Below are 144179 nucleotides of genomic sequence, written 5' to 3' on the forward strand. Positions count from 1 at the left end.
AAAAGATAAAGTTTTATCTCAGCAAGACTAAATTTGTTTTTCAAAAGAATACATTGTGAAATTTTCAGCTAATTGGTTTCATGGTTTGGTTTTGATTTCTGGCTAAGGAAGACATTTCATTTAAGTTGATAATTTTCGTTCTAATTATCAGTAAGTGTTGCAACACAATATTTCTTTTAAGAAATGACAGGATTCTTAACTTTTTTTGATGATGGATTACAGAAACGTTTGAATGTCATTCTTAAATGCTTAATGGAAGAATTTTGGCTTGTTCTCTATGCTTTCTGAATTCTGATCCCACCAAAATCCACTGCCTTTTCCATTCTGCTGGAATCAGTATATAAGTACCAGGCATGTATATAATTTATATATCTATCCAGTAATTGGATACTCTTAGATTTAGTTCTCTCCTCACTTTTTTTTTTTTCTGCATGTGCTCCTGTTGGCCATCATTTTCACTAATCTAGACACCATCATGGAAATTTATATTTTTTCTAACTTAATATAATAATAAGGAAAATATAAGTATTACGTAGTTTAACACATCTTCTGTAAGGAAAATGGACCTAACCTTTAAAAAAAAAAAATGGTTTCTGACTTTTTGGTTAAAATGCTTCTCTTGGTTTGGTGTCCTGTACAAAGATGACAGAACAAACCTCAACGGTGAGTGTGTCTATTGGGTGTAATAGTGTTTCTTTCCGGTTCTCTTTCTCTTATCTGTAAGTACTTGTGAAAAACTAGGAAGGGTTGCATTAATGAGGGAATCTATGTGGTCATTCTGTCTGCTAGAAAAAAGCAACCAGATCTCCCTCAGATAACAATCTGCTGTCTTTAAACAAACAAACAAACAAAACAAGACAAAGCAGGTTGGGGTGGGAAGAAGTTGTTAATGTAGGTATCCTTTAAAAGACATTATGGTCACAGCTGGTTTTTGGCTATCGTTATGATTGACCGAGGGCTAAACAACAACTGGGAAGGGTGTTGCCATGTTCTTTTATTATTTATTTGTACTTTGCCTGTTGCTCTGACATAGATAAAAGCCATAAATACATATTGCCTGTACACACATACACACGCATTTATATACCAGCCAATCTGACAGTATATTTGTGTCTATATATCAATTTATGTCATTTATATATATATATATATATATATATATATATATATATATATATATATATATATATATAAATGTATATCCATACATATATATATGTGTGTGTGTGTGTGTGTAAGAAGCTCACACACCTGTGCGAGTGCTTATCAGTATATCTACCTGTCTGTTTATTAATTATGAAAGCTATCTACATCATCTCTACATATCTTTAGGTATATGTGTCTTTATGCAATCACATATACACCCACATCTGTCACTAATATATCTCTCTATATCTCTTGTGTGTGTGTCTCTCTCTCTATAGCAATCTGTTTTTCTTATTGTGTCTCTCCCCGGTATTATATATATATACACACACATATATATATATATGTATATCTCAATGAATCTTAAATGTTCTTACTACCTACCAAACTAACCAATGTCTACTTACTAAAGAACCTACCCTCACCATCACATTTACATTACTAGTTTTACTTTGGTTCGTAGATATTAAATTTCCATCTTGCAAAATTCTCCTTGCATGGTTTTCCTTACCTCATTCCCACCTTCATCCGTTTCTCGAAGAATTTCGTAATTCTGGACTGTTTAAAGACGCTCTCACCCTTCCTCACACAAACACTGAGATGTTTAATAGTAAATAAAGTCATTATGGAAGACTATGTATGTCTTATTTATCTGTAGCAGTCTACCTGTAGTCAGTGTGTATATGTTTGTTTGTGTCTATATGTATTTGTTTGTGAATGTATCTATGTGCCTCTCTTCACACCTCTATGTTTGTGTATGTCTTCTTGACGCTATATCTGTCTATACCTTTTCTTATACATCTCTCTACATCACAATTCTATCCACCTATACATTTGTCCACCTACACATTTATCCACCTACCCACCTAATTATCTCTCTCTCTCTCTGTCTGTCTCTCTGCCTATCTACCTATCTATCTGCCTACCTATGTATTTATTTATCTGCCTGCCTGCCTGCCTGTCTGTCTGTCTGTCTGTCTGTCTGCCTATCTATCTATCTATCTATCTATCTATCTGCCTGGCTGTCTGTCTGTTTATCTATCTGCCTTTCAGTTTACCTGCGTTTCTACTTACCACCTTTCTGTTTACCGGCCTGTCTCTAAACCTTCCTATCTATCTATCTACCTACCTCTCTACCTACATACCAAGCTATCTACCTATCTCTCACTATATCTCTCTCTCACCCTATCTGTCTCTCTATCTCTGTCACTCTCTATCTGTCTTTCTCTCTCTATAAGTCTCCCTCTCTCTCTCTCTCTTAACTATCTCTCTTAACTATCTTTATCCGTCTCTGTCTCTATCTATCTCTCCCTCTTTCTTTCTATCTGTCTCTCTGTCTCTCTATCTATCTCTCTCCCTCTCTCTATCTATCTCTCTTTCCCTCTCTCTTCCACTCTATCTATCTCTTTCCCTCTATCTCTCTTTCCCTCTCTCTTTCCTTCCCTCTATCTATCTCTCTTTCCTTCTCTCTATCTATCTCTCTTTCCCTCTCTCTATCTATCTCTCTTTCCTTCTCTCTATCTCTTTTCCTCTCTCTCTCTCTCTCTCTCTCTCTCTCTCTCTCTCTCTCTCTCCCCCTATACTTCCATTTATATCTATCAATCCATATTTACCTATCTCAACCTGTATTGCCATCTACCTCTCTGTCTACTACCTCTATCTATATATCTATTTATATATGTGTGTATGTATCTCCATCTCTCAATCTATCTGACTGTCTCTATAGGCCACTCTCCTTTTCTATCTCTCTCAATTTCTCTATCTCTATCCACCATGTGTAATGTGCATATATTTATCTGTTGCTAGATATGTAGTTTCACCTGCCTGTTGGTATACCTGCCCACCTGTTGATCTGTGCATCTTACCCACCTGTCAGTTTCTTCAGATATATACCTACCTGTCTATCTGTTGATATATGTCTCCTGAGTTTCTTAGTTATATAACTAAAAACGCTGTCCAAAATAGTATTCAATACCTATTTTAATGTACAATTCATATTCTCTTATATAACTGGATTTTGGGCTTTGTATCGCACTTACCAAATATTTACTCCTCAAAATTGCAAGTGAAAGACACCACTTATATGACAGTGACACTCATTTACAAGTATCGCCCAAAGTCAAGGGCGAAAGGATGGCTGTGTGTTGTAGTTTGCTTTCTAACTAGATGATTTTGGGCAAGTGTCTCCTACTAAAACCTTGGGCCAACCAAATCCTTGTGAGTGGTTTCGTTAGACAAAACCTGAAAGAAACCAGATGTGTGTGTGTGTGTGCACATGTTTGTCTCTCTTTGTCTTGACATAGTGTGATAGTTGTAAATGAGTGTCACTCATAAGCTGTGTCATTCATTTTCCTGTGGCCAGACCTGATGGCTATAGGAAAATATTACCTTGCTTGGAGATAAGGGAGGGCTGGTTCTAGGAAGGACATCTAGCCGTAGTAAAACTGCTTCGACAAACTCCATCTGACCCGTGCAAACTTGGAAAAGTGAATGTTAAAGTGATGGATGGATGTATGTGTGTGTGTGTGTGTGTGTGTCTATCTATATATATGTGCGTGTGTGTGTGTGTCTATATATACATGTGTGTATGTGTGTGTGTATATAGGTATACTTGTGTTTATATATGCATGCATATTTTTATGCGTATATCTTTGTGTATTTATGTGCACACACACACACACACACACACACACACATATATGGGTGTCTGTATGTATATAGGTGTTTGTGTGTGTGTATTTTATGCACAACTCAGCAGTGTCCAAAGTTTAGAGTCTTCTCTGAAAACATGTCAGGCCATAAGGGATACTATTACCTTACACACACACACACATTGTTTAAATTCCCCTGTTCTATACTTGCGTGGGTCTGGTAGAATTTGTCGAGGCAGATTTTCCACTGCTGGATGCCCACCCTGTCGCTAACACACACCTGTTTTCAAGCAAGTTAACATTTCTCCGTAGCCAGACATGTTTTACACGGAAGACTGGAAACGAACAACACCGCTTGTATGAGGGTGATGCTCATTTACAAACCATCATGTGATGTCAAAGCAAGGGTATACATATACGCGCGCGGCTTTCGGTTTCCATCTACCAGATCTACTCACAAGGCTTTAATTGGCCCGGGGCTATAGTAGATGACACTTGCCCAAGGTGCCATGCAGTGGGGCTCAACCAAAGACCACATGGTTGGGAAGTTAGCTTCTTAAACACAGTACGCCTGCACCTTATGTGTGTGTGTTCCTTTGTGTACAATGCGTACGTATGTGTGCATATGTATGTCTGTGTGTTTGTGTTGTTATAAATATATATATATATATATATGATAGATAGATAGATCTATGTATGTGTAGATTTGGATGTATATATTAATATATATACCATTGTTTACGTACATATATTCACACACACACACACGTGTGTGTATAAATACATACATACACACACACACACACACACACACACACTATATATATATATATATATATATATATATATATATATATATATATATAAAGCTTTCTTGAAGACGATCAGAAGCGGTAAATGATAATGAAGTGGGATGGGGAAGAGTGAAGAGATGTAGGGAGTGTGTGAAGGAGAAACTCACATTTTATTACAGATTTATTATTATTATTATTTTCAATATCTTATTCTATTTATCTTACTGATTCGTGTTCTTAATTATTTTAATTCTACAATTCCAAAGCTGGCTACAATCGCTCGATTGTAATGTTATTGAATGCTCTCGCTCTCTCTCTCTCTCTCACGTACACACCCTTCTTCGTCTTCTCTCAGCAATACTTCAACAACCGCCGCTACTACCACCATCCACGTTACCACCATCCGATTTAAAAGCAGTCGGTGCTTGTTAATGTTGATGATGGTGGTGGTGGTAGTTGTAATGGTAGTAGAAGTAATAGTAGTGGTAGTAGTGGTTGTGGTGACGGTGGTTATGGCTGAAGGAGATGGTTGCGGCGGCAGCTACGGCGGCGGTGGTGGCGGTGGCGGCGGCGGCGCTAGCTTGTCACATGCAAGCAACGTCCTTTTGTTCGGTGAAAAGAAACTACAGAATAAATAAATAAATAAATGAAATGAAATGAAACGAAATGAAACTAGAGGAAATATCTATCGATAAAGATCTGTGTTGTTGTTCTTGTTCTTGTCGTAGTTGTTGCTGTGGTTGTTACACTAGCACCGCTGATGTCAGTGTCCTTGAGAAATGCATGAACGTCACACAGTCTCATTTCGCTTCGTTTATATTATAAACGCGAAGTGTGTGTGTGTGTGTGAACGGAAGAAATTATCTTTGTTGAAATTTAATCACTTCAAATGGTTTCTTCTGACAAAATAGATTTCAGTGGTTTTTATTGTTTATAAGATAGACATTTTTGGTAAATGTGTTGGTATTTGGTCTTCTGGTGTATCTCCCTTTTTTCATTTTATTTATTGCATTTTGTTAGGGGGGATGGGTAAGGTGAGATCGGGGCTGGATGTCTATCTATCTATCTTAACTGTCTATCTATTTATCTATCTATCTATCTATCTTAACTGTCTCTCTGTCTCTCTGTCTCTATCTATCTCTCTGTCTATCTATCTATCTTAACTGTCTCTCTGTCTCTATCTATCTATCTATTTATTTATCTATCTATCTATCTGTGTGTGTGTGTCTTATTCTATCTTTCTATCTCTGTCTCTCTGTCTCTGTTTACCTCTATTTCCGTGTCTTAACTCGGTATATCTATCTGCCTCTTCTTTCCTCGTTTTCTTATCACCCACATTCAATCTTCGTTACCATCATCATCATCATCATCTTCACAACCGCCACTACCATCAGTCATCATCATCATCATCATCATCATCAATCTCATCATCATGCACCGCAGCTGCCCTAGTTCTTTCGCCTACCTCAAGTCTTTTCTTTTCCTCTCTCTTTTTCTCTCTCTCTCTCTCTCTCTCTCTCTCTCTCTCTCTCATAACCCATCACTATTTTGAGCTTTTGTGTTGTCAAGCCGTCAAAAGCTTGCAGTCCTCCTTTTACGATAGTCAGAAAGTCACAGCATTCTGAGATGGTTCTCTCTTCTCTCTTCTATGTGTTATGTATTCCGTGTTAAGTTTGACGTTTGATTGTATCATTATGTATGCTTTTTGCTGACTCTTCTTTCCTACCACGCCCCTCCCCCCTCCCCATCTCTCCTTCCCCCCTCCCCCCCTCTATCAGATTCTTATTCTTGTTTCTGTTGATGTCACATGAATTGAATTTTTATGTTTAGAAATTATGTAATTAATTAATATCAGAAAGGAATTTTATTCTCGCTTCTGAGGTGGTTGAAGAAATCAGGAACATGACCACCACTAAAATAGAGGTCAACCTCTGGCACGCCAAGTCCACACGTCCTGTTTTTCTTTTTTTTCTTTTTTTTTTTCTTCTTTTTCTTCTATTGTCCTGTTCTAGCTATTTTGTATTTCTCTTCTTTATCTCACTGATATTATACTAGCAAGGTATGAAATTCATAACCTGCTATTTATGTAGGTTTCTTTGGAAAAAAGATTCCAAGCCTCAGTTCTATGTTGAAATCAAAATTAATGTAGGTACCGTGGAGTGGCAGAGCTTTGGATGAAAATACCTGATGGAATCTAATTTTTACAGCCTTACCTGTCCAAGTTTTTGACTCAAATCTTGCTAAGATTAACGTTGCTTCTTCTGATGGGGATTTGGGGGTTAATAATGTAATTATCAGGTATGTGTTACAATCAATTTGCCCTCTTAAATGTGTGACCTTGTGCCATTATGACTTATTATTATAGCACAGTGGCTAGCAGAACAATATGAGAAACCTTGTGCTGTCTGTTAGAATCAGAAGAGTGATGGTAAAAATTTTTTGTGGTGGATGGTAGGATTGGGTAAGCAATGGCAAAGAAGCTGGTGGAATTGGTAGAGCAATAGAGGAGTTTTTCTTACGGGTGGCAAAATTGGTACGATGAAGCAGAAAATAGAAGTTGCCTTCAGTTATGTTTGTGTTTTAAGTTCAAATCCCAGTGGTTCAATTTTTTGCTTTCTATTGTTTGCTGGTCAATTTGTCCCATTCAACTTCTTGCGTTGATCTGTTCCATCCCACCCACCTATCTCTTGTCAATTTTATCTGTTAGAAAAATTATTTTATTGTAAAAGTCGAAAAACTACTTTAAAATGTGGATCTGAATTGTTTCTGTGTCTCAATATGTCTACTGTTGAGTTCAGTCTGTTTCAATGAAATCAGTATCAATGACCTTATATTTAGAAGTCTGTACACACCCTCTTATTTATAGGAATACCGGCATTGTGCTTTACAGATGAAAAATAAGATTTTAAAAAATTATTTTCTGATTGACAACAGGTGTGTTGTTTTTCTCTAGAATTACAAATTTATGCAGCTTGTCAATGTTGTTGGAGTTTGTCTCTGATTGTGTGTGTGGCGAAAATCTGGTGCATGTTGAAGAGAAATTGCTTTTTAAATTTGTAATAATACACTACATTATAAACATCACACTTGTCATGACTGATGACATATCCTGCTAAATTTAGCTACAGGATAATTCTTTCTCATTTTTACCAACATTGGGAAACAACTGACATGTATGTACATACATGCATGCATTTCTGTCTGGTGATTGTGTCAGAACAGTCTCATAAGCTGATGTTGGTGAGTTTTTTAAATTTTTTCAAAATTTTTCAGTCTTTGTTTTTGGTTTATGTGGCTTTGGTAGGCCTATTGGCTCTTTTTTTTGTTTTCTCTTTGCACCCAACGCACTGGTGATGCAGTTACTATGGTGTAATCTCACTCAGATCTAACTACGAAACCAGATTTTTGCATTTCTATTATGATGGTCCAGGAAGGAATGTCAGCTGTGATGATATGGATGTTCTAAGGCTCTCACACACTAAATATAAGGATAGAAATAATGAATTTAATATTCTTCTTCAAGGATATCTGCAGGAAAAAATTGTGAGCAACAGAGAAAGGAATTTTTGTGGATCAGCTTGGAAAAAGGATTTCTTTCTCTGGGTGAGAAAAGGAAGTGAAAGCATATAAGGTTTCTATGTGTTTTGTGCCCGGATTTGCTGTTTCATGGCTGTGACATTGGGAAAGCAAATCTATTCCCAGGTCTTCTGTATCTTTATCGACATAGGCTTCAGATTTTCCTTTTTGTCTTGAAAGTAGAGCAGGGAACTTAACCAAATACAGACTTTCAGCTCCTTCTGTGTACAGGATTTGCATGGGTGTTTTTTTTTTGTTTTTTTTTTCATTTAATTTATAGACCTCTGTAGCCCCCATTATGTGATCCTTCTAGTCTATTTGTATGGAGTTCAAGCAATCAGGAGAAAGGTTTTCTGCTGCTAAGTGAGACAGACTGTCATGAGTAACTGTAATTACAGGAGAATCGAAGTCATCAGAGCAAGCTAACATTATATGCTAATTGCATGGGAGTCGCTTCATTGGAGAATTCCAACATTATGTGCTACTCCTTTAGAAATGGACAAACTTGCTGCTGACAACTAAATATTTTATCCATGAATATATCACTCCACCTGTAGACAATATATGAACCACAGAATATTCAGATGGTTTTTAAGAAACCTGTCGACTCAGCCATACATTTCTCTACACTTGTGTATTGCTGTTTCATTCTATATCTCACTTTCAAATCCAATGGCTCTGGATTTGACTAAAGCCCTGTGAGGAGTACTCAGTAGTTTTTCTCACAAGATGGGAAACTATTTCAAGAGTTATTGGATCCATGTCACTTAATAACACTTATTGGTAACATGTCATTGCCATGTCAAATAATAGGCTGCACTATAACCCATGATATAAAGCTGTTACTCTATCAGCCCTTCCTTGAAAAGTATCATAATAGTATTTGGTGAAACATACTTTTCTTTAACCATTTAGCATTTATATGGGCCATATCAGGCCCAAATATTCTTCTTTTGTGTTCAAACTGGTCAAATCTGGCCTCTTACACCTACCTACAATGTCATTCAGAAATAAATAATCATACCTTTGATGTCTCAAAGCCATGAAATAATGCTGCATTAATTCAAAACAATGTGAATAAATAAGCATTACATTTGACAGTAATCTGAATGTCTTGGAAGTTAAACAGTAATTCAGATTTTGATAACATCTTGGATATCTTACAGAAAATTATAATCTCCACTATGGCCTTGTAACTTGCATTCTCTGTTGTGTGTGTGTGTGTGTGTGTATTTATCATTTTTACATCTATTTTAAAATTCTAGCATGGATTAGACAAAACTTTTGAAGCAGCTCTCTCTACAGCTGGCTGCTCTTTCACTAATCTTTACTTGTTTTCTTCAGTAGTGATACCTTTTTCATTCCATTGGTCATCACATGTTTACTGGTGAAAGTAAATACTGGTGAATAATACATCATTGTCTTGCACTTTGACGGTGCTGTCACCTGTCACTGCGTGACAACTGGTGTTGGTATGTTTACATCCCCATAACTTAGTGGTTTTGCAATAGAGATGATGGAATGAGTACCAGGCTTAAAAACAAGAAAAAATATTGTGGTTGATGCATTTGACTAAGAATCACCTTTTGCATTAGCATTGCATGACAGCTGTAAATGAGTACCACTCTCGTACAAGGGAGCTCTTTCATTTCTAATCTTCTATGAAAGCATGTCTAGTCATTGGGAAAGGTTAACTTGCTTGGAAATTGGCAAGGGTTGATGGCAGGAAGGGCATCCAGCTATAGGAAATGCACCTCAACAAATTCTGTTCAACCCATGCGAACATGAAATGAAAAAGTTAATGCTAAGATGATGATGATCTATCTATTCAAGTTGTTTGAAAGTGCAATAGAGGTAGTAGGCTTTGAGTTAGAAATTATATTCAGATCTATGTGGCAGGTAAGTTCTTTTGAGAGGAATGCTTATCTGAATTCAGTGTTACTTTTTTCTATATCAGGGTTAACAGGATTTTAGGTGTGGCCCATAGCATTATCAATTACCAACAATACCATGTTTCTTTGTAGTATCTTTTCATTGCTGGACAAAAATATTATACAAATCACTGGGAAATTTTCAATTTTTCCCCAGAACCTTGTTTCATTTGCAAATCACAGACACACTTGTCTTTCATAGCCACCTTTATTAATTGTAACATTTCTGAATGCTAACAAAGGCTGTGTATTTGTGTGGGCATACATTATCGTCTCTGTCCTTTTTATCTCTTAAGATGTAGGCTATGTGCAAAGGAGATTTGGGTGCTGAACCAACCATGTAAAAGTTTCCTTGTCCTCATTATATAGTGTCCACTTTTCATTGCTTGCATGGATCAGATGGAATTTGTTGAGGCAGATTTTCTGTGACCGGATGTCCTTGCTCTTGCTAACCCTCTCCTGTTTCCCAGGCAAGGTAATATTTCCCATGGTCAGACATTCTACACAGAAGACTGGAAACAAACATTCTCATTTACAACTATCAAAACAAAAGGTACACACAAACGTACATGTGCGTGTACACACACACACACACACACACACACACACACACACACACACACACACACATTCAATTTCGATCTGCCAAATTCACTTGCAAGGGTTTTGTTTGCCCATGGCTATATAATGGATAATTTTCCTAGGTTCTGTGCAAGCTTTTTAATCACATAATAAATCAAAATGACATATTGATTTATATAAGTACTTCTTGATGTTACTCAAGTTAACCATTTTGGCACCACTAACAATGGCTGAGTCTACTTCTGGTTCATTGATGCAAAGTGCCTGATTTTAAAATTCTACATGATTATTTTGAAGAAGAAATTTTTGAAGTCTGATTTCAGACACCAACTTAATAGAGTAATTTATTTTACTATACCTCTCCGGATGTTTGATTATTTTTATAGTTAATTGAAACAGAAAAATAGTTACAAAAGGGTTTTAAAAGCTAATTGGAATGGGTCAGCTTGTGTTAAATGTCGGTGGATATCAGGCTTTTGCTCGTTTTACATCAGTTTTTCAACACTAGTGTGGGTTAATCGATTATATTATTGAGATACTGTTTTGTAGCCAGATGCCCTTCTCAGTTTTCCCCGTGTCTTTGAAGATGGTGAACCAATGACTGATCAATTGACAGGAGAAATGGCAGCATCATTGCCTGTGGTGAAATGATTCTTTGTTAAGTACACATGTAAACAAATAAGCACACACTCTCAAACAGGCATATCTGTGTACATTATCATTTTGTCATCCACTTTCCCATTTTTACATGGGTAGGACAGAGTTTATTACATCTGGTTTTCTACAGCTTGATGCCCTTCCTATTATGAACCCTTGCCTGTTTCCAAGCGAAATAATATTTTCCCATGGCTCTGTTTTTGGGAAATATTGGAAATGAATGACAACTTGTATGATAGTAACCCCTTTACAACTCTCCCTCTCTCTCTCTGCTTCCATCTATAAAATCCATTCATAATGACTTTGGTCAGTGTGGAGCCAGAAGAAAGTGGACAACACTGCTGCTCAGCAGGACTAAATCCAAAGCCATATGGTTGGGATGCTAATTTCTTAACGATGCTTTTATACCTGTGCCAGGCTACTGTGAAAATTATTGTTTACATTTTTTCTTGCATGAGTTGAAGGCTGAATTATGTCCTCAAAGTTTTTACTGAATGTTTATTGCTATATTTGATTGATCCAACCTGTTAGATACACCCCTTCTCAAATCACAACTATAAATTAAAGGGGTCGTTCAAAGTGCACATGATCACATACATCTACACACACACACACACACAGAGGCTCATTCATGTGTGTGTGTGTGTGTGTGTGTGTGTGTGTGTGAGTGTATACATGCTTTTCCATATGTGCAATTATGTTTTCGGTCACTAAAGTGCATCTAGGTTCATTTCTGCACAGATGCAGCTGCTTACTCACTGGATTACACTGCACTGTCTTATGCTGTACTTGCTCACTGGCTAAACTCACAGATTTACAGGCATTACTCGCAGGATTACGCTACATTCACTCACCGGCTTATGTGCACTCACACGCAGGCTCGCAGGCTCTTACTTGCAGAATTACACTGCACTCAGTCTTAAATGCACTCCCAGGCTTACTGGCATTTACAGGTTTTACAAGCACTTACTGGCTTACATGCATCTCTTTTTATGCACCCACACAAACATGTGCACACTTACCCCCACACACTCAAAATTATCCTGTCTCAAGTGCTCATGCATGCAGTTATTCACTTCTTATCTACTCCTCAACGATATGCTGTTATATCCACTTACATAGATTTACATACAAATATAATCCTTTTCATTTCGATACCAAACATGGCAGCATTAGTGTAATTATTGTACATTAACGTGAAATTGCTTTAAATGGCCGTGGTAAATCTGGGTCCTCAACAATTTGCACCTCTCAAGCCAACAGGTCTCCAAGGTCTACAGTTAGAATATTTGCTGCTGCCAGCAATGTTTTCACTCTTGGTCGGCTTCACCCAGGCTTGCATCTGTGGTTTCCATGCTCATTGATGGCCTTGATTTACTCTCGAACTTGGAACAGGTGAAATAGACCACTCGTCTTTTGATTGGAGGCAGCCATACGTTGCATCCATTGTGATGCAACAGATGCACTGTTGCAAGTGGGCCACTTTAGGTAAGCAGAAGTGGTGATGTAGGATGTAATGTGTGTATATCTTCATCATCAAATCACTTGCCGAAGGTGTCATGCAATAATTTATCTAAAAGTGCATCAACAGCTTATTCTAGGAGTGTATTGTCTTAACAACTTTGTGCTGTGGTATATTATACCATCTTCCACTATTTCTTTTTTTATACCTCATATCTTTGTGTCTGTGTTGATGGATAGTTTTAAGTGAACTGTTAGAGGAAGTATTTTTCATTAATTGGATTGTAACAGCTGTTTTTGTTAGACCAAGAAGGAACACCATAGTTTTTTTCTTTTTCTTTTTTCAAACACCCTCTCATTGGAAATGTTGGAATTACAGTATGGTAGTGAGTGTTTGTAAGGTTTTTTTTTTTTTAATATTTAGCTAGACAAGGGAACCAAGCCATTTAATCCTGCTGGTGTTTTTGTAGCTCTTAGGGAGAGAGAATAGGAACATTGTTGATTTGTAAGTTCAGAAGAGTGAAACATTGTACTGTTTCAGCTAATTTTATTCAATGATGGTACAAGACACTTAAATGCTCTGATGTTTTGACCTTGTTACATGTAATACGTAAACAAAAAGTGAAAAAACATTTTTGAATTTGTGTATTTTTGGTTGTGAGATGAGATTCCTTTCATTCATTTGTGATGAGTTGATGAACATGCACCCTTCCCGCTAAGGTGGTGAATTTAGAAAGTGTTGTTGATAGAAGGGGTGTGGTTTTGGTAATTGGAGAAACAGTTGCTTATTGAACTTCATTTGAGCAAAAGCATTTTAGCATAACGTTTATGAGCGGGTTTCCCTCTTGGGGGATTGGCATATTACAATTATATCAGGTGTGTTGGGGCTCTGTGGAACGATTTGTAAAAAAATGTCAACAAAATTCACTGCTTTTTATTCAACACTTTTCATGCTAAGTTGCAGAAAGTACTCTTTCTCTCTCTCTCTCTCTCTCTCTCTCTCTCTCTCTCTCTCTCTCTCTCTCTCTCTCTCTCTCTCTCTCTCTCTCTCTCTCTCTCTCTCTCTCTCTCTCTCATGTATGTGTGTGTGTGGGTACATACCCATTGTATTGTGGGCTTCCATACGGTTTCCATCTACCAATTTCACTCACATGGCATTTGTTAGTCTGAGGCTACAGCAGAAAACCCTTAACTAAGGTACTATGCACTAAAATAGAACTTAAGATTCCATGGCAAGAAATTGAACTCTGTATTTACACAACCTTACTTATTTTTCACCACCAGCAAACGAAAATAAAAGCTCATAATAACAGGATTTGAATTTTGGGCAGTAAGGTACTAAATTGGATGCAAGCAGTAAAACATGTACAAGGTGCATTTCAGAAGTTTTGAGGCTTTTCAGGTGAGACATTAATTTCAAATAAGTACAAAACCCTAATCTTGTTCGAAGTAGGATCTTCTGGCTTCACAGTGCTCTTGTGTAATGCTCCAACCACTCTACAAAGGCCTCATGGAAGTCCTTCCATGTGAAGGTGTGTCACTGCTCCTTCAGCTTGAGGAATAACTTACAGTCATAGGGAGAAAGGTCTGGACTGTAGAATTGATGAGGGACAGTTTCGATGCCATCTCTGTCAAATAGTTGGTTATCAGGATGGAATTGTGGACTAGTGCATTGTCCTTGTGCTGGTGCCACCAACCCTAATGGTGGTGCCTTGGCCTTTTCTGGTAAAATCTCTTCCTGAACAGCTTTGAAACACCCACAAGATACTCTTTGTTGACCCTCTGGCCAGACGGACTCCAATAAATGTAGATGATCCCTTTGCTGTTGAAAAGGGGATCACCATAGGACTCTTGGACTTACTTTGCCAAGTTTCCTTGCGTCAGTGTAAAACAGATGCTTGGCTGATACAAGTTAATCCATAAGCAGTCTTGAGCATTTCATAAGTTTCTATAGTATTTTTATCTGGTTTAACTCCTAACCTTATTTAATAGTCAGCTTCCAAATTGTCTTCACACCTGACTGCAAACTAGTCAGCTGTGACAAGCAGTGTTTAACAGGGCGTGTTCAAAGGTCTGCTACAGATGTCTCCTTCAATCTGAAATAACAAAAGTTAGCAGGTCAGTAATGTATAATAATGATATAATAAAATTTGAATAATTGAGGACATAGGTGCAGGCGTGGCTGTGTGGTAAGAAGCTTGCTTCCCAACCATATGGTTCCAGGTTCAGTTCCACTGCGTGGCACCTTGGTCAAGTGTCTTCTACTCTAGCCTTGGGCTGACCAAAGCCTTGTGAGTGGATTTGGTTGATGGAAACTGAAAGAAGCCTGCTGTATTTATACATATATATATATATATATATATATATATATGTGTGTGTGTTTGTGTCTGTCTCTACCATCGCTTGACAACTGATGTTGGTGTGTTTACGTCCCCCATAACTTAGCGGTTCGGCAAAAGTGACTGATAGAATAAGTACCAGGTTTACGAAGAATAAGTCCAGGTGTCGATTTCTTCAACTAAAAGCCACTGCTCCAGCATGTCCACAATCAAAATGACTGAAACAAGTAAAAAAGTAAAAGAGAGAACAGTTATAACTGCCTCTCCCCAAAAAGTTTTAAAACTTCTGGAACGCACCTCGTATATTTTAGTGTCTTAGATGGCCGGCATCCTTAGATTCTTCCTCATTATTGCCGGTTAATATAGGATTGGTGCTAGAAGTAGGAATTTATAAAGGAAAATAGTGTACATGGGCTTGGTAATAATAGATATCATACCACTTTTAATTAGCATTATTACTTACTATGTAATAGTAGTTACTGTGTCTTATTAACTTAACCGTTTACACCCTTCCAGTCTCTGATAACCTCATTGAGATCTACCACATTCTTCAGTGAGAAATAACTACAAAGGCCAGGCTTCCTCTTCATAGCCTGAAAATACTTGACTCTTGGTCTATTGCTAACACTTCAGAAAGTATAAATAAGATTTACAGTACTATATAGTACTATTGACATATCTAGTATATATGTTCATTCCATGATTTTCTGCAGTTTTTCCAGACTTTTGCTAGTATGGATTAAAGGGACTGATTTACTCTTTACTTGGCTAAAGACATGCTTATCTGTGTTAACATCTGTCAGCGGAGTCAACAAAGAAGTCTCTGTCTCTGGTCGATTGATTTGTTGGAAAAAGCAGTCAAGTCAGTGCATAAAGGGGCAAAATATTTCATTTGTTTATTGTCCGTTTTTCAATACTAGTATGAGTTAGCTGTGATTATTTAAGGCAGCATTTTGAGACTGGATGCCCTTCCTGTTGCAAACCCTTGACTGGTTTTCAAGTATGGGATCTTTTATTCTGTCAGTGTTTGAAATCACAAAGCAACCAGTAGTAATATATACAAAGAATGTCAACATTCACATGTGTGCGCACACACACACACACACACGCACACAGGCACATGAGTGCACGATGAGCTTCTATACAGTTTTCATCAATAGTGCCATGACATGTACATGCACATGCATACTGAAACAATAGCTCTTACGAGGCTATGCATTTGCTAATAGCTGTGTATATTCTTTTATGTTGATAAAAATTTCGCTCCTTTCCATGAACCAAACCCAGAGTGTTAACTTTACAAGACCTGGTTTGCAATAGAGGAAAATTGCTAAATAGTACTTAGAACAGCAACAATAATACTACAGAAATACTTGAAGTTGTTGTACTTGGTGTCTATGATAGTAGGAGGGGAAACTGAGATAAAGGAAATAGCGTAGGCTGATTAACAATGTGTACTTCAAGTTTGCCGTGTCAGCCAAACCGCTTGTGATGGTTTTTATTTTTATGACAAAGAATTATTAGAAATTCATTGGAACTTTTTTGATAAGCAGTATTATGTTTTATTTCAGTTAATCAAAAACTGGGTTTCTTTGTGCTGAAAATAAATATAATGTAAAATTGAGTAGAATGTATCCAGTAGGATGTAAATACATTAATGTGCTTGTTTCATACTCTCCTTAACTCTCTTGTGAGGAAGTTGGGCATGTTATTTGCATGAATTGTTGGAGCTTAAATGTTTTAGTTTCCTAAGCTTTCTCAAAGGTTTCATAAGGGAATGGTAGCAGCTTCGGCACAGACTGGTGTAATATGTGTGATTTACCTATTGTATTTGGTGGCATAAAAGATGCACAGACATGTTAGATGCACACAAAAGGTAGTCACATCATCAAAATCTCAAAGCTGCAATATAATGCATGATTAATTGAAAACAGTGTGGATGAATAAGTATTAATTTGATATAAAAATCTGAATGCCAAAAGGTTAAACTCTATAACATTGGGGAAAGAAACCTGGCTGTTTCTTGCAATAAATACATCCTAATCAAAATTTTTCATGGGCCCTTAAAATACCACTGTGGCTCTCCAGCTTGTTATTTTGCTTGCATGGACCCCATCAAAATTTTATATGAACCCTTAGGGGTCATTTGGGCCACAGTTGAGAACTACTGGTGTAAACGAATGTCCTTCATTTCTAATCTTCTGTGAAAATGTCTGGTCATGGAGAAATATTACCTTATTTGGAAACAGGTGAGGGTTGATGACAGAAGGAGTATCTGGCCATCGAACATGTCACAACCAATTCTGTCTGACCCATGCGAATATGGAAAAGTGGCTGTTGAAAGCAATATTGATGATAATTCTCAAAGACAGTATTTTTAACAGAAATACGGTAACAAAAGGATAAAGTGATGGCAGGAAAATAAGGGGCAGATATGTTGTTGGTTCTTTTTAATATCATTACCATTTGAAAGATTTAAAATGGATTATGCTTGATTTTAAATTTTGGTTTACTTTTTGATAACCTCGTTAAGTTGGATAGGCTTAACATTCCTCTCTTGAGGCCTTTCAACATTTTTTCTTAGACTTTATTAATTAGATTTGAAGTGACTTAATAAAGTAATTTTTTTTTATATATATAATATATTGTGCGAAACAGCCATGTTTATCAAGGACAGCTGTGATATAATGTACACTTGATTTAAGTAATCTGTAAATTATGAACAGAAATTTCTATAAATTAATTTTAAGAACAACATTAACTGTAAAAGTCTTGCTGGTCTTGGGGTGTGGGTATGTGATGGCATTGATACAGTTCTTTCTGCAAACCAATTGCAAAAACATTTTCCCTTATTCCTTTGACTTTTTAAAGGTTTAAAATTGAAATGGAAAAATAATTATATTTTCTTTAGATTCTTATAAAAGTCACAGATGCAGCTTTGTGGTTAACAAGCTTGCTTCTCAACCATGTGATCTTGGATTCAGTCCCACTGTGCAGCACCTTGGGCAAGTGTCTTCTGTTTTTTTGCGCCAGGCTGACCAAAGCTTTGTGAGTGGATTTGCTAGACAGAAACTAAAACGAAGCCCGTCACATATATTATGTGTGTTTGAGTGTACCAGTGTCTTGACATCATGTGAGAGTTGTAAACGGGCATCATTCATACAAGTCTTGTTGTTCCATTGGAAACCTCTCTGGCCATGGAAAAATATTACCTCGCTTGAAAACAAGTGAGGGTTTAGCAACAGGGAGAGCACCCGTCTGTAGAAAATCTGCCCGCACAAATTCTGTCTGATCATGTAAGCATGGAAAAGTGAACATTAAATAATAATGACATGTCTTGATACTCATTTTACTATCATTTAGCATCACACTTCCTCTGCACATGCTTCATCTTTCCTGAGACTCTACTTTTTGCTTAAAGTTTGCCAGAACTTCACACACCACTATAATTTCAATGTGGTTTCATCGAGCACTAATTGTCACTTAGCACAGTAAATGCCTTGAGTTTTTCCTCATTAAATTCTCTGTCTTCTGTGTTTAAAGTATTAGCTTCATCTTCGTGTGCATGAGGTTACGTTTCACCTGTGTCTCTTCATTACTGGCATGGAACGCACAATTCTGATTTATTATCAACTCTCAAACCACAAATCAAGTAAAATCTTTCTCCTGGCATTTATGTCTTCTTGCCTGTGTTACTAACAAATGATTTCATTTTTGCCAAATAGTCTTTGAGACCTTTTGGTTCTTGATCATTCTTTTAGTTTTGAAAATTTTCGTAAATCTTCAATAGATTCTACAATATCCTCTGCATATTAAAGCCCTCAAATTCAGCAAGTCTTACATTCTTGTGTTAATGTCTCGGTGATTATAATGACCATTTCATTGAATTCATTATCGATTTTGACTTCCTTTTTTGATATAATACATTTTTGTACATTGTCTTTATTGTAGAACCACTCTTATAGTGATCCACTGACAACAGCAATTCTAGTGTCTTAAAAATCAAAATTATTTTTAAGTCAGATTTTTTTGTTAACAATAAAGCTAATATTGCTGTTAACTAAAACTTTTGACTGAATTTATGCTTTGTTCCCCCTCCCCATGTTGTAAGCTTTCTTCTCAAAGACTTTGGTTACATATACCTGATATAAGTACTTGCTTCACAGCAATCTCTTCTAAAACTATTTACAAATCAGATTAGTTTAAGTCCATGCACTGCTACGAGCCAACACACTGTCACCTGTCTTTGTACCTAGTTTTGTCGTTTGATCTGATAAATGATTGCTATCAGGATATCATTCTACCAATCTCCAGCTAGTTTAACATTTTATCGCTGTCACCCTTCTTTCTATGCAACCAAGTATAATGAAGCAGCAAGAATTGGATGTCTTTCTTCAAATGGCATGACCTGATTTTTCTGGATGCAAGATAAGGGCCAAAATGAGGGCTGTTCACTGTGCCCCCTCATTATCATTGTTACTACTCTATCTTATTATTAAAGGAGAGTAACTGTACTACTTTTGGCATCAACAATAATTTATTTTAAATACCCCACCCCCTGGCAAGTATAGACAAACTACTACTTTTGGAGGTGTCTCAGCAATTTGACCAAGATATATTATGAAGTAAGTTGTCATAACAGGGCAAAAACAAAATATATGCTTTCATATATGTATATATATATATATATAAAGCAGGCATCAAACATCAAAGGAATGTATGTAAAGATAAAGCTGTTTCTTGTGAATTTGTTTTATTAAAATTACTACAGTTTAATGCTCCTAATATTGATTACAGAGGGCAGGCATCAACTTCAGGTTTTTCTCTTTTACTTTTTCTCTTGCTTATATTTTAAATAGTCCAATCTGATGAGACACAAACAAGGTTATTGTAACTACATTAATGAAATTCCATTAGTAGGATAGCATCTAAATGTGCTCTGCTAACAATATTTGCTAATTAACATCAATGTGAGACACTGTAGTCGTCTGGGTTTTGTGTGTGTGTGTGTGTGAGAGTGTAAACATGAGATGGAGAGAAAAGAGGCTACAGTTTCCGTCTCTCAGTGTGAAATGGTTTAGGTATGTGCATCACGTATTTAAGAGTACACATGTAATGCTGCATGCACCATGGTAACTGGATTACTGACTGTAAGGTCAATAGTTCAAATCCAGACATAAATTATTTTTGTTGCATGCTGATGTCACATATTTCACTGTAACTAAAAATTCCATTTCAACAATTTAACTCTGGTGACATTTTGGCTTTTCTTCTTTTTTGTTGCCTTGATTTTCTCTCCTATCGTTGATTTCTTCTTCTTTAGGATAACATGTTTACGATTACGGTATTATCTATGTTGTATTAACCACTATATTTTCTTTTATACATCATCTGTATATTTATGTGTGGTTTCTGTGGAGGAAGAAAACACTTGTCTTTTATTTGACATGTCTTGTAGTAGTAGTAATAGTGAAAATAGTGGATAATGTTGTGAGATTGGATGCTGTTGTTACTTAGAATTTTTATTCTTAGATAAGAAATTACTGTCAGTAGATTCTTTGTACCATAGTGGCAAAATGTCATTTGGTTGGCGCTGCATTTGACATCACCTCCTTGCTTTTTGCAGTGTTTACTCTGTTGTGAGGAGGCGCAATGGCCCAGTGGTTAGGGCAGCGGACTCGCGGTCATAGGATCGCGGTTTCGATTCTCAGACCGGGCGTTGTGAGTGTTTATTGAGCGAAAACACCTAAAGCTCCACAAGGCTCCAGCAGGGGATGGTGGTGAACCCTACTGTACTCTTCCACCACAACTTTCTCTCACTCTTTCTTCCTGTTTCTGTTGTGCCTGTAGTTCAAAGGGTCAGCCTTGTCACACTGTGTCACGCTGAATATCCTCGAGAACTACGTGTGTCTGTGGAGTGCTCAGCCACTTGCACGTTAATTTCACAAGCAGGCTGTTCCGTTGATCAGATCAACTGGAACCCTCGTCGTCGTAAGCGACGGAGTGCCAACAACAACAACTCTGTTGTGAGCATTCTTCACTGTATTCTCTGGTTCTTTCCCTGCCCCCAAAATTTCATCCAGTCATTGACTAACAGATCTTTAGGTTGGACATCAGCTCCATTGGGCTTGCTGGTCATGAGAGAACCTGCTAGTACCATGGGAACTGTTTGTTCTCTAAGTAAAACCTAGTGGCAATCTAAAGCAGTGCTCCACGATGGGTACATCACCACACACTGGTGTACCACAAGATGACGGTTGGTGTGCTGCAGTGTAACCTGAATATGATTTTTTTTTCCTTATACTTTTAATTATACTTTTTTCAAAATTCAGCATCACACCTGAACTTAAGTGTACCGCAAGCGAAAAAAGGTTGCGAAGCACTGATTTAAAGTGCTAGACCAACTCTTTCTATATACATGTTTATTCTTGTAACCCAGGCGAAATGATGATGTCATACAGTAATAGAAATTGAAACCACTATACATCACAATAACATATTGATGCCATCAAGTCTGCTGTTTTCCTTTTTTTTTTTGTTTTGTTAGTTTAATTTTTCAACTATGTTTAGTTCCAATGACCTGTCCAGTTAGAATTGCCATTTTACTGAACTAAGCTGATGAAACCTGCATTGCAACATCCATGTGAAGTGTTTTTACCAATGAGTACTTTTCCTACTACCAACCACAATATTTGGACATTGCTGCAAACTAGCAAGCAGCTGCTGCAATATTGCAAGGAAATATGTGTGCACTTGAATATGGCCTACTTATAAAGCTAATATTTTCATTGTATGACTTTATTTTAAGCTGCACTTATGTTATTGCATAAGGAAACTAAACATTATTAGTCACAATGAGTTGTTTTTTAATAATTGTAGAATCTTTGCTTGGACTTTTTCGTTGTTTGCTTAACTCTAAATAAAACTTGATTTGAGCAGACCTACGATCAGTTGTTCTTGCAGGGACCACCTTCACTTTTTGTTTTACATGCATAAATGTATCTAAGAATACATTATGTAATGTTGCCTTCTCTCTTTTAAAGTTGTTAGATATAATATGACTGCTATTTCTAACACAACAAGCAACTATTAAATTTTTTTAACTAGTTTGTCATTTCAGAGGTTTTTAATCAGTTACATTGACTCCATACCAATCCCGCCCACCATATGCATTTCAGTTGGGGGATTATGCAACTGAGGAAGGGTCCTACCTGTGCAGTGGGTTTTCAGAGGACTGTGTCACGAGACCAGATGGGATTTTCTGTATGTGGTGCCATGTCAGAATCATGACACACTGGAAGAATGCATACGTCACTCGAATCTTCCAGGAGCCACAGTTTTCAGCGATTTGTGGAGGGTGTACAAACTTTAATTTTTGAAATGCTGGCAATCAAGCCAAATAGATTTGACTTATAAGCAAGAGTGACTACTAGAATGGCTTCTCTATGAAGAAATCTAGGAACCTGCTCTCGTATGCCATCCATTAGTGGGCTCTTACTCTTGAGAGACTTGGTGAAAACAGTGTTGTCCTTGACACCTGCAAGGTTTTTGACCCTATCTAGAATACAAATCTCACAGCAAAACTACTCATATGTTGTTTTCTTCCAGCTCTCATCTCGTTGGGTTTCTAACAATCGTACTTACACAACATGTGCTAATGGCGCTTTGTCTGACCCCTCTTCTGGTGTATCATCAACTTGCAGTCTAAACCCCTCTCGTTGAATCTGTACTGACTACATGAATACATCCTCCAGAAGTAGGGCAGATACTAATCTTGACCTCCTCAACAGAACTAAGACATAATTTCTACAGATCTCAAGAAAGCCTCATTGTTCTTCCCTCTGAAAAATATCAACAGCATACAACTAACACTTCCAAGGTCACAACAAATTTGAGGCCTTGCAATTACTAAGCATCTCTCTCTTGACAAACACATATCAGCAGCTTTACAAAGTCTGCATCTTAGACACAGCTCTTGTTCTTCAAAACCAGAAAATTTTTCATCCAGCAACTAGTAACTTTATGATGCTTGGGCAAGACCTATTGTAAAATATTGCTTGAATGTCCATGACATTACTGCTGCTATACACATGCATAATCCATGATAGCTGGGAAAGAAAAACCACTTCACTGTTGGCATAAAGTCACGAAAATACTTTCCAGCAGACATGCTGTCTCCATTCTCTGCCTTTTCTACTGCTACTACAGAGACTTATTCTCTTTGGAGCTGACTGGTCCTGTACCATTTCCACTTGGGCACTCCTGATCTCACTCATCTCACTCGACTAATGTTGCCCGTTCGCCCACTTGGACGCCCTGCAGTAATTTCTATGCCCACTCCCCCCCAAAACATTGCTTCTCTGGAATTTCTTTCTATTGTCATTGACTTATAAATATCCAAGAAGAGTTTTAATGGTGTTAATATCCAATCACTCTCAAGGGCTATGGGCACAAATTTTTCTTTCAAACCAACCCAGTAAATGAAAAATAATAATAATAATAATGTAGTTATTTTCTTTTGGTATTTTATAAGAATGTATGCCAATCTCTTTGATATTTGGTCTGATTCTTCATTAGATTGTAGCATACCATCTGTTTACTCTAGGTGATTATTTTTCTAATGTAAAATTGGTTCTGCTTCAACTTGAGTTTAAAAAATTGTATTTATTTATTTAAACATTGAAGTCAGCTCCATCAAATCTAATCTGTAAACTCTTATTTTGTGATGTTTTCGACATAATGATCATCTGTTTTCTCTCTCTCTTTCTCTCTCTCTCTCTCTCTCTTTCTCTCTCTCTCTTTCTCTCTCTCTCTCTCTCTCTCTCTCTCTCATCTTTGTTCCTCTCCCCCACATTTCATACATGTGAATTAGGTTTTTGTTCTATGACTTTTAATTACTAAAGTTAATACAAAATTAGATACATAAATATGAGTTTTTTTTTTTCTTTCTTTGTTATTTTTTTTTGGTCAAAAGACATCATTATATACCAGTGTGAAACTATTTTAAAACTCAATTTATTCATTTTTAACAAAGTTATTGTTAGAAGTCTGTTTACAGCAACAATTCCCCATGTTAAGTCACTTTTCTATAGGCTTATTTCATTTGCATTTATTTTTTTTTTAAATAACTACTTTTGTCTTTTCATTTAGTTTTTTTTTTTCTTCTTCTCAAAATAATTTCAGTCATATGATTGCAAAAGCGTTAGTTAAAAAAGACTGAATGGATTACAGAGCTTTTATTTGACATTTGACGTTTCATTTTGTAACATAATGTTATGATTTGAAAGAAGGAAAGAAAGAAAAAAATAGCAGTTCTATGAGCAATTGTTAATCTTTTGTCCATGTTAAGTATCAAGTGATTGTTTCTGGTCAGGATTGCTCCATTCTTCATGTTCTCTTCTCTCTGTTCATCTTTCTCTCTCTCTCTCTCTTCTTCTTTTGACACCAACCGTTCATATCAATCACAAAGCTCATTCGTTACCTGACCAAAATAACATCCTTGTCGAAGAATATTTCAGTGTTCGTAAACTGCCAACTGGAAAAACTAAATCTTGTTATCGTTCCATCTAATTATCACATTTGGATTTTTGCTATCAGGAATGGAATTCTTCTGTAAATCAGATTCTTAAATGGATGTTGTGAATATTTAATCTCTTTCTTTCTCTTGTTTTTTTTCTTCTTCTTCACATTTTCATTTGAAAAGATTTTAAACTTTTGTTCTTGTTTTTCATCTATTTATCTTATTTCTCCTGTATTGATCGATACTATTTGTTATCTTGCTTGTTATATTTCCTGCTGTGTTGTTGCTGTTAAGGATAATATATACCCACTGATGTCCTGGTTTGAGGTCATTTCATTCTCAAAGCAAGTATATCATCTTAATAACATCTGCTCTGTTATGTTTTAATGTTACAAACGAATCTGTGTATATTTGTTTCTACAATGTCTTAATTTGTAATTATTGTTATGTTCAATAACTTATGTACATAAGTGCTTACATAACATAATTAAAACCATAGACTATATATATATATATATATATATATATATATATATATATATATATATATATATATAAAGCATATTAGTTACATGAAGTGGAATAAGTAGTACGTAATAATACAAAAGTGACGAACAACAAAATATTTGGTGCTGAAAATTAAATTACTCATTTTGCTGTCTGGTCAAATGTTCTAACTATTGAACCACAAACACACATAGCCAAATTCTTCTTTTAGTTTGGAATACATGTGTGTGTGTGTCTTGTGCATACAGTTAGATGTAATACTGCTACTGATCTTGTAACGTTATGCAATAAAATGTTTCCCCTGATGAACTGCTCTGGTTCAGTATCCAGTTGCACTTGAGACATCCAGTGCAAAGGTTGAAAATAATTGCAGTGGTGAAATGTATGTTGGCAACAAATGATATAAAATTGTGTTTATCATAATTATTAAACTTTCACCTCAACATGGATTGACTGTTGATTTCATATAGAACTTTCTTAGCAATTTAGCTTGGGCTAACCTAGTAAACTATCCTAATGTGGATTGATGTATAAATAAAAATTGACCCTAAGATCCATATAATCAATACATAGGGGTTATTGATTTGATTTTTGCCAGCAGCTTCATATTTAATTTTGATTTGTTTGCAAATAAATACCGTTTAAAATGTGTATCAATTGACATTGCTGTGTGCTTCTTAAGAAGTTTGCTGTACGACAATGTGGTTCCAGGTTCAGTCCCATTTCATGGCACCTTGGGCAAAGATCTTCTGCTATTGCTTTTGTCTGAGGAATACATTGTTTGTGAATTTGGTAGAGCAAACTGAATTGAGCCCCCCCCCCCCCATATATATGCATGAATGTTTACATTTTGTTTGTTACTGCATAAGAAGTGGTGCTGATGTTGACATTCCTTGTTGACTTGATGACTGGTGGTTGCTCTGTGTTTTTGCAAACCTGTGGAATATAAAAATTCCTTTCTTGGAAAGTAGGTTGGCAACACGAACAACATCTTGCCTCAAAATCAATTTCCTTCCAAACCATGCCAGCATGGAAAAATAGATGTTGATCAAATAAACAGAATATAATGAGTGAGTGGAGAAATGAAAGAAAGGGGCACTCAACACATTTAGTGGGGGTTAAATATATTATTACTTTAAACAGCTTGATTTGACCACACGTAACTTAGTTTTATAGATTCCTCACAGGAACCTATCTTATCAGGCCCAGGCAGCTGAATAGCCATTTGGCCATCTGAGCCCCGTGAGCTAGCTCCTTGTGACAAGTAATGTGTGTGTGCATGTGCACATTACTTGTCAGAGGGACCTAGCTCTTAGAGAATGCATATTGGGAAATATGCGATGGATATATTTTAATGGAAAGGTTTGGTGCTGGTGTTAATAGAATATTTGTTTGGTTGAATGAAGACAAACCGAGTGCTGCTACTATGATGTTTAAAAAAAAAAAAAGAAGTTCCCTCCCCATAGCAAAATTCCAGATGCATGGTTGGATTCTTGTGTAGGTGTTTAGTTGCTAGTTTTTCCTTTCAAGTGTTTGATTACAGACATATATTATTTAATATTGTTTGTAGAAGGAAAATAACATTCTTAGTTTATTAATTGCAATGTATGAAGTATGTTTTAATCATTTTTTTTTTTTTCATTGGCTGGAATTCTGCTGTGCCAAAAGTAGCTAACAGTAATTAAACTTACAACATGCTATAAAACAGGTGTATTTTTTTTCTTAATTGCTCTTAATTTAATTAAGATGTCTATGTATGTACAGTGTTAAGTTTATAATTCTTAATATGATGGAGGTTTTAGACACAAACACTCGTAAGCATAATTAAATGCTTTAATGTGAGTAGTTTGGTGTTCATATTGTCAGCTGTTTTATCTTTTTATTCATTCAAATTAAATAAGATAATTTAGTAAATTAAGTCCCTTTAAAGAAAGATACTTATTTGTCCAACGTGGCTATGTGGTAAGAAGCTTGCTTCCCGACCACATAGTTCTGGGTTCAGTCTGACTGCATGATACTTTGGACAAGTGTCTTCTATAGCCTCAGGGCCAACTAAAGTCTTGAGAGTGGATTTGGTTGGTAGAAATGTAAGAGAACTGTTGTATATATATATGTTTGTGTGTGTGTCTGTCTGTCGCCACTTGACAACTGGTGTTGGTGTGTTTATGTTACTGTAACCTAGCAGTTTGGCAAAAAAGACTGATAGAATAAGTATTAGGGTTGATTTGTTCAACTAACATCATCCTTCAAGGTAGTGCTCCAGCATGGCTGTAGACTGATACAAGTAAAAGAGTTAAAGAAGAAAAATTGTTTCTAGAATGTGCACAAACCTGGAATTTGGGAGTGGAGATGGATTAGTCACTGCCATCAATACCAGTATTATTTGTTAATTGGTTTTACTCATTGGACTGTGGCCTCACTGAACTGGGGTACCACATACAAGGGTTTAGTTGATCATATCAACCCCAATGCTTATTAAGTCTGGTATTTGTTGAACCTCTAAGTCATGAGACAAATGTAAACACAAGCATATGCACACGCATACTTGTAGGGATATGAAAACACACATGTATATGCACACACATGCTTGTGAGAATATGAAAACACAATCACACATGCATGCAGGCTTGTGGGGACATGAACACATATATGAAGGAGTTTTGTCCACTAGTTGTATACCCACTTTCATTCATAAGGCATTGAACAACTTCAGGTTATAGTAAAAGACATGCCCATAGCGTCACACAGTAGGACTGAACTTGAAACTGTGATTATGAAGCAAACTTCTATCTATGCAGTCATTCCTGTATTTATTTTATTAATAACAATGATGAAAATTATTTCTAACATACTTGCAAAGCTTCATATTTTGTGGTTGGCTAAAAGGATGAAAAGCTAAGTGAGGCCCAGTAATAATATTAGTTTAATAATCCTACAGTACCAGTTTTAGTAAGAGTGAAGGGAATGGCAATAATTGGGGCATAGAAATGAATCATTATAGGCTGCTGCTGTTCATGATAGTCTCAGAATACAATTTTCTGATTAGACTGAGCTGTAAAGTTAATTTAGATCATGAGTTGGTGCAGCCTTCGCTGTTGTTTCAACACAGCTTTAATGTCAGAGTTGTACTTTCCTCCATGTACAAATTATCTCCATAAGTTGCTTGTGGAGACATTTATTAATTTGTCTCAAAAAGACCTCTACAGTAATTAAACTGACTAATTTTACTCTGCTGGCAAAAATTAACTTTTAAGAAAAGTTAGTTTCAACATTAAAAACTGCTCAGTACCGAATGGATGCATGTACTTGGCCAGACTTTGTGTAATTATAGCTCTCTTAGAAAAGCAAAACCTTGTTGCTTTCTTTCTTTTTTTTTTTTACTTTTAAATGTCTCAAAATAATAGTGTTTAACTTTTTATGTTATTTTGTTCTTTTTTGGTTAATTTAAACAAAAGCATGTTTTGTAGTTCTTGCAAAATTAACCGAATTTTCTAATGCCAAGATGATTGGGATTGGATTATATTTTGAAGTCTTGTAACTGAATTTGGTCTCAGTTATTTTGTATAATCTTCTAGTCATTTGCATTGGTTTTTCGGTGCTTTTTGTTTTCCCTTTTGTCATGAAAATATTTACTAAAGACTCTTTCCTGAAAGTATTTTCTACTATACTATATATATATATATATATATATGATGATGGTGATGATTTTACGTCTGTTTCTCCATTCTTGCTCGGCTTAAATGACTCTTCTCCAGCATATAGTGCCTCACAACCAGTTACATTCTTTTATCATATCCAGCATATATAAATCGTTTGTTCAATTTATATCTATATATAGGAAGGGCGTTAGGAAGGGCATCCAGCTGTAGAAACTCTGCCAGATCAGATTGGAGCCTGGTGCAGCCATCCGGTTCACCAGTCCTCAGTCAAATCATCCAACCCATGCTAGCATGGAAAGCGGACGTTAAACGATGATGATGATGATATATGGTATTTATTAATATTTAGCAGAAGTAAAAGAGTGACTCAAGGTCCAGGTGTTTCATGTGTTGGCACTTTAGGACACACACCATCATTTAATGTCCATTTTCCATACTGGCATAGGTTGGATGGCTTGACAGAAAATGGCAATGCTGGGGGCTGCACCATGTTCTATAGTCTTTTATATATATTTGTATTTTAATATAGTGACATGCTACTACCTCCTCCCCTTTTACATATGTTATTAAATATATTGAAGTCGAGTATGACTTAATATATTCAATCATCGGACACACTGGTGGTATTTTTGCCATTGTTACTTAATCAACAAGTTGTCAAAAAACCCAAGTCTGTGTTGTATTCAGATTGAAGAACTTACACCCCCTCCTAAACCCTTATTCTGAGATAGCTCATGAAAATTCAGGGCATTAATAATGGTCTCTGGTATAGGCTCAAAACCTGAAATTTTGGGAAAGGGTTTCAGTACTTGACTAGTACTTTATTTCATCAACTGTAGAAGGAAAAAAAAGTTGACTTCAGTGGGATTTGAACTTGGAACTTAAAATAACTGTAAATACTGCAAGGGTTAATAATTTTGTTAAGAGTAAATCTGAAGTTGTTGTTTAGCCCCAGGTCAGACTTATCCCAGCAGATCTATGATCAAAGAAGTTTCAGCTATAATAATCAAGGAATGAAACCTACTTTATCTAGAACCACATTATCTAATTTAATTTTTTAAAATTTTCTCTTTTTAAACACCGTTCAGTATCATTTTTGCTCTACTAGTGACACCGTATACCATCTCATCACAGATTGGAATACAAGGTGGGTGTGATTAGAAATACTTGCTAAAATAAAACTTCACCATTTTTCTGAAATGCGTTCTCTTCTAAGTCATTGCACCATCAAAATTACTTTTAATTATGGATTCCATATTTCATATCTACTGAAAGAAGTTTTATTTACTAAAAGTTTAATGTGATTTCCTCTCTGACATTAGTAAGAAGTACAGCAGTTAATGTCAATTTGAATTACTTGAAACAGTAAGGTCTTTGTTAGAATATCTGCTCATATTGCTATGCTAATTTTGTATCCTTGTATTCACTATTCTTCTGTAAAATCTAATTTTACCATCAGTGTTTTCTTTATTCTTCCTTAATACTTTGTTATATAAGTATATATGTTTTTAACTAAGCAAGGTAGTTGATGATTATTTTTAAGATTGGTAGATAAATATTAGATTATTAATGCTATTATAGTTTCTTAGCTTCTGAATTATCTGGCTTATCTCTCTCTCTTTCTCTCTCTCTTTCTCTCTTTCTTTCTCTCTCTCTTTTTCTCTCTCTCTCTCTCCTTTACTGCAGCCATTGTGCTCTTTCTTAAGCTGCTACTCCATGTTTCTTTCCCCTTTCTATATGTCTCCAGTTAAATACTAAACCTTCAACACTTCGAGAAGATTCACTATTAACTGTGCTTATCTCTGGGGCCTGTAGCTAAATGCACTATGTCCTTAGTCTGCTAGAAATAACAACCAAATCATCCTCAAATCACTCTCTAGCTTTTTAAGACATTTTGTATGTGAGACATTACATTGGACAATGTAATAATTTTTGATGAATTATGCTTGAAAAAATGGGATGATTACTGTTGGAATGAATTTCTTTGACTGTAAGTCTGCATAGTCAGGACTCACCTGGAACGAAATGACAATGCACACCATCAATAATCTATCAATGCTTGTAACTGTCCTTATTGATTGCTAATATATTTAAAGCTTTATTCTTTTATATAAGATTTTGGAGGAGTTAAATAAAATACATTGGTAACCTTGTATGGATTCCTATAAGGGTTTAGTTTTTGTATTTACACACACATTTATCATGGGTTCATTTGTTAGGACATGATTTGATCCTGGGCTTTTGTAGTTGTGATGTCCCTTTCTCAAAAAAAAAAAAAAGTGGGGAGGCATCTACCTGTAAAGTTTTTTTTTTTTTTTTTTTTTCATTTTCATTATTTGCAGTTTGTATGATCTATCCATCCATCCATTTTCTCCATTTTCTTCCTCGGAGGATAGAGTCCTTGGTCATCTCCTCTATAGGATCCTATCAGAAGAAGCAGTCATTAAACTTTCTGGCCTGGATTCCCAAGCATAACCAACTGAGATTATAGACATTTTGTAACCATCTTGTTCTTGGTCTATTCCTGGTTGGCTCATGGAAAAAGGTTCAAAAGAATAACCAATTCATATGGAAATGTTCAAATTTGCAAAATTCAACACAGTATTAATCTTGGGGTGAGCTAGGAATTCCAGAGCAAATGTGTTTTATCTGAATAATGTCAGGTGTGCACTTGCGTGAAGGTGGAGATTTCAGGCAATTTTTGAGTTTATAGTCTTTTATGTTTGTTATTCTTAACTTGATTGGTATGGGACTACAGTAGAAGACACTTGAGGGGCTGCCCCTGAAACCCACATGATTGTGAAGCAAACTACTTAACTACAGAGCCTTATGAATATATGAATTAGCAAACCCTTTCAGTTATTGAGAACCCAGAAATTAAGTTAAAGAGTATATATATACATATATATATATATATATATATATATACACATACATATATTGTGTGTGTGAGAGAGAGAGAAAGATGTAAGTCAAGAAAGAAAGAAAGGTGGGGGAATACTATTTCTGGATCATTTTTGTTTTTTTTTCCAAATCTCCTCTACGTTGTTTAATTCACTTCCAGATTTGATGTTTGATTATGTGAGATAAAATAATTGGTTAATCATAGCCATATATTTGTAAACTTTTAAGAATGTCATTAAATGTTGTTATGGAGCAGTCTTAATAGAATGATAGTAAGCTAATTCCATAATTAGATCAGTAACTTATATATGGAATGATTCAGACTGTTCTGGGCCTAAACCTTGTTGGTTTGTTGAGTGTAGGCATAACAGTGTGTCAGCCATGTTGATCTTGTATGCTAAAAGGTTGTGTTGACGGTTACATTATGAGGGGCAAGATAAACTTGGTCAATACTGTTTTCTTCACTTGTTTCCCAAGGGTCATATCCATATGTATTTAATCATGATTTAAAATTTGGTCCTGCGTATGGACCACATGGCCCTTTTAGCAGCTTCGAATGCGGATTCACAAATGGCTTCGTTGTTTCCACAACTCTTCAAAATTTCACTTAGCTCCCCATCTCAAGCCTCTGTGCTTGAGTATTTAGGTCACGATAAATTCAGTGGTTAACATTTGGAACTAATTAAAACCATCTGGTCACATTTGACAGTAGTTCATGTAAATGGCTGAGAATAATTTAACCCCTGCTACCATCATAGAAAAATAGACATGTGTGACCTTCTATACGAAATATACTCATTGGAACCGCATGCACATGCGTGCGTGAATAAAATTGTGGGCGTAATAATTATCTATTATTAAATGATTTGTGTTATTCTTTCAGTCTCCATGTTCATTCTGATGAAGTAGAACAATGATCAGAAACATTGCCTTTATAGCCATTTTGTCTTTTATTCTGACATAGTATATCTTGATTGGATGGTAGGCTGTGATTTAAGGTGGATTTAGTTGCTATATCTGATTAAGTGACCATGTTGGAGCTCTTTTGTTGGCTCATGATGTTCAAATCTAGTAGTCATTTGTTAAGGTGATCACCATTAACTGATTGTCAATGCAAAGGACATCTTGGCTGTTGAAACAAAACACTAAATATAGTTTTGGCAACCAAAATATCTGAATTACGTTGGTCAGTCTACAAAAATTACTATTAAATTAGTGTTTGTACTGCTATAGTTTCGTCTGAAGCTGTTTTGTTCATCCACTTTTGCTCTTCTGTACACATTCAGTTTCTACTCCTCTGTTTCTTCGTCTCCTCTTGTATCTCAGTTTTTCTTTTTTGCTAGACTCTCTCTTGATTTCAGCTGAAACTTTATTCAACAAACCATCTATTCTCTTATTTGTTTCAGTCATTGGTTTGTGGCCATACTGGGGCACCACCTTGAAGGGTGTTCAATCAATTGACTCTAGTCTCTATTTTGGTGAACCGCTAAGTTACTGAGACATAAAAATCTATACCAGTTTGTCAAGTGGTGAGAGGCCAAACACAAGTGTGCATGGCTGTTTGCACATACATACCACACATACATAGGGCCTCTGTGCAATTTCTGTCTACAAAATTCATTCACAATGCATTACTCAGCCCAGAATTATAACAGCAAACCTTTGTCTCAAGTGCTACATAATGGGACTACCTGAAAACTTCTTGATCACACAGCTTCGAGTGAACCTGTTTAACGTCTTTCTGTTTCTTTTCCTGCAGTTTAGATAGTTTGGTCAGATATTTAAGTTCATACTGTGATCTGCAGAATTTTTGTTTCCCCTTTTTGTTTTAAATTCTATCAGGAGTGGTGGTGGTGGGGCATTGCCATGCTCATAACCTTTGCAGGCCATCTCCGGTGATATTCATGTAGAACATGCACACAAAAAAAAAAACAGAACATTAGTAGAGGGGGGATTGAGGGTAGATCTGATCTGAATATTTGTAACAGGATTGATCTCTGCTGAAATGTCCCGTGTTGTGATCTTAAGAGACAGGTTGAGCTTAAATAAATTGGAAATTTAATTTGATGCATTCAAGACAGACAGTAAACTATTGGTATTAAGAGGGGGATAAATGGCTTGATGGATGAAACAGTTATTACTTGAAGAAGTATTTTGATTGAGAAATGATGAATATCTGCTTGGAAAAAAAAATTAATCATTTGTAATGCAAATGTAGAAATATTGAAAAATATGTAATATGAATATGAGCAGCATATTAATCAAAGTGCTTAGTGGCATTTTGTTATGTTCTGAGTTCAAATTCTACCATGGACAACTTTGTCTTTCATCTTTTCGGGGTCATTGAGCACTGGGGTCAATGTAATCAACTAGCCCCTCTCCCCCCAAATTTCAGGTCCTGTGCTTATAGCACAAAGTATTATTAATAATGTATGCTGAAGTGACATCAGTACTAAATAATAGCTTATTATACATTGTTTTTAAAAATCCCTGGATGGCAAAAAGGATGGAAAAGTTGCTTGGTAGATGTGAACTATTTATCTTCTTTAATCCGGACAGATGTGCTACCTACTACATTAAGGTAGCCTACTGATTCTTATCCATCCATATTCAATGCTTTAATCACTACAAGAATCTCGTTTACATTTACAACACTAAGGTAGAAGCATTGAGAGACACATAGTCTTCATGCTTGCACTTTAAATAATTGTTTTGAAATTACGATCCTAAACCTTTGGGAGAGAAGAGTGATGATTTTTTTTTTCTTTTGTTCTTGGTATATTAGCATATGGGTGCCAGTGGGTATATGCTACTGATGAAGCCCAATGAGGCAGAAATGTGTCTAGTATTCTTAGCCCCACTGCTGGGCAATTTTCATGATACCAATATATTTGTGTTGTTAAACACAGTATGTCCATAAGAGATATGTCTGTACAATTGCTGCATTTATTTGGATTTTCATGATGTGTTTGCGTTAAGTACAAAAAAACACAGATGGCTATTAAACTGTGCTTTCTTTTTCTTTTCTTTCAGGTCTGTGAGTGAAAGATGCCTTTGATAAAGCGTATAGTCGAGCCAGTCCATGTGAGTAATGTAGGAGTACACCCAGGTGTAAGGAATGAGTTAGAATGTGTAGCAAACAACACACTAGCTAATACTATTCGCCAGTTGAGCAGCTTGAGCAAACATGCTGAGGACCTGTTCACTGAGCTGTTTTCAGAAGCCTCTTCTGTGTACAACAGACTTAACCACTTGCAGTCTCGCATGGAGGATGTACACAGAAAGGTGAAACAATTGGATGCCACTGTTGAAGAAGGTAATGCTTGGATTTTCTTTAAGATTCTAAATTCTACCCATTTCTTTACTCCTTCAATGTTTTTTTTTTCTTTTGTTACTAATTTTTGACATTAATCACTTTTGGATATTTATATTTGCATTTTTTTTTTATTGCTTTCTATTTGCAGTATTGGCATTTTGTTTTTCTAATTTTTTTTTGTTTTGTTTTCGTTTGTTTTCTCCTTGTCTATAAGCAGTGTAATGTGATTATAATAATTACACTGTTTAGATAAATGTATATATGAATTTCAGGTTGGGGAAAAAAAATACAACAAAAATTCACAAAAGCAAAAAAAAAAAAAAAAAAAAAGAAATGTTGCCAAAAGTAATCATATTGTAGCCAGTTGTGTGTTCTTTCTCTTAAAAAAAAAAGAAAAGAAAAAAAAGTTTAATCCTAATTAATCTTCATTTTGATTGTCTGCAATAAATTTTTTTGCCAGATTACTATTGCTATTTAAAAAAAAAAAGAAAAAGAAAAAGAAAAAACGTAATGAAGATCAATTTTTTTTCTTTTGAAATTATAAATTTATTTAAAAAAAAAAACATTTCTTGAAATTATTTCACCAAATCCTTTTTTCAGAATATTTAATATAAATTATTAATTTTTTTTTGATTTTCAATTCCTCATCCAAAATTCTTAACTCAGATCATTAGTTTTGTAGACATAGTACTAATAATTTCTATTTCTAATGAATTTAGATTGATACTAATTATGCGGCTGTTTTCTCGTCAGCATTTCACACACACACTTAAACGTATCAAAATCGAAGCTTGAGTAAAGAAGTTAACTGTCGGTTCTTACTTTCAGTCTAGCCATCTATATGCTACACTCCTAAAATTTGTGAAACATCTGTTGCGTAGTTGATTGAACACACACCTTTTAATATTCTTTATTCTAAAATTGCTTGAACACAACAATATATTTTTATCTATTTTTGTTGTAACAAAATCTGTCTTGAAACTATCTTCTCATATACTATACAAATAGAATGAACTTATGTGAGGAGTTAGATTCATGTATTTAATATTGACAAAATCTTCTTGATGATGGCCATACGAGTGATCGAAAATTCTATCTTTCTAATTGTTTTCTTTCTATCTATAAACATGCCGAGTTGTTTTCAAAGATGTAGAAATTAAAAATGGCTTAAAGATGATAAAGTTATATTACAATCATGGTGCATGCAACTGTACTTATAGCTTATGTCGTGTAAGTATTAAATTCACCATTATCATCGACTTCTGCTTTTCCACTAGATACCAAGCGTTAAGTTACCATACTTCTGTAACCTTCTAGAAAACAACAGTTTTAGTGTGTACATTTTTCTCTATAATCTAGCCAAACGTAAAATGGTTTTTGGTTGGAAAAAATAAGAAGTACCGTTATTTTCCGAATATCTCATTCTTACGGAGAATTAATCAAGAAATTATAGAGTCATACTGCAATATCTGGTGTAAGTCTTCTTTTTTATCCTTTTTTTTATACGCTTTTTTTTTCTGTTTCATTCCCCTTCCCCTAGCAAGGTCAGCCCATCTCTTTTGAGATTGCCTTGTGAATATTACACTGTAGAAGATACCAACCATTCAAAAACACACACAGTGTTAACTTCATTTAAGCATTTATTTGGTGTCAGAATTTTCTTCACACCATCTGCAACCTGGTCACTGACACAGTTTCACTGTGACTGTTGCAGTCTTTGCGTATGAGTTTTTGAATGGCTAATATGTGTCTTCCACACTGTAATCATTTTAGTTTCCACACACGATCTCAGATCCAATCACTTCTTACCTCGCAAGTACACCTCCAAAATTGTGAATATTATTCCATAATTACTAGAAATATTTTACTTCTTGAAATGTCTGTAATCCCGAGATTTTTCTTTCTTTCTCTTCACTTTCTCTGATTCCAAACTGGTGGAGGGAAACGTGAATTTTTTTTAAATAATTTTTTTTTTTTTTTTTTTTTAAGCATTTCATATAGAATTTGGTCTGAAGTCTCTTAAAATTCCTTTTACTTTTGGACTGGCAGGAGGAATGAATGAAGGAGAGAAAGGCAGAATGCTTTGTTTTTCTTTCTTTTTTTTTTTTTTTTACCCTTTCAAAAGATAAAATGTCACAAAATAGCTCATTTTCAACAATTAATTTAATAGACAAGATATACTTGACACTGAAAACAAACTAATTTGTTTGTTTTGTTGTTGTTTTTTTCCTTTAATACTAAAAGACAATGGGGAAAATTGATGGCGCCAGCAGTAAGGGGTGGGAGGTGTAATCATATATTTCCTATTCTGTTCATAATTAAAATGAATTTAAAAAAAAAATGAAGTAGTATAAAACAAAGATGTCAAATTCTAGAGTGCTAAATTGAAATTTTTTGTCAGTATAGTTAGCATAACTGAAACCCTTTAGTATGTTACCCCAACTTGTCTACATTCCAGTGACTGCAATTAGTAAAAACGAAAAATGTGTGCGCTTGTGTATGCACGTATGTATATATATATGTATATATGTGTGTGTTCAAGAGGTTGCTGAAGTATTTTGAAGAAACATCAAGAGTTTAGAAACTTCTCTGAGATGATTTTTTTTTATATTCTTTACCTGAAAATCCATGCCAGATTTTTCCCCTCAGGATTCAGTTATTGAACTTATTTCTATAAAACCTAGCTTTAGTAGTCAATACTTCCCTTCATTTCCCAGAAACCTACCAATTAGTCTATTGTCACAACAACCATAAGCATATCATAGTGCTCACTGGTGTGTGAAGCCTGCTTTTAATCTTTATTTTGCTTCAATTTCCAACATGCATCAGCAAAAAAGAAAAACATACATGAGTATTGTTACAACTCTATAATTTCTATATCAATTTTAGATATTATAGATTAGCAATGTAACATATGTACTAGCAGTAATTGGTATTTCAATATATATTGCCTCTCTGCGTAAATTAGGTGTGGCATTGTATAAGGGTGACAGCAGTTGGTATAAAAACAGCTCACACCCATGATAAATGAGACTCAATAAGGTGGAAGGCCCAGCTTGGTATCTGCCAGTCGTTGATTTCAGTTGACAGTGAGAAAGTTGGATGCATTGTGATGGAGATAAGTTTGTTTCTATATAAGAATAATACCTGTTATACTTGTCAGTTGGGGAAAAAAATGAGAAAATCATGAAAGTGATGTTTGTTTCTAAAAAGGGATAAATTGTGCTGTGGGGGTGGAGCAGGGCTACTTTTTAAATTGTGTCAAAGACCAGGAAGTGGTCTTACATCATATGTTATGTATTATTCAGAATATCAATTGGCATGTTACTATGGAAGGTAACTCCATAACATTCAAGAGAAATAATTTCAGCATTTTTGTGAAATCTGGTTGTAACTTTATTACAATGTTTGTCATTTTTTTTTTTTTAACTAAATCTGAATCGCCTTTGTGATACAAAATTTTCCAAAATCTTGGAGAAATATTTCATTTAAGGAATGCTCATGGATGAATGGCATTTATTTATTTATTTATTTTTTTTCTGTTTGCATGATGTAGCATTCAACACTTCTCATAATTAGTACCAGCTTTTTGGGGGAATTGGTCTTGGTTTTAATTTTCTTAAAATGAGAATTTTAAGTTTCCAAGTAAGAAAAGATCCTCTTCTAGTTAGAACTTGTTTCTTTGTATCCTTGGATGGTTCTGAACATTGGTTAAAATTTTTCCCCATCTTGAACTCGGTCTCTTGTGATCTTAATGATAGTTATTTTAGTAAAGTCTTATTTTCAACATTAATTGAAACAAAGCCAGTGTGTAAATACCAACAGAAATATTGTAATAAATGATTCAAATAAAAATTTAATCCAACATAAGTGTCAAATTTAAAGTAACCAATATTTGTCTGTGGGTGTGTTTGCACATGCTTTCACACACAACTGTCATCTCCTTTTATCATTTTACATCTACTTTTCTGTGGCAGCATTTGTTAGATGAGCCTCTCAATCTGCAGTGGCCCCTTGTCTAGCAACCCGCAGTGGCCCCTTGTCTAGCAACCCGCAGTGGCCCCTTGTCTAGCAACCCGCAGTGGCCCCTTGTCTAGCAACCCGCAGTGGCCCCTTGTCTAGCAACCCGCAGTGGCCCCTTGTCTAGCAACCCGCAGTGGCCCCTTGTCTAGCAACCCGCAGTGGCCCCTTGTCTCGCAACCCGCAGTGGCCCCCTTGTCTCGCAACCCCCTGCAGTCTTACATCATCCTGATAAGAACAAAGTGACTAACTTTGTTGTTTTGTAAGTTCATATGTTCGACATTTCCTGTTGCTAGATATCTTCTCTATCCCGACTACAGCATGTATTTGGTATATTTTATCATGCCCTCTTTTCTAACAACAAAGTATCACCACTATTCTATAGTGTATCTGTTCCCCCCAGTTTTTGTTCAAAGGTTGTAGGTGCTGAATTCTATGTTACTATAATAACAAATGTAATATACATTTGTCATGTCTTATGTAAATAAAATGATCCATTATGCATATATACCCACATGCACATTCTCTTCATTATTTTTTTTTACAAGTCCTATGATTGTTTAGTTTTTCTTAATCAGAAGTCTCTGTCAGTAATCATTAACATAATTAATTTCTTTGGGGTATATGACCTAAGGTATTCTCGCATCTCCTGTAGGTGTAAGTGAATTAAGATGGCAAATGGAACTGGGCTGTCGACTTGGTTTATGAAGTGCTTCATGCATTTCATAGCTCAGAGCTTCCTTCTATATAATAACGAGAATGGTTTTGTCCCACATGTCCTTTAGAATCCTTATTATTTAGACCTCAAGTCGCTGGGACATGGGTGCATGTTGTAGCACTTGAATCACTTGTGACTCCAGCACATGTTGATGATGGCTTCAACTAGATGTAGAACCAACCTTGTTTGGCTAGTAGTCATCTACTTCTTTTCTGGGCTATGAAAGAAACTTTCAGAGCAATGACAGAATCCTTCAATGATTTAGTTGAGTTGATAGTATTTGTTACACTATATTGTAAGTAGGATGTACCTTTCAAATATAGGCGCATAGCTTTGGTGTAGGGGGTGTCCTTGAGCAAAAAACAATTTCACACCGCCCAATGAGTAATCGTGCGACAGACTGACATCCTGTTCAAGGGTAGTGTTATGTCTCAGTCACTTGTATGCCGTGGAAATCAGGTAACCGGCTCTATGAGTCTTATGATTCAAGACAATAATGTTCAGGGTTTGATAAATGATGATTAATGTTAATTGTACAATTTACTTTCCAAATTAAGCAGATCTTCTCAAATATATTCTTTAGGTTGAAGTTTATTTTCATTATGATTCACTCAGGTTTGAGTTGTCATTGCGTATTTCATGTTAAGAGTGAGTCTTGCAGAAGTGTTGGCTGTCATTTAGAAATTTTATCTCAACTACTTACCAAATTCAGACTGCCACTTGAATTTAGGCTTAAACGAATACACTGGTGTTGGCTGCTCACTCAGGGTCCTTGAAGTATATGTTGGGTTATGTGCAACTGTCTGCCAGAATTGATGACTTCTTATGATTTCTTCAATGGTTGGATGATGAAATGAGTTTAGATATTTTAGATTGAGTGGAAATTTTCTGTTGGGATATGACAAATTTTGGTGCAGCTGTTTTGGTAGCACCTATTTGGCACCCCTGATTCAACACCACCTGTTTGGTGTCACTGATATGACACTGACTTGTTTGTCATTTTGATATTCCTCTCGTTCTTTGTTTTTATATGTGAGCATGTATGTCTGTCTGTCTCTCTCTTTCTCTCCTGCTCTCTTTCTCTCACTCTCTTATTTATATGTATATATTTCTGCATGCATGTATGTGCATCGTTTGCTTCCAGTACCCAAAACATACTGTTCCTAAAAGAGGCCGAATGTCCGGTCAGCTTTGCCAGATAATCAGCATCTAAACAGCTGTGCCAAATCATCTCATTCCGTCCACTGTTGTTTCGCTAATTCACAGACGGTAGAACAGAGGGTTTCAGAGAACACACTACAGACTTGCCATCTCAAACTATCGAGACTGACACTTACCTTCTGAGCCACTCAGTCACTCTACCACCATTACCATTTATGACTATATCGGTTGAGATGATGATGAGGATTTTGCTCGAAAGAATTTTCTTTCTATTAAAAATTTAATCTGATTCCTTAACGCTTGCTGATTCTAATTCCTCTTGTTTGTCATTAAATAACATGAAAAATTAAAAAAAAAACAAAAAAACAGTAGTTGTAGTAATAACGATGATGATTTTTATTTTCTGCCAAGGCAATGGATGAGGGGGAATGATATAAAGTGTGGGGGTTTACATAGAATGGAATGATTTAAGAAGAGAAAATGGTAATAATAATAATAACAACAAAAAGGAAATTCGATGAGCAAATGAATAAATAAATTAATTAATGAAAGTCCTATGAAGCTAAAGTTCTGTTTTAAGTAGATTAGGTTTGAAATACATCCTGGTGCATAGTTTTCACTACTTAAAGCTCTGTGAAGCACTCTTCACTAGTTCTCAGCTCAGGAAATGTGTGAATATTCACTCACCAGAAGGAAATGAGAGATATAAGACTTGATATATGGGAACGTTGCTTTAGTTTTTTTAAAATTTTTATTTTTCTTACCCAGACTATGACCAGGTTTTTAATTCCTGCTCGTAGTCGTTTCTCTTGACTTATGTTGTCACTAAAGCCTTTCAGAAAAAAGGAAAGAAAAAACAGAACATGAATGTCTTGGTTCTTTTATCTCATCTAAAATAGTAGTCCCCATGTTGATGAGGGTCTAGAAATGCCTCTAGACTAACTTGAGTTTTGTTTACACCTTCAGAGAATCTGTAAATGGTACTTATATTTTGTCTTTCAGTAACTGATGTGTTGCTTTCACATGATAGCTTGACTTGCCACCTATATGTAGTAATAGATGAGGACAGTTTAAACTTTCAGATTTCTTTCAGTACTAGATTCTACAAGTGTTTGGGCTTCTTTAAACCTGTTATCATTTACACTGGTTTAAGTGTTCGTCAGTGAAAGTTATCGTGATTAGAGGTAAGCTGTTAAGCTTAGCATGTAATATATTAGGTTTAGGTTTTGGGTTGGAGCTCTATCATTTTACTTGCCATTGGATGCCTTTGGAGAAAGAAGTAAGGCAGACAGCATAGACACAACTATACCTTGTTTTCATTCCCAGCTTTACAACCATTATCTGTGAGCCTTGTTAGAAATTAGTACATGAAAATCTGTTAGGAATTCAAAAAGTGGTCCCTTATTTTGGATTTAGTTGGTCCTTTATTTTTTCGTGTTATTTCTCTTTGTTCTTGAAGAGTTGATGGAAATATTCTTATGTAGTAGTTTTAGAGAGAGAAAAAGGGATTCTGGAGATTTTGAATTCATGCTTAATCTCAAAACCTAATCTTTTTTTCATTTTATTCTAACATTGTTATTTTCTCCATTCCATCCTCTCTGACCCCCGACTTCCCTCCATCCTCCCACATCTCTGTTCAAAGAAAGATGGTTCATTGCTTATTCTGTGTGTATCTGTGTTTGGTGAAAATCTGATATGGAAGTAGTAAAGCTAGCCATATCTAATTTCCATCACCTTCACAATCCTCAAGAGGATACAAAGAAATGCTACCATTACATTTCATTTCAGCTGAGCTGAAACACAATCATTCAGATCTTGGTGATTTATATTAGTTCAGGTTGTAATTCTTACTGAGATTTATCTTGTTCTAAAACAGAAAAAAAAAAAAAAAAAAAAAAAGTGGAGTTACTTTTGCCATTATTTTACCAGTTTCTTCATCTATTTATCTTTATCTATTTGTTTCCGACCTACCTTCATCTGTGTACATGTACATGCAAGTTTGTAGTTACGGATTGCTTTTTTAGCTTAAAGGATTTCATTGCCATATTCTTTTTTTTTTTTTTTGGTTGCTTTTAAATATTTTCTGTGTAGTCAACTAGGTTTGTTTGCATGGATATTAGTTCATATTTCCACGACACACAACATGGAATAATCTGCAGTTTTTCTCAATTAAATTAGCAGGTTCAGTTCTTGTCCAGTTTTCTAAGTATATCTGTCCATTGCATTTCCATTTTATAATTTATTTCATGCCCCAAAGTTTTTGTAGCATCTGTAGTGGCTATTACTCTCTGTTGCTGGTAGCTTTGTATAATGGCTGTTACATGCAGCAGTCCCAATCATTATAAGCTCTCACTCCCCGTGAAGCATAAGCCATTGACTTGTCCACTGCTCTCGACTCCGAGTGGTCCTCTTACTGGTCTCGATTGTTTTGAATTGTCATCAATGCTTCTGTAACTTTGCCTTTTCTCTAGGTAGAGTGTTGACCCTATACAGACATTTTTTATCCCCGGGGAAAGAAAAAGGTAGTCCATTATTCGACTGGTTTCCATTCTTTGACATGTTGAGCATGTGAGGTCCTACCAGTAGCTTGCTCTCTGCTGACATATCTCTCAGAATCATTGAGGCATGCAAGCCACCACTATGTAACAAGTCCTTGTGTTGGAGTCCTTGTTGGTTTATTACGGACATTGAAGTTCTAACCATATAGTAATGGGTCCTAACCTTTCTATAGTCATGGCTTTGTTATCTCTTAACCCTTTTCACACTGACCCTCCTGAGACCACCCTTGGCTCTGATTAAACATTGCATTTTAAAGAGGTGTCAGTTAAAACTTTCAAGATTGCATGTTAATTTGTTCGAAACAAAGTTGACTAAATTCTTCATTATTTTAAAAATTAAATGAAATTTAATGTATTTAACCAGAAATCACAATCATCCTCCTCATCATCATTTTAGCATCCATTTTTCCATGCTTGCATGGATGGGACAGTTTATTGTGGCAGGTTTTCTACTTTTGGATTCCCATTTTAACACCGACCCTCACCTGTTTCCAAGCAAGGTAATATTTCCACATGGCCAGATAGGTTTTCAAAGAATATTGGAAATAAATGATTTCGCATATCAGTAACATTCACTGACAACTATCATGTGATGTCAAGACAAGAAGATACAAACATACTCATGTTCACTCACACTCATATTACATACACATAAATATATATGATGGGCCTTTTTGAATTTCCATTTACCAAATCCATTTATTTTGTCAATTTCAAACCGATGATAGGCAAAGTTGACCTCAGCAGGAGTTGAACTTGATGTTCATGCTTCATTAACTCTTTGTTTGGATGATGGGGAGTTGAACTGTCTTATAGAATGATCGAATGAAATTACCCTTGAATGCTTGAATGGTGTAGTTGATGACAGGGAAGACCACTTTGAAATTGAAATTGAATCTGGCTGTGTACAATGGGGTAGTGAGCTTGAGCAAGTGTGTTGGTGACACTGGACACATTTTGGTTTTATTAAACCTTTACAGCAGAGTATAGATTGTGAGAATGAGGGAGTAGCTATAAAGTATTGCAGTGAATAAACACTGGTAGGTGTAACACCATCACAATCCCTTCAAGGATAGACTCTTGCTTATGAGATAAAAAGAAAAAAAAAATTCTAAAAGTTTAAGCGGTTGTTCAACTGATGTCATTAACTTAAAACTAATCAGCACCCATGTTTCCTGGCTCAGCTGGTTGTTTTATGGCTCAATATTGTGAGTACCATTAAATCTAGTGATCAGCTTTTCATGGTTTATTGCTGATAAAACAAATAACCAGTGATATATTAACTGAATTGATCCAATTACATTTTCTTTTTTTTTTCTCCTTTTTTTTTTGTTTCATTTTATTCATTTAAAGAGGAAAGAAGTACTCTCTTTATAACTTATTAGAACTTGTCCTTTTCCTACTATCGGGAGATGTGGGTGAGGCTAGTGCTGTTGATAATGTTCTGTTGATGCAGGTTAGTAGATTACTGGAAAACATAAACAAGGGTGTTTATTACACTCGACTGGAGGTCGGTTGGGCATGGGGAATAAGGGAGAGGTTTTTACTATATGTACTAAATAGGTTGATTCAGAGTCATTAAGTTTTCAGAGTAAAAGGCCATTGTAGTAATGGAAGAACAGGAGTAAAAGGCCACAGCTATCATAATGGATGAAATGTAAAAGATACCGTTATTGGTTAGTTTTATTTATTACCACTGTCTCTTAGAGATAATTCATGGCACATTGTGTAGGGGAAAGGAACATGGTAAAATGTCTGTGGATAACTGTTGTCTTAAGCATTCTTCCATTATTTTTTTAACATTCATTTTTTCATGCTTGCTTAGATTAGATGCTATAGATTTTCACTGACCAGATGCCCTACATCCTTTTGCCAATCTTTACCTGTTTCCAAACAAGGTAATATTTCTCCTTGGCCAGGCATGTTTCCACGGAAGACCGGAAACAGATGATGCCAATTGGATAATGGAGACACAACTATCACACATGACAAAAGGTCATGGACATAAGGCACTCACCCAAACATATTTGATGGGCTTCTTTTAATCTGTCAACCAAATCCACTAAAAAAAGATTGTGGTCAGTTTGGAGCTATAGTAGAAGACACTTGCCCAACATGCCATGCAGTGAAACTGAGCCTGAGGCCATGTAGCTGGGAAGCTGACTTCATACCTTACTGCCATGCCTGTTCCTAGCCATAATATTTAGTTTTGGTAATTTCTTCATTTGCATGATTGTTTCCTCCTAAGAATTTCTTTTGATTTCAAGAAAGAAAAGAAGAAAATGTCAAAAGGAAAAGTATGTCATATCCTCTGAAAGACATGCGAGAAACCATTTCTGGTGGATTTCTTAAGAACGTCATGAAATTAGCAACTCTGGTATTTTGTCCTCCTCTTCCTGTTCTCCCAATACTTTTAACATTTGAACAGATAAATCCTGTGTCTACCGATCAATTACTTACATACCTCATAAAAAAAAACAAAAACAGAAAGCAAAACTTAATCCATCGACAAGTATAAAACATTGGAATCGCAAATAGTAAACAAACATTACTCAACTATAACAAGTCTTGTATTATTTCTCTTGGAACCTTTCTCCTTTGATTAGTGAAGCACGCACATTAGAGTGTATAAAAGATGATCAACTGGAAACTGAATTCCTTTGAGGAATTTTTATTTTTTATTTTATTTTATTTCTTTTTTATTTGTGAGCTGTTAAGCTATAGGTGAAAGTATTTTATTTTTCCCCCCAAAATTTCTCTAAGCTAAAAATGGTTTATATATATATATATATATATATATATATATACTTTAGACATTACTTAGTCTTTTTGTATCATATCTTATTTATTTTTCAGTTTGACTTTTAAATCGGGTTTGTTGGCTATTAAGCAAGAAGGCGATAAATTTTATGTCTCATCACATCTATTTCTCTTCTTACACATAGTGTTTTATATACTATTACATTTTGGCAGTTGCTTAAATTTTGAAAGTGATAGCTTTTAATGTTAAATTGTAACTTCATAAGATATAAAGTTTTTTTTTTTTTTTCTTAAAGGTATTATATATTTTTTAAAAGATAATATGTGATAGAACATACAGTTCATTTAAAGAAGAAAAAAAAAAAATTGAGAAATATTGCAAAATATCTCATCTAGTGATAATGCTGTATAGCAGAACTTAAATTTAACGAGAATGAGGACGCTATAAGGTGAAATGTCATTTCATTTTCAAAGCGAAAACAGAGTTTATTTGATACTGCTCACATCACTAAGATGAGGTGATAGAGGTTATTTTATATGTGGTGTACTACATTATGGCTGTCTTTTGAAGAAGGTCAACTGAGGAAACCAATGTTCTTAGCATTTAACCGGAAAAAAAAGAAAGTCTATCCTTTCTACTTTGGTAAACTTAAGGCAATGACTAACTTGGAACTTGGAGCTTATACACACACACACACACACACACACACACACACACACAATGGTAGATGAAGCTTGTGTGTGTGTATTTTCATTTGCTCTTGGCAGGTGATATCATTCATTTATTTCTGAAGAACATCAGATATTTGAGGTTAGCAGAAAAGATCATTGACTGTTGGTCAGAGAGAGATAGACAAAGAGACAGAGGTTTTACTCAATGGCAAACATTAGTTACCTTGCTGTATAAATTAGTTTGATAATTGATTAGAGAGAGAGAGAGAGAGAGAGCTGGTAGTTCCATTCAGTGGTTCTTGTTTTGCTGGAGAGTCAGAGAGTCAATGGGCAAGAAATGCTCTTGTCCTTGAACTTCAGAATAACAGTTAGCTGTTTGCCAAACCATTTTCAGTCTTTTGATGCAGTCTCTCTCTCTCTTTCTCTTTCTCCTCTCTCTCTCTCTCTCCATGTATCAATTTCCCTTTTCTCTATTTCCCTTCAACATACTTTCAGTTAACTGTGATGTAGTCACCTGACAACTAGAAATAGCATGTAGCAATTCATAATCTACTTGGGTCATTAGGATTTTGCCCAAAGCTTGTGCTAAACTACAGCTCTTAAGTTGGTTCAGTCCTATTCATAAGTTGGTACAATGAGAACGGTTAAGTTTGTTGCTAAGAATTGCGATGAGATGTATAACTGATGCTTCCATGAGTCAGTGTTGTAAAGAAATACCTTGTGGTATTTCTTTGCCTTTTATCCATCCAGGGTTGTTGAAGTAAAGTACCAATCAAGTACAGGGGTTGATAGTATCAATTAACTCCTTAAAATTGCTGACCTGGTGCCTGAATGAGAAACCATTAATTATTGGATGATTTGCTTTCTTTAAGATTACTTCATGACAAAAGAGAGGTCAGTTCTTGCTAAGTTGAATCACCGCTGCTTCTATTTCTGATTGAATGTTTCAGAAAGTTATGGGGTGGCTAGTGTACCCTAGAAGAACATGAACCTAAGTTATTTCTTTTCACTTTGTACGTAGGTAAAAAGAAAAGAGTTGTTATTATTGTGGCAAGTATTATAAAGTTCTCAACTGTTGCTTTTTCGTCCTAAAAATCTTGCCTATGAAAGAAAAGACTATAAAAATGTGTGTGTGTGTTTATGTATACATACACATAAGGATGTATGTATATAGAGAATCATAAGGAAATTCCTCTATCATTTAAATGATATATGAATTTTCTTATTTTACAGTTTTGTTTTTTTATATGCATTTTAATATTTTACCATTGCTATTTCCTGGTGATATATAATTTGGAAAATGTCATCATCAAAAGATGAGAGAATATTTATAGTCCTAGGAGTGGCACAGCACATATACTGCAGCTGTTATTCTTAATTGAAGATGACTTGGTTGCAAGTACCATACTTACAATTGTTTTGAGCCTATCTTGCATCACAAGCAGGTATAGACACACTCTCCGACCATCTACTCCTGACCCAATGTGACATCAAGGGTGTGTGTGGAAGCTAGAGAGAAGGCCTACGCCAGCACTTGGCTGGTTCTTATTTTTGCTGAGTATATGGGAGCAGCATGAAATGAAGTGCCTTGCTGAAGGACACACTGCACTGCCAAGTCTAGAAATCAAGCCCACGACTTTGTGATTGTATACCTAGATAAATAACGAATAAGGTTATAGTTTCTGTGTTACTAAAAGCATTTGAGTAAATTACTTGAGTTACAAAATTTCACAATATTCAAATATTCTTTCAAGTAAGTCTTAATTACTTCCTCTAATTTTTTTTTTTTTAAAGAATATGTATGTCGGCATTTGTCCCCCCCCCCCCCACTACCACGTGGCAACCAATGCTGGTGTGTTTACGTCCCTGTAACTTAGCAGCTCGGCAGAAGAGACCGATAGAATAAGTACTAGGCTTGCAAAGAGTAAGTCCTGAGGTTATGTTCAACTAAAAGTGGTGCTCCAGCATGGCCACTGTCAAATGACTGAAACTAGTAAAAGAATATTTGTCTACAGGGAACCTTTGGTACCAGACAAGTAACAGTTCTTTTAAAAAGAATTATCTACCTTTCTGGTAGTATTGAATACTTCATCTACTTTGTTACTAAATGAGTGTGCATGTGTATATATATGTGTATACATTCATACATACTGACATACATTGATTTCTGTTGAAGGAAAACTTCAGGCATGGCATATTATGTCTTCAGGCAAGGCACTTGATTTTGTTTGACGAAAACTTTAAAATACCTACCTAATTAAGCAATCGCTCTGTACTACTATGTCTACTACTATGATTAAAAAAAACAAAAAAATTATGGAAATTACATTTTTTTCGTTTCTAATTTTTCTTTTTTTTTACATGGCAACAGACTTCTGAGGTGACAACACTTTTCTGAAATTTTTTGACTCTTTTGATACCAACCTACACAGGATGACTTACCACTTCCAGTTCTTTGATAGCTCTCTCATTTTTAAGGTTTCATACTGAAATTAGAACCCTCACTCATGATTTTATATAAGGAAATGTTAAAGTTGTGTTCCAACTGAATATTGAAAGAAGTTGTTTCAATGAATAGTTGTAAAATCTTGAAAATTTTCGAAATTAATTCTACTATGACAGCTATATATTTAATAAGAAATATAGTTTTCCAAGGGTTGTATTTTTCTTATATATTTTAAAAAATTTTGTCTGCATTAAATAGGTTAGCACTTAACTATTATGAAATGATAACTTAATTGGAGTTCTTAGTTTCTAAACAATTCCTGCAAACCAACATAGCGTCTTCTACATGTACTTAGTGATCATTCCCATACTACTTGGGCAATACAGTGAAGATACTGCTTTGCTAATGAGGCTGTAATAACACTAAAATGCTTGGAATTGTCTCCCTTAATTGCTGGAATAATTAAAAGTATTAGCCACTGACAAGTATTGTTTTTGTTCTCACCGTTCATTTATTCCTAGATAACTTTTTGATGCTCCTTGCATTAAATGTTAATACTAAATTAATTCCCTGTAGTTCATATTAGGCATCTTGGCCATGCTGGAACCCTACTTTAATTAATTTGTCTACAATCATTATCGTTTGATTTATATGCAACTAATATACTCTTACAGTGTTTTCCCTATTTTTCTCTCTCTAGCAACTATTTATTGTGCTAGAAAAAGCATAAAGCAAAAAATAAGCTAATTCATATATTTTTTGTGTTTTCGAGAGTTGTAAATATTGGCATCATTTTCAATATTTATAACCATTTTAGTCTACGTAATTGGAAATCTATCACTTTGAAACCTACAAATGTTTGCCATGCTTAGCCCAGCTGTGATTGTATCAACCCTAGAAATAGAGAGAGAGAGAGAGAGAGATAAATGGAATAACTGTCACCCACACTGAATACTTATTAACTGCATATGTGTACACACACTGTTCACATTCACACATGTATATATTGACCAATAGTTGCATATATATATATTGGCGTTAGGAAGGGCATCCAGCTGTAGAAACTCTGCCAAATCAGACTGGAGCCTGGTGTTGCCATCCGGTTTCACCAGTCCTCAGTCAAATCGTCCAACCCATGCTAGCATGGAAAGCGGACGTTAAACGATGATGATGATATAGATATATATAGATATAGACAGATAGATAGATAGATACACACCAAATCATCTGAGCATTGTAATGATTTTAGTTACCCATTGCACACACATAAACTGTCACATAGATTTATGCACTCTCTCTCTCTTTCCGTAACTCTTCTAGTCTTTTCTCCACTTGCATGCACGCACATTCTCCCTCTGCTTGCACACCTGCATTCTGTCTTTCTTGCACCCACCTACACACTCTTGTGTGCACCTACACGCACACACTCTCTTTCTCTCTCTCTCTCTCTCTCTCAAGCACTTACATACTCTTGTACACCTGCACTCACATTCTATTGCACTTGATTCATCACACACACACACACACACACACACACACACACACACACACACTGGTTGTTTTAGTTTACGTATTTATTCACATGGATTAGTTAGCGTATTTTAGAATAGAGCTTTATATTAAGGTTATCCTTTCCCTTCATACACTTGAGCATTTACACGTGCACACACACACACACACACACACACACACACACTCTCCCCCACTCTCTTTCTATACTTCTACTACATCATAATATTTGCCACCTTAGATGCCCATAAGTCTCTCTCGTTTACTTCTAGTTCACTTGTATTCATTATCCGACATTAAAAACTGTGTTTTCTAAGTGATTAAATGTTTGTTTGTTCTTTTAGTTTTTTTTTCTCCCCCCCCCCCTGTTTTTTCTCTCTCCAGAGCTTCAAAGTTCTCTGGCTGGTTACTAAGTTTTTTTTTTCCTGTTTTGGCACTGGTGTTGGCCTCTCCTTTCATTACTATCAGTGAAGCCAAATGGCTGTTGTTTGCTGTTCCTGTTACGTAAACTAACATAGCCTGGCGGACTTTGAAACACTGAGCCTATGTGTAAAGACTGGAGCTAATGTATGTGTATCTGTAATTAACTTTCTCTAGCTTATCGCTATTAGTCTTTCTTTGATGTGTTGCAGTTTTAATTACTCCCCTAAGATAAGGATTTCCTTCCTCAGCAGAAAGTTTCATTTCTTTCTTTGTTAATTTCTTCCTTTTTTTTTCATGTTTAGCTTTTCCATTGTTGCTGCACTAATGACCACGAGGTCATAAGTTTAAACATTACTTTGGTAGTTTGGTGTCCCTAGGCAATGCAGCGTACCACTTAGCTTCAGTCTAACATGTTGAGAATACTTTGTAGTTGAAATATAAGAATGAATGCTTAATTATACGGAATGATAATTCATTCTATAGCAATTCTTCAAGATATTTTAAATCTTGAGAAATATAGAAGTCAATCAAAAGGATTGAAGTTGTAAAACTGCAATAGTTGATTTGCATTGTATATTATATAACTGGTACTTTTTTCAATAAACATAGAATTCTGTTCTTGCAGGAAGAAAGAGTTTTGATGATTCTTTGAATGCTTAATTAATCTAGTCTACTTTTGGCTTTTGTTTGATATGATATACATGGACACAGGCATGGTCATGTGATAAGGAAGTTCTCTTAATCAAGTGATTCCGAGTTCCAGTTCGCTGCATGCTATTTTGTGCAAGAAAGAATCGATGGTTCTCAGTATGCTTCACTAATCTAGTTTACTTTTGGTCTTTTTGTTTCATACAAATGGGAGGCATAGGTATGGCTGTGTGATTAAGAGGTTCTCTTCTCAATCATGTGATTCTAACTTCCACCCCACTGCACATCACTTTGGGCCTGTGTCTTTACTATATTGCTTGGTCAATCCAAGCTGTCTGAGTGAAATTGGGTAGATCAGGATTATGGAAGCTCATCAGTTAATCTTCACCTGTTATGCTTTCTCCTCTTTTGCAATGTTCATGGAAACTTCCTGTTCTTGACATTTGTCATATTGGAGTGTGATTAAATTATTTTAAGGATTATGCAAATGAAGAACATATCCAGCAGCATTTCATTCATCTTTACGCTCTGAGTTCAAATTCCACCAAGTTCAACTTCACCTTTCTCCCTTTTGAGGTTGGCAAGACAAGTACCAGTTCATAACTTGGATTGATAGAATCAACATTCTCCTATCCCAAAGTTGCTGACCTTGTGCCAAACTTTGAAGTCATTATTATTCTGTTCGTCATTTTCCTCTCTCGATATCCTTTATTTCTCTATAAATTCCTTGATTAGTTTCTTTTTGTTTCCCTCACTTTGTATCCACTGTTTGTCTTTCATCTCTCTCTCTCTCTCCTTCCTTTCCCGAGCGTCCAATAACACTATCCGTATCACGTCCTCACTTTGTTGTTTTTTTGTTATTGTTTTTTTGTGTTTTTTTGAAACTATATATATATATATATATATATATGTGTATATATATGTGTATATATATATATATATATATATATATATATATATATGATAGATTCTCTTGTCAGCTCTGTTGTATGATGTTTAGCCACCATAAGTGTTGACTACCTACACAGATGATATCTTCTCCAGTAGCGAATGAAAACTTGTGTAGGGCCAGCCTTTTGGATCAGTTTTTGGATATGCTCACAGTACAAAATTGGTGCAACTGTTTGGTACAAATTCAGTGAACAACATACCTTAGGCTTTTCTATTAATGTTCTCCATCTCCTGGGTTAGTTGCCTTCATCATGCCATTGAGTTCAACCTTGGTTAAATGTGCACCTCGGCACAAACTAGAAATTTTAAAGTCCTCATCATACATATATATAAATCTATCTATCACCCACATAATTGGATGGCCATTGTTTCCTTTCTCCAACTAAGCAATTACAGTAATTTTTTTTTTTTTAATGCTTAGGTCATTCAAAATGATCCCTTAATTCATATATCAAAATTCATTGCCTATAACCCTCTTGTGATTATTTCCCTTTTGCTCATTTTAATTATGGTATATATTTTATTGACTGTAAAATGTGTAGTGCCCCTCCCACCTCTCTTGGAAAAAAGACACACACACACATGCTCACAGATGTTATAGGTTGAAATAGCACTATTTTTATAGTAAAATACCCCCCCCCCCCTTATTCTGTGAATTCTTTCCCTGATAACATTATGTGTGTAAATTGAATAGTGTTTGGATGTGTAGAAACCGGCATCACAAGAGTGGAAATAATAAAGCTTTCTTTATCATGCGTACACACACAACCACTGAATTTACATTGGTTGGTTTTTAATTTATTTATATATTTTCATATATATATAAATATATTTTCCAAACCTCTCCTACCCTCACGGTTTTTGTGGGAAGTTAATATTGTCTAGTTGAATGAATCTTATCGATCAGTTTGTGGCTAAGTGAACAGAAATAATTGTCTCTTTATGCTTATCGGAATTTAGTGCTTATGGATTGGTGAATAATAGAATACAAAATAAAATGTTTGTTTCCTTCACACAGCTTCATCGATGCTCTGTTGTGTTTTCTGTGATTAGTGAGAAACTCATAACCTCTAAACTAGGTGTTACTTTGACCAGTTCTCAAGCTCCTCAGTCTTTGTTTACCATTATTTATTTACTTGTTTATTTTATCGATAATCAGATGAAGAAAATTTATATAATTCATCGTTATTTTGGTTGAGATTTTTTTTCTTCTTTTTTTAAGCAGAAGTTCACTAAATGTAAATTCATACAACCAAACATTTTAAATCATAAATTCTAAGATTTCTGATGATGAGGTTTTTGCAGCGATAGATTTGTTTTGTTTTGTTGGTTTTTTCTTTCAAGACAAACTTCTTTTCTCCAGCTCTTTGGTTGGTTTTTTTTTGGCATTGCCACTGTGAAGAAGTTTTGATATTTACCAAAAGAAAAACGAAAAAAAAATGTAGATGTTCACATCACTTAAGTAGTTTCATCAGGATGGTTTGGAAATGGATATGGAGCATACTACCACCACCACCACCACCACTACTAGTACCCCTACTGTATCTAATACTTCTACAGGTGAAAGTGGTTTCACAAGGATGAGAAAAGTCTTGAAAAGTATAACAATTCATTGATGAAAAAAAATATTGCTAACTTGTAAATTGATCACTTGAGTATAAATGTGATTGCTAAAAATGATGCTTTGGGCAACACAGCCATGTATTTGAAGGTCCTTTTGGCGAAATTGCATTGATTTTTATAGATTGTCTTGTCCTGCATCATCTTCAAGCCAGAGTAGGGGGCAAAAAAAAAAAAAAAAAAAAAAATTTTTTTGTTCAGACTTCAAGATGCGCTTGTGAGCATTGTTTTAATAATAGAAGAAAAGACGCAAAAAAACCAGACCCGAAAAAAAATATACTTCTTTGAGACCACGTGAATTGTTATTGTCTTGAATCTTAGAAGATGCGAGGAAATTTGACAATAAAACAAACTCGTAAAATGAAATTTAAAAAAAAAAAAAGGGAAAACCCAAAAAGAAATAATAAATTTGCTTTATTTCATGTTTTCTTCTTTCATCTCTTTCTTTCTACTTTTTCCAGATCATTTTATGAAAGGAATACTTTGTGAAATAACATCCAAATATCCGGATTTTGATATCCGCAAATTTTCCAGAAGTATGCATCTATTTTTTTGGTGGTAGACATTCTTGTATATTCCATTTGTTTGTTTTTTTTTTCTTTTTTTTTTTTCTGTTTCATGTATTTGTTCGAGTTTTGTAGACCTGGTCTGTACTGGAATGACATTATCATTATTATTATTATTATTATTATTATTTTTTGTTTGTTAAATGAGTGAATGCATACGCAAGAGAGAAAGAGCGCATGTGCGTGTGTGTGAGAGGAAGAGAGTGAGAAAGAGGAGGAGGAGGAGAGAGTGAGAAAATGTGATAGCGAAAACTTTTCTCCAAAGTCTCTCCGAGATTTGTCTCCTCCCTTCCATATTTGCCTCCCTTTGTCAATGCACTGATCACCATCCCCTCCCCCATCCTCTGGCTGTCATTTTCATTTTTTTTTTACCTGCTTGCTTTCATTTTCTTTTCTTTTTTTTTTTTTTTTTACAATAATATACTCCCTCCTCCACTTCATCATTTGTTGTTGCTCGGTGGTGAACACTACTACAACTGCTGTATTGCTAAACATCCATAAGAATTGCCTTGTTCTGTCTGCTTGGATGTTTTTTTTTTTTACCTTTTTTTTTTCTCATTTTTTTTTTTTTATTGTTGTCTTTCAGATTAGGTCATTATTTTATCCCTTCACTTGTCACCTTCCTATGAATTCTTCATATTGTTGGTTTCCCTCCCCAACTCCATTTTCATAAGAGTCATAGTTATTGGTCATTTTTTTCTGGTTGATGTTCGCTTTGCCTTTTGTTCCAATTCTTTATCCTTTTAGCTAACAATTTGTGTGTGTGTGTGTGTGTGTATATACACACACACACACATGCACGCACACATATATGCATGTGTTCATATCTATAAATCGATTCAGTTTTGAAATATTCAGGTGTTGGAATTTCAGCTGTCGGTCTTGTATTTTGATATCGGAGATAAACTAAAGAGGAGGAACTGTTTCATGGTCATCAGTTGTCGAATAGCTGTTATCGATTTATCTTTTATTTTATTTTTCATTTTATTTCTGTGGCAGTGAGAGTGCCAAGTAGTTAGTTACTTGGTATAATTAATTAGAATGATCTTGTACTGGCTAATTAATTATTTAGTGAAGATTATTGATGTTTCGCCTTGATTATGTAGAAGTCATAACAATATAGATACACAGTTAGTTGTTCCTCCCACCTTTTGCTATATATATATATATATATATATATATATATATATACTACTAGTCTGTGTATGTATACACACTATATGAGTTCATGCAGGAAGGATTGTATGTGTATATATTTCCTTACCTTCATTCACACTCTGCTAAAGTTATCTCCGCGGGCAGTAGCATTGTACAAACTCAGATCATCATCATCATCATCCAGTGTTTTAAATCCGGGTTTTTCTCCCATTAACGGTGGTGGCCAGATCTACGTCAATGCCATAGCAACCCCCTTTGCTATCATGAGGCTTTCTTGGACCTGGATTTTCTATGGGGAGCATGCTCTTGCTTACCCTACAACCTCAGTTTCTAGGCATGAGTGGTCCCAAGACTAAGGCCTCTGCCATGATTTCTGAGAAATGTGGTGGAAAACTAACTCAGGAAGGCAGGGATGCTACTCCCTGAGATCCCTTTCGGAGCCCCTCCCCTTATACACACACACACACACACACACACACACACACACACACACACACACACACACACACACACACACACACACACACAAGCACTTATGGACACCTGCCCCTATGTGTAAAGAGTAATCCTTTTGTTGGCCATGAGTGTAAGAAACTTTCAGAATTAGGTTATCATTGGGAATCTCGGTCTGTAGCTAGAATTAGTTTTATATAATTTCTGTCATTATTTCTTATCAAAATTTTCGTCTTATTTTTTAGCAATACTTTTTACTGTAACAGTTCTTTTATAGTATGCCTCTCCATCTCCCTCCCCCCTATTGCTCCATTTTCGGCTGTTGATTTCCTTGTATGATGGGTACTTCTGATGATAGTTTTTAGTTTCAACATGAAAGGAAATTCCACTGAATGCAGAATGTTGAAACACTGGAATGGATGTCTTGATGTGTGAACCATAATGTTTCTATTGAAAGACAGTACAGTTCATTGAGGAGCCTTGTTAAATAAAATATTCCTCTTTTCCTGTTTTCAGTCAGATGTTTGTAGTAGTTCTTTCTCCACTTGACTTCCAGAAACTATTAGTCTGTCTGTTATATTTCGTGATTTTTTTTTGTTTTGTTTGGTTTTTCAATGAAAGTTAATCAAACTCATCCTTTTGGCATTGTAAATTTCTGTTTGTATGAATAATTGTAGCTCTTCATTTTCGCCAGCATTTTGTCATATGTATAAGTTCAAAACTTGGTTGAGATTAAGGTGAAATTTATCTTGGACTGTTATGGTTGGAGATTTCTTTTTCATTCTTTCTCTCTTTTTCTCCTCAGAAATCTGTGTCATAATTTTGGATTTAATTGAAAAGCCTGGTGTTTTACCATATTAGGGTGATTCTGCAAGGTTTAATTTTTTTTTTTTTACATTTAGGGTTATACAAATCATAAGTACAATTACATAACACAGCATAATGATATCTCCTCCATGTCCATTACTCCATGTCCTATTTCCTTCATTAAAGGATTTCTTTGTACTTGTTTTATCGCCCATGTGGCACTGTTTTTAAAAAAAATATTTTTATTTAGGTCATAAGTGTGCTCGCTTTAGGAAAGCTAATTACATATTTGAATTCTGTTGTAGTTAATTTGATTTTTTTTTTTATGATGTAAAGATTGAGAGAATGGAAAAGGAAAAAAAAATAATGTTCAAGCCACTTCATAAGAATTACATTTAAGAATTGGTTGAGGGTGTCATTGGAACAGAAGTGTTTTATCGATATGTGGGTGTATGTGTAGATGTGTGTATACAAATATTGTATACATTGTATGTGAACATGCATGTGTGTGTGTATATGCGTATATACGTGTGTATGTATATGTGTGTCTATATATTGTCTATATACGTGTGTCTACATATTGTATAATTGTGTATATACATATTGTATGTGTGTATATGTGTGTGTTTAAATATTGTTTATTTACACGTGTACATATTGTATATTAGTGTGTGTGTGTGTGTGTGTGTATATGTTGTGCATATATGTGTCTTTGTATGTAAACCTGTTTATGTGTGTATATATTGTGTGTATATGTGTTTGTGTACATAAACATGTTTATATCTAAGATTGTATGTGGTGTGTTAATAACTGTATGCAGATATGTTTATGGTGGGGGGGTGGGCAAAGTTTCAACTTATCTCAGCTCAAGCACTTGCAGCACTTTATGGTGTCTGTAGCCCCTTACTGTCTCCCATATATAAAATCTTTCATGTAGAAGCCAACACATCTGTAACACAATTGTAACTTTAGATTGCAGTGAAGTCCATGCTTACTTTCATACTTGAAATAGTTTCCCCTTTTCACTGAAGACCATGTGAGACTGCACACCATATCCAGGAATATGGAGGTATCAGTTGTATCTGACATGTTCATTCATAGAAATTAAGGATCACATATGTGTTATCACACATGGTTCACAGGAATATTTACATGAATTTTAACACTCCAGAATTATGATAGAACAAAGAAAATACAACTTTTATCATTGATATGAAAGCATACGTTTGGCTGGTCCCAGTTTGACGAAAGATAATCATAATGCCAAATTCAGTGACAAAAGAACTGAAGAGTACCTGTTGGATAATGTTGACCCTCCTTCAGCACGTGTAACTATTCAGACCCTCTCTTACTTCAAAGTCACTTAACAAACTAGGTTCAGTAATTTCTTTTCATTTTGGTAATGGCTTTAAAAATCCATTGGTTAAGGTTGCAAACTAAGATTCCAGAATGCTTGCATTTGCCCACCTGTAAAATGCAGCATTTGCCCACCTGTAAAATGCAGCATTTGCCCACCTGTAAAATGCAGCATTTGCCCACCTGTAAAATGCAGCATTTTTAGTCTGTGACCAGCTGGTAGAGTGTGTGAATGCCTATGATAATTAGTACGATTAATTACAATTACGATAAAATGTTTTGAGAAACTGGGGTTTTTTTTTTCTTTACACAGAATACAGTTTTCTTCTCATTCTTCTACAATCTCAATTAGTTTGTCTTTCATGCAAATAGGTTTACCACTGTGGGTTCAGTTTCAATAGTTCTTTAAAGTGGACTGAACTATCGAGATGAGAAATACCTCAAAATGTCGTTTATTTTGACATCCAGTACAGTTGTGTTCACAAAATTCACCGAACAATATACATGCTGGTAATCAGCTGTTTTTGTATCTCACCTTTAGTCTTATGTTCCATGGTACCCTCGTTTCATGCGATCCCTCTGGATCCAGCAATTCTAAGGCTCAGACTAGTTTTAGAACTGCAAATCTAATTTGTTCTCTACTCTTGGTACAAATTCATAATTCCAATTGGCAAAATAGCTTCTGTCTAAACTATTTGTGAAATAAAAATGTAGAGTTTCTCAGTGACAACTTTATTTCCCCGTGGCCCACAATCTTTCACTAGAGCACGTCTTTAAGCATCTTATCTTCATTGCAGTATTCTCATAAACTACTTTACTATTGTCCATGGTGGATCTCTCTCTACCTGGGAAAACTAGTATTATCTAATTCACTGTTACCCCAGGCTGAATGCTTTGCTATTACCTACAAGATACTAAATGTTCATATACTTACTTAAGCCTTTTGGAGCATAGGCCATTGATGCTTTTGAAACTTTTTTTGTTTTTTTTAAATTCATTTTCTGGGTAGTAGTCTGGCTATGCAAATGCAATTTTACCTCTCGGTCAAGACAGTTCACATTAGTTTGGAATGTCCAACATGGGAGGTCTTACAAGATCTTGCACTATTTTGGCATATGTCTTAGGGTCAGTGGGGCCCACTAGCTTCCATGCCACTACGAGGACCAGACTTTGTGGTTGATGTATTCATCTGAATAATTAATGAGGTTCTTGCCCCATATTGTCATTCATCTGAACACATTTGTTAGTATGGAGTATGTGTACACAGCTCTTCTGTGTATATGTTCTAATGTTATATTGTAACTGTTGTATTATTATTGTGTGTGTGTGTATGTATATATACACATACATACATGCTGTTGTGTATCAACTACTGTATGTCGTCTCATCTGATGTCTATTGACTGTTGTTGTTGTAGTTTCTGTTACAACTTTGCAATGTACCTTTGTTGTATAGTGACAACAATCTGAACTGCATAGATATGGCATATTCAAATGATAGGTATTTTTTTTTTCCTTTTGGTTCTTCTTTCTGGCTCTATTACAGACTTTGTGATTGACAGCTTCCTCATCATTTCACTTTCGTATCCTCCCTATCAATTGGTTTATTGACTTAATGATTTTTTCTAAGGTCTCAAACAAATTCTTTTCAGCAGCATTTTTATTCACCACCCTTCTTCATATATATGTATATATATGTATGTATCACAGTATTGACCAGACTAATGGATGTTATACATCGCTGGTCACAATGCGTTTTGCATTGTTTTAGTTTCTGAATGATGTCACCTCGCTGGGTAGGCAAGTAGGCCAATATTTCCCTTGATCTGAAGGATATTTCATTGCAGGACTACCTGTTTACACCTGAGTGCCCTGGAGTAATGTGAAGTGAAGTGTTGTGCTCAAGAACATAATGCACCCCCTAGTCTGGGAATCGAACCCATAATCTGTCGATCATAAGTACAACACCCTAACCACCAGGCCACGTACCTTCACCACATCTATAAAACCTTGATTGTTCCTAACTGGTAATTATTGGAGATTAGGTACACACAAAAGTATTGAGAATTGTTTTACAGGTTGGAATCTGGTTTTTCTGAAACTGAATATGGTTTTAGTATCCCAGTCCATGGACATGTGTGAGAACTTCTCAAGAGTTGGAAAATATTTTAACTATTATTGTTGTTATTGTTAGGTTAACACGTCCCCAGTTCAGTGATGCAGATTTCCTGTTTGAAGTGGTTTAAATTGAAATCTTTGATCAAAATTCATCAGCACTAAATTAGTAATTTTCAAAAGAAATTGAAACGAAAGTGGTGTATTTCAGTAGAAACTTAGTAACAAAAAGGGTTAAAATGCGTGTCCATGTGAGTATATAAGCTGAGGAAACAAAAAACTGTGACGTAAAAATTAGTTCTTAAAATTCATGTGCAGAGAAAGGGAAAATCGTCTTCAATTATCAGCACTTCATTTGAAGGTGTTTGCTTATCATTTTGAGATCAGAATTTGCATAAATTTATTATTTTTCAAATCACAGTGGGGGAGTATGGGTGAGGTTTAAATCATTGCCTTCTACTTTTATCTACTTGCTATATTTATGTTTGTGTATTTAAGATAATAAATTCCTTCTTCTCATTAACATGTTGGGTGGTGCATAAGAGGTGTGGTTATTTAGTTTTTAGGTGTTTACTGTTTTACGGTTGGAAGCAGTGGTAGATAGTTAGCTTCTATCTCAAAGTAATTTCAGCAAAGTAAATATTAAATATTGGAAGTATATATATATATATATATATATATATATATATATATATATATATATATCTATGGATGTGTAATGTAAGTGTACATGTTCGACAGTGCTGGTGCTTTGAGAGAGGGAAATTAGGCATAAGAAGAATTAGTTGCTGTGTGTAAGAGAAGACTGCAGTGGTGTGGTCATGTGATGTGGATGGATGCTGAAAGCTCCATAAAGTGCCAATCTCTCAAAGTAGATGAAACACATGGAAGTAAGAGACCCAGGAAGACAACGAAGTGATGAAGAATGCTGGACACTGAACCTTTCGGGCAAGATGACAAAGGACTGAGATGCCTGGCACTTTGCTGTACTCAAGAAGACCTGTAATCCACAGCAGAAGTGTTAAGACCGGACCTCCTGGTTGGGGGATTGACCTGCAAGAGTCCTGGGCCGGTGCCACATTACAAGCACTTGTGACAGTGTCATGTATAAGCACTTGTGGTAGTGCCATATAAAAACGCCCATGTGGCGCTACATAAAAGCACCCAGCACACTTTGTAAAGTGGTTGGCATTAGGAAGGTCATTCAGTTGTAGAAACCATGCCAAATCAGACTGGAGTTAATCTTGGTTCAAGATAAGAGAAATGGGAGCATTTGGTGCTACATGACTTCTGTTTTATTGTTACACCTTTATCTTTGCTGCTCTCTCTTTCTCTCTCTCTCTCTCTCTCTCTCTAGCTTTAATCAAGAACTAATTTGACAGAAATATGCGTGAACAGTTATGACACACATTGCATAACATTGAAAGTACTTTTTCACTATATTCTTTTAGGTTATTGATTTTTCTTAGTTTTTGGAGGTTATTTTCTATAGTTTGGCCCAGTTGTCGAGTCAAAGAATGTTTTCTTTTAAAGTGGAGTATATTATTTCCATCAGAATATGACTTGACATTAAATCAGAATGTGAGTGTATGTATGTATATATATATATATATATATACAAGTGTATATATATATATACAAGTGTATATATATGTGACATAAGTGCAGTGTGACTGAATAGTTATGAAGTTTGCTTCACGACCTCAATATTCTGGTTTTAATCCTACTTCATGGCATTTTCTATACCCATGGGTTGACCCCATGCCTTGTGAGTGTAAGTGGATATATGGAAATTGTATGGAAGCCTGTCGGATGAATTGTTTCTGTATGTAATTCAAATGGACAGCTTTGTCATACACTGTGTTGTGCTCATTTTGTCTGAGAATTACTTCATGGGTGAGCATACCTGTGGAATGCTCAGTCACTACACACTACTCTGGTGAGCAGGTAATTCAGTTGATATAGCAATTGAATATATACCCTTGAAACTGATGGGAAGGTACACCCCATATAATGGAAATTATATAACTGAACCCAGCTATATTGAAATTTCTAGATTTTGCTGGACCGCACTTTATTTCTTGTCTCTGATAGGTCAGTCTCAATTTTACTTTTAATAAAGGCTAAATAGACATTGGTACATTGGTTGTCGTATCTTGATAGGGTCATTTTGTCAATAAGAAACACATGCACTGTTTCTAGTTCACTTTTTTATACTTTTATTAGTTAGCTAATTAACCAGTTTGTTTGATTAATCATTTGCTCAGTTGATCAATCAATCAGCTGGCCCATTCTCAACCTCTTCAAGGACATGTCTGCATTACTCTTAAACTTGTGTGTGTGTCTTATTGGCAAAATAACCCACCTAAGATACATGTATTGACCCTTGATTTTTGTATCTAGAATCTTCCAAAACAAATAGAAAAATGATATAAATATTAATATACTTTCTTATATAGAACATATATTCACACCTACATAAACTTATGTAAAATTTATATATACTAATGCAAATCAAATTGTTAATGGCATGTTAGTTTTTTTTTTATGTTATTATGTTAATTTTTTTGATAATGTTCTGTTTTGATCTAGGCTCTCTTTATGTGTATGGTTGTTGTGTTGCATTTTCCATGAAACTTTACATGTGATGTATGTATATATATATATATATATATATGTATATATATATATATATATGTATATATATATATATATATATATATATATATATATATATATATATATATATATATATATATATATATGTATATATATATATGTATATATATATATGTATATATATATATGTATATATATATATATATATATATATATATATATATATATATGACATATGTATGTCTATTTATTTACTAATATATATCTCTAATGCCCTCCTAATGACTAGTGAAAGAATCTGCTAGTATTACATTTTTGTCTGAACTCTTGCTTCTGTATTCCATGTTTCAGCCAGTAGCTTGCCTCCTCTCTCAGAGGCTATATTAAACTCACTAATGATATAGCTGCAGTATATAACCTGAGAAAAAAAAAAAAAACAGAAACTAAATGTCTCTAGACTAAAATAGCAGCATGTTGTTTCATTCAGTTATCAACTATTTTGTTACATTGTTTTATTTATTAATTGTATGTTTCTTTTTTTTTTTTTGGAAGATTTTGTCCTTTTTTTTTTTAATGAATATTTATGATTATTGTGGTTACTTATGACTATGTTGTACTAAAGTATTAGTTTATTAAACTCTTATGTATTTCATCATCATCATCATCATTATTATTATTACTGTTATCGCACTGGGCAAAATGTTTAGCGGCATTTCTTCCGGCTCTTTACATTCTGACTTGAATGCCAAGGTTGACTTTGTCTTTCAGCCTTTCAAGATCAACATATATCAGTTTGAACACTGGGGTCATTTGTCTTTCATCTTTTTGCAATCAATAAAGTAGGTACCATTTGAACATTGGGATCAAAGTAATCAACGTACGTCATCTTTAAAATTGATGGCCGTGTGCCAGAATTTGAAACCTTATTTTGCATTATTAGAAATCATTACATATCTCATCCTTCCATTTTTGACTATGTATTTCAAATTATTTCAACTTGTGTGTGAGAAAAAAAATTTTCTATTCCCTCACCCACTTTCTTTTTTATCTATTATTTCTGACAATTCATCTCCTTTATATAACATAAATCCCTTTCAAATCTGGTCCCTACTAATTGCATAAGAACCCTTTCGTCTACAGTCCATCATGTCTTAATTCTTCTAATTAAATTTCCATCTTGAAGACATTGTAAGAAATAGAGTTCATAATGATAGCAAACGAAAGGAAGTATTACATAAGATGCTGAACAAAACTAAAACGAATATCGTTAAAAATAATTGTATGTAATTAAAAAAAAGAATATATACACACACACACACACACACACACACACACACACACACACACACAACTTTATGGTCACAAAAATAAATTCCTTAAGTTCTTGTTGCACCAGCTCCACAAACTGATTTAAATCTGCTGTTGGAACCCCCCCTTTTTTTTTTTTGCCCCCTCTTGCATTTGCATGCATGTCCTAGAGAAAGGCTTGAATGTTGCAAACATCCACTACCCCTGTATCTGCTACAAATCCAGGCCTTGCCTGGTTCCAACTGGGAGTTAAAACTGGTTTGTGGATTCAATGTGCAAGGAATGTAACTGTTGAATCAAACAAGAATGCCTTTTTAGCAGTATTAACAACAGTAATGTAGTTGTAGTCATAGCAATAATAATGATGATGATGACTTATTTTATATGCCTTGATGACAAAAGATGATAATGATGATAATTTGTTACATGTAATTGATCATCAACTTTATAGGCAAACAGAAGTTACCAAATGCTTTTTTTTTCTTTTTTAAGTGGCTTTTTTTAAAATGTTAGATAATTGTTATAATTCTCTTGGTTCTGAAGGAACTTTGTCTTTAATCATGTTGTTGTTTTCTGTGATGGTATTCTTATTCTTCTAACGTTACTTTCAATTGTGTTTTACTGTTTAACTGATAGATTGTCTGTAAAGAATTTCAACAATAGTTTAGACCCTGTAAGGAAGAAAATATACTTTCGTGTTTTGTCAAGAAAATCAAGCTTTTACATTTCTAAATTTCATTCCGGTTATGCAATGACAATGGACAGTAGAGGCCAGCTAAAAGTGTAATGCAGTACAGGCTAGTCAACTTGGTAGTAGTTCAAAGTAAGGTTGACCCCTGTCCAACAGGTGAAATGACTATGGATCATGTTATACGGGATGGTGCTTTATTACAAACCTATGTTGATGTGTAAAATTGGATGGTAAAATTATGATGGTGATATTTCTTCCAATACTACATAAAGCCAACTGAATCCTTGCAAATTTCCACAAATACTAGTCAACTTAGGCTATCTTCTATGTTGTTGCTTGAACTGCTAGAAATAGCTACCAAATTTCTATAGGTCACAACCTACTATCTTAAAAGAAAGAATACTCTGGATAATGTAATCTGAGGTATACTATGCCTAAATAAAATGTGGATTGATCACACTACAACACCCAAGTAAAATGAGAGCAAGACTTCAGTGTGTGCCCTGGGCCTGGAACAGCTCTCATGCAGGGAATGTATTGATTATTTCGGCACGAGCCCTATAACTTAACCGTCAGACCATTTAAACACTTAACAAGCAATGCAGAACAACAGTTCATTATAATGAATGTAACTGTGTTTGACCAATGTATTTTTTTTGCAAGCTTATGGAATAGTTGTTCAGTATTTATTCTCTCTTTCTCATGATATTCAAGTTGATTAAGGGAGCAGAAACTCTAGAACTGTGATGGGCAGCCCGAGGCCCAAGGGACTTTCTAAATGACATGCTTAATATAAAAAAAAAAAGAAAAAACCTTAAAATTTTTTTAGTAGTGTGGCCCACCTAATGATGAACCATGTCTCATTCAGCCCTCTCCTTGAAAATGGTAAACCATACCTACTCTTCAATAATGAAATTTCTTACTGTTAGAATCATCTTCGGTTTTCTTTTTATTCACTTATACTCACTAATGTATTACTCCTTGCTTAGTCTTTGGCAATCCTTTAACTTGCACAATGTATCATTCAAGCATTCTCCCTTTGCCTTTAAACTGAGAACTTACTAATTCAAGCCCTAAATTGTAGGTTAACACATCTAAGGTAGGATTGCCCCCACTGGGACACTAAGTTCCTCCTTCCAACTTGCCATACTGTCTACATATCAAGATTGTGTCGGTGCTTTTATTTAACTATTAAAATCTTGCAGTGCTTTCTCTACGTAAATCTCCCAATCTTGTTAGAAACTGGAGATTTTAATGAAGACTACTCAACAATAACATGTTACTGCTATCTTTAGGCTATAATATACATATGAAATAATAGCTTTCCTTTCAAAAGCATCTCTGTTTATGTGTTGTGTCTTTATAATAATAATAATAATCTCATCTCTCCATTAGGAATTGGATAACTTTTACTCTAGATCACAGGAAAATTGGTTTATTTTATCACCCTCTCCTTTCCTCCTACCAATCGTAATTTAACGTGTTTCTTATTCTTACCTTCACATACCATCTTCAAAATTAAAAAAAAAACAAAAGAAAAAAAAAAACTTTTATCCTGTTAATTATATTCTATTAATTACTATTTATTTTACAGGAAGACTTGTCTCTGTTTTTGTATTGCTTTTTTTCTGTCTCATTTTCATTCTCTCAACCTTTCTACTCTCTCTCTTTTGTTTACTTGGTGCCAATTATTGTTGGCATCAAAGGTTGAGTTTTGTACATCCAGAGAAAAATGCTTATCTGGTGATATTCATGCTTTATCAAAGGATGTTTTTCATATAAGTGAATGCAGTTTTACTGTTGTAATTGTTAAATGAAATTGGATTGTGAGCTTGGCTTGATAAAATGGTATGTAACCATTTTACTAAACAAAACAGACTTTAGATGCACATAAGATGGTTAGCTCAATGGTTAGGTATGATCCACAGATCCAGATATGCCCTGCAAAGATGTGTAATTGATTAAATAGCTAGCAGTATATTTATTAGTGTTGTTTACTTTATGGAGTTCAGAGAGATTACAAGGCTACCTTAACCCTTTTGATACAAAACTGCCAACAAAGCACAGGTTAGGAGAGAGACTGGTATAACATTACCTTCAGTAAACCAGAGACTTCGTTAGTATCAATTTTAAAATATTTCTATTGGGAATTATGGAAAATAAGAGGAGAGAGAGAGAGCATGAAAGAATAAGTTTAATCCTTAAATCATTTTATGAATAACAATTAAACAAAAATCATTTAAATGAACAAAAATGGATTAAAATTCCAGCAAATGGATTTTCTTTTTTTTTTAATCTTTATTCTGTGACCTTGTTGTGAAATCAAGTATATGTGAAGATATCAATTTAGGTTTTCAATAACTCAGCTGTGGCATGGATTGTACTTTTGAAATTTGGACTAAAGAATTGTAGTCTTTTTATAGCAGGGATTTTAGAACTGATTTGGATAATTAAGTAGACTGATTATAGTTAATGCATAGTATTTGATAAACTAGCATTAAGCTAAGATCATTCCACAGTTAGACACCTAAACCGAATTCAAGCCCACATGAGGACATGTGGATTTTGCCGCCTTGCTGGATTGTGTAGTGTGATGTGTTGAGCTGGTAGGGTTTGGAAAGCTAAATGTCATGTGACTGGCAGTTTTTAATTATTTATACAAATGTAGGGGGGCAGGCAGGCAGGCTTTTAGTTGTACATGTGTCACATACGTAGTCATATATATATATACATCCAGATAGATTCTTATGCATAAATTTTATTATGCTTTTTGCTATCCATCACAAACCACAATGATGACAACAAGAACAACTAGATCTAAAACATAAACAATTGACTGGGCATTGTGAAGCCTTCGGTGATGCTCTTCATTCAGACAGGAGTTTCGTTTGGTTCCTTCTCCATCCACTTTTGATCAGACAATTGCAACAAGACGGACGAGATTTTTTTTTTTTTTTTTTTTTTTTAACAATATCTTACATGGAGAAAATGTTCTTGTTTTTATTTATGTATTTGTGTAGTTCTGTATTTCTAGCTTTGATTTATGTCATTTATGTTCCTGCTTCTTACGAGCATATCTAATTTGATCAGTATCTTAGAAGTTATGAATTATTCAAGGGCAGATTGTAATATTATTCCATCATTGGAATTGCTTATCTGTCTGTCTGCAATATTCAGTTCCAACTTGATAAATTGTCTTTCTATTATCATCATCACTGTCATTATTATTATTATTATTATTATTATTATTATTATTATCATCATTGTCATTATTATTATTATTATCATCATTGTCATTATTATTATTATTATCATCATTGTCATTATTATTATTATTACTTCCTGTCTTCCATTTTTTCTTTCTTCTCAAACCAATCCTCTTTTCTCATGTATTGTTAGATCGTAAGCAATCCTTGCTTGTTCTTTGTGTATGTGATTCATTAATCATGGTCAGACCTTTGCATCGGCATAGCTGATCAGCTTAGTTACATTCGTTGTTTCTACCCAGTTTATTTGCTACTAGAGAGTAGCAATGGTAAAATAAGCCCCACTCATGTACTCGATTGGAATCGGTACTCAGCATCCCTGCAATCAATCAATCTCTAACTACATAACTTAAGTTGAAAGGCTTTCTCTGTGCCCACTCCAACTGCTAAAAATAGCAGCTATATCTCCCTCCTATCATACAGCATCATCTTAGAAATATGGTAATTACACATTAGATAATATAGACCTTGTACAAAGAGATGGGATGGTCAAGGCTGGGATGTCTTTAATCATCCATGTTTGACCTATGCCTGAACAACAAGAAGCATTTTATACATATATGTGCCTTTTACTTTTTGTTTTTTTACAAGTTAGTAATGTGTTTTATGGTTAAAAAAATGGTCACCATGCTGTCAAGGGCTTAAATCCCTTAGTTAGGAAATGGTTGTAGATTGGTAATAGGAATAGCAGCTGCTCGTGAAATGCTGTTTCAAGTAGGCATTACATGAATTAATCTGTGTGACCCAAGCATGGCCACGGTCTAGTGACTATAAGACGTAAAAGAATATATTTTGCCAAACACTAGTCTTTGGTACTTAGTATGCAGTGGATTTCACTTAATTACTTTTGATATAATCTGCACAGCATAAAAGTGTATCACAGTGGGCGGGAGGGTGTTAGTACATGCCCATTCGTTACACACACGCACACACTCTATCTCGCTCTCTCGCTCTCTCTCTCGCTCTCTCTCTCTCTATCTCGCTCTCTCTCTCTCTCTCTCTCTCTCTCTCTCTATCTCGCTCTTTCTCTCTCTCTCTCTCTCTCTCTCTCTCTCTCTCATATTTGAATTTGTTTTCATTATTGTCTTTGTGTAATTTTTATTGTCCTAAAGTGCAACAGGTGTTGGCTAGGCAAATTGTTTTAAGATGCTTGCTTTCCAACAACCTTCTCAGGTTCAATCCTGTGATGTGTCTTCTATTGGTCCAGGCTGACCAAAGCTTTGTGAGTGGATTTGGTAGATGGAAAGTGAAAGAAGCCTGTGTGTGTGTGTGTGTGCCATCTTGTGATGCTTGTATACAAGCAGCACCATCGTACAAGCAATGTCATTCATTTCCAGTCTTCTGGAAAAAGGAAAATGTCTGGGCATGGGAAATATAACCAGATGAGGGTTGGCAACAGAAAGGGTGTCTGGCCATAGAAAAACTGCATCAACAGATTCTGTCTCAGCCATGCAAGTATGGAAAGGTGGACAGTAAGTGATGATGATGGTGGTGGTGGTGGGTATAGGAAAGTTATGGCATGTAAATGATTTATTTTAGCAATTTTGTTTACTTTTATGATGTTGAATGTCAAGTGAGAATTACGTTTCAACTTGCCCAGGATCTTTTCTCCCATCATGGAGAGAATGTCTATCTGTAATAATTTATAATTCTTCTCCTCTTATTTTGTTGTACACATTCCGTTCAGAGCTCAAAATTTAAGTGTAGGAAATACTAGGTAGAAGAATTCTAGCATTAATGGTTCACCTGTAATTCACTCCAGTAATCTGTGATAATCTGTTTACTGAAGCCTTGTTACTGTATGGGCCTTGTTTAGTTAAAAACCTTGGGATATTTTTATGGATATACAATGAAATGTAAACATGATATGCATTTGTGTTTCTAGCCTTTCTGGAAGCTAATGGCTTGAAGAATTTTGATAGTTTTCATGATATTTCTGTTTATAGCATATAATTTGTATTTATTTTATTTATTTGGAGAGAGAAAAAAAAAAAAAAGACGTACAGACAGACTGACAGAGTTTATCACCGGGGAAATATCAAGTTTCCTATCTATAACAACTTGGTCACTTATAATATCCAATATATTATAATTAAGTACCTAATAGAGTACGATTGATTTATTATTTTTTTTGCTTTTTTAGTGTATTCTGCTGTCCCGTTAAAATAACATTGACCTTCTGCATTAACCAAAGATATCTCTGTAAAAATACTATTAGAAAGATAATAATCATTAACGATTGGAAATTCTCTCGTCTTTCATTTCTCAATTATTATTATCATCATCATTGTTGTTATTAATGAAACAGCTATTTTTATATATATATATATATATATATATATATATATATATAAATAAATAATTATTTTCTTCTAAGATGTTTCGATTTTAGCAATAACTTCAATGAAAATAGAGGTCACATTCTTACACATCTTTAATCTCTACCAATCTCTTATCTGTCGGGTCATTCATTGTTGCATCTAATTTCTCTCTGCATGAGAAACAACCCATTTCTGTTTCTGTAGTCATCATCATCATCCCCACCATCACTTTCACCTGTTAAACTGCTCTTTCTAAAAAAAAAATTTTTTTTTTGGTTCTTTTGTTTCTCCTTTTTGATCTTTCTGTATAGAAAGTGGCAGCATTAATTTTAATTATCTTTTCAAATCCTTTTACAAGTAAAACAAAACTGGGTCCCATTGTGAGGAATAAAACAATGAGTAGCATTTCTTTTCTTTTTCACGATTGAATCGATTTCAATGCATCGACCTCTCGTCTTGATTTCATTGAGAAATTTTGGATAGCTTTATAGCTTTCTACTACTTTACTGTGAAATCCCTAGGTGGTGGAATTTTTGAAAAAAAAGTTTTGATAATTTCATCGAAAGACAATTTTTATTGGGAGCCTTTTTCTTTTTCTTTTTTCTTTTTGTGAGGAAAGAAAATGAACAAAATCTGGGTTGATCAACAAATCTTGGATAGCTTTTTGTAGATTTCCTCTAAATTTCCCATTTTCTGTTAGGAAAATGTGGGCAGACAACATGTTGAATAAAAATGCATGAAATCTGAAACAAAAGCATTTCGTGTGCGTGTGTGTGTGTGTGTGTGTTGGGAAGGGTGTATGCAAGAGGTCATTTCTTTCTTTCTTTCTTATATATTAATCTCCATTTTTTCTATAACCCTAATTTTTATCTATTCCTCTTTTGCATAATTTACTAATTTATTTTGTTAAATTTGTGTTTAATTTCTCTCAATTTAGTATGCCCTCTCTCGGTTTTTTTTACTGCCTGTCTGTCTGTCCCTCTCCGTGTTTCTCATATTGTGCATTTTCAAGTTCAAATCCTGCTCGGTTCCAGACATTTTTATTTATTAGCCATTTATTCTTTTGGGACTCGATGAAGTAACTATCAATAACAGTAAGATACTGTTGTTAAATTATTTGTCAGAATGTGCATGCACACACACACACACACACACACACACACACACACACACACACACACACACACGCACAATGTGTGTGTTTGCTTATGTGGCCATTCCATGTCACAATACAATTTATAATGTTACATCACTTCAATGTTCAATAATTTACATACTTATAAGGAAGTGTTGAATCGGAGGAAACTCGATATTTGCCATAAAGCTAAGTGTGTTCTTTGTCACTGTCACAAATCATATTAGCACCATTTATTTTAGTCATCCAGTTCCAATCTGTCATTAATATTGTTTCATACTTTAATCTCTCTCTCTCAGCGTATATTTAAATGTATGCAAATGTCTACAGTTCAACTGTCATTCTGCAGTCCTAATTTTTGTCACATTCTTGGAGTGCCCTTGATCTGTCAAAGTGTTGGGAAGTTGACAAATGATAGACTGATGGAAGTTTGTATGGAAATATTCCAGTGAGTTCTAATGTTTTTAATTTAACCCCTTGTTCTTTCTTGATCACTTTATAACTTTGCTAGCAGAATTTGCATGTCAGTATTTACGTGTTCAAAATGACCGAGAAATCTTGCAACAATTTTTGCATGTTGCTGCAAAATCTATCATCACCACATTATTGACAACCTCTGGCAAAAATAGTGAACAATATATTGTGGCATTATTATTAAAAGGAACAAGACTGCAAGCAAGTAGAATCATTAGCTCAGTGATATTTCTTCTAGTTCTTAACATTTTGAGCTCCAATCCTACCAAGATCAACTTTGCTTTTTATTCTTTCAGGATTGATAAAATAAAGTACAACTTAACCCATTGGTGCCCACGGTCCTTTTTTTAGGACCAGAAGGATAATCCATCATATTTCTGCAGCATCTGTATTTTTCTGAGATATCTTTAATTAGTCATCAAGACTGAAGTGTCTTTCAAATATTGTAATAAAACATTTTAAACATTGTAATAAAACAGCCAAATCCTTGTGAGTGGTTTTAGTAACAGAAACTGAAAGAAGCACATCGTGTGTGTGTGTGTGTGTGTGTGTGTGTGTGAGATATTGTATGATAGTTGTAAATGAGTGTTAGCATTGTATAATTGCATTTATGTCCAATCTTACATGAAAGCATGTCATTTCATTGTGAAATATTAACTAGCTTGGCAAAAAGTGAGGGTTAGTAATAGGAGGAGCATCTGGCTATAGGAAATCTATATTAATGAATTCTGTATGACCCATGCAAGCATGTAAAAGCTACTATAATGATGATGATGCCACCCTATACTCTCCAATGTTTAGTTTATTTCTAAATGGTTGTGTAGTGAAGGATTTTTTTTGACTGCTATATCTAGCAGCCAAAGAATGTAGAGGCTCATTCTTTAGTTTGAGATCTCCCATTGATATCGGTATATATGTAATGTAAGGCAAATAATAATGGAAATTAATTTTGGTAGCATTTGTCTGTGCCTCTCCTTCATGGAGAGGGGAGAAAATTTCCAAAATATAAAGACATGGAAAGATGTATTTGATCCCCCACCACAGTCCTTCTGGTTATTGATTATCCTTGGGGGTGGGGTCAGAAGAGAGGTGATTCCAAGATTCCACATCTCTGACATGTAGTTTGGCTTCACTCTAACGTTTGGTCATTGTTTTAACAACGGTAATATCTTTTTTTGCAAGACCTGCTGTCCCGTTTGAAAACCATAGTTGGAGAGCCAGATTTCACTGATAAACGAACCAGATGAAGTTTGTCAGTAAAACTTCTTTTGTCATCCAAAGCATATGGCAGCATTTGTCAAATAGAATCTTAGTAGTAAATTGACTCTGTGAAATTGCTGTGGTGTATATACTGCAGCCCCTTTTAAATTTGGTTTCCTTTCCATTTTCTCTCACTTTCTCATGCCCTCTACCCCACCCCTCACTCACACACGCACACATACACACACACACACACACATACACACATACATATACACATTCTAAGATAGAATTTACTCATCTACATATCTGAGAAGAACCACTTGAGAAAGACATGTCATTAGAAACTGTCAAGTTGTTTCCTTATGTTCTGCTGGTATTTGTCTGAAGCAGTTTTGTAATTCCTGAGAAAAGTTTAATTATTATGCTACGACTTCTAATTCCTTGCTATAAATTAACTACTGTGTGAAGGTGGTTATTATTGGTTGTGTATGTGTATAAACCTTATCCAGCAGTAACCATTTTCACATGGTGATTAATGTGTGTGTGTGTGTGTGTGTGAGTGTTTTACAGCTGTTTTCTCATGGTGGCATAGGTTTGATGGGTTTTCCAAAACAGTGCTCTCTGGATGGATGCCCTTCCTGTTGCCAACCCTTCTAAATACTGCTTTTGAAGGGCACACTGTGTCTATTCTAAAACTATAATGCATAGCACTCTATTTTTGTATTGAATGCTTTCTTCTTCTCACTTGTCTATACATCCATCTCTCTCTCTCCACACACATTTATATGTAGATGTGCACACACACACACACACACACTCCCACACACATACATACATATAGTCATAAATGACAGAGAGGTAGTTTGCTGAAATTTTAACGATAAGAAAATTCATATATCACAACAAATTGTTTCATAACTTAAAAGCATGTAAATAGTTTAGATTATATTTAATAATAAATTACTTACATGTCTGTGTTAATGCAAATTATTTGTTTTCTCTTGTATCATACTACATCTATGTTTTGTAGAATGATACATTGAGTTTTATTTGAATCCATATATTGTGATTTAAATATGTGTGTGTGTGTGTGTGTGTTTATATACACACATGTATGTATATGCACATATACACACCCTCATATACTGTTTTTATATGTTGATTATATTTATTTTGAGTATGATGCTGACTCAAATATATTGCAACCTCCATTCTTTTGTCTCTAAAAATCTTTTAGATGTAAGTTAAAATTTTTGCATAAGTGAGCAAGATGTCCCTGTTTTGCATCTATACTTTCATTTTATCTATATCTCCCAAAGATTTCTGTTTTACTGTTAGAATATATCAGCAATGTAACTGTCGCGTTTTAAACCGTGATATTTTCAAGTAGATAATCATTTTAAACATTATAGCCGCGCATGACCTGTGCACTAACAGAACTGATTGGCTGTTAGATGTATAGGTAAGTAGTTCCTTAACTACAATGAAGTGTAATCATTAGTTGTTGGATGTCACAAGTCTACCACCCTGTGTTTTTTTTTGTTTTGTTTTTTTTCAAAGACCTGTTGGGTTTATTGCTGGCTTTTTTTTTTTTTTTTTTAATCTTTTTAACACTCATTTGTAACAATACAGCCACCTTTGACCCTGTTTTCTTGTATTAATTTTTTTCTTCGTATACACACATAAATGTTTAACCTTTCTCGTAACAAGTCTCTTTTTTTTCATTGAGCACTGAGAAATTCGATATTTTTTTAATTGCTTTAACAATTATAAAAAATCCCCATGGCCAATACATATATATATATAATAAATGTGTGTGTGTGTAAAATACACACACATACACAATATACCTCTGCAATAAATGTGACCAGAAAGTAGTGTAAGATGATGAACAGTGTACCCCTCTCATGAGGCAAGAAATTTGTACTTCATCACACACGGATCCATGGAAATTAAATCTCTGAGACAATCATTCTCAACATCTAAGTGCTTGCCGTTGTGATCTTTCTCTCTTTCTTCCCTCTCTTCTTAACTCTCTCATTACCACAGTTTTGTTGAAATATGCTGGCTTTGTTTCAATTAGCGCTAAAAATAATGAAGACATTTTGTAAAATAACTGTCATTAATAAGCTGAGGTTTTGAACATAAATTAACATGCAATTTTAATGGAAAACTTTAAATCTCGACCTCTTTAAAACAGGAGGTTTGTATCTGAGAACCAGGATGCTTTTCAGATGGGTTAATATCAAAAGGGTTAAGGTTCTTTTTACTGCTGTGTCAGCTTCAAGTGGCGACACTCTCTTTGCTTCAGGGCAAGCATCCAGTCTTATGGACTATGCTACTATACTTCAATGTTCTTTAGTTTTATTAGTTTGTGTTAAATTGTGGCCCACTTGTATAGTTAGTGGTCTGTGAATTATGAAAGAGACATTCAGCTCTAAATATTGTCTGATCCAACTATAATTTTTTTTCTTTTCTCATTTATGGCTATGCTAGAGCACCACCTTCCAAGGTTTTAATTAGCTGTATCAACCCCAATAATTTGTCTGATTTTCTTTTTATCAATCTCTTTATCAAGTGATTGAAATCACCTAAGTTGAATGAATACAATTTACCCCAGCACACACACACACACACACACACACACACACACACACATCAAATTCCACTCACAAAACTTATGACAATAACAGCTGTTGCCTGTGTCCAACAAATTGCAAATATCCAAATTTTGTAGAACTTGTCTGATGATAAAAAATGACATCTACTGTATTTTTCCTTTTCTAGAAAATACTATGTAACACAAGCACGTCTGTGTAGTTAAGAAGTTTGTGTTGTAACCATATGGTTTCAGGTTCAATCCCACTGTGCAACACCTTGGACAAGTTTCTTCTATACCTTTGGACTGACCACAGCCGTATGAGTGAATTCAGTAGATAGAAAATAATAGAAGCCCACCATGTGTGTGTGTGTGTGTATGTATGCTACTGTCCCCATCTCTTCACATCATATCGTGGTTGTAAATGAATGTCACCATCATACAAGTGGTGTCATTTGTTTCTAATCTATGCAAACATACCTGGCCATCGGGAAATATTACCTTGCTTGAAAACAGGTGAGGGTTTGTGACAGGAAGGTCTTTTGACTATAGGAAAATACGTCTCTATGAATTCCATCCCAACCTAAGCATTGGAAAATGAACATTAAAATTGGGGTGGTGATGACTTTTTAAAAACTAATACTGTAATGCCAATCTGTTCTGAATTGAATGGAGACCATTAGCTGAAATACTTTTATGGTACTTCAGTTTCTACAGTTTGGTAGTCACTTCAGACAAGAATGTGGTTAAATACACTAGTGCTAAATTAGGTTATTTGGGCCAAGGAAGCCGAATTTGAATCTAATTTTTGTATGGACGTTTGTCTTAGTTATCCTAATCTTTACATGGCTGTATACTAAACCAGTCTGCTTCGTAGAATGGCTGGTATGTTGCACTGAAAAGGTTAATTAAAAGTTTCTCCTGTACTTGAGAATAATGTTGCTGTTGTTGTTACTGTCATCATTATTATTGCTACGGAGCAGCTTCATTTAGAAACCCTTCAGTTTCTCCCCCACCCTTGTCCACCTTACATTGCTCTATATTTCTCTCTTGTTATTCTTTAATTCTGATTATTTCCAAAGTTTTATATAAATGTTTCACATTGTACGACATCCTAAGGATATCTCTCTCTCTTCAGAAATAATAATAATAATAATAGTAGTAGTAGTAGTAGTAGTAGTCATTACCATATTCCAATATCTTAATTGTGTATCTTCATGTCTAATTAAGAGTAATTATCATGCTCGTTGTGAATTGTTAAATCAGTTACACACACACACACACACACTCTTTCTCTCTCTTTGTCTTTCTCTCTCTTTGTCTTTCTCTCTCTTTGTCTTTCTCTCTCTTTCTCTTTCTCTCTCTTTTTCTTTCTCTCTCTTTTTCTTTCTCTCTCTTTTTCTTTCTCTCTCTTTCTCTTTCTCTCTCTTTCTCTCTCTCTCTTTCTCTCTCTCTCTTTCTCTCTCTCTCTCTTTCACTCTCTCTCTCTCTTTCACTCTCTCTCTCTTTCTTTCTCTCTCTCTTTCTTTCTCTCTCTCTTTCTTTCTCTCTCTCTTTCTCTTTCTCTCTCTTTCTCTCTCTTCTTCTCTCTCTCTCTTTCTCTCTCTCTCTCTTTCACTCTCTCTCTTTCTCTCTCTCTCTCTCTCTCTCTCTCTCTCTCTCTCTTTCACTCTCTCTCTCTTTCTCTCTTTCTCTCTCTCTCTCTCTCTCTCTCTCTCTTTCTTTCTCTCTTTCTCTCTCTCTCTTTCTCTCTCTCTCTCTCTCTCTCTCTCTCTCTCTCTCTCTCTCTCTCTCTCTCTCTCTCTCTCTCTCTCAAAATATTGCATTTTTAGTTTTCAACATTATTGCTGCTCTTTGATTAGAGGGTGGATATTTGTGTGAGGTTTCATATTCAGATTTAATTGAACGGGTCTATTTTAATTGAGTTCAAAGGTTTATCGGTAAGTTAGTAAAGTGTGTATTCACAGACTTACATTATAATTCTATTTTCATTTTATTCCAGGTGTGTGTGTGTGTGTGTGTGGGGGGAAGGGAACGGGAACAACAACAGATATTTAGCTTTAAAACTTACATAAAACAATTTTACAAATGGCAAGGTTACATGAAACATTTGATATGCTTTAGACATGTTCATACATACTAATGATTAGATCTTTACCAGTAGTTTGTTTATCATGATGACAGATCCATAAGGAAAACGAGATAATTAGGTCTTGTAACTTGTGTGTTTACTACTACTGCTACTACTACTACTTATTATTGTTATTCGTTAGCAGCATTTTGCCCATTGCTACATTCTGAGTTCAAATTCGTTTGAGGTTGACTTTGCCTTTCATCCTTTCAGGGTCGATGAGTTAAGTACCAATGAAACACTGGGGCCGATGTAATCAACTAGTCCCCTCTCCTCAAATTTCGAGCCTTGTGCCTTTAGTAGACAAGATTATTATTATTATTATTACCATTATTATTATAATTAAGGTGGTGAATTGTCAGTCATTAGCGCACTGAGCAAAATGCTTAGTGGAATTTCATCCCTCTTTATTTTTTCTGAGTGTAAATTCTGTCAAGGTTGATTTATCCTTTTCATCCTTTTGTGTTAAATAAGTACCAGTTGAGCACTGGGGGTCAATGTAATCAACTAGTCCCCCCCCCCCCCCCCCAAGGACTTTATCATTAAGGGGGCAACCTGGTAGAGTCGTTAGCTTGCTTAGCAGCTTTCCATCTGTCTTCACATTCTGAGTTCAAATTCTGCCAAGGTTCTTTTTTGCTAAATAGAATAAGTACCAGTTGAACACTGGGGTTCGATGTAATCGACTTAACCCCCCACTCCCCCAAATTTCAGGCCTTGTGCCTATATAGCCTAAAGGATTATTAACTTTACTGAAAGCCGTAAACTGGCAGAGTTGTTAGAGAGTTGGACGAAAATGCATAGTGGCATTTCTTCTGGTTCTTCCCATTCTCAGTTTGAATCTTGCTGACGCTGACATTGCCTTTCATCCTTTCAGTGATAATGAAAATAAGAACCAGTTGAGCAATGGGGGTTGATGTAATAAACTAACGCCTCCCCTCAAAAGCTGCTGGCTTTGTGCCAGAATTTGAAGCCTTTATTATTATTATTATTATTATTATTATTATTATTAGGCTACTTAGAGACTTTCATCCTTCTGGGGTCAGTAAAGGACCAGTCGTATATTGGGGTTGATGGTATCAAACCCCACCACCACCGCCCAAATTACTAGCTCTGGGCTTAAATTTAGAAATTATCATTATTGAATGCGATGAGCAGGCAGACTTGGAGTGGCAGGAAAAGAGCACTTTCCAACATTTCTTCTGACTCTTTACATTCCCAGTTCAAATCTCACCGAGGTCAGCATGACCTTTCCTCCTATTGTTGATAAAATACCATGATAGTCACAAAGTCAGTGCAATCAATTCCCACGAATTGCTGGCCTTGTGTCTAAATTGAAATGGATTGTGATATTCCTTCTGGTCTTCATGTTCTGAATTGAAATTGGTTGCCATGGTCAACTTTGCTTTTCTTTCATCCTTCCAGGGCCTTCATCCTATATTAGAAATGAGCTGGCAAAGCCACTCCCATGCCAGACAAAATGCCTAACAACATTTCTTTCATTTTTACATTCTGAGTTCAAATTCTGTCATGGTTGACTTTGCTTTTCATCCTTTCTGGGTTGATAAAATAAGTACCAGTTGAGAACAGGGGTCAAGGTAATCAACTAACCCACTTCTTTACAATTTCAGGCCTTGTGCATATGGTAGCTGTAGTAGAAAGGATTATTATGGAAGGCATTTGATTAGCATAATCTAACTTGGGTACATGGCTATAAGTACAGGAAAGGAAGCAATTGATTCAAGTGATTCCTTTCGGTGACTTGTACTGTGTTGCCCTTGGAATGGTGAAAGGCAAAGATGACCTCAGCAAAAAGAGACAATAACTACTGTTGTATGACATTTTCTCTGTTAGTTCTATAGTCAAAGTACTAAGTGTCAGCATGTTCTGTTTAATAGTTTATAATTAATACTGTTCACTAATGAGTAATTAGGTCAATTGAGTTTAAAGAAGTGAGAAAGAATGGAAGGTAAGGAAAAGGCTGTTGTAATAAAATGCCTCTTGTAGGTTATTATCGAAGATAGATGTGGGAAGGGAGATGATTAAACTCAGGGACTTGACTCGGAGTCGGCAACTCAATCCACCAAAATGTTTTTTTGTCCTTTTGGTGCCTTCCTCAACTGCCAGATAAATATCTTTACCTCTGTCTAATACAGTGGCATAATATCATTGAATAGTTCCGCGCGCGCGCGCGCGCGCACGCGCACGCACACACACGCACACACACACACACACACACACACACACACACACACACACACACACACACACACAGTGTTTGTGTGTGTATATATTGAGGAACTTAAATGCATGCCACTTGAGGGAAGTTAGATAACATGATCATGATGATGATATTCCAGATTGAAATTATCTCATTAAATACTATTTAATGTTTCTTTAATGGATGGATTCAAAAATTGTTCTCCACCTCCTCTCCCACTTTTCTCCTCGCTTTCTCCCTCTCTTTCACTTTGTCTGTTGTTCTTTCTACTCTCCCCCCTCTCTCTTTCCATCTTTTCTCAACCAACTCATTCACTTCTACCTTTCTTCTCTCTTCTTCTCTCCAGTAATTCATAATTCAAAGAGACATTTTTACATTTTTTTCTTTATTTTTATTTTTTAAATAATTATATAAAATTAATTTATGTAATTTAAGTACATTTAATAATTTTCTATTTTGATAGGACATATTGTTTTCACCCCCCCCCTCCCTCCCTCCTCTGCCATTTATCTAAACTTTGTTCATGAAATGACTGAACAGACATTCTCATTCATCTTCCATTTAGACATTCTTTGCACAGTTCAAAATAATCCAACTTTCTGCTTTGAAAAGTCTCTCATGTTCTAAATCTAAGCCATGATAATTCTCGTGTCTTGTGATTTAATCAAATATTTGTTTCAATTGTGTGAATTGGGCAGGAACCAGATCAATGAGAAAATATTTGTGAGCTTGTGGTAACTAGTAAGGGTGAGGTACATCAGGAATGTTGGTATGTCTTGGGGGTGGAATAGGGGTGGAACACATCACTGAATATAACCCATGGCTGAGATGTCCTCAGAGTTTAAATATTCAGCCTCATGGAAATGGAATGGTCTAAAGAAGACGAAAATGTTTTGTTTGTCCCAACCATATCCATATCAGCCTTGACTTAGCAAACTAATGTGACCATCTACCCCACGTTTTTTTTTTTTAATGACACTATATCAGATTCAGCAGGATATAGTCCGTCACCTGCAGCTGTTCGGCTTGGGCAGACTTCAGGTTGGCCAGCCCTGTGGTACACCAACCTAGAGTTCTGTCCATCTGAACTTCAAATTCTCTACTTCTATCCAGCTGATACTCTTTAATTCCTCCTCTCCCTGTTGTTTTCTGCCTCACAACAGAGAACAGCCTTAAGTTAGCTCCCTTATAAATCTCCAGTGACTTCATTTGTACTAATTAGTAAACTCAGGAAAGGTTCAGGCATGTTATTAACAGGATTCATTTCCATTATTACTCCAGGTGTTATTAAGGAATACTTCTCTCCTGTCTTCAACTATTTCTCTTACCCACCTTCCGTACTTTCTTCTCCCTTTTCTCTCATTTTCTCCATTCTCTCTCTCTCTTTTCTCTTAGTACAATCTTTCTACTTGTTTTTGTTTTTTATTTCAAATCTGTGTGTGTGTGTGTGTGTGTGTGTGTGTGTGTTCACTTTTTTGAGGTAGGTTTGTAAATAATATTTGATTAATCTCACTGAAAATACTATATTTCTATTGTAGAACATTTTCATTTTAATTTAAACTTAATTTTATTTTTAGCAGATAACGATTTAAATTTTTAACCAGAGAATTAAAAATATTCTTCATTTTAGGTTATTTTTTAACTTAAAGAATCCTTACATTTTGTTTGTTTTCAGTATTTTTAAAACAATACTAATTTCTACCTCTTATTTCTTTTGAAATGCTTCACCTGAATAATTTGTAACGATTTATTGAAATTAATATTTTATTAAAAATATTTCAGTTATTACAGTTTCATTTTATTATTTTCAGAAAGAGAAAAAAAATAAGGGAAATTTAAAAAAAAATAATTATAATAATATTTACTTTTTTTTTTAAAGCATTTATTCACATTTTTCTTTTGTTTAATGTTTAAAACCTGTAAATTGTTGTACAATAATACCTGTAATTTTTGAAGGAATTCTGTTTGAATAAAATTTTTTAAAAACTTGTCTACAATCAACAAAAAAACTGTATGTTTTATACTTATTTCTAAGTTTTTATTTTCTTTTGTTTAGTGTCATTACAAGATATACATCTTCGCAAACCTTACCGAAGCAATATTGCCCCTGATCAACAAGTTGTTTCAAGTTCAACCATGCCAAATGCTATGCGGATCACTTACCACCAGTGTGACAGGGCTCCAGCTTTGGAAAAACTAGACAGATTTCGGTACGAACCATTCCAGTCTTTTCTCTTTTTTTTTTTTTTTTATATGCTTTATTTGGGCAGACGTGGTTGCACGACACCTTGAGCAAGTGTCTTTATTATAGCTCCAGGCTAACCAAAGGCTTGTATGTGGACTCAGTAGATAGAAACTGAGAGAATCTCCTCATGTGTGATTGTCTCCTTACCTTGGATATCTCAGTTGATATAAACAAGCATCAATGTCATATAGTCAATGTCATTCATTTCCAATGTTCCATGAAAACATGTGCAGTCAAGGGAAAATATTACAATGCTTGGAAACGTGTAGGGGTTGCTGACAGGAAGGGCATCCAGCTATTGAAAATTTACCTCAACAAATTCTATCCAACCTATGCTGGCATGGTAAAGTGGATATTATAATGGTGATTGATTGCAACAAATGCAATATTCTCAGAGTTGGTTGTTCTTAGTATCTGAAGTTATGATTAGCTCATCAGTTGGGTAGCAGTCGTAAAGCACTGGTGAGGGCATGCCTTCATCAATAATTTTAAAAGTGTAAAAGTATAGTTTTTTTTTTTTTTTTTTTTAAATTTTAAATTTTAAATCCATGTATAACAGATTTTATTAGATGGCAAAGCAGATTAGATTGGGTTGGCTATTTTGCTTGAAGGATTTGAATGCATTTAATCTACATTTCTTGCTTTGACATTGAACTAGGATTAAACTAATTCAAGAATATGCCTCTTTACCATTTAGCTTGTATCTCTAAAACACCATTATTAATCGTTTTTCAAAATTAAAAATAACATACTTAAAATGTGAAATTTTTGTCCCCCCCCCATCTCCGTTTGTGCATCATAATTCTTCGAAAATAGAAATAATCTACTCCTTCATTTTATCTGGAGAAATATAGCAGCCTATAGAAACTTGGCAATTAATTCTGCTGGTTCTTTCTCTCTCTTTTTTTTTTTTAAATTAAATTTATTTTTATTTTTTATTTATTATAGTTCAATCAGGCAGTTAATTAGAATTGACACTTTGGGAGGATGGCTGATCTTTGCTGCAGAACTTTCTGCATTATAACAATCTAAGGGATTGGCTTTTAATGTTGGTAAACTTCAAGGGAAGAAAAAAAAAAAAGAAAAGAAAAAAACAAAACAAAACAAAAATATTGCGTTTAGGTTTGCTGAGAAAGTTTTTGAGTAAATGAAGCTGGTTAATGTATGCTGCAACAGTAGGATGCGATATTGAAAGAGATGGGATAAGAATGAAGGCTACCATTCCTGTGTCAGTAAGGAGTGGTTAGTGTCTTTTTCGATCATTTAACTTTGGTGATGGGGTCAAAAAATAATACTTCAGATTTTAGTTGAAATTCATGCAGCTTTGGAAGTCTGTATGAGTAGACATTGCCTAAATGTCTGTGTGATTTAGTGTCATGTCACCCCTTAACCTGCTAACATTCGGATTGTTCTGATAAATAGAATACTTATTTATTCGCATTGTTTTGAATGAATCGTGTATTATCTCATAGCTTTGAGATTTCTGCTTTTCTGGCTCCTGTCTCGGCTATCATGTAACTAGCATCATCGTTACTTTTTAAACTTACATCATATAGTCTACATTTTCCTTTGCTGACTCCACTTCATTTAAGTTCTGTTTTCTCATGCTAGTACATGATTGCATGGGAAGTTGAGACAGATCTTGTAACTGGATGCTCTTCCAGTCACCAACTCTTACCCGTTTTCATGTAAGGGGATTTTTGTATTCCAGAGGTCTTCAAAAGCATAGAGCGACTGGTCATGATGTCAACAAGGACAAGTACTGAGAATCAGCATATGCATAAACGGTTGGAGGCAGCTGGGAGGAAGGAGATGGGCTTTGTGCAGTTTCTGTGTCCCAAATTCATTTACGAGATATTAGTTGACCTAGGGCTATAGTAGAAGACATCCAAGTTGCCATATAATGGGGCTGAATCCAAAACCATGTAGTAGTTGCAAAACAATTTTCTTGAACACCCAACCACATCTGCAACTTAAAAGATTTTAAAAGGGGTTGAATGTCTGATTGTCCCTCCACCATCGCTTGACAACCAATGCTGTTGTGTTTACATCCCCATAACGTAGCAGTTTGGCAAAAGAGACCGATAGGATAAGTACTAGGCTTACAAAGAATAAGTCTCGGAGTCAATTTGTTCAACTAAAGGCATGCTCCTGTACGGCAGCAGTCAGGTGACTGAAATAAGTAAAAGAGTAAATAAGCATTACAATCCTACAAAATATTTTAAATGCTAAAGGGTTAACTGCTCTGAGCAGCCCTAAGCACCACCATAAGATCTCTGTCCTTTCCACTCTATGCATACACAAAACAGCAACAGTACCAATAACCTCTTTGACCCTCTGCTGGTCTAGACATGTAGCACTTTTTTCCTTTTCTAGCTTGGCGATTTTGGTATAACTGGAACAATGGATTTGCTTATAGCACAGAATCAGTCAGATGGTAACCTGCATGCCATAGGTCTGTTCCATTTAAGCTCACCTGGAATTACACAACAGAAACTAGTTGGCCTACTTTCTTTTGTTGATTTCCCCAAGAAAGCCAGTGACACTGGTGTTTTCGTTGAGTCTCCTCTCTGATATACTACTATTGTTAATGTAGTAAGATTAGTAGAGCACCAAACTAACTATTTTTGCACTACTGGGTTACATTGTATTGCGTTCAATGTAAAAATCATCTAAGTACTGGAGCTGATTAGATCAACTATATCTCTTCTCTCAACCATGACCATGTGCTTCTGTCAGAAGCATCACCATTACTACCACCATCATTGTTTATGTCTCTTTTTCCCTCACTGGGTCACTGCCCTGAAGGTTTTACTCAAGCAAATTGGCCCCAGTTTGATGTTGGTCCCTTTGGCCAATATTGCTGAGTTTCAGAGTTGTAAACAAAGACTGCTTGTCAAACAGAAGAAGGAACATATACAAAGACACACGCCCACGCATTTTCATGTACAAAATACAGGGTGGGCTTCCTTACAGTTTCCACATACCAAATTCACAAGTCATTGGTTGATCTGAGGCTGTAGTGGACTCTTACCCAAGGTGCCATATGATGGAACTGAACCTGGAACCACCTGGTTACAATGTGAACTTCTTAACCACACAGCTATGCCTGTGCATATATATATATATATATATATATATATATATGCACACCCCTTTGGTGCTGCATATATATTTATCTTATTATTCATTTCATCTTAAAATTAAAAATTTTCGGATTTGGTTAATGCAAGTTTAATCGGGTGACTGTTATATTTATTGACAATATTCTAAATATATTTGCAATTCAAAATAGTCATCCTTTGCTTTCACTTTAGTCTTTAATCTTTTCTCAACTGAAGTGCATGACATACGTTTAAATGATGGGCAATTGTATATACCTACACTTCACTAGAAGACAGCTGCGGTATTTGCTCTAGCTTTTTAGAGGTCAACTTTGCCTTTGTTAAAGTAACAACCAACTGGAGTCAGTTCAGTCAGCTAACCCTAGTCTCTCTCTCCCTTGAAAAATTTATACCTTGTGTTTTAAAAACCTAAATTAGAAGGTAATATTACAAAATGATCTCTTTCTTGTTTTTTCCAGGGAGGATGGAAAAGATAGTATCAAATTTTATACAGATTCTCATTTCTTTGTTGATTTCTGGTATGCTGAGATGCAAAAGGATATTGAACAGAAAAAGACAGAAATTAAAGCAAGAAAAAAGAGAGTAAGTTCTAGTTTGAGTCAACTTTGCAAAACTTTGCTAACAAATAATAAGTTTGTCTTGTTTTTTCTCTTTTTTGTTTTCAGTATATTTTTACCATTTTCTTTTTCATTTAAAGAGGAACATATATTTGTGATTTGCTCTGTACATTAGTCTTATAAATGTGTTAGGTGGGTGTATAGTTAATGGAAACCAAAAAAAAAAAAAACCCTTATAAATCTTCGGAAAGAACCGGAATATGAAGAATGCTAATTTGAAACACGCTAGTATTTTGCGGCAGTTTACATGCACATGCATGCACACCAATCTTCACATGCATCTGTGTACTTTTTACTGAGACAATTTGCACATCTATTTTGTTGCCAACAATTTAGTCTTTCTAGTATTTTTTTGAATTAAATTGTGTTTAGCAACTTCATTATCCCTGACAAATTTTCATTGGGTTTTGAAACCATGTCTATCTTATTCCGTGTTACCCTGATGGTTTTCTTTCAACAAAATCCTTTATTGCTGTTTTAAGTATTGTGAAGGGTGTGGTTCACTGATGAGATCAGAATAAGACTACAACTTGTCTGGTGTTATCTCCCATAGTTGCTGCAGAGAGATTTTAGTTAATATATTTTTTTCCTTTTGGTATCGTCATTTATTTCTATGCTTAAAGTGTTAACAGTAAACTTTTTGTCTTAATTTGAACAATTTTTCTCTTCTGTTCTTTGTCATTTATAGTAAAACAAAAAAAATTTTTTAAACTCTCCAAAACTATGCAATTTGGTGTTGAATATTTTTATACACATGTTCTGTGGTTCATTTTCATTTCCTTCATATATATATATATATACACATATATATATATATATCTGTGTGTGTGTGTGTGTGGTAAAAATGAAAGTGCTATAAACAGATCAACACACTTCTCTTTGTTTCAGGCAGGTCGTATACTTGACTGCACAAAATCATGAATATGTTTCTGTTAATTTTGTTATGAACGATAGTGGATGATAAAACTGTTACTTACTCTCATTCCTAACTCCATCTTGTGTTAGTACTTTATTAACTAAAGTGGGGTTGTACTACCTTATTATACCTGCTGTTAGTTGTCCAGCTGGAAGATTACTTTTCTTAGTCTAGTACAGCAAACTACCAACCTGTATGCTTTATAGTCAAAATTGTAAAGCTGAGTGTATGTATGGTGTGTGTGTGTGTGTGTACCTATGTGGTTCTTCCAAAAAATCCTTTAATGTGAAATTTCCTTATAGTTTTAACATTTCTTAGTATTTGTTCATATGTGAACTGAAATTTTAATTTGCAATTTTAACATCACTAGTAAAATTACTGCAGTTATGTAACAAAGGCCAAATGCAGTAATCTTTCTTAATTCTTATTTTTTTATTTTCATTATAAGAATTATTCTATTTTTTTAAAAATATAACTAAGAACAGATTTATCATCTTAAAATTGAATGAATTACTTCCCTTTGACATGAACTGCAGTTAGCAGTTTTAAGGCGAAAACTACTTTGTTAAATTAAGCTGCAAGAAAGCTCTCACTTGTAATGCGTCGAGCGAAAAAGGATTGGCCTAGCTTATTCCTTCTAAATACAGTTAAGGGGAAATCCGAGAGGGAAAGAGCTGTTATATCTTTAAATGTAAACTCCAAAAGCAGTGATACAAGATAACTATGAGTAATAAAAAATGAGAACTTGCATTTTAAATCTGTCTCTTTCGTTAGGACTTGCCTTGTAAAACAATGCTGAAGATACCCATGCTTATACAGGTATATTTGTTCCTTGAAACGTATGTGCGTGCATCACACACATTCACACACACACACAGCAAATACAATCGATTGTATTTGAAAGAAAAGATCAGATGTTAGAAGTACAACGGAAGACTTTTCTCATGTAGACATGGGTAATATTGTATCGTTAAGATAGGATTCTAGGGGACACATGGAGAAGCCAGTTATCTATCTTCTACATGGTTGCTCTATTTGCTAGAAATAGCAGTTGTATCTCCTTGAAAACCGGTTATCAGAGTGCTAAGAAGCGACATTAGTTGCATCAATCTTTTACTTGCTGACTGCTTCTGCCTCATGGTTAAGTATTTAGAATCGGGAAGGATTTTGTAGTATAAAGATATTTCTTTTTACATTATGAATGGAATTTTACTAAATTTTCTTTCAAAACGAACCAAAAAAAAAAAATAATAGCCTCTACCACATGATAGCTATAAACGACATATGTAAAATTACTGTTTCACATATCTGCACATACATATATGTATGTGAGTGTGTGTGTGTGTGTGCGTATATAAATATATGCATGTAGATTCATGTACATACATGTATACTTCTATGTAAGTGTCAGTATTCATTGATGGTGAAATTTTCTGAGGTGACGGAGGTTTCGCAAATTCTATAAGTCCCAAAGTATGCTACATTTTACTGTAAAAGACATGAGATTAATGCCTGGCTAGTTCTGCACAGGCATCATATCAGATACGTGTGTGCAGAGGCTGTGTGTATAAGCTCTGACTATTATATCAGATACGTGTGTGCAGAGGCTGTGTGTATAAGCTCTGACTATTATATCAGATACGTGTGTGCAGAGGCTGTGTGTATAAGCTCTGACTATTATATCAGATACGTGTGTGCAGAGGCTGTGTGTATAAGCTCTGACTATTATATCAGATACGTGTGTGCAGAGGCTGTGTGTATAAGCTATGACTATTATATCAGATACGTGTGTGCAGAGGCTGTGTGTATAAGCTATGACTATTATATCAGATACGTGTGTATAAGCGATGACTATTTTCTTATGGGTTGCAAGTTCATTTCCACTGTCAGCGTTTCATTGTTTCTTGGCAGAACAATTGATTCTCAATGATCTCCGTTTGCACGTCCACCAGAAAGAAATAGGGGTGGGTGCCAGACGTTCCGATCACACACAGTAAAGTTGCGGACTACAAATGTAGGTGATTGTGTGTGTGTGTGTGTGTGTGTGTGTGTGTATGAGTGATTGTTAGTGTACAACATGTATGCGTGAATGTGTGTGCGTATGCGAAACCCACAAAGCTTTCGAACTGTTTGCCCTGTGTAACTTATGTTTAAGTATATCCCACCCACGACACACACACACACACACATGTGCATGCTCGCTCGCTCACACTCACACTCAACAAACACACACACACTCAACAAACACACACACACTCAACAAACACACACACACCATTTCAGTACAGAAAGGTTTTTCAGTTGTTAACATTGTATTATGGCTCTTAGTCATCCGAGTTCACTTTCTTGTTTTCCATGACTCATTGCTTTGATCTGCCTGTATCCATGGTTCGACTCACACTGTCAGCTATGCCAGTGTTCACAGAAGCAAAGCCAGTCGTGCATGGTTATACATATGAATGTATATATATATATGTATATATATATATACAGCAGCTCCACTGTGAAATACGATGGTGTAGGATGCAGAAAATATAAGGGCTTAGTTGTATGACTCTTAATTAGGCATTGTAAGCTCCTAATCATCAGGTCTGGTCCCTACTGCTGCTGGTACTGTCAAACAGTTTTATGGTATATAGCCTTATGAAATATTAAAAGGCATAGTAACTTTGAGATATAGTAGTTTTGCTTTTGTTTATTTGGTTTTTTTTTTTGGTTTTTGTTTCCTTATAGAATGAAGCTTGGTTATATAGCGGAGATGTATAGTGTAGCCATGCAGTATTGTATGGTGTTTGGAGCTCTTCCAATGTTTTTCTTAATTTAAATAGATGCTGTAAGCATTATGTCAGGGCTTTCAAATTACTCCAAGACTAGTTACACGAGTTCCTTTTCGTAGGAGCTTAATCCCTTTCCTCTGGCACCCACCATATGGGCATGGGAATCTAGCCAGACTATTGCTGATTATTATAATGATGATGATGATGTTGGTGATAGTACTGATGATGATGATGATGATGATGATGATGAGGGCTGGCTGAATGATTAAGGATGAAAAGTTTTACATTGATAGACTGCTCCTGATCAATTTTAAGTGAAGAAAAAAAGCCAACAAAATGTCTGGTGGTTGGAGAGTAGGTATTTGATGAATGTGGCTGCATCGGCTATTTGCTGAATCACACTGGATTATTAAATACAGCCACTTAGCCATTATCGGCAGCACCGATTTTGAGCTTCAAAGAGCAACCAAGAAATATTAACTCTGAGTGAGTCAGCATTATAGTAGGGGGTATTATAGTAGGGGTTTTCTGTCAAACAAAATTGTGGGCTTCTTTTTTGATTTGTGATTAATAATTGGAGGGACTTTAACTTTGTATTCCTAAAGACTTCGGAAAAGACATTCATATGACAATATTTTTGCTTCTTTGTAAGGCATCATGCCTACTTTGAAAAATAAAAAAAAAAAAAATTTAAGTGGGAGAAGAGAGAAAGAGGGAGTGTGAGAGAACTAGAACAATTAGCAAATGACCTGCCCTAATGAGTGGAGTTATGTACTCCGATGATGACTACATTACACAACAACACAAGCAGGAGAGAATAAGTGGGTTATTGCGGAGAAAACCATTTATTTCTTAAGAAAGAACTGAAGCAGTCGAGGGTTTATTTGTTTTGTTTTTTTGAGAAGGAGACAGGAAGTTGTAATGATTTTAGCTTTGGCTGAGAGGGACATTTACAACATAAGTGAAGCGAAATGGTTTCAATGGGCAATCAAGCCTATGAAGTGGGCATGGCTCATTAGAAGTATAATGATGACAATAATAACAAATTGTAAGTAATTTATAAATATACACACGCGCATGCACACACACACACACACACACACACACACACACACACACACACACACACACACACACACAAAGTACTTGAGCTCTAAAACCGTGGAATTTTTGCTTCTCACGGCAAACTAACTTATTTCATTTTTTGCACTTTATAGACTCTGGACTGTTTGTAGACCACATCTAATATTTTTTTTCAGATAGAATGCCTTTATGCCAACTTGACCAACTAGAAATACAAGTTAAATATTTCCTGAAATCACACTCTGCCATTTTGAAAAGTGAAAGGGCCCATGTTGTTCTAGATATACTATGTGTGTGTGGGGTGGGGGTGGGTGGGAATAATCACACCTGGAAAATGTTTCATCATGGAACTGCTTGGACAGGGTTCAGTTCCTAGTCATTGTTATTCAACTAATAATAACAGTAAGTTTCTTTTTGTGTACATTTGCCAGTATGGAAAGGTAGATGTAGAATATTGATCACACACACACACACACACACGCACACACACACACAACTCTTAGTGTGTGTGTGTATGTATATATATATATATATATATATATAAATGTATTTTCTCTTGCTAAGTCTGGGTGGGGGGGACAACATTTACGATCTTAGTAAGTCCTCTGAGAACCTGATCCTGTCAGTGTTCCATATAAATTATTGCTGATCAACATCTGCAGGAAACACGTGAGCAGGGAGAGCATTCAAGAGGAGTCATTCTACTGAGAAGGATTGGCTATGCATAGTTGTTAATGAAGGGTCATTGAAGAGGAGCAGCACTCTTTGTGATGTAGTCTGAGATATGTTGTGGATGGGCTTTCACCAGAGGAGATCCGCAGTAATAGTTAAGCCTGTTTGGAGTGACTTTGAGGTCTGCAGACTAGTGCTTCTCATGTGTAGAGGTGCAGTACAGTGGTGTTTTCTTGATAATATAAGTAGTGCAGGTTTTTGTTTATTGCTGTTAAAGAGACAAGGTTGGCATGGCTCCACTGGGTAGGGCATTCATGGTTTCCATTTATGAAATTGATGCAGGTTTTGTGTGTGGAGTCTAAGGTTCCATGGAGTTGATGCATTGGTTGGGGAAGGTTAGGGTGGAATGAAGGTTTATATCATTTGCAGAAGAATGAGGTACTATTGGATGTGACTGTAATTAGGTTGTTGAAGCAAAGAAAGAAGAGACTGGGAGACAAACCCAAATCCTGGGGAGCACCAGAGTTGAGATCATTGTAGGAAATGCTCTGTCAACACCTGCTGCAGTAGTGTGACCTGATAGTGAGCTACTGATCTAGTAGATGAGAAATGGATAGGGTCCATTGGTGGGGCATTTGCATGTCGTACGTGATTGAAATCTTTACTGGGGTCTGACATGTAGTGTTTGTGTTTAACTGTTCAATGGACGTTCAAGTTGAAAATCCATCACGAGCATTTCATTGTATTTACAGGAGGCTCACTTAATTCTACATTGTCTCAGCTGCTGAAAGTCGTTGTCATCTGGGAATGTGAGCTCTGATTGAGTATCTTCCCATCCCTGAAGAGATTTATCTCTTTATCATTCAGCTTTGTCTGTCAAATGTAATTATTTATTCACAATGTTTTTAATTAGTTATGCATTTATCTCGTAGTTTCAAGATTTTAGTGATGTGATTGTTTATTTTTGGAATGACTTTGTAGGGTAGGTGTGAGAGGCCAGATTTGGCTGGTGTGAACATAAAACCTGTGGAATAGTTAGGCCAGATATAGCCAGTTTAAATACTAAAGGATTATATTAGGTGCCTCAGAAACAAAATCCTTTAAAAATCAGTTTTTCATAAGCTCCTCAAAGTTTTAGAGACCTGTTGAAATGGAAACATTTAAGCATATGCTTTTGTAAGAAAATTATGTACCATGGAGTAGGTCACCTCAATGAATTAATTCTCTATCAGAATATATTTCTGATTTAGCTTGAAGATTGTTATAATTCCTTGGAAGAATATGTTGGTCTTAGAACTAAAGGATTTCAATTATAGCTAAGTTAATTATGTGCATCAATCACTATCCAAAATAAATCTTATGGCGGTTTGTAGTAGATTTGGCAGTTAGTATACAAAGAGAAATTATATAACACACGCACACATACACAGTACCAAAGTTAATTGATTTAACTAGAATTTATTTCTAGATTAACTCTCAAGTAATTTCTAATCTTGTTGTAACAGATCTCTAGAGCTTATGTCTCCAATTAATGAAAGGACTTGAGTTTGGCAGTTATGGTAGAGCTGTGCTGACCCTTGCTTTTGCGTGTGTGGGTGGGTGTCTTTGTGAAACATGTCAGCTGAAAACATAATTCCCAGTGTATATGGTTGTGTGATTGAGTGCATTGAAGAAATCAAATATGTCTCCTGACATTGACGTTCTCCCTCTCTCCCTCCCTCCATTCCCCCTCCCCTCCCCCTTCCCTACCCATACATGCACAACCTCTACACAACTGTTCTAATTTCTGAATACATAATTTCCAGGCTGTTTCAGTATGCTCATCTGGTACTTGATGTGTATTTTCAGACCTACACTCTTGGTGGGATTTCTTTTCTTACTTTAACCTCTTATCTCCTTGCATAATTACTGCCTCTCTCAGGGTTTATAGTCTTGCAAACTGCACGGTGACGTCACTAGTGCAAAAGTACCCAGTACATACTACAGAGTAATTGGTGTTAGGGAGAGCATCCAGCCATAGAAACCACCATGTCAGAATAGACAGTGGAGTACACTGCAGTCCTTGGACTCATTGAATCCTTTGAAATTATCCAACCTATGGCAGCATGTAACAAGGATGTCTGATGACAATGATATGATGAAGTATGTTGGCCCTTTCATATATAAGCTTGGATGTGTGGCGAAGAAGCTCCAAGTTTGATCTTACTCTGTGGTACCATGAGCAAGTGTCTTCTGCCATACCCTCAGACTGGGCAATACCTTGTGATTGAAATATTGTTTAACATGTGATGATTGGTGGAATAAAAAATGCTCTACCTGGAAAAGATATAAGGGTTGGCAACAGGAAGGGCTTCCATCCGTAGAATCCTGCTTCAATTAAGTTTCATCTAACCCATGCCAGCAACGATGATGGTTGTGTGTGTGCCATCAAAGCAGGGTGTTGGAAATGGCATTGGCCTTTGCATTGTTTTTGAGATTGATGAGATTAATACAGTTGACATGATGTTGTAACATTGCAAGGAGAGAGTTTCTAAGGGCATACCTGACTGACCGAAATGTTTAGTATATGAACTGGGAGCTGAGACACAGGGTAACAAGAGGAGGAGAAATGAGTGGATCACATGGAGATTAGGAGAAGGTAGGCAGCTCACTTATTTGGGGAGAGCAGAGAGACCATTGTAGTAGGGATGAAAGAGATATATTGCGGGGAAACTGCATGTTTGTGGGCAACGAGTTGAAACCTGTTGGTGAGTGAATCTTTACCAATCAGCTGAATGGTCTTTTGGATTGGCTCTAGGATATTTATTGTTGTTGCAGCAACACTTCCCTTCTGTCCCCTCGTGTGTGTGTGTAGTAAAGAGTTATTATATAAATAGAATCTTTATAATATAAACTTAAAATTTTCATTTACACGTATGACCTAAGACAAGTGAACAAAAGTGCCTCCAAGAATTGAACCATGTATTTCTTATACTGGATGTTAGCAATTTCGCCAAAGTACTTCTGAATGACAAAACCCGTCACATTAGTTCTTATAAGCATCTTACGGGATCATCTAACATTGTTTACTTCCACTCATTACACGAGTATCTTGAGTATTTTAGCACCATTAGGTTGACAGATTGCTCCTGTGTGTCTAACCTAGTTCAGTAGTACACATTAAAATTGCTGTGACTATAAATGAAATGACCCCCAGAATATGAAAAGTAAAGAATCTTAATATAAATGGTTATTAATTTTTAAAATATTAACTTAAAAGGATTGTTTTGAAGTACAACGCAAGACAAGACGTGAACAGAGCCTACAGGAAAGTTGTTACATAATATTATATGTGTGTAAGCACTGATAACAGTTTCCTTCTCAGAGTAAAGGGCAGACTAGATGTTGCATGTGTACAAAGTGTGATGTTGCATGATAGCAAGACATGAGCCTTAAACGCAGAAGATATGTGATGGCCAGCAAGAATTGCAGTGAGCATGCTATAATTGTTGTGTAATGTTAGCATGCTTGAATGGCAGAGCACTGAGTTGAGAAAGACTGGATGCGAAATGGACCAGGTGTAGTGTGCAAGAGAGAAGAGGATACTGGTACAGACATCATGATATTTTTGGATAATGGCAGCTGGATAGAGAAGTGCCAATCATTCTAATTGGGTGGAACCTGTGGAAGAAGGATGCAAAGGGAAACAAGGATAAAATAATGAAAATTGAGCTCAAAGGGTTGATTCTCACAAAGAAAATAGCAAAGGACCACAACAAGTGGTTAATAGATGTGTTGGAGAAGACCTACTTATGGAAAAACAGCCATAAAAATGATTACAATGATGGTCGTTGACATGGGTTCATATCGCGGTTTGGGTCTGTCTCACTCATAATGCTCATATCACTCTATTTTGCTCTAAACCTATTGCCTGCAAGGCAACAGGTGGCAGTGTTCTGGATCTGTTCATATTTAATCCAGGTGTCACCCACTTATATATATTGCTGTACATCTCGCCTTCCCCATTATTTCCTCAATATTGACATCCATCACTCTTTTTCCTCTGCAAAATACATTTGTTTTGTTTGCCTTAGTTTGCTTGGCTGAACATCTGTGCCAACCATGCATGAGATTTGTGTCATCAGTAGGAAGAAATGTGTATTGATGAAAGGTAAACTTTGAGAAAACCATTCCAGTAGTTAGCAAGCAAAAACAGATAAATGCAGAGGAGTTAGAAGTATGTATTGGTGGTTGGAATAATACACTTACTTTGCTTTTAGTGCAGTTTCCAACATTGTTTTTGATGTGCGTAAATATTTTTCTGGATTTTACTTCTAATCTGAGAAAATGTGTGCAGACAGAAAATATAACACCTGAAGACTATTGACTAATATACCAATTGAAATGTAGTGTGAATCTAATAAATTTGAAAGAAAAAAAAAAAATATGTGTAGTTAATAGTTTGATTCATTGCTGTAAGTTTGATAAATTTAGATTGCTTTTGGCATCAAGGTTTTGTATTAAGTTGTAAATAAACACATAATCAGGTAACAGGGCAGAGGAGCAAGCAAGAGAGATAATACTAAATTTAAAAAGTTACTTTCTCTCACCCCTACCACCTAGTCTTCCCTCTTTCTTTCTTTCTTTCTCTTTCTCCCTCTCTCTCTCTCTCTCTCTCCTGGCAACCCCCATCAACCGCTTCTTGGCTGAGTTATCGTGTTTCAGCTGTGTTATTGACAAGTCTTTTGTCAGAAATGGAAAGAAAGCTGTATCGACTGATCAGGAAATATTTGATATTCTGCTGTGAATGCATCTCAGTTTAGAGAATGTGCACTTGAGGACAAGGAAGTCGGTTCCTTTGATAACTCTGCTCTCAGCAATTACATAAAACTTCATATCACTAGTTTATAGATAAACACCATAATTATCATTATTATTATTATCATTATTATTATTACCACCATCACCACTGGTACTATTATTATTATTATTACTATTATCGTCAACAGAGTGTTATTTTCAGTGCAACTTCTAAGGTCAGTTGTATTCTTTTGCTTTAATGTTTTCGGGATTATATTTTTGATTTTTTACTTGGGTTTTATACATATTTTTTTTACATTGGTATTTTCTGTTTTTCCGTTTTTTTTTATTGGGATTTATTTATATGGATTTTTCTTTTTTTTTTCTTTAATGTACAGGATTTGCCATAAGGTTGTTTGTGTGTATATGTGTGTGCGCGCGTATAAGATTTCCTTTAAATTTTTGGTTTGGCTTCTGTTTTGCTTGTGGAAATGCTTTGATAGTTACTTAGAGAATTAATCCCGTTACCTATTAGTACTAGTCTGACAATAGCTTTTGTTTACCAACACACATTCTCTGTCTGTCTGTCTGTCTCTCACACACTTTGTACATTCAACAAAACTTATTTTTCATTGAGTATTTATGCCAATATATCTATCTCCAAACATGAAAAGCTTTAACTTGTAGATTAGTCAAAATACAAGAAGGTAACTAGAATGTACAACCCCTTCATAATAATTTCTATTTTCAGTACAGCTACCTGTTTTTTTTTTTTATTGTTATTATTATTATTATTATTATTATTATTGTGTTGATAGCAAGCTGGGAAAATTTTTCAATATGCTGGACAAAATGCTTACCCTCATTTTGCCTTCCTTCTATGCTCAGATTTCAAAATTCAGCTGAAGTTGACTTTGCCTTTCATTGGGGGTCAATAAATTAAGTACCAGTTGTGTACTGGATCGATCTTATCTACTGGCCTTCTCCCTTAAAATTCCGGGCCTTGTGCCTAAAGTAGAAAAGATATCTATGGACCATTTTACCTTTTGGTTCTGGTAATTATACAAGTCTGCTCAGTCCATTAATTAGCAAATGCCTTTTGCAGAAAAATACACTGCTGTGAGGCCTTCAAATAAGGCAATTGGCACTTGGTGTCATAATTAGAAGGCATGTGAATTACAACCAGATACAGTGTTAACTATAAGCACCAGACAATGACAACCAGAATGACTGACCTATGTAGATCAGGTTAGATATCTAACCCTGGATCCTATATATGCTGACAAATAACATCACCTTAAAACCAGTTGTAGTGGAACCGTGTCAGTGGTCAGGTCACATTTGGTGCAACGGAAATTTTGGCACCAAATAATGAATGTTTAACTCTTTAGCATTCTGATTATTCTGTCAAAAGTAATGCTTATTTATTCCCATTGTTTTGAATTAATCGTGGATTATCTTGTGGCTTTGGGATTTTGATGATGTGATTATTTATTTTTAGAATGACATTGTAGAGCAGGTATGAGAGGATAGATCTGGCCAGCTTGAACATAAATAAGTTGAATATTTTGGCTGGATATGGCCAGATTGGATGCTAAAGGGTTAAGATTTGTGTGTATTTGCATGGCTGATATGTGTCTTCTATGCTGTAGTTTTTTTTAGTTCTAACAGTCGAAGATCGAATCTCATGCCAGGCAATTAGACCTCTGAAATTTAGTGTTCTGCTACTCCAAATTCAAACAGTTTTTATGATGGCTGGATAGGACAAGAGATGGCCAAGCCCGTAGAGAAGAACTATACCTAATGCATATTTTTCTTCTCATATCTGAATTTGCGTTTCACTGTTTGAAGTTTAAATCCTGCCAAAATCAACTTCATCTTCCTTTGCAGGGATTGTTATATCGGCTACATTTCTTCTTCCTTTACAAAATAACAACTTTAAATCTAGTGTAAAAAAAATGATTATTATTGAAAATAATTTAATGATATAGGAGGGTGTCATTCCACAATAGTCTCTTTGGTCGATATCTTTGTGGTGTTTCTTTACCTTTTTTTTATTATTGTAATATTTTGCTTTATTTAATTCCCTATTAGATGATTGATTTGTGTGTGTGTATATATATATATATGTATGTATGTGTGTGTGTATGTATACATATATATATCTATGTGTGTGTGTATATATATATATATATATGTATATGATCTATTTTGGAAATAGCTGCACTAACTGCTTGGTATCATTTCGTCTCTTGCCTTGTTATCTCTCCAGTCCCCACTGTTGTATCATATTACTCTTGTCGACATCGGAGACAGTGTCTTTTCTTACTATCACAACTTATCTCTTGCTCACTTCCAGGTTATACTATATTACCCCTTCCTTTTTTTCTTCTGCACATGACACCACACGTGTGCATTCGTTGTAATCTGGCACTAGTATTTGTCGATCAAGTTTGACAAAATCCCATTTACCTAGCCTATTCTACTGCTAGTACAATGGCTTGTACACAGCCTGCTGCATACTGCCTCCAACTCCGTGCGGACCCACCTGGCACACTCACCCCTATTCTTCTTGGCACTTCTAATTTGTTACAATTTTACTATCTGCTGTACCTAATCTTTCCTACCCTTGAACATTCCTTCTGGAATTTCTACTCTGTCTACGCCTGCACCACCACCATAAGCATCAATTTAGAGATATTCTTGTTGAAGTATATTGATCATGGAAATCTTGGAGGGCCTGGTGAGGTTAAAGAGCAACTGTCCTTTCCTTTTGGCTAAGCCATAGTGAAACAAAGCAAAGCAATCAATGCCGGCATGTAAAGTTGGCAAAGCTGTTTGATATTATGGAAAGAGGTTAGAGAAATTGGTTTGTGAGTAGGCAGCAGCTGAAATCTCTCTTTGATTGAGTTGGTCTCCTCTCTTTGTCTTATAGTTTTGAGATAAGCGAAAACATCTAGAGCTTTTTGTCTCCATCATCATCATCATCATCATCATCTTTTAATTGCAGCTGCTACACTTCCTTAATTCTTGATACTAGGTGCGTAGAATAGCAAAGACTAATGGAGTTTTCTGATTTAATATCTGTCAGTATTTAGTTTCACCCAGCTACATTCTGACAGATAAACACCAGGCAGAAGCTGGAGACCATTCCATTGGTTAAACTATGCTTTGCATACGTGTTGGTTTGTGCCTAACCTAGAAAATTTTTATCAAGCAGCGTTTCTTCCAATGCCTTACATTTTAAGTTCAAATGCCACTGAAGTTAGCTTTGTCTTAGTCTCTTGAACATGATAAAATACTAAAATACTGGGAGCCAGTGTAATTGGCTAATCCCCCCCCCCCCCACCTCACCTGAAATTGCTGCTGACCATGTGCCAAGATTTGAAATATAATGACCCTCCCTTCTGAAGCCCCTGTGGTGAATAAAAGAAAAAGTGTTTAGCAGTATTTTCTTCTGGCTTTATGTTCTGTGTTCAGAATACTCTGAGGTCAACTTTACCTTCCATCCTTTTAGGGGTCAATAAAATATATTCCAGTTGAGCACTGTGGTCAATGTAATCGACTACCTTTCTTCCTCCAAATTTCAGGCCCTTTGTATCAAACAGAAATACTTAGTTGGATTCCTTGGTGCCAAAAGCATACTTTAGTCATTCCATAAAGGCTAGACTAAATACTGAGTTTGATATAACTGACTATTAAAAAAAGCCCTTGAAGTCAATATTCCAGCTTGGCCACAGTCCAAAGACTTCAACAAGCGTGTGTATATGTGTGTAATTAATGAAGTGTTGTTGCAAAGAATAATGACATAATCATCTTTTATGTTCATTATTTGTATTAACACTTAAGACATAAACAAACATGTTTTCATTTCATCTTAAGGAAAGAAAAAAAAGCAAACTAAAACAAAGATGGTCAATTTTTAACTCGTTCCTTCTGCTCACCATCCGTACTTATGTTTAAGTTCCAAAGCTTTATAGGGTTGTGGTTGTTAGTTTAGGTTTTTTGTTTCGAGTTCAAATCTTGCTGAGGTCACTGTTGCTTCCCATCTTTCTTGAGTCGATACAATAAAGTATTAGCCAGGTACTAAGATCAGCTTAGTGGTATGTGTTGGTATGGAGGTGGAGTTTGCCAAAATGCAAAATGCAGTGCTGGATGAAATTGCATTTTGATGGTTGGTTCTGAGTCTGACATCCCAGATTGGTGCAATGCATATCAATTAAGTATTGGTGTTGAGTTCTGTTTTTAATTTTTTTTTCACCCTTTGCCCTTCTCTGGAAATTTGGGATCTTGCACTAATGTCAGTATTATTGGCTAAAGTATTGACCAGTTATATGTATGTACGTATGCAATTTTGAGAGAGAGAGAGAGAGACTCATTTACCTATATGTGTTTCCTAGGACCCCTCCTCTGTCTCAACATCATCATCATCCTCAACCTCATGGCCATTTCTGTCTCAAGTCCTAGAACCCACAGGACCAGTTACCCAGTTTCCATGGCACATAAATGACAAAGCTCACAACATCCCCACCCCGCCCCTGAAACAGGATGTCAAGCCTTCACAGGATTATTCATTTACAGCTAATGAGCTGAAGCAACGGGAATTGGCATGTCTTGCTTAAGAACACAACACACCACCCAGTCTGGGGCCAAAACCATGGTCCTGCAATTATGAGTGCACCACCCCTTACACTAGACCACACCCTTTCACTAGAATCCTCAGGTTTCATTAAAATGGTTTAATTATCAGCAGTTGTATTTTTTTAAGTCATTGTTGTGCTTAACTATAAAAAGGAAGAAAAGTACAGGGGGCAATTCATTCCACTAAAACTCTTGAAGACAGTACCCTGGCATGGCTGCAGTCTAATGATTGAAACAAGTGAAAGATAGAAGATTCATACAAAGTATATTCTGCAAAATTGGGGAAGTCTTGGTACCTGTAAATAGTAAGGAGTCTCTATCAGAAAAAAATGACATCTTAATGGAAATCTAATTGTATTGGAATTTGGTTGGAACAAGGTCTTTGCTAAAATGAAATTTCTTAAAGCTGCTTTGTGGCTTTTTGATTCATTCAACCTCTTATGAGATGAAACTTCATGAAAGAGAAAGAAAAAAAATATACAAAGATGTAATAACTCTGCATTTAGGGGATTCCCCATTTTATGTGGAATGTATTTAAAGAATTCTGCAAAAGTAAAAGAAGTTGGGAAACACTGGTCTATATCGTAGTATTTGATCAAATCATGGCAGAAAGCAAAATAAATGACCTTAGATGGGATTTGGAAATCACCTTCATAGTTCCCTCTTTTCTTTCCCACATTTTATCTATTTTATTTTTTTTTGTGTTATTTTTTTCTGTTATTTTGCTGCCCCGAAAGTTCTTGTCAGTATTGATTATTGATCTCTCTCCCTCTCTCTACAATTTAAATGTGTTAAGATTTCTTTACAATTGGTGTGTATGTGTGGTGGGGGTGTCATTGTACTAGCCAGTGGTTTTTGGCAAGCCTTTTCCTGAGGTGGTTTCTTTTTACTTTTTTTTTTGTTTTTGTTGCTTTTTTGGCACAACTACCCTAATCACATAATAAATATATCTGTCTGTTCCCCTGTTTCCCATTAATGAAATTTTTGGTAGTAGCAATGGCAATAGGTCTTGTGGGTGCTGTAGTAGTGGGGAAAAGGAAGGAGCTTCATTTATTTTCTTTCTATTTTTTTTTTGTTTCTTTTGTTTTCCAATGTTTTATTTTTATTATCTTGTTCGACATTCAACTATCTACTCCTCCCTCTTTTGATACAGTTGATTGTAATAACACACACACACACACACACACACACACACACACTTCTCTTGCAATTGTTTTGGTCTGGAAACCATTTATAATTTTAGAATGTTGTCTATTCTTCTCTGGCAACATCTATCTTTGGTTTATTTTTCTAAAGGAAAAATGTGAAAAACTATCAAAAAACACAATTTAGATTTCAAATAAATCTCCTCCTCCCCTCCCTCCTCTGTCACTAATCCCTTTCTCTTTCACTCTTCTCCTACTCTCTTGCCCTTTAACTTTTTTCTATTTCTTCTCCCTCTCTCTCTCTCATTGTATTTTAGAACTTCTCTCACTCATTCTCTATCTTTCCTTCTCTCTCTCTCCCTTGCTTTATTTTTCTCTTTCCTCCGCTTGGTGACTCTCTCACCTAACATAAAAAGGGATGTAACTAAATACCACAAGCTATGTCGTCCATTGCTGTACCCAATCTGTCCAGCCCCTGTACTTTGACACCACATGGACTCCCTGAGTGTTATTATGTTGTATGAACCCCAATGTTATGAAAACAATATTAATCCAGTTTGATAATGACAGTGACATATGTACCTACCATATGCAGAGCAGAGCAGGGTACAATAGAGTATATACTTTATTATATACTCTAGAAGGCATTGCTCCAGCATGGCAACAGTCCAGTGAATGATGACAAGAATAAAATATTATGTTTGTGATTCCAATTTTGGATATTTGCATCCTCCTTTTCTTTCTTGACATTCTTCTTCTGTCCGTGTGTCATGCGTACACACCCACACAGCAGTAAAAGATGTATTTGTCAATTTGGTTTAACTTTGACAATGGAGCTGACTTTGGCATGACTTCATAGTCTCAATCGTGCACAGTAAATATGGTGTAAGCTGATTAAAGCTGCAATGGTAATATGTTGCAGTGTGCACAGATAAAGACACGTTAACGTACACATATGCAACTTGTGTGCACAAGCATGCACATGCTCACATGTATGTTGCCCTCAGAAACACACTCAATCACATGTGCACCTGCTTATTCAGATGCACATACATACATACATACATACATACATACATACAATGACATATTCTGCATATACTCTCTCATGCTCATAGGCATAACAAACATGAGTTTTCAGCACTTGATTACAGGATGGGTATGCGTGTGTGTGTTTCTTTCTTTCTCTCTTTTTCTCTCTCTCTCTTTCTCTCTCTCTCTTTCTCTCTCTCTCTCTCTCTCTCTCTCTCTCTCATCAGTTAATGTAGCAACAACAGAAATATTAACACAAGCACGTATTTCTATACCCAGATATACATCAATGTACACACCCCACATCTTTTGTATAGTCCATGTACACCCATTAGTACTTTTCTCACTAAAAGTATGTTTGGACAATTCAATTACTTCCTGTAGTTTCTTTTCCACATTGGACCATTTATTTATCTTTCTCTCTCTTTCTCTCTCTCTCTCTCTCTCTCTCTCTCTCTCTCTCTCTCTCTCTCTCTCTCTATGTATCGTATAAGACGTGTGTGTGTGTGTGTGTGTGTATGTATGGTTTGCCTATTATAAAAGATAAAGGAATTTATAAATTCTTGTCTGGAATGGTCAAGTTCAACATTCTCTCTCTCTTTCTTTCTTTATCTCTCTCTATTTCTCTCTTTCTTTCTCTCTCTCTCTCTCTCTCTCTCTCTCCTATAACCCCTCCTGTGTTTCGTGATTGACTTACATCCTACATAACTAGATTAATAAATGCTGTTGTCTCCCCTCTCCCACCACCACCACCACCACACACACTTGCACACGGACACTTCCATGCATACATCGCACACGCAGGCAAACATGCACACACACACACACACACACACGCACACACACACACACACACACACACATCTAAACTTTGTTTCTTCCTCCTCTCCCCTCTCTCTCTCCCTCACCCTCCCTCGGTCTATAGACTATAAATACATCTATCAGTGTTTTGTCCTCACCCCTCCCATCCACTCCCTCTCCAACATCCTCCCCTTCAGCTCCTGTACTTTTATATTTTTATTTTCATCTCCCCACCCCCCTTGCTGTAGAGTGTGTGGGAGTAATGTTTGGGTGACTGTATGAGGAGGAAGTACTAATATGGTATCTGACTTTGAACTTTTATTTTCCTTTTTTTTCTTTTCATTTTTTTGTTTTCAGTTTTTATTTATTTATTTATTTATTTGCATCATTATTATTATCAGATCTCCTAGTCATCATATCTAGTGCTAATTTTCAGCACTAAACTGTTAATTCTATGATGCCTGGTCACAACTCTTGTCTGTCTTTTGTGAGATTTGTCCGAATTCCTTCATAGACAGATAGGTTAAAGAGATCAATACATTTCTCTCACTTGCTCTCTCTTATATACATACATATATATATATATATATATATATATATACACACACATACATGCATATATATATATGCACACGCACGGTGTGTGTGTATATTTTTTTCTGGTTCGTGATTATTATAATCGCCCTTCAGGTAGATGGCCCTGCTCAGTATGTAGAAAAGGAGTAGGTAGTAACTCTATAAGATGTACCCGGTGCAAGCTATGGACACATAAGAGGTGCAGCAACATCAAAGGCAGGTTAACTAGCAAGTTAGTTTTTGTTTGTGGCAGATGTTCAGGTGCAATAAAGACTGCAAACAAACAGGAAACAACTTCTATCTCATTCCAGGGTGAAAAACTAGAGGTAGTCGATAGCTTCCGCTATCTGGGCGACCAAGTTAGTAGTGGGGGTGGGTGCGCTGAAAGTGTAGCTGCTAGAATAAGAATAGCCTGGGCAAAGTTTAGAGAGCTCTTACCCCTGCTGGCGACAAAGGGACTCTCACTCAGAGTAAAAGGCAGACTGTATGACGCATGCGTACGAACAACCATGCTACATGGCAGTGAAACATGGGCTGTAACTGCTGAGGACATACGTAAGCTCGCAAGGAATGAAGCCAGTATGCTCCGTTGGATGTGTAATGTCAATGTGAATACCCGTCAGAGTGTAAGTATCTTGAGAGAAAAGCTGAACATTAGAAGCATCAGTTGTGGCGTGCAAGAGAGACGATTGCGCTGGTATGGACATGTGGTGAGAATGGAGGAGGATAGCTGCGTGAAAAAGTGCCACACCCTAACAGTTGAGGGAACCCGTGGAAGAGGTAGGCCCAGGAAGACCTGGGCTGAGGTGGTGAGGCAAGACCTTCGTACATTGGGCCTCACCGAGGCGATGACTACGGACCGAGACCTTTGGAAATGGGCTGTGCGTGAGAAGACCCGGCAAGCCAAGTAAGATCGTTGCCAGTGCCCCTGGACTGGTTCTTGTGCGGGTGGCACATGAGATGCACCATTTTGAGCGTGGCCGTTGCCAGTACCGCCTGACTGGCTCCTGTAGGATTTTCGAGCGAGATCGTTGCCAGTGCCCCTGGACTGGCTTGTGCGGGTGGCACATAAAAGACACCATTTCGAGCGTGGCCGTTTTCGTGCGGGTGACACGTAAAAGCACCCACTACACTCTCTGAGTGGTTGGCGTTAGGAAGGGCATCCAGCTGTAGAAACTCTGCCAAATCAGACTGGAGCCTGGTGTTGCCATCCGGTTTCACCAGTCCTCAGTCAAATCGTCCAACCCATGCTAGCATGGAAAGCGGACGTTAAACGATGATGATGATGATGATGATCAACATAATTTTTTTTTATTATTGTTATCATTCCTTGTGGTATTTAGTTGTGGTCTTTTACGTTTTGAGTTCAAATCTTGCTGAGGTCATTTTTTTTTCTTTTTTCTTTTTTTTTGCATCCTTTCAGGGAGTCAATAAAATAAGTATCACTTGAGTACTAGGGTTAATATAATTGTCTTTTCCCCCCTCTCCTGAATTGCTGGCCTTGTGCCAACATTTGAAACAATTATCATCATCATCATCACTAAGGAGCAAGGTAGTGGGCTGGCAGAATCATTAGCACACTGGACAAAATACCTAGTAGTATTTCATCCATCCTTACATTCTGAGTTTGAATCTCACAGTGGTTGACTCTACCTTCCAGGGCTGATAAAATAAGTACCAGCTGAATCCTGCAGTTGATGTAATCTACAATCCCCCCTCCCCTAAAATTGCAAATTAAATCTCTTAATAATTGGTTAAAAAAAGCAAAATCTCAATTTTGTAATTGTTGTTGTTTTGAATGTTAGTTGTTGATTACAAAGGAAAAAATTTGAATTTTCTCTCGTTGTTTCTAGGATATTACAATAGCTTCCATCAAGCAAACAAATGTGGTATAAATGAGGTACATAATTTTAGGTGTTTGGATGTGTCAAATAAAAAAAATAAGTCTAAGTTTTCCTTACATTTTTCCATAGAATACATGATACTGAAGCTCATTATGTTGCATGCTTTTATTTTACATAAATGTGTGTGTGTGTCTGTGTTTGCTTTGAAGAAGCTGGATGTTGGTATACGAGTACATGTGTGCACATAGCTGTATACAGATGCAGTTGTGTAGTCTATGCGTGCAGAGGAACTGTAGTAATTCGAGTTACTGAGAGTGAAGAGTTAATTTGGAAGAAGCTTGAATATGAGTAAACAAAGCCAAGTGGCCATTAAAATCCACACACACCGTTACATAATTAGAGAGAGAATTACATAATATTTCAAGTGGAGTTTATTATATTTACATTAACTTGTGGTTTCTTTATTCTACTATTCAGTTTCACATTACTACTTATCAACACGGTTCAGCCATCTTCATAAGGCTTGATGCAAAATTCTGAGTGGTTATAAAGGGGAGTCTTGACTTCAAAAAACGTTTACATATGAGTACCCATGTGTGTACTAGTGCACGCCTGTACTCTTAATACAGTCCTTTTCTACCCCCCCCTCCAAGACATTTTGGCACAGTCGGTTTCGGTACCAGTTCAACACTGACCTGTTGTTGTTCTTACTCACCCCCTTTCTTTCCCTCTTTGTGTGTGAGCATATTCTCTTTATGTGCATGAGGAGAGAGAAAGTGTTTGTCAATAGTGTCCAATTAATAAATTCTAAGGTCTCTCTCTCTCTATATATTTCTGCACATTTGTGTGTTAGTGTGTGTGCCTCCCGTGTTAAAAAGTACTGTCGCTAAAACAAGTTCAGTGTCCAGTCAGCCGTACTGTATCACCATCATCCAAATGGCTGATAAACAATTCCCTATGTGATTTTTAGACATTAAATGTACAGCATACAGCACATTGTACATTAATCATATATAGAAATTTGTAATTTAAAGCATTTGTGAAACTAATTACACGTGTGAAAGACAAAAAACAAAAAAAAAACCGTTTTAGTTACAAGTTCTCTGTTTAAGAGTATACAATATATACTATGTGTGTGTGTAGGGGTATGTAAAATATATAGTATATGTCTATATACATTCATGTATACATCTATATATCCACTTAATTTCATGATTTTGTTGCTGTTATAGGTGATCACAGCTCAGGTTTGTTTTCAGTGTGCATTTTGTTTCTTTTTTTTTTTTATCCCTTCCTTCCTCGTCTTTTGTGTATCTTGTTTGATGAATTGCCATTTCAATCTACAACAAGGAAACTCCTTTATACATATATATATATGTATATTTGTATCAGCTTGTGTATATTTTATTTACATATATTTTAATACCTAGTCTCATGTCAAAAAGAGCAATATGAATTCTTTTGAAGCCATTTGATGTCTTGTCTTGTAGCCATGTTTTTTCTCTTTTGTGTTTTTTTTTGTATACTTTTTTTTGTCTCTTTCTCTTTTTTTTTTTTCTTCCTCCTGTTTGTTTGAATTTTGTGAATTTTGTTTTTTCAAATTTCTTAAAATTTCATCTGAAATATTTCGAAAAAATGCGTGTCTTCACTTATATATACGTGTGATTGTGTTTTCCTGTGCATTTTTCTCATCTGTATGTACTTGTGTTTGCTATGTGCATATGTAAGTATGTGTGTATGTATATATATATACATATATATATATATATATATCGATGAGTGTTTGTGTTTTAGTTGTCATGTTTGAGAATTTTTGAAAATAAATTAACTTCTTTGTACCAAAAAAAAAAAAAAGGAAAGACTTATTTTTTAATCTTCATTTTTCCTTTCTCTCCTCTTGGCCTCCTCCTGTCAGGATAACGTGGTATGCTTAGATCTTATCTATATTGTTTATTCCCTTCTTCCTTTCTTTCACTTATTGGCAAAATGCATTGCTTCGTGTTTTTTTTTTCTCTCTTTGTCTCTCTCTTTAAACTCTGTATAGTTTTCTTCCAAATTTTTTTTTTCCAAAACTGCTCTTGCTTTAACATACATATACATTGTCACCCACACACCTATATATATATATATATATATATATATATATATATATATATATATACATACATTTATTTTATATGTATATATTTATATCTATCTATCTATATATATATCGTCGTCGATATATATATATATATATATATATATATATATATATATATGCACACACACACACACACACATGCACCTATATATACACCATTTGCACACACATAACATAAACACACACACACACACATGTATGTATGTATGTACATATATATACATACATATATGTGGTGTTGTTTTACATCAGCTTTGGATGTTGTAGCAAATTCTATGCATGTGTGTTATATAACACTGCTTATTGATCAAGAGTTTGCATGCTTCTTGATGTACATATGACTGCTATTTCTTGATTTGTGTGCGTGCGTGCGTATGTGTGTGTGCGTGTGTGTGTGTGCGTGTGTGCATTTGTTTGTGCAGCTGCGTGTTTGTTTGTGTGCACGCATTCTTCATGGTAATCAGTTTAGTCTATAACTAGCAACCATGTGGGTTTTTTTTCTTTTGTTGTTTTTGTGTTTTTCTTGCAACCAAAGTCATCTATGGACTTTGTAAATGTGTTATAAAAAAGAAAAAGAGAAAGAAAAACATACAGAAGTACTCTCAATGTCAACATTTTATGTCTTTATTTATTATCATTATTATTATTATTATCATTATTATTAATATGCTTCTTTTATGTCATGGTGAAGTCTCTGGATTCACTGTATATTGTTTTGATGCAGAAAGCTTTTCCTGGAAACCGTTACTTTATGAAATGGAGAAAAAAAAAATGTCTTATGTTTTCGTAACATCTGTATTTCTAAGACATTGCTGTTTTTTATTATTTAACTGTTCTATTTATTCTGTCTTATTCTTGCATCTTTCATCTGTGATTACATATTCTAGTAGTTTTTTTCTTCTTTTGTGTTTGTATCTGTGTACATGTGCATTTAGAGTCGATTTAGAAAGATGGAGAATAATAATGATAATAATAATAATGATGATGATGATGATGATAAGAAACATTTACTGTGTAGTCTCTTGTAATACAAAATAATTTTATTTCAACTATGGTTGCTGTGACTATTCTCATCATTGTAGTCAAATTTGCTTTCATGAGTAACCCACCTGTCAGCACCTCTTCTTCACTAAATTTTCTTCTTAGATATCCAAACCTACATACATGTGGCTGGTTAATCAGTAAAAGTTGGTCACCAATATGTCAGTTATTGGAACTTTGTAGCTATGAAAGCAGAAAAAAGAAAAGAAAAAGAAAAAAAAACACTCAGTACACACTTGGGTGGTGTTGGGAAGAGCATCCAGCTTTAGAAACAATGCCAAAGCATACACTGGAGTTCACTGCGGGGCCCTGTAACTCACCAGATCCTGTCAAACTATTCAAAAGAAGATATCTAATAAAGTAGCAATAGGGCATGTAAATGGTAGTATTGCTAATAAAAATAATAAATCTAAGCATATATAGAATGAAGAATATTATCATAGGTTGGTCTTAATACGCTATTTGGTTAGTCATGTCTGTATATCTTTGTTGAAATTAATCAACGACTAGTAAATACCTTAGAGAGAAATAGTGCAAAATACTTAAGGTAAACTATTTTGCAACAACACTGATTACTTTAAAAACTGTTTGGATGAGAGATCTGTGGTATTATGGGTAATTACATTTGACAGCTGGTTTCATTAATAATCATTTACACCATCAGTGCCTTATTGCTTCAGAAGTAGAGAATAATTAGAGTTGATTGCTTAAAAAACTATTAAACCAACTCCTCTGTTTCAATTTGTCTGGCTGGCTCCAGGTGCTGAACTAACAATATTTAAATGTATGAATTTTTGCCAAAATCACCCAACCATGTTAGCACAAAGAAATAGTTGTAAAACAAAAGGAAAATGATAAGTTGGATGAGGAAAAGCAAACAGCCAAATCCTGAGTTAATTTTGTCTGAGTAAAACTAATGGCTCCAATATTCTTATGATTAGCAGAACATCAGTTTAAATATCTGTTGTGCATTGTTTAGTGAATTCTAATTTAAGATAAATCTGTAATTCAATATTAGTTGTATACTTCATGAATTAAAAAATCAAAAATTTTTTTTTTTTTTATCAGGTCAAATACATTGCCCTCTCACAAGTGTTTATGCACTTACAATTTGTTCTGTTCCCTACTCCATGGGATACTGTGGGTTTGGGCCATGCTGTACAGTAGTAGCCTTACTGACCACCTCCTTTATTAGGCAAAAAAATTATCCCTTCGACTGTAGCAAACCCGGGTATGGAAAGTGTCCACTCCATCCTAAGCCAATGCGCTACTCCTGTTTCACATTGTAATCAATGATGTTAGAGGTGGTTGTTGGAGGTATGCTCCTTGGACACAGTCGGTTACATGTGTTCATAGTAACTATTTACAACTAGGTAAACATGTTTTAGTCTCCCCCACCACCATAATCATTGTCCCACCCAGTGGTCACAGCTCAGTTGCAATAAGAATATACAAACTGTTACTGCTTTGGCTAGAAGTCTGACCCCCCCCCCCCACACTAATGACACATACAATAAATTTCTGAAGCCTGCACATGGTTGTAGTATTTACCAGGTCATCTCTCTCCATATCCAAGCCATTGGCTATTCAACGTTCACATATCATAACTGCCAACATTTCTACCTCAAAAAGACATTTGTAAAACTTGACGATAACTTCTTGATGCACAGTTTTCAATAGAAAATAAAACTTGTGTGGGTGTGTGCAGCTATGTATATCTGTATTATCATTATTATTATTATTATTATCATTATTATTATCATTATTATTATTATTATCATTATTATTATTATTATCATTATTATTATTATCATTATTATTATTATCATTATTATTATTATCATTATTATTATTATCATTATTATTATTATTATCATTATTACAGCAAGTAGGTCAAAGTTTATGGATATATTTGTTGGGTTCTATTTTATGGAAATACAGCTAGATAACTTTTGAATATATTTAGAGCTATTGTATTATATCACACTTTATGGCTATATCTTTAGATATCGTCTGAGCTGTTGTGGGTCATATTTTCTTTTTATGGTGTTGTCTGTGAATATCTTTTATTTCTAGTGTCTGTAGATTATATTTTATTGAGATATGTTTGTGTAGCGTCATTATTGTCGAAGATATTTTACCATTATGTATTGACATGATAGCTTTAAAAAGTTTGCAGTTGCTACAGTATGCTTAGAGGGGGGGGGGGTGTTTATTGCTTAGTCAAGGTGGGAAGGCCAATGGCCGAGGTCGGTGATGAGGAGGAAAGTGTGTAGTTATCCTCAGGATAAAGCCCTGCTCTGAATGCTTTCAACAAAGTGGACTGAGCTAAAGGGCTGTGTGTCCCCACTTCACAATCAGATGGCTGATAACGTCTTGTGAGTGATGTATGGTAGATGGATACTGTATGGAAGACTGTTGTCGTGTGTGTGTGTGTGTGTGAACAAATTACTGGCAAACCTGTCTGGTCAAGAAAAAGTACCTCTAGTATTTTTGTTCCACCCGAGTTGCTCAGACACTTCCTTGTCGTTCTCACCATCCTAAATGCAGTGAGCCAATGATTGATGGGTTTGAAATCTATAACCAATAACCTTGTTCACAAAAAGCAAGATATAAAGATATATATATATGTGTGTATATATATATAGTATATATATATATCACCAGTCCTCAGTCAAATCGTCCAACCCATGCCAGCATGGAAAGCGGACGTTAAACGATGATGATGATGATTACATGACTAAGATAATTGAAGTGTTTTTAAGGTTCTTTTATTTTTTTTATATATTTTTATCAAATATGTGATCTTGTTATATTTAGTCGATATGGTTTATATAGTGTCTGAAATCTGCTATTCTTGTCTTTAAATAATTCAAAATTCATAAACATCAGTTTTCAAGCTATAGTTGTTGTTTTCGTTGTTGTTGTTGCTGCTGCTACTGCTTGTTTGTATATTTTTCTTCAGAGTGTTTATTTTTTTATTTTTTTTTTTTTCTGTTGATGTCTTCAGTTTTTGTCTTCAATTCAGATCTCTGCTAATATTTATTGATTGCCATTGTTTTGATTGCATGATTTTTTAAAAATAAATACAGCCAAGAGTGCCTTTTATTTTATTTTTATTTCGTGTCCACTAACAGCCGCCATTATTATCATCATTTAGTTTTTTTTAGTTTGTTTTTTTTTAAATTTTATTTTGCTGTGTAGTTTTCTAGTTTTGATGTTGGTTTTTTTGATATTGAAAAAAAAAAACAAAAACAAATAAACATTATCTCCCCTTTTATCATGAATTCTCACCTTGTTTCCCCCCTCCCCCTCTTATTTATTTGGATGTGCTAATTTGTGTGTTTACTTAGAATGATTTGTTTTTGTGTGACTTAAACTTGATTAAAGGAAATAACTAATCAATTAGATTCAACACACACACACACACACACACACATGCACATAATTGCGCGCACGCACACACACGTGCACACAATGTTATTTATGGGTAAGTATCAACTTGTCTCTTATTTCTCTTTGTAATCTGGCTGTGGTGTTGGTTAGATAATGTCTAGTCTAATGTTTGAGTATGTCTTAGTTTCTAGAACAGCAATAGTTTATAGGCATTGTTCATAAGCAAAAAATAGATCCAAGTGTAATCCTGGTAACTGCTTCAGCATGGCCACAGCTCACAGGCTGTGAAAGAATCAAGAGTATATAACGCCAATGTCAGCCGTTTGTTGCATGGCTTTTTCTTGAAAGCTGATATATTTCCTCAACTGTGTTTTAGTTATTGTTTTTTTTTTTGTACTCATCTCCTCACCTCCACCCCATGCCTCACACTTGTAAGAATCTCTCAAATTTTAAATAGAGAACTGAGAATATTTTTCGAGTACTACTCTTGTTTGTTTGTTTTACATAAAATTTTAGTGAAATATTATCTTAAGTCCTAACTTCTTTTTTTTTTTTTTGAAGTTTGAGCAATTATTAAAATTACACAAGTATCAGTAGAATGTAAAGCGATTCTTTCAAATTAATGTTGACTAATTACTGTTAAGGAGGCAAGTTAGAAGAAAAGTTGGCATGTGGGGAAACAATGCTTAGTAGCATTTCTTGCCGCACTTTACATTCTGAGTTCAAATCCTGCCCAGGTCAACACTGCCTTTCATCGTTTTAGGTTGATGAAATAAAGTACAAGAGAAGTACTGGGGTTGCTGTAATCAATTTGCCCCTCCCCTCAAAATTTCTGGCTTTGTGCCAAAATTACAATTTTATTATTTAATGAAAGAGGGTTTCATTCAAATAGGTTCCCATAGAACTGGCTCCAGGCTTCTTGGTGGCTGTTAGTGTCAGTTTCTCAAAGAGTTTATCTTGTCTTTATTCTGCCTAAAATTTATAGGTGATATATCAAAGATGTTGTGATGTTAATGTTTTCCAACAGGTGCTGGCTATAAAAGCTGTTTCAGCTAGAGAACCTACAGTTAGAGTTTCTTGCAGTCTTAATGCTTAACTACTGCATTGGATCATGTCTTTTCACAAAATGACAACTTCCACACTTCCTCTAAATGTTAGGCCTTGCAATCCATAATCATTGGTCTTGGTAACTTACAGTCATCACATCATCAAAACATTATGACCGATGCTTTTGTTTGTTTTCTGAACCAGAAAGACACTCCTACACTAAATAGTTACCTGATTTCATACCAAGCACAAATATATTGTGTTGTCTCAGTTCTCTTTCAAGTAAGTTAGGGCACCTACCTGTATGTTAATTTTGTCATATTTATAGGTAAGACTTATAATGTCTCGATTTGCTTTTCAACTACTTCCTCCAACAAATTAGAGGGTATTGAGTTGATCTGTAAAGATTACTTCTTGTAGTCTTAAAATTCAGCAGAAGAGGAATAAATTAATATTTGAAGAAAAAGAATTTAAATTATGCATAAATTGAATTATTAAGTGGAATTCTTATTAATTATAAAATTGACTGAAACTAATGTCTTGACGAATGTGTCTCTTTTTCAGTATTGCACTATGTATGTATGTGTGTGTTGCATGTCATGCAATAAATGAAGCTTTATATGTTCTGTCAGCCTACATATATTGGGTTGAGGAATAATTCATGAGGGTTTTTTTTTTCTTTCAAATTTAAAAATGCATGTAGAAATAGAATACATTGGCAAAATGTTTTATGTTATTCGAAAAAGAATTTTTTGCTCTGCAAGATAGTGTATTTTGATTTTTTAATTTTATTGATTTTTGTGTGATCTGTCCTTGAGGTCAGAATACCCATTTTTGAAGCGTGGAAACCAACGTCAGGTGGTACTTTGAGGCATTGCTCCTCTATACACAGCACAAATCTCACTAGCAGCTTCAGCAGGCTTAACACCTCGATTAAATGCAAAAAGCAAATGGTGTCGAAAATGCTCAGTTTTGTCCACTTGACATTCCATTTTAATGATCTGAAAATATGCAAAAATCAAAGCATTCTCTTGTAGGGCAGAAAATTCTCTTTCGAATAACATAAGACATTTTGACAATGCATTTTATTTCTGCATGCATTTTTGAACTTGAAAAAATGCTCATGGATTATTCCTCAAAGCAACATATTATTTTGTCTTGTGTTAGATTCTGGCTAATTTCCTAAACCATGTTATATTAAGCAAAGATCTCTTTCCTGCTACACTTAAGTGAGTAATAGACTCAGTTACTACATTACTATTGAGTAATAGTCCTGTTTGGGTTGACTCATATTTCAGGGAAAGCTGTATACAGATGAACAGGTGCTTGACATATAATTTGGTCAACATTCAAATCAAGCATTTTAACACTCTTGGTTACTATATTGACCCTTTTGATACAAACCTGCACAAGGTCACCATTAGTCTTTTATTAACCTGCCCCGAAACCACTTGTAGTAGACAAATTTGAATTTAAATATCAACTCAACATTTTGATGTTATATGAATGAACACAATATTCAGCAGGTTGTCAGCTTGTTGGATTATATTCCAAATACCAGATTCATGTACCAATGGAATATACCAGCCCTTAACGGACATCAGAAATGACCAGCCATAACACTTATCAACATAAGCATACTGCATTGACAAAATAAAAAACAACAGGAATTACAGGACATCATACACAGAAGAAATAGTCAAGAAAGCAAAAATGATGCCGAAACATCTGTTCATAAACCCTTTATCAGCAGGAAAGAAAGAAACTGATATGTATTATGCCAGTGCTGCCTAGGCCACATCAAACTCCAAACGAGTGCAAGCTTTCTCTGTGTGTATACCTGTGAAAGCTTAATGTGTTTAATTTCACGTCCATAAGGTTGGGTGTTCAATTCTTGGACTGGACTTCACTTTGTGTGTATCCCTCAAACAAGAGCTTCCGTTCACATTGCTCCAGTCTACTCAGTTGTAAATGAGTATTGGATGGGCGCAGGTTCAGCGCTGCAGGGCTCAAGAGGGTGCCTGTCTGCTTGTGATTACACAGGTGCCTTAAACAATTAGTGAAAGCAAGGTACATGTTATCGAGTGACAGCTGGGTATGCCTTCGGTTTATCTTTAAAGTTTTATGATAAATACAAGATGAAAGATTGTGTGTGAAAATGGATGCTAAGAAATTGGTAAGCAATGCAAAAGAACTTTGCTGCAAACATAAATGCCTTGCATTATATGGTAGGAAAGCAAGATAAACCTAGATAATGTAATGAAATAACTTGTCACACTAGTAAATGTTATTTCTATTGGATGGGGGTTTGTGTGTGTATACGCGCACACACACACAGCACACATTATTAAAGTTAAGAACATAATGTTGTCATCGACTTGTTATTGAGTCTTGGTTGCTGTGTTTGTTAATTTGTGACCATATACGTATTCAGTGTTTCAATTTGGTGAATACATGTTGGGAGAAGCAGTTTTTTTGTTTTATATCTGTCCTGTTCTTTTAAAGCCATTAAAACACAAAATATCTTAACTGAATACAAAAATAAGACCAATTTTGTTTGTTTTTACAAATTTTCCTGTTATAAATGTTTGTTTGTATGTGTGTGTGTGTGTGTGTGTGTTTGTTTGTTGTTTTCCCTATCCTCAAGTCATTATATTACTAGTTAAACCCACAACTACCATAGCCAGTTCTTTTTATTATTATTATTATTTTTTTCTTCAGTTGATTTCATCTATGTTTTTGCTGCTGCTATATTATAACTGTTAGAATCCACAGTAAATCCATTCCTTTCAAATACCTGAACCATTTTAAAGGAAGAAAAAGAAAAAGCTACTACGTCCAGTTTTAAAATTTCATTCACTTCTCTGAAATAAACTTACAATTACAAATCAAATAATGTAACAATAGAAAGTTTAAGTGCAAATCTTAATGCTAATTCTTCTTTTTGAATTATTATTATTATTATTAAAGAGAAAGAAGAGTGGAAAAGAAAATGTTTTATTGTTTTCTTTCAGCTGTTACTGAACATTTGAAAAAGCAGGTTCACGGTTGATCTTGTTTTATATATTCTATGTGAATGAATACTTAAGATTTTCAATTTTTACTTTTGTATGTTATTGTCGTTTAAATTGTTAATTTCCCAATTTCATATATGAAGAAACTTATTTCTATGTTTTTTGAATTTATTTTCAGCGTCCCAAAATACAAGAAGCCCGGCATATTCGCCCTGTAAAAACCAAGAAAGACGAGTATCAGAAAATGGCTCTAGGTGTAGAATTTAGTGATTATCAAACTCCTAATATTCATGGCCCTGTCCAAGGTAAAGGCCATCATCGCAGAGGGCAGCCACACCAAGGCCACCCACAACAGCCGTATCAACAGCGCCCCGATAGCCTTGAGATAGCTTCGACTCCGACTGGTAGTATGGGAATCCCAGAAATGCTGTACGATATGACCAACCCTGATGTCATTCCGAATGGTTATGCTAGTCAGATGAATGGACCGTATTCGATGGTGAATCACACTCCCGGAGGAGAGAACCTGACTCCTGAACACTCAGCAGGGCTTCCAAATCGAAACAATGTACAATATATGCAAGGCAATCAAATGTCTCCTTCTCATGCTGTGGGGCACCATGGAAGATCCACTGCACGTGCTCAGAACCTGAACAGTGCTAGACCATCCAGGCCGCCCCCTGATCCTCCTTCAATGCCGGGTACACCGAAGCACGATCCAATAAGGAACAGTCCAATTGTGAGAGAGAGTCTTCCTCCACCGCCTCTCCCACCTGATCAACTCGATGAGCTGTCCGACAGCTACCCAGGAAGTCCTGACACGACTCCTAAGCACGTCTCCTCGAAGACACAGAATTACACGGATATCAACAGTGGTTCACCGGCACGAAGCAGTGACTCGCCAAGCCGTCACCCGCCCTACGGGAATCAAAACCGGACTCCCGACAGCGTGGAGTTTCCCCTACCCCCGTCGCCACCTAGCACCCATTCCTCCGGCACACCGGTCAGCTTGGATTCAATGCCGCCGCCCCCGTCTCCCCCACCCCCCATTGAAACGCTCAGCTCAGTCCCGATGGCACCGACCCCTCCTCCGCCGCCACCCGCCACCACCTCCTCCTCCGCCACCACCACCACCACCCCCTCTGCTGCCGGTTGGTGGGGCTCAAACTTCGAATTTATCTGTTGTTATGCAACCAGATGCTGTGTCCATTTCATCCACCACAAGTTCATTAACCACAACTTCTCTTGGTTCGGCCGGCAAAGTAGAAGACATCCTGAAGCCAGCCACTGGACAAGATCGCAGTGCACTCCTCGAAGAGATCAGACTTGGCGAATGTAAGTTCTTTCTTTCTTTCTTTCTTTTCTTTTCTTTTTCTGTGAAAGCAAGATACTTAAGTGCAAGTGACAGCCGGATATGCCTTTGGTCACTTAGTGGAATGGTATCATTTGAAAGCTCCAACAATGCGAAGAAGCACATTGTAACAAGTGGTGTATGACAACATGTGATAGTCTAGTTGATACATCAAATGATTGCAGGGAGAGATGAAATGGTCTTGTCAAGAATTCCTTTGAACATGGGTCTGCAGAATCAGTTGATCCACCAGCAACAAAGATCAGCATTCATCGCACAACTCAGCCACTGCTACCTAGTTTCAGTTTCCGTTTCTCTAATTTCTTCACATTGAGTGTTGTATAAAATAACACCATTTTTCTAATTTCCCTTTTCTTCTGGTTTCCATATTCAATGGCACAGGTTGCACTTTTTGGGGTGGAGTGGGGAGTCCCAGGAAAATTTCAACCTAGATCCCATATGCGATGTTGGGCTTGCATTAAGCTACTTTACTTTAATATGTGCTGCTGGAATTGGGGTGCATCTTATATATTCGTGTGTCTTTTATGTCTTCAAATATGGTAACCTTTGGGAGTCTTGTATTGTCTGTTAAATCTCATTGCAGAGTAATTGTTTGCTGTTTTTCTTTTTTTTTCTACAGGGTACAAGAAATTACGCCGTGTTGAAGACCGTAAAAAACAAGAACAACAGAAACGACAACCACAGGGAGGCAGGTTCGATGTTCAAGCGATCATGGATCGAGCAATAGAAATCCGGAGGAAAGTTCTTGAAGCTAGTGATAGTGAAGAAGAAGCATTTTCCGACGAAAACGAATGGGATTCTGATTAACGATAACGACGATGATAATAATAATAATAATAAGGATAATAATAATAATAATAATGATGATGATGACGATGATAATGATGATAATTATAATAACAACAAACAGCAAACAAAACGACGAAAGATTTCAAATAATAGACCCTCTCCCCTTTCCCCTGCTCTGCCCCCACTGGAAAAAGAAAAACAAATTATACAAAGCAAATACAAATACGCACATATATTATATACACATACATGCATGCTTACCAACATACACATACACGCACAAGTACACACATACACATTCAGTTGGGTGCATATACCACAGATATCCATTGTATCTTTGTCCTTTTCCATGTGAACTTGGATCGAAAGTGTTATTACAATGACCACCACCACCACTATTACTATGATTAAACAATGGATTTGTCCTGCTCCTATTATTTTTATCATTATTATTATTACTATTATATACATATATATATATATATATATATATATATATATATATATATATATATATATATATATATATATAAAATTTTATTTTGGCATTGCTGTTGCGTACTATTAAAAAAAAAACTACAAGTACTTCTTACATGGCTTTCATACCCTTGACTTCGATTTATGTATGATGGTGTCTACCTACCTACCTACCTACCTACCTATCTACTTACCTACCAATCTGTCTATTTATCTATCTATCTATCTATCTGAGTGATCGATTGATCTATCTATCGATCCATCCTATTGGAACGCTCCACTGGTTGCAATTTGCATTTATTTATATATTTTTTTTTTTTACTCTCCCGTGCTCCTTCTCTCCTCCTCTCGTTCTCCACTTCTTCGTTCCTCCTTCCTTCCCACCCCTCAACAATAGCCAACACATTTTCGATGATTCGATTCGTAAGAAAAACAACCTCTCCACCAACACGTACATGTACACACACACACACACACACTAGTTCTCCACAGTATTCTTCGAAGAGAAAGTTTTTTTTTTTTTTTGTACAGTAACAATGAACTTGAAGAAACTAGAAAGCAAGAAAGAAAGAAAGAAAGAAAAGGAAAAAGAAGCAAGCTACTGAAGGGATCAACTCTGCACTTGTTGTTGTTGTTTTTGTTGCTGTTGTCATTTAATCTTTTGAGAACAAATGAAGCTCCCCTGCCCCCCCCTCTTGCTCCACACCTCCACACAGTGAAAAAGAAGAAAAAAGGAAGGAAGCAAAGAGACAAAAAAAAAAAAAAAGAAAGAATATTCAGATAAAAATTACAAACCAACCAAACATAAAGAAGTCCTTTCTCTCTATATCTCTCTCTATCTGAAACTTTGCTTCACTGGACTGAACAATGAATAAATTAAATTTGACAAAAAAAAAAAAAAATATATATATATATATATATATATAAAACAGTAATAATAATAATAATATTAATAATAATAATAATAATAATAAAGGGAGTTAACTACCAGAAAACAGCCAAGAAAACTGGGGGAGATACAAACTGGATGTAGTTTTTGTTTTGGAAATATCATCAAACATTGTAATGTCCGTTTTGTTTTGTTGTTTATTAAATGTACAGGGATGATACATTTTGTTAATATCAAAGAATCTCTCTCTCTCTTTCTCGTCCCACTGCTCTCAACCTATTTCCTCCTCTTCCCCCCTTTCTCTCTCCTGTGACTTCCATATATATGTATATATGTAACACATATATATATATATGTGTATATGTGACAAACAAAATAATAGTGTGTACTGTTGTTGTTGTTGTTGACCAGCCCTACCTTACCTCGTACTCACCCCCCCACTTCCCCTGAGTCAGCTCTCATGAAAAGGAAAAAAAAAACGAAAGAAAGAGGAAAAACAAGATGTGGTGATTTCACATTCTTTGTGTTATGATGGGTGGGTGAAAGTTGGTAGGGTACTTTCCGAAGATTTAAAGTAGGCTTTGAATTTTTAAAAAAATCTTTTTTCTTTTCTTTTTTTTTTTTAATTTGGTGAGATGAAGATTGAAGACAGTCGGCCGTTATCAGAATTTGTTGAGGAAAAAGACATTGCTGCTACTGAAACTCCCCCTCCTCCTCTCCTTTGGCTTCAGTATGTGTGTGTGTATGTGAGTGAGTGTGCTTTTGTGTGTGTGTGTGTATGTTTGTGCTCACCTGTAAGCATTATTTCTTCTTTCTCCTTTGGAAAGGAACAAGCATAATGGCATCTAATGATGATAATGAAAAAAAACAACATATATATATATATATATATATATATATATGTATGTATGTATGTATGTATGTATGTATGTATAATCTTGAACTAAATTAATGTAACAAATTGAAGGAACCTCCAAGTGGTTGCTCGAACTGCTAGAAATAGCAGCCAAAGTTTTTCCCCCTACTTAAAAACCATACTCTCCCATTGTAAAAAAGGATAACGTTGGATAACATGTCTGGAATACACTGTCTAAATGAATAATGGATTGGAAGGTCATGGCTGGAATGCCATTAATTATGTTTCTCTCTATTTGATCGGGAGGGGGTCAATTTGGGAATCAACAACAACACGACACACAAAGCAAAATTCTTCAAAGTGAAAAAAAAAAAAATAAAAAAATAATAATAAAAAAATTTAAAACCCCCCTCCTTTCCCCCACACCCCCAGAAATTAGCATTTCCCCCCTCTCTGCTCGCCTCCTCCCTCCCCTTCCAACACAAATACTTTTTATTTCTGTGATTTTTTTTTTCTTTTTCCTCTGGAAATAAATATTAAACTGATATATTGGACAAATATTTATCTACTTTGCACTATGTGTACATATTTGTGTGTGTTTGTATGTGTGAATAAATTAAATTCTTCTATGCTGTCTGCTGGATGCTGGCATGGAGTTTCCAGCCAAGTTTAAACAATTCTTTTCTTGCATTATTATTATCATTATTATTATTATTATTATTATTATTATTATTATTAAAATCATTATTATTGTTGTTGTTGTGCTGAGGTTGATTATTCCCTTCCTTAAAAATCTGTGGTCTTGTGTGTCTATAGAGGAAATTATTTCTATTATTAAACAATTATTATGATTAATTATAGCAAAGCTGCAAGCTGGCAGAATTGGTTAGCACGCTGGGCAAAAATGCTTAGTGGCATTTTGTCCATCTTCACATTCTGAGTTCAAATTCCACCAGGGGTCAACTTTGCCTTTCATCTTTCCAGGGTTGATAAAATAAGTACCAGTTGAAAACTGGGGTCGATGTGAATGACTTACTGCTTCCCTTGATATTACTGGCCTTGTGCTAAAATTTGAAACCACCACCATCATCATCATCATCATCATCATCATTATTATTATTATTATTATTAAAGAAAGGGTGGAAGATTGGCAGAGTTATTATTAGAGTGACTTACAAAATTGCCTCACGATATTTGTGTTTTGCTCTCTCTCCTCTTTGAGTTCAAACCCCATTCAGGCCAACTTTGCCTTTCATCTTTTTAGGATTTAAAGAATGTACCGGACCAGTACTAGTCATTGTAATCAATTATTCTCTCTCCTTTGAAAATTACATGCGCTGTACTTAATTTAGAAGCCATTATCATTAAGGCAGCATGCTGGGCAAAATGCTTACCACCATTCCATCTGTCTACATGTTCTGAGTTCAAATTCTGCTAATGTTCACTTTGCCTTTAATTGTTTTGGGGGATGGGGGCAATGGAATAAGTACCAGTTAAGTACTGAGGTTGTTGTAATCGACTAGCCCCCTCCCCACAAAATTCAGGCCGTGTGCCCTATAGTAGAAAGGATTATAATTGAGGCGGTGAACTAGCAGAATCGTTAAGCATGTTTGACAAAATGCTTAGCAGCATTTCTTCCGGTTCTGTACCTTCTTAGTTAAAATTACCACCAAAGTAAGCTTTGCTTTTCGTCTTTTATGGGGTTGATAAAATAATGTACCATTCCAGTACCGGAGTCAATGGCAATCGACTAATCTCCTGTTGGCCTTGTATCTAAATTATAGGCCATGATAATGATAATGGCTTATATCAGCAACCTTCATAGAAGATATGAACTTGGCAAGAAAAGCAAATCGGACCACTGAGGCATCTAATTCTCTTGGTGAAAGCCTGCACATTACAATCTCTCCTTTCCACCCTGCCCCTCCTGAAATTCTTTGACTTATTTAAGAAATACACATATATTCTCACACACATACATTTTATATTTAACCCTTTAGTGTTTAAACTGGCCATATCCAGCCATATATTCTACCCGTTTTATGTTCAAACTGGCCAGATCTGGCCTCTCACACCTACCTTGCAATGTCATTTTTTAAAATAGACAACCACATCATTGATATCTCAAATCCACAAGATAATGTGAGATTAATTCAAAACAATGTGAATAAACAAACGTTACACTTGACAATAGTCTGAATGCTAAAAGGGTCAAGTGTATATCCATATATTGTATATCTCGATTTTGCAAAAGTTGGGAGACTCCATGCTTTATTATTTTTACTATCAATTCCTACTGGTTCTCGGCATTGGTTTTCATCCTTCTTGGCAGCATAATTATGGTAAATTGAAAAATTATATTGGAGGGTAAAAAAAAAAAAAAATATTCTTTTTCTTATTCCCTTGAAAAAAAAAATCCCAAAATACTCCCATCTTTGGAATTCTTCAGTTTTATATTCTAAGACAAATTGAATAAGGCATCATATTTAACTGAACTTTGGACATTCTACCTTACATAGCATATGCGTCTATATGGCTATGTTAATTAGAATTTTGCTTCACAAATACAAGGTTCTAGGTTCAGTTGATCTCACTGTACAGCACCTTGGGCAAGATTTCTTCTATAGCTGCAGGTATGTCTAAGGATTTATGAGTGAAATCAGGCAGATGGAAACTGTGTAGAAGCCCACTCTATTCATATACAGTATTTGTCTCTCTGATGATTACATGAAGAGTTCAAACCTTTCTGTGGAATACTCTGCCAAATAAACTATTACAAGATAACTATCCACTGAAAAAAAAAACTAGAAAACTCGTTTTGCAATACTGAGAGTCCTGACAGAATATTTCTTGTAGATAAGCCTCCTTGCTTTTCTTATTTGTTTGCTGTTTTTCTTTTCTTTTCTGTTATTTGGCATGCATTTATTACTGTTGCTTCTCTTCTGCCTCCCTTCTGCATTTTAAGGAAAAAAAAAAAAACTGCTCAGCATTTTGTTTTTGACTTTTCTGTTTTCTCCTTTCACTGTATCCTGTATTGAAACCCCTGTCTCCTTTTTTATGCCTCTGTCTTTCACATACACACACACACACACACACACACACTTTCTCTCTCTCTCTCTCTCTCTCTCATAATCTTTAACACTCTGGATATGAAATCTCAAACGTTTATATATTTATTTATCATCCGTAAGATTATTATTGACAGTGCTTTAAGTTTCAGCCAGATAAGCCCTCGTCGGACTGTCCTGTTTTTCAGTTAACTTTATGAAAGCACTCAACGTCAAAACAAAACTGTTATATTAGCTTTTGTTTTTATGTTCAGCTGTAATAAAAACAATTTTACATTAATCTCATGGGTTACTCAGTCCAATGATGGCTTAACTAACTGAAACTTTGAAGTCACTGTCAATAATATTCTTGCTTAAAAATAGATTGATACTCTACAAAAGTATAGAGTAACTTATCAGATTAATGTAAAAATTGTTTTTATTATAACTGAACACAAGAACACACACACACACCTGTAAAAAGCTGTTTTTACCTGTCTCTGTTCTTAAATCTGTGTGTGTATGAGAGATAGCTTCTTAACATATTTGGTCTCAAACAAGGTATCGACTAGGCCAATCTGTGATTGACTGTAACTCAGAAATAACCCATGACAGAAGCTATTATTACTAAATGTTTAGATTGCATGTGTTAGTTATGAGATGGAGGGAGGCCACATATCCAATGTTGCAATGACGCCAGAGCCCTAGAGGTTGATAGACTTGTGAGTAGTGTTGCTTCTTTCTGACTGTCACAGTTTGGTGACATAGGCCAACAAGTAAGCATCTATGTTGTTGATCAGCCTTTTAGAAATAGCAGCCCAATCTCCCTTCAATCACACTATTGTATTAATAAAAAGATAGACGTTTTATCTACACTCAGAGAATGGGAGAAGGCAGCCTTTCATCCACTGGGTCCCCAAACTTAGAGAAAATTACACAATGCACAGTATTTATTTGTTGTAATTAATTGTTGAATTAAAATTAATGCACAGGCATGACTGTGGTAAAGAAATTTTGTTTTCCAACCAGATAGTTGGAGGTTCAGTCCCACTACGTGGCACCTTGGTCAAGTGTCTTCTATGGCCTCAGGTCGACCAGAGCCTTGTGAATGGATTTGGTAGACGGAAACTGAAAGAAGCTCATCATGTGTGTGCATAGTTTTGTTTCTATTTCCTAACTGCCATTTGACAGCTGGTGATTGTGCGTGTACATCCCTGTAACTTAGCGTTTCAGCAAAAAAGACTGAGAGAATGTGCCAGGCATAAAAAAAATAAGTTCTAGGATCAATTCATCTGAGTAAAACTCTTCAAGGTGGCGCCCCAGCTTGGCCACAGTCTAATGACTGAAACAAGTAAAAGATAAAGGCGATGGGTTAACTTTGAACATGCTTTCACTCAAAGAAGGTATGTTTGTGTGTGTGTGTGTGTGTATTCTTACATATGGATACATGTTTGCTTTGCAATCACGCTAAAGTTTGCAGGTGTGAACCTCTATGTGGTCACTCAGACCACTAGAAATGGCAGCCAAATCTCCCTTATATTACACCCTATCTTTAGAAAAAAAAGACATGGACATTCAATAATGTTATCTTGGATTAGGGATTTCCTTGTCATCTGTGATGTACTGCAGGCTTTTTTTAGTGGGTGTACAAGAGGCCTTGCTATGAAAAAGAAAATCCCTAAAATATTATAAAAGAGCTTATCTATAAACATTTACTTAGAACTAAATTTTATTTGCATGACATTACAACAGCATTACTAGAGGATGGTTAGTCATGGTTGGAATGCGTTGGGTATAGGTCTCCTTGATCAGTCATCTGCTGCCTAAAACAATAACACTCAAGTGGATTTGATAGAAGGAAACTATGTGGAAGCCAATTTATAATTGTGTGTGTGTGCTTCTGTTTGTTCCCTCCCCAACCTTTTGAAATCCGGTGTAGGTTTGTTTATGTCCCCCATAACTCAGCAGTTTGGCAAAAGAGATTGATAGAATAAGCACCTAGCTTAGAAAACAAAATACTGGGGTTGATCTGTTTGACTTGGGGGGAAAAAAAAGCACTTACAAGGCATTGCCCCAGTTGAATGACAAACGAGTAAAAACAAAACAAAAAAAAGTATTAATTCAGGATTCATAAAACAATTCCCTTTCTTTCTCTCTCGACCCCTTTCACTCGTCTGAATGGATTCTGGGTTGTCACACTGCTAAACTAATTTCTCCTACATCACTTGCTCACTCGCCTGTCGGTGCAAATAATGTGCTATCATTATTTATTTCATGATATCTAATTATATTCAGAGGTTTATATTCGGCTATGCTTTATCTCTTTTACATGTAGAGAAATGTCAATATTCTCAGTATTATTTTAATGTTTTGGGAGTCCTGTCGTGTGAAGTGTGCATGTATGGATGTGTGTATATATATAAATATATAGTTTTAGGGGAAAGAACCAAGGTTCATGAACTCATCGATGAAAATCCAGTGTCACATATCGATGAGTTCGTGAACCTTGGTTCTTTTCCCTAAAACTATATATTTATATATATATTTTATACTTGAAACTTAATTTAATTTTAATTTTTAATGAATTTATTTTAATTGAGTTTTTACCTGTAATTTTGGATTTTTATCCCTAATATTATTATTATTATATATATATATATATATATATCTATATATATCTATATATATATATATCTATATATATATATATATATATATATATATATATATATATATATAATAATTAGTGTGAATATTTCAAAATCTTGTTATTCTCCACTGATATGTTTTAAATTTCTGCACACATCCATGTGTGAGAAAACATGTGGCTGAATGGTTTGGGTAACCCAGCTCACAATTGTACGGTCATGAGCTTGATAACTGGCAGCATGTTGTGTCCTCGAGCAAGACACTTTCTTTTTCTCCATTGCTCCAGTCCACACAGCTGGCAATAACGAGTTGTTCCTGTATTTAAAAAAGGTCAGCCTTGTCACCTTGATTGTCAAGTTGAAGATCCCTGAGGGTATGCATGTCTGTGGAGTGCTCAACCACAGACGTGTTAATATCACGAGCAGGCTGGCTGCTCTGTTGATCAGATCAGCTGAAACCTTCGGTGGTCATAACTAATAGAGTACCAGAAAGAAGGATGTATAGAGATAGATATGGCTTTCTGATTAAGAAGTTCACTTCCCAACTGCATGGTTTCAGGCTCATTCTCATGCATAACACCCTGAGCAAGAATCCTCTACTATGGCCCCAGGTCAACGAAGCTTTGTGATTAGATTTCGTAGATGATGGAAACTGAAAGAAGCCTGTCGTGTTTGCATTTGTGCTCTATGAAAAGTCATTTGCTACAAGCAGAATTGTTGTCATTGTCATCGCTGTTATTGTCGATAAATCATCAGTTTGCTTCACACCTGTGAAGATGTATGAAATGGGAGATCCGTTACTTGAAAAACGGGCTCAGGCTGGTAACCAGAAGGGCATCCAGTTACAAAACAATTCCTCAATAAGATATACATAATAAACCGATGTGAAATGAATAAAGGTTACATAATTATCATTTAATGTCTGTTTTCCATGCTGGCACTCGTTGGGCAGTTTGATAGGAGCTGGCAAGCCTGGAGAGCTGCTCTAGGCTCCAGTTGTCTGTTTTGGCAAGGTTTCTATGACCAGATGCCCTTAACACCAGCCACTTCAGGGTGTAGTGAGTGCTTTTGACATGGCACTAGCATAAGTGCTTTTTATGTGAACTGATATCCTGGTGGGTGGGGAATGTTGAGTTGCCCACACAGCCTGTTGGGTGTCACCATTTGAAAGCTACTACAATAATACAAGGATATACATTCTGACAGTGGCATATAACAATATCTGATAGCCTGGTTGATACAGTGAAATGTGTGTGTATATATATATATATTTATAAAATTTTACTGACATTGGCAGACAAAATCATTTATGAAGGCTGAAAAGCTGACCAAGTTGATGGTAACTTGGATTGGATGATGAAGACAAAAGTTCAAATATTGATCTGTCTGTCCGCTTTTGCCTATTGGTTCCTATTTATCTCAATTTTAGTATCTGTCTGTCTGTCTGTGTTTGTGTGTATATATATATATATATATATATATATATATATAATACATACGTACATATATACTCACACACATTCATCTCTCATTCCCCCTATACCTTGCTTTCTCAGTGTGTGTGTGTGTGTGTGTGTGTGTGCGCACATACGTATATATGTCTGAAAAGGAGATAAGTTATCAATCTCATAATGAACAGTTTTTGACAAAACGAAACAAAAAAAAAAAAGGAGCAAAACCATTTAATAAATATAAACGAAGTATAAAATAATAGTAATAATAATAATCATAATATTGGACAGTGGTATTTTGGTTTTTTTTTTTTTAATTATTTAACACAAACAGTAACCTTTTGAATATATTTTTCACTGTCTTTCTCTCATGCCACCCTCTCCTCTCCCAGCCATTCCATTTTAACAACTGCAACAACAACAGCAGCAGCAGCAACAACAACCCCACACCCCTACCAAAAAGGAAAAAAAAAAATTTGGAAATCCCTACAACCTTGTCTATGTTTGTATGTATGTATATGTGTATATTTACATATGTGTGTGTATGTATGTAAGAGTGTATGTATGTATGTATGTATGTTTCTGTCTGTCATTTTACCATAGTCAGAACTGCTCCATATTTGACAATGTATTCTTGCAATGATGTCACCAACCATTCTTTCCTGAAAGAAACAAAAAAAAAAAAAAAAAGAATTAAAAAGAAAAAAGAAACAAAATACAACCTTTGTTACTGCTGCAAAGAATTGCTGCTAAATTCTATGGTTTATTGTTTGTGTGTTTGTGGTTGTTGTTGTTGTTATTATTATTATTATTATTAATATTAATTTTTTTTTTCCTTTCAAATAATAATTGTAACTTTTTATTTGTTTCTATTTTTGTTTTTGTTTTTTGTTTTATTTTATAATTATTTTTCAAATTTTTTGGCAGCAACGTAATATTAATAATAATAATAAAATTTGCCAGATGTTGATTCCAAAAAAAAAAAAAATCTTTGGAAAATTTCTTAGTTCTTGGAATTCTCTTTCCCATGCGTTATATTCTTGTTCTTTCACTCTCTCTCCCCCCCTCTCTTTTGCATGCACACATGCGTATACATGCTCTCTCTCTCTCTTTTCTCCTCCATGCAGATCAGTGGTTCTCAATTGGAGTGTGTATGACCCCTGAGGATTTATATAAGATAGGGTGGGGTTCATTCAACGGAATGGTAAATTTGAGATCCTCAATAGTATGTTAAGGGCTCCTGAAAAAGGTCTTGCTTTAAATGTATTGCAAAAAACAGCATGGTTCCCTTCTCTAGCATTTTACATAGGTCAACTCACACAAGCCGAAGACACTTGCCGAAGGTGGTCTGCAGTGGGACTGAACCCAAAACCACATAGTTGGGAAACAAGTCTCTTAACCACTCAGCCACACTTGTGTGTGTGTATATGGTTGCAATATTTGCAAATAATTAAGAAAAATTCTGCCTTTGCATGGTTCCAGTCTGATGACTAAAGACCATTGATTGATAGAACATTGCTGTTTAACCCCAGGTCAAACCTTGATTGAGCTGACTTACGATTGAAAACATTCTGCTTGGTGAAGATTTGGCTTTCATCCTTTTGGGGGGGGGGGCTGATAAAATAAGTACCAGTCAAATACTTGGGGTTGGTATAATTCACTAGCCCCTCCTCTCAAAAATTTCAGGTTTTGCACCTTTATTTGAAAGGATTATTTACAACAGTAGGATGTATTTTGAGGAAGAACTGCTTGCTATTTCTAGGAAATTCAACAACCAAATAAAGGCTCTCCCCCCCCCCCCCCCATTGGTTATAAGTAATGACGAGATGGTGACTGGTATTGATATGGCACATGTAGACCGAAAATATTATTTGCTGTATCATGTTGGCACTCAGGGTCTTGTTGAAGTTTGTAGAAGGGGACAGTACGCAAAACGGGCAAATGTAGGTGCAAAAATATAACACCTGGCTGGGGTTTTATTGACAGTCTTCTTTCCATGCATCCACCTTTCTCCTCCCCGCCGCCTCCTCTCTCTCTCTCTCTTTTATCTGCCTTTTCTCTCTAATGATGATGCGTATTTCTGAAATGCTTTCCTTTTTATTACAGAACTACCCAACAGAATTACAAAATATTACTTCATTCTTTACCCAATGATAACTTGGATAATAATAATTCTAATTTTTGGCACAAGGCCAGTAATTTCAGGTGGAGTCAGGCAAGTTGGTTACTTCAACTCCAGTATGTAAACAGTACTTTATTTATCAATCCCCAAAAAGATGACGGCAAAGTCAACCTTGGCAGGCAAAACACCACTTCACATTTTGTCTGACTCACTCACAATTCTGCCAGCTCACCACCGCAAATAATAACAATAATCCTGTTTTATTATAAGCACAAGGCCTAAAATTTTGGGGTGTGGCTAGTCCATTACATTGACCCCCAGTTTTCAACTGGTATTTATTTCATCAACCCTGAAATGATGAAAGGCAGAGTTGATCTTGGTGGAATTTGAACTCAGAGCATGAAGATGGACAAAGTGCCACTAAACATTTTGTCAGGTCTACTAATTATTCTGTCAGCTCTCTGCTTTTTATATTTCAATGTTTTGCCATTATTTATGATCTTCAAGGCAGTGAGCTGGCAGAATTGTTAGCATGCTGGACAAATTGCTGAGTTCAAATTCTGCCAAGGTTGGCTTTGTTTTTCATCGTCTCAGAGCACTGGGGCAGGTGGGTAATTGACTGTTGTTGTTGTTGTTGTTGGCACTCCGTTGCTTACAACGTCGAGGGTTCCAGTTGATCTGATCAACGGAACAGCCTGCTCATGAAATTAACGTGCAAGTGGCTGAGCACTCCACAGACACGTGTACCCTTAACGTAGTTCTCAGGGATATTCAGCGTGACACAGTGTGACAAGGTTGACCCTTTGAATTACAGGCACAACAGAAACAGGAAGTAAGAGAAATTTGTGGTGAAAGAGTACAGCAGGGTTCGCCACCATTCCCTGCTGGAGCCTTGTGGAGCTTTTAGGTGTTTTTGCTCAATAAACACTCACAGCGTCTGGTCTGGGAATCGAAACCGTGATCCTATGACCACGAGTCCACTGCCCTAACCACTGGGCCATTGCGCGTCTACTCTCTCTTCATATATAATGTTCAACTAACATTACCTAATACTCTAAAATATTTATTTCTTTATTGCCCACAGGCAACTAAACATAGAGGGGACAAACAAGGACAGACAAAGGGTTTAAGTCGATTACATCGACCCCAGTGCATAACTGGTACTTATTTAATCAACTCTAAAAAGATGAAAGACAAAGTCGACCTCGGCGGAATTTGAACTCAGAACGTAAAGACAGACAAAATACTGCTAAGCATTTCGCCCAGCACGCTAACAATTCTGCCAGCACACTACCCTAATGCTCTAAAATATTATACGACAAATCAATCTTGATATTCTATTTTATCTTAATAAACAATACATCTAAGTATTATAATATATAAGAATTGATAAAATAATTAATGATAATAATATTTATGAAATATTTCTACATTAGGCAACCATGAACAGTCTAATTTTTTTAAGTTATGCAAGCATCATGACAAAAAAATGGATATTTCTACTAATAGAAGTAATTACAAGTTGAAAACTCATAAAATAACGATTTGGCCATGCTACAGCCTCAGAATATATACACGTGAGTGCTGAAAAGCTCCTGGCTTTAAGGGTATTGCAACAGATATGGTTGGAGGCCTAACCTTCCAAGTTCTTGTACAGGGTTTAGAACATCTGAAGGGCTATTGCAATAAGTGTGTGAATCTGAGAGGGGAATATGTTAAATAAAATCATAATTAAATGATCCTCCTGTATCTTTTTCTACCCAAAGCCAGGATTTTTTCAGTGCCCTCGCATAGGGGCACCGGCATGGCTGTGTGGCAAAGAAGCTTGCTTCCCAACCACGTGGTTCTTGGTTCAGTCTCACTGCGTGGTACCTTGGGCAAATGTCTTCTACTATAGCCTCAAATCAACCAAAGCCTTGTGAGTGAATTTGGTAGATGGAAACTGAAAGAAGCCTGCCGTGTGTATATATATATATATATATATATATATATATTGTACAGTAAAGAATTCCAGGTAGATGTAGGGGTTCAGTCCTCAGCCTCCTCCCATTCATCATAGTCCTCCAGGCAATAACAGAGGAATTCAAGACAGGATGTATGTGGCAGATGCTCCGGAGCAATAAACACGGAAAAGGTGCAGAGAACAACTTCTGCCACATTCCAGGGAGAAAAACTAGAAGTAGTTGATAGCTTCTGTTACCTAGGTGACCAAGTCAGTAGCGGGGGTGGGTGCACTGAAAGTGTAGCTGCTAGAACAAGAATAGCCTGGGCAAAGTTCAGAGAGCTCTTACCTCTGCTGGTGACAAAGGGCCTCTCGCTCAGAGTAAAAGGCAGACTGTATGAGGTATGTGTGCAAACACCCATGCTACTTGGCAGTGGAACACGGACCGTGACTGTTGAGGACATGCGTAAGCTCACAAGGAATGAAGGCTGTATGCTCCGATGGATTTGTAATGTCAGTGTGCATACTCGACAGAGTGTAAGTATCTTGAGAGAAAAGTTGGACCTAAGAAGTATCAGATGTGATGTGCAAGAGAGATGATTGTGCTGGTATGGTCATGTAGCGAGAATGGATGAGGATAGCTGTGTGACAAAGTGCCACGCTCTGTGGAGGAGGTAGACCCAGAAAGACCTGGGATGAGGTGGTGAAGCACGACCTTCGAACATTAGGCCTCACCGAGGCATTGACTAATGACCGAGACCTTTTGGAAATATGCTGTGCTTGAGAAGACTCGGCAAGTCAAGTGAGACCATAACCTGTGGCCTATGCCAGGGGTGTAACCAGCCCACTTATGTGTACCTTTCCTTCATTGGACACTAAACTCTGCTTGTGAAGACCTGTTGAGGCAAGTGAAATCGAAATTGAAATCAAATTCGATGACTGGCATCTGTCGAGTTTATTTCAGATATTCTCATTTAAAAAATCATCTCGGGCTAATCGTTTGTGCTCTTGTTTATATAGTTCCTTTGTGATTGTTTGGAGCCCTGCAAGTGGGACCCAGTTAGAATTTTCTTCAGGTTGAGTAGCCCATCCCGCTTCAGCCATATTTGTGTTCTACTCTTTTCATATATGACTATGTTCCTTGGCTACAAGACAACTGTTGTGCTGATGACACCTATCAAAGCAGAAACATGTCTTCACATGTCCTCTTATCTCTAGACAAAAAGCCTTTCCTTTTTCTTTATTTCATGTCAACTTTGAAGAATTCTTGATTCTCAAGTTTATCATTTCTCCTGTTCCGATGGAGCTGTTCTAAATTGCCATTTGTTTATTGTGACACATCTTCTGGGAAAAAAATTTCTATTGTACAGTATTTGTTATACACGTATGTATGTATATTTTCAAAGTATAGATGGTGAAGTTAAGTGGTTGTCACAATACATCAGTAGTTTGTATCTGGTGACATGTCAAATAGTACTTAGAAGGATGTACAATAAGGAAGTGTCAAATTTTCAGTATTAAACAATAGTAGCATTATAGAATTTGGTAAGTGTTTAGCTGGTTTATTCAACTATGTTTAGTTTTTGACACACTCTGCTTTTACATGGATCAAGTGAAACTTACAAAGAAGACTGCAAGTTACAAATATAGTAATTTCACGGCTAGATATAGCAGCTGAATTTCCAATGAGTCACTGTATACTGTCGTGTACACAATACAAGACAAAATGGAGTGCTTGTAAATGAAACAGTTTTGATAATAGGTTTGACTAGTGATTAAACAACAACATAATTGACCTGTTATTACTTTAATGAAAAACCAAAGAAAATTATAAACAAAACACTAAATATCTGAATTAGAAATATAATTACAATATTTAACAATCAACAACAAATGCAATTGTTTTTGTTGTGAAGTTTTAATCTTTTCCTTTGTTGAAGCACTGAAGGACTTAATTTACAAATATGTCAATGGAAAGTTATAAATTCGCTGATATAACCAGGGGGAGCATTGTATGATAGAGGTGTTTGTATAGTTTCAAGACATAGCTTATATCTCACTTCCATAGATGCAGAGTGATTGGTGAAACTACTGCACCGATTGTATTATGACTGCTTCTTACTTCTTGGGTGGCTTTGGCCGTATTTTCTGTTTTGTAAATATTTGGACAAAGTCTTATAATATGAGAACATGTTCTTTTGACTATGTGGCTGAATGTCAGTGTGTCCTGGAGCAAAACTGGTCATTCCAATGGATCTTGTTACCAGATAATATACGAAATCAATGAGAGAGCCTCAATAGAGTCACACGACTTGCTAAAAATAAAGGGATCTCAGTAAACTCTTTATGGAGATTTGAGCAGTGTATGAGGTAAGCAGCCACTACGGCTTCAACTCTATTGTCTATTTCGGAAAAGCTGATATAAATTAGTTGGTTGGTTGGTTGGTCTCCCCAGTCACATTTTATAGAGAGAGTATAAGAGAGAAAAAAGAAAGATACAGATAAAAGGTGTAGGGTAGTGCACATACTAGGTTTGGTGGTAGGCATGAGTAACAGAATGCCACACACACAGAGTGAGAGAGAAAGAATCATAGGCACTGAAGAGGAGAGGGAGTAAATGACAGACAGAGTAGTTATGGGTGGAGTTAAAATTTTGTAAAAATGGGCTTTTCGACGTTAGAAATATAAACTACATTGTTAAAATTTTAAAAAATACCTATATACACACATGTATACATACACCAACACATGCACATACACCTCCTTCCCTACACACCACAAACCACACACACACACACACACAAACACAAACACGCATAGACACACATATACACCTCATCCCCTCACACATAGCCTTCTATTCATATCTGGTCACTGACTGCCAGTCCTCATCCACTTAACTTTATCTGGTACATTTATAAACGCACAACGCAGTCATTTATACATACAACACATAACTTTATAAGTATTGCGTTAATTATATTTGAATATTCAGTCTAATTTATTTTATTGAAGAGGCAGAGACAACAAGTGTTTAGAATATTGACCTGCTAAATATTGCAGCCAATTTTCCCCGTAAATCAATGTATAATGTTTTAGGAATATAAATATTAATCTACACGATACTGGAAAAACGAAACGGTCATTGATGGGATGTTTTTGATCACAGGTTTGATCGACTACAATTGTATTGTTAATAAAAGAGCTCTCTCTCTCTCTCTCTCTCTCACACACACACACAATATATATATATATATATATATATATATATATGTGTGTTTGTGTGTATGTATGCATATACCAGAGTAAGCACATGAATGTGAAAGAAGGTGGGGAAAAACAGTGCTCGAATACCGATGGTAGAATAATATACCTTATAATTAAAGCTGTAAAAATCACACAAAACGTCACAGAAGCTGCCGATGGGAGTTTCCCGTTCCCGTCCGATGAACGGGAATTTGAGTAGCAGTTTTTTGTGATGTTTTTGCAACTTTTAAAATAAAATATATATCCATCTCTTTCTCTATGTGTGTGTGTGTGTGTGTGTGATTGAATAGTTAAAAAAATAAGAAATAAGAAGCGTTCATAGCGTTATATTAAATAATAAGTTTCAAAATTAGAACAAAAACGAAAAACAGAGGAAGAAATGGAAAATTCACACAATAGAACAAGACGAAGCTAATCCTCATCCGTTAGCGTCCAAAAGACTGTAACAATCTCACGCCTTTAGTGATAACTGAAGAGGATTAGCAACGTCTTGTCCTGTGTGTGAATTTTGTGTGTTTTTCTGTTTCGTTTCTGTCCTAATTTCGGAACTTTTATATATATGACAACGAGAACCGGATATTATTAATAAAATCCTGGATTTGTATGTTATCTATAACATGAATCCAAGGGAGGCTATGCAAATTGTCATTTTAGAGTTATCTCCCGTGCTTAAAGGGAGATAAGTAAAGCTTTACATTCCATTCATGAAGTCTGTAAAACTTGATATGAATCGAACGATTTAATTTCAAGTTTCACTAGCATTTATTTTTCTTAAATATTCCTTTAATTAAAAATACTTCTGTTCACTGAGTTTTTATTTTATTTCTACAAATAATTTGATTTACTCAATGAATACGTTATTTATGGTTAAGTCCGAGATAAGCTGTGGTGGTACAAATTTATGATGCTAAACGTTCTACAGGGTATCCACAAAGTCTGGGTACATGGGAATTAACACACACTTTAAGAAAGTATTATTTCTTATATATAATTGTTTGTGTTATGCTTTTATTTACTCCATGTACCCAGACTTTGTGGACACCCTGTATTATTGTTCAGCAGTAGCTCCAAACTTAGTTTTTTTTTTAGTTCTGACTTAATGCAATAAGGGTGGGATTTGAAGCAGATTTGATTGTTGTTTCTAACCGGTCGATCTTATCACCTAAAAGTTCCATTGCTTGAGCCACAGTTTTATTTGAGAAATGAAATACATACATGTTAGATCTAAAATTATTGTTATACACTTTAAGCTACAAAAAAAAGGGTCAATTTTTTTCTTCTTATTTTTTTGATAATTTATTATTTTACTTATAATTATAGTGCTCTACTCCGCCTAATAATTACTAGTGGGGCACTTTAAAAAGATATTTTACATCAACCGACCATGAAAATATAAGCGGTAAAAGCTATCTGGACATTCATGGCTCGAGTCCTTCGACTCACTGGGCCGGATATCGGGTTTCCGTGGCGTATAAGTGATCAAGAACACGATGCTGGCCCTGAACGGAGTATCAGTTCATTGCAGGGACTCATTTACAACTGGACAGAAGTAACATGAAATGAACCTGTTTTGCTAAAAAACGAAAAACAAAAAACAAAGACAACTCAACGTCCGGAAATCGAAATTACAATCCTGAGTGCAACATGCTAACCACTAGGCCATGCGTCTTCACAGTTAAGGATAACGTTACCTTAATTTACACCATTTTTTAAATATCTATGAAGCCCTTTGATTACTATTTTATTCTGGTGGACCCCCACCGCCATTTGGTGTTTAAAAAATAGTTTTACAGATACTCCTTTTAAAATTCCTATTTCGTTTTCCACACATTAACTTGTGTAGGTTGAACTACATAAAATGCTAGAGAAAGAAACCTAGTTGTTTCTTGCAATACATACATTTAATGCAAATTGTTTTCAGGGGCCCTTAAACTACTATTGTGAATCCCCAATTTACTATTTCGTCACGTGGACCTCAAAAATCTTATATGGGCCCTAAGGGGCCATATGAAGCCCGGTTCAGTACCACTGGGTTATATCTATATCATCAAACCGTCACAGTAAATGATAATAGTCACAACAGAAACGGACGCCATTGAAGCATATCTTACCAAATGAGCATCTTCTACTCTAAAAACAAATATCTTATATAAAACACGGGTTTAAAAGTCTCCAGGAGCAGATCGATGTTAATTCGAAAACTTATTGGGAAATTCAGAAGTGAGACATTGATTAAAAATAATTTAGTCATTAGAGCGTTGTTAATTAAATTATATTTTATACTAAATATTATTTCTGTTATGAACTGCCTATGGTTATAGACGTTTGCACTGCACCTCTGTTTGTGTATATGTATATATGTGTGCGTGCATATGTGTACATGTGTGTGCATAAATTTGTGTAAAACAATCATATACACGTGTGTGTGTGCATATATACATACACACACAACAACATATCAAATATATACATGTATGTATATACACATATGCATGTATACAAAATTATGTGTATATGTGTGTATGTACGTATGTACACACACAAAAAAAATATATATAAGAACGCCCACGTGAAAATTGCAAATTATAGCCGATGGGCGTGAGGATGAAAAAACAATTTCTGCAACGCTTGCATGGGAATACAAACTAAAACTGCAAGATTAGACAACAACACAACACTGATGATGAACGATAAAAAGGCACAGAACACGAATCTGAACACCACCAATAATGAAGATGAAGACAACAATAACAGCGAAATATATAACAATGAGCAATTTATGACAAATTTTAAAATGTGTTCATTAAAAACTGATAAAATGCTTTTAAAATTCGCATTCGTTTCTGTAAGCTTATTTGGCTTAATTTATTATTATTATTATTATTATTATTATTATTAATATTTTATCTTCTCGGGGTTCAATAAAATAAGTACCAGTCAAATGCTGGTACCTAAAGTAGAAAGGATTATTATTATTATTATTATTATTATTATTATTATTATTATTATTATTATTATTATTATTATTATTATCATTATTATTATTATTATTATTATTATTATTATCATTATTGCCTTTGCACAGCTTCTAACGCTGGAGATGTGCTACAGTGTCAGCTGTTCCCTACCAGTGAACTAAGGTAACACCTCTTATTTTTTCGAGCACCTTCCGGAGTATTCGAGCGGTTCCATGCAGTGCTGTTTTCTGCAAGTGCTCCATCCTTATTGCAGCGCCTATCTGTTCCACGTACTTCTCGAGATTTTTGCTCTCTGTTCCCAGGGCTCCGACAATTATTGGTACTACTGCTACCTTTTGCATCGACCACAGCTGCTTAACTTCCCAAATCATATCTTATAAACTGTTTCTTATAAAAAAAAAAAAATTCCCGATGTATGGAGACTTTTGAATCACCCTGTATATAACCCAGATAATTACTATGTTTACATATCACAACGAGAGATATTCAGCAACAATACTTTGGAGTAAAGATTGTTTGCCAACATAATACGGCAGTCCTGGTTTAGGACGAATGTTGCTGTAATTTAGCCCCAGGAGACATCGTCTCCAGCTGGCTATACGACATGATAGCCATGTTATGTTGGCAAATAATCTATGTAACCCAGTTCTCCAAAAAGAAAGTTCACAATGGAATATTTTACAGATAATTATTATTATTATTTTTTTTTTGTAGAAGAGGAAAAAAACTGAAATAAATTCTAACTAAATGAAAATAATCAATAGTTCTTTATTAAGATAATTAATTTCATTTATTGTAGTTGTTTATTTCTTAAATATTTCATTGTTTTTAAGACGATTTTTTACTTTTAAAGAATATTTATATAATACGTGATCATTTTATGGAATTTTACGATTTTATTTTTCGTTTTTCGTATCTTTTTGAAAACTTGACATTTTAATTGTTTTAAAAATTGAGCCAAATATTAAAAAACGGAAGAAAAAAATAATAAGACATCAAGCAACAACAAAAACAAACCGAAGGATATGAAACAAGAAAAAACAAATCGAGAAAACAACAATAAATAATACATTTATTTATTTCTTGCTGTTTTTGTTTTGTAATAAATGTATGTTTTCATAAAACGTGTTATAGGATGTTGCTGTTTAGCTCTGAGTCAATTCTTAACTGGAAAAAGAAGAAAAGAAAAACCCCTTGAGAAAAAGCTTTCCAGCTGTGATCGCTCCTTGTGTTTTGTTCCACACACATAGATATCTTGGACTACATCATTAATGTGTCCATCATTGTTATTAGTCTGCGCGCGTATGCGTCTTGGTCTGTTTGTCTGTGTTTGCAAAATTACTGGAAAACAGCTGAACGGATTTTCACCAAATTTGGCAGAAATATTCATTGGGTGAGTGGCTCGAAATGAAGAAAATTTGGTCTGAATACCTTCAAACACACATAAATACATACATAGATATGCGACTGTGTATGGCCGCAGTCTAATGACTGAAACAAGTGAAAGATAAACGATAAACCATTTCCCCACCAAAAAAAAAAAAAAAAAAAAAAATTCCCTCCAAAGAATTTGGTAATTTGGAATTTTTCATCATATTAAGTAGATCAGTTTTTTTCCATGTTGATTGAAGATTAAAGTATTGTTAAAGAATCGAAGAAAAACGACGCCATTTTTTTTCTCTTGCCGACATCTGTTCGTCGACAATTTCGGAAAGATCTAAGTAAAGGAAATCTACGTAGATGTGACGCAATTATTTCTAGATATTATCGGCTGCAGGTTAAGATCAAAGGGAGTTCAGTAGATTCTGGTTATATAACTAATATTGCTTTGAACGATTGCAGTTATAAATATAGGTTACTTCGACCTCGGGGTGATTTGAACACGAAATGGCAAAAAAAAAACAAAACAAAAAAAAAACAAAACAAAAAAAAAACAAAAAAAAAAACAAAAGAAAACCCGAAAGAGATACCTTAATGAATAAATGTTAGCTCCAAGTTATGAGTCGAAATAGCTAGGTGCGGCCAGGCGGTTAACACGTTTGCATCCTGATCACCTGGTTTCGGGCTCAGTCGCACAGCGTGCCATCTTATTTTAGTCTCTCCTTCTGCATCCCTGGGACAACCAAAGCGTTGTGGGTGGATCTGTTAGAGGGAAACTGTAAGAAGCTCGCTGCATATATGTATGGCTGCGTGTACATATATATAAGAAGAGGTACACCAAGGGAAGATGAAATAGGTTAAATCGGGTTAGCGGGAACGGACTTCAATGCATACATACATACATACATACATACATACATACATACATATATATACATACATACATACATTCATACATATGTATACATACATACATACATACATACAGATATATATATATATATATATATATATATATATATATATATATATATATATATATATATATATATATATATATACATACACATATATATATGCATACATTACGAAATCGATATGCTTTTGAATCTCTTTAACAATTCACAATAATGACTTTTATTACTTTTATTCCTACCTCAGTTCATCTAATTGTATATATCTATCGTTACTTTTCATAAAAACCTTTACTTTTTTTGATTTCCAATGTGCATTTTCGCTTATTTTTCTGCTTACTTTTCCCTTATATTTCCACGTGTAGTTTTTATTTTGTTTTTGTAACATATTTCTATTATATATATATATATATATATATATACAAATGAATGAACAAACAAAAAAAAAAAAGGGCACTCAACACATTTATTGGGAATTACATGTATCGATCAAAACAGTTTGATTATAATTCATTGATACTCCGAGTTTCAAGCATGATGCTAATCCTCACCCATTAGAATTTCAAATTTCAATGGCTGAGGATTAACGAATTTGAATCAAACTGTTTTGATTCATATGTTTTGATTCATATATATATATATATATATATATATATATATATATATATATATATATATATATATATATATATATATATATATACCGATGCTCCAGCATGGGCACGCTCCAGTGACTGAAACAAGTAAAAGCTAATGACAATAGATAAGGATCCTCAACAAGTTCCCAAAATATAGGTTCTTGGTGGAAACATCAACAGTCAATCAAAGAGTAAAAAACATTTTTGTGGAAGAGACCCTTGGGAGGAATTCGGTAGAAATCTAAATTGAGATCTTGTATAAAATTGAACCGTTAACTACCAATTAACATCTTCCAACTCTCTGAACAGTATAACAACACCGTTGTTATGTAATGATATAATAGGCATTCATTCGGTACTACGATATCACGGTGACCTTGTACCAAAATAATAAAATAAAACTACATATTATGCATATATATATATATATATATATATATATATATATATATATATATATATATATATATATATATATATATATATATATATATATATGTATATGTATATATGTATATGTGCATATATATATATATATATATATATATATATATATATATATATATATATATATATATATATATATGTATATGTGCACATATATATGTATTTATTTTTACGCATATATGAATGTATACATACGTATATATATGGGAGTAAACACATGTATATGCATATATATATATATATATATATATATATATATATATATATATATAAATGTATATACGAGTGCATGTACATGCGTGTGTGCGTATATGTATGCGTGTGCATTTATAAATATATAATATATATGTTTGTGTGTGTGTGTGTATGTATTTGTATATGTATATGTATATGTATATGCATGTATGTATGCGTTAGGCAACAGTGATTTTATTAGTCAGTGTAGCTTCTCATCTGACCTTTTGCTCAAAACTGATCAGTTAATGTCCAATTAACATGTCTAACACGCTTCAAACAAAACTACTTCGCTCAAAAGTAATCTTTTATTTTCACCTAAATGACGTTCAATCTGCTGTCAGCCATACAATGCCATTCATTATTTCTAGTTAGCACACACACACACACACACACACACACAGAGGAGCACACAGGGGCACACAAGCAGGTGCACACAGACAGGTACACACACACACACACACACACACACACACTCTCTCTCTCTCTCTCTCTCTCTCTCTCTCTCTATCTCTCTCTTGCCCTCTCTTTCGCTCTTCTCCCTTCTCGATCTCGCTGTCTCAATGTTTACAATCTTCCATCTCCTAGCTTTTCTCTTTGGTTTTGTCGTTTAATTGGCGTTTTATTTCTTTCTTTCTTTCTTCTTTCCTTTCTATTTATCTAACCATCTTTCTCTTTCCTTTCGTTTGCTCGTTTCTTTTCTTCTCTCTCTCTCTCTCTCTCTCTCTCTCTCTCTCTCTCTCTCTCTCTTCTCATCTCTCTTTGTTTCTTTGCTTTCTCCCTTTTGTTTGTTTGTTGGTTGGTTGGTTAGTGACGTTTCTTTCTTTCATTCTTCCTTCCTTCTCCCCCTCCCTCTCCCCATCCTTCTCTCTCTCCCCCCTCCCCC

General features: G+C 35.4%; 1 protein-coding gene across 1 annotated transcript; it reads left to right on the forward strand.

Moving 5' to 3' along the window:
• The first annotated feature begins 7752 nt into the window (after positions 1-7752).
• LOC106870025 (uncharacterized) lies at positions 7753-120206 on the forward strand. The gene is given in 9 exon segments (XM_089365676.1): positions 7753-7831; positions 34761-35043; positions 54991-55065; positions 83005-83158; positions 86777-86900; positions 97372-97398; positions 118021-118926; positions 118928-119177; positions 119834-120206. Coding segments are annotated over 8 exon segments (1992 nt in total). The 5' UTR covers positions 7753-7831; positions 34761-34775; the 3' UTR covers positions 120022-120206.
• Positions 120207-144179: the final 23973 nt, after the last annotated feature.

The sequence above is a fragment of the Octopus bimaculoides genome, chromosome 18 (genome assembly GCF_046866305.1).
Source record: "Octopus bimaculoides isolate indiv1 chromosome 18, ASM4686630v1, whole genome shotgun sequence".
In the NCBI taxonomy this organism is placed as follows: domain Eukaryota; kingdom Metazoa; phylum Mollusca; class Cephalopoda; order Octopoda; family Octopodidae; genus Octopus; species Octopus bimaculoides.